The sequence below is a fragment of the Gallinula chloropus genome (genome assembly GCF_964237585.1).
Source record: "Gallinula chloropus genome assembly, chromosome: 14".
Classification (NCBI taxonomy): domain Eukaryota; kingdom Metazoa; phylum Chordata; class Aves; order Gruiformes; family Rallidae; genus Gallinula; species Gallinula chloropus.
This window is the reverse complement of record NC_140099.1, coordinates 12,655,650-12,799,828: the sequence shown is the minus strand read 5'-3', so window position 1 is coordinate 12,799,828 and position 144,179 is coordinate 12,655,650. Positions and strand designations below refer to the sequence as shown.

At 43.0% G+C, this 144,179-nt stretch overlaps 1 protein-coding gene across 1 annotated transcript; it reads right to left on the bottom strand.

Annotated features, from left to right (window-relative positions):
- Positions 1-29,716: 29,716 nt before the first annotated feature.
- On the bottom strand, positions 29,717-103,846 carry CLMN (calmin; the record flags this gene model as incomplete). Its single annotated transcript, XM_084270507.1, has 13 exons — positions 29,717-30,085; positions 33,118-33,179; positions 35,307-35,367; positions 36,689-36,867; positions 37,828-39,138; positions 40,992-41,074; positions 42,077-42,270; positions 44,014-44,204; positions 45,467-45,559; positions 48,701-48,784; positions 50,300-50,395; positions 52,927-52,988; positions 103,765-103,846. The coding sequence occupies 13 exons, from the start codon at positions 103,844-103,846 to the stop codon at positions 29,929-29,931; spliced, it is 2,655 nt and encodes an 884-aa protein (XP_084126633.1). The 3' UTR covers positions 29,717-29,928.
- Positions 103,847-144,179: the final 40,333 nt, after the last annotated feature.

Genomic DNA, 144,179 nt, shown 5'->3' with positions numbered 1-144,179 from the left:
ATCCAAGAAGCGACACACCAGTCACTTCTGCGGATCTCCAGCGCTCTAGCCATCTGCAAGTGACCACTAGTTACTTCTCAGGCAAGATCTTCAAGTCTCTCAGCTATCTGCTACTTAAACGTTTGCTAATATAAAAATCGAGATCCAGAACATCTCAACAGGTTTTATTTCCTGGTTTTGTAATTCAGTATTTTAAAATAAATATGTTAATGTGTTACTTAATTCTTGCTATTAAAAAAAAGACTGTCAAAATAATGAGAACTGAGATGTAAGTAAAAGACCGACCGACACACTACAGGCAATGTGATGAATCTGAAACACAGGAAACTATAAATGCTCTTGTTCTACGGTTTGAAATTAAATTATTCCCTCCATCCCAATAATGATGTTAGTATTTAATTAAACCATTATTCAAACTGTTAACAACTTGAAAATTAAGTTCTTATCTTGCAAAATGATCTATGCAATTGGACTCTTAGCTCACAATGGAGCTACGAAGAAGTGAATTATCTTCATGTAAATAGAAATTAATTCCATCTTGATTCAGAGTCCAGCAGCATGAGAGGGGGGTAAGGTAAAAACTACCATAATGACTGGAAGGAAAAGGTCCATCTGGGCTGGCATCCTCCCTCTCCATAATCACAGCTGGTCGCAGATGCTAGGGGGGTAGGGGGAAGGGATGACTGTGAAACAGGACTCATCCTTTTCTTCTACATGTTATCCGAACAACCTTATATTTCAAGTATTTTTCTTTGGTTGGTTATGGAACAAATGAAAACGTTAGTCAGAAAACAAAATATAAACTCCCTACCGCCTCAGATTTAACTCTGAAACAAAGACTCAGCATCCACAGCTTTCTGCGTGGAAGTCAGAAAAAACCTGCAATCAGGATACATCTAAGCCAAAAAATATCTGAGTAATATGAACACTGAAATATATTAATAGATTTACCAGCAATTCGAATTGAATTATTCATGTAATATTTTATTCTATTATTTCTCAAGCTGCTGCTTGAAAACCTACATAAAAATCACAGGTTTATAGATTCTAATTTATGTAGGTAACTGTATTGTTATAACAGTATCAAAGGAAGGCTTAACTGAGCATATACATAAATTTATTTATCATTTAGTCCTCTACTTGGTTACCGAAGTAGTTACTTGTGATTATTTAGGTAATTTAAAGGTTACCTTCAAGCCTTTCAGGCACCTATGTCTTTCGATAGGAAGGCAATTAAGCAGACATTAGGGCAGGCATTTCTCTCTTCCCCAATCTAGGGGGCAAGCTGTGAGGCAAGTACAGTTCCAAAGCACCAATTATTCTTGCTTGTGATAAGTAAAAGCAGCAGCTGCCCCCTGAATATAACCCCATGTGGGGATTTCAATCCCATTATCTGCATAAACATAAATCCTTTCTCTCCATGTGGCAAAAAGTCAAGCTCCCCAAAACATGAGTGTTAGACTGTTTTCTGTTATCTCTGTGCCAGATCACCCCAAATTACTAAATCTTACATTACAAAAGGCTTTCTCTGAAGTCATTAATTGTATGATGCAAGACCTGCAGATATTTGGGTTTTAAGTCACCCTCTAGAATTTCCACTAAGTCTAAAGTGGGAGTTCAAATCTCCTGTAGTTGGTTATGAGATCAATTTATGTATCAACCAAGATTCAATGCACAAACAATAGGCCTATTTGCAAAAAGAATGTGTGTACTATTAACATTGCTTCAACTAACTCACCCTAATGCAACCTTAATACACTGAAGTATTATGTTAGCCCATTATTTACTCCAGTTAAGTTTTGGTCTTTGTAGTTTTCAATCTGTCATCCTAAAAAATGGTTTCTCCCCAGTTACACTCTTATGTCTGCCATGTTCTTTGCCTTCAGAGAACTTGCAGACTGGAAACTGTTTTTATGTGAAGCTGGGATGAAGTCAACATAAGGTTCATAAAAATATGCAATATAAGGAGACTATTTTTTCTCCCAAATTCACAAGACATTCAAAGCTGCTCAGATGCCAGAGAATCCAATTTCCAGAGAGATAACATGGGGGGGTTGGGGAAACAAAAAAATACTCTTCACTGATTCTCTCATTTTACTGAAGAAAAAAGAATTATTGGCAAGACATTTCCACAGGCCCACCAATTTTTTCTTGGAATATGTAAGAACATCTGAAGTTTCAGATGAAAATATTCTGTGGAATACAGGGCTGCAAGACGTGAACAACAGAATCTCTCACATTATGGTTCCAAGAAAAGAATACACGTTTGATGTTAGAACTATCTAAATTAACTTCAGAATGGAAATGGTCATTAGAAAAGGCAGTTCTTAGTAACACAGCCTATATACCTGGCTAACCAACTTACTGAGCAAAGCAGCCAGAAAAGGATTTTATGTTATTTCTTGGTTTAAGCGCTGAGAATAAACCAGACAAGCACTAATTACCCATATGATGATCTCAAAACAAGCACAGTGCGTTCTGCAGCACTAATGGAGCAATGCTAAAACTTTTGTGCACCTTGAATCACTTCACACAGATTCCAAGTATTCTGAATTTTCTATTTCTGAAATTTAATTTTTAACTTAACAGTAGCAATTAACACCATGTTAAAAAGCTAGAGCATTTTATAGATACTCCTACCTCCCTCCATGTTAATATATGCATTTAGAATAGAACATAACTCCTTTATCTTCTTCACAGTCAAACTAATATAAGACTATAGCAGGTCATATCAATTGACAATTTTTATTTTAATACATCAATCTTCACTTTTCACTATTGTCCAATAAAGCACAGATTAGCATACTGACTGAATTTTGAAACTGATGAGAAGCCATAAGTATTACATTGTAACAGCATAAAGCTAGAAACTTCACGTGGTATTTTCATATCTCGAATTTTTTGTACTGTTGACCTTCAAGAACTGAGGTGATAGTGAAAATGGTTCAGACATAGTCAAGAATTTACTTGGGGAGAAGGCAGCGATGGGAGAGCTTAAGTTCTTATCTGAGGTAAAGTGCCAAAAAATAACAGCATGTGATGAGACATGCTTGCTTTGTGTATTCTCAGTCCTGAACTGTGAGTAAGAAAAAAACGGAACTGTTTGCAAACAAACTTCACCTTGTGCTACTTGACTTAAAAATAGAGGGTTTTTTCAATGAAAACTTTAACAGGTGCCTTGCATGGAAGTCTCGAGTAAATACTGAATCATAACTGGTTTTGAAAAATAAAAATATTCAAGATGTACAAAATACCTCTGGAACAGATTCCTCTTCAAAAGTGCAAGACCATACGTAATTAAACACTGACTGAGAAGCTTTAAATTTAAAAGCTGCTTTTTTTCTCCTTTGACAGTCTTCTGCATTCTGATCAACTATGAAAGACAGCACACAGTCAAACAGGTAACTCTAAGATGGGATGCTGTTTATGAAGTAACCCGACCGTAAGGCTCTCTTGCTTCCAATACTGATGCAACTAAGCACCAGCAATGCTCCCCGTGTACAGACATGAACTGGAAAACAGACACTCCCAACTCAACCATCTGTCAATCTCCCACAGCAGCAGAATGAGTACAAGATGAAAGAATAACTGGATATAAAACAGGTATGTTGTTAAGTATCTCTGCCTAATGCCAAATCTACACTACAGTTGAGACTGTCCAATGCAGCATTAGTCCATTTTTTTTACATTAACTCTGCACAAGACATATAAATAGATACTTAGACCATGTGGTTAAAAACACAGTATCAACCTTTCCCTCTCCTGTTGAACCACAAAGCTTCAAAAACCGTAGCAAAACTGTAGCAAAACAACTTAACAAAATGGGGGGAAGGGGAAGAGAAGGTAATTTTTTACCCTTCCTTTCTCAGAATAGAGTGAAAGCTATTTCTGCATACAAGTGAAAGCACTCCCAGCTATGCAAATGAAAGGATGGCTCTAGAGATCAAAGCAGTTGTGGTTTACTGGAGACTGCATCACACAATTATTGAGACAGCTGATAAGTTGGGTAGAGCAAAATCTACAGTGGTATTTTTAGAGATCAGGATACGTATGTGTTAAAGATGCTTGTTGAAATTGCAGTGTTTAAGGGAACTTTTACATCTGAGCATAATGTAAATAGTATAGAATAAGGGTTGGATAATGTCCTGGGTTCGGCTAGAATAGTTATTTTCTTTCTAGCAGCTGGTACAGTGCTGTGTGTGGGATTTAAGGTAAGAGCAGTGCTGGTAACACACGTTTTAGTTGTTGCCAAGCAGTCAAGGACTTCTCAGCTTCTCATGCTGCCCTGAGAGCACACAGCCGGGACAGGTAACCCTAACTGACCAAAGGGGGTATTCCATGCCATGACATCATGCTCAGCATAAACGGGGGCTGGTGGGGGACAGAGCACATGGCTCCAGAATGCACAGCTTGGGATGGTGCAGCTTCAGGACACCTCTGAACTGCACAGTTGCAGTGAGAAACTGCACTGTGGCTATGAAGTCCTGTAATTATTACTTCTCCCTTCCTTTGCTGTTGCAGTAAACTGTCGTTATCCCAACCCATGAGGTCTGCCTTTGTCTTTCTATTTATTTTCCTTCCCCTCCATCATTCCCTCTGTGGGGGGAGCAAGTGAGTGACTATGTGGTACTCAGCTGCTGGCTGGGGCTAAACCAGGACAACTTATTATCAAGTAACAGTAGTATCAAACAATACAAAATAAGAAGCAAAAGAAAGAATTCCCTCCTGATCTTACCACACCAGTTGTAGTATGCACAGAAGTTGTCAAACCACCTATCACTATCCCTAGTACCATCTAATTACCAGAAGTATAGCATCACACATTTTATAGATTGCTTGATTGCAACATTACGCAGCCAATTTCAAGCAACTATCAGCAAAAAAGTGTGAGGTGTTATTATTTCAACAGTTCTGAGTTTTCAGGGAAAAAAAACCACAGGTCTACCCAACAGGACTATCTGCAGAGCCTGGCCTGTCCTCTCTTTCTGCTTGTGTCTTAAGCTCCTACTCCAGATACATCAGGGCCTACAAAAGAAAAGTGACAGCCTGGTGGGCACATTCAATGCAGAAATCCTAGTGATTGACAAGAAAACACTGGGAGATGACAGGAGAATCAGATAAGCAGTAAAACACATCCCCACCATTTTGAGTTCAGGAAAAGAAAACACATTCACACATGATCTTTTGCAGTTATCACCACATCATTCCTCAGATCTTGGTTATCTTGAAAAAACCCAGTCTTTGACATCTTATGACTCTTTCTAGGGCAGGCACATTGTGGAAACACCAATTAAGAAGATTTTCTTGGGCAACTCTTCAAATATTTCACTACTCAGCAACGAGTATTGGATTAGGACTACTTTTTTGTACTCCTTTATCCTCACAGTACCCTGCAGATCACCAATTCCAGCAGGTCAGACTGACTGACTTATGTAGTTCACCAGAGGTCAATCAAATCCAGACTCTTTGATGACATCCACAGAGTAGAACTGAAGGAGAACAGAGCAGCTGTAACAAATATGTAATCTTTCAGGTAGGATCGGAAGAAACACTGCCAGCATTTGAATAAACTCCATTTAATTATGAGGGAATAAAACAAACAGCAGGTTTCTAGAAGCAAACAGAAAACCATGAATGCAGTATCTTGGAAAAGTGGATATACTTCTTAAGAAAAAAAACACAAATAACAAAACCTTATCAAAAGTCTTAACATGCCAAATAATTTGGTATAAAAACAGGGGAACAGTGAAGCATTTTAAGGTAAAGTACCCTATAATATTCAAATACACCAAGCCTGATTAAGTCGAATGCATTAACACCCCTTAATTTAATCTTGATTTATATTGGGAAACTTTAGAAAGGTTAGTTATCTAAGAAGCCTTATAAGTACAAGTTAGAAACTTATTTTGATTTTTGTAGTTTTCTTTAGAAACAAGCACTTCTACACTGCTATTATTTACCTTGATTTGCAACTATCAAAGGAGATATCTGCTTAATTAGCAGGGTAGTGTCAGCCATTATTAACATTAAATTTCACCATTTAGCTTATAACTGGTATATTCCATTCTTTAGGGAATTTTTCCCTTTCCCATTATGCATATTATGGTGTATTTGGAAAGAATTCGCGACTCAAAGGAAAATATCTTAAAGTTATAATAAATAAACTTTTTATTATGCAAAATAAACATTTAAATACAAATGGCTTTCAATTTCATTGAGTAATCATTTGCTTTTATCAGCTATACTTAATGATCTGATTTAGGCATAAACAGATGTATTAAGATGCCTAAAGAGGCAGATAATTGATCGCTATGACTTTCAGAATGATTTAAACAGATTATATCCCCAACTTTCAATGAGGATTTGAAAGATTTCCCACTTCTTCCTCAGTATTGCTTTCTCAACCCTGACCAAGAGAAAATCTCTAACTTCTCTTAACAGATTAATTACAACACATTTCTTGCACAACAAAAATCAAAAGCAGTATTGTTTGGGGAAAAAAAGGTCATATTTCAGCATTTTAAACACTGAACAGATATTTGTAGAATACAATTGTAGAATACAATTCCAAAGCTCAAAAATTTCCTGTTTTGCCATAACTACATAAAACTCATTTAAAAGTGATTTGCAATAATGATTCACAACTCAAGCTAGTTCAGCAACTTCCAAACGCATTGTAAAACAAACTGGAAAAAACCCCCAAAGAGTCCAAACCAAACAAAACCCCAATCTCTCGGGCTGTAGTGCCCAGGTCTTTAAGACTTGCAATATCAAAGTAGTTTTAAAATTAAATTTTAAAGGTATATTGCTTTTAAAATATTAACTTTGCTGCACAGACAAGAGCTTAGAGAAACTCAGACTAATAAACTAAGGCAAAGAAGTTCATTCAAAAGTAAAAGCGTGCTAAGCCCATATGGGCAAGCTGTCACTGAGAAGAGTGACCTTATTACTCCTCTTCCAGTAGGATTAAACACAGAGCATACGCAGAGATTTAACATACCATAATTTCACTGGATTGGTATTTCATTTTAGCTCTCAAATATGCTCATAAAAATCTATGTCTGGTTGTACAGTCAAGGTTTTCTAAAATAATCACAGAAGACAAAATACAGGAAAATCATTTTGTATTTTATCACTTTTCTTTCATTTTCACTCAGCAACGGGGCAAAATGCTGTATGACAGAGACTGACAGATCGTATCTTAACATGCTTCTAATATGGATATAAGAGCATCACTCTTACTGACTGTTCAACCTACATGCTCTCTCAGGCTGCAAAACTGTAGCCAGGTAACTTGTGACCACATCTAGAGACAGACCATAACAGAATAAAGAAATCACTTTGAGTAAAATTGTCTCCTACATGAATTAGCCTCCTTAATCCACTTTACCATGCATCTTCAAAAGTGCTTGCACCAGTAAATCTTCAGGACAGAGATCATGAGCTACGGACTCAGAGGTATTTTCTTTCCAGGCAGATGTGCCATTTAAAATGTGTGTGTTTGTGTGTGTGTGTGTGTGTGTGTGTGTGAAACTCCAGCCCAAGATACAACCTACACACCTCAGGTGCCTAAAAAGACAAAGGGCTTACTGCTTTGAGTAGTACCCATGATCATGTATCCCTAATTAGAATGCAATCTTTTAAAGAATATATGCACTCAACTAATATTCTTAGAAGTATGTCTGTAAATGTAAACTTCTAAATATTGTTTATCAAATAAATCCTGGGGAGAATACAAATGGTTAGTCCTCAATTCCCGACATTTAAAGGCACACTGTTTAAGTTTTGTATAGCCTTGCTCAAAGATTTAATGTACCTTAACTGTACTATCACCATTCCATTCCATAATTTAACAAAAACAGCAGTGAATTTTCTCCATAAACCCAATGTCAGCCTATTGGGGAAAATAAAAAAAAAAAGTCTAAAAAAATTTGTATGGTCTAAACCCACTCCTAGCTCCATTCTGAAAGGGAATTTATGGGGTGGGGAAAAGCATAACTGTACCCAAATTGGGCAAAGTACACAAATCAAAGTTTTCCTCACTTAAAAAGGTGAATTTTGTCTTTCAACTAGCTGTTTTTACTTTTAAACTTCCCACATAGTAATTTAAAGATTTCTGTTGTGGATAATGTGAGGTCCTAAGGCTTTGATTTCATATTAAGGATTACAATTCTCTACCATGTTGGTAGTTAAAGTGGGGTGTTGTTTGGTTTTATTTTGGGTTTTGTTGAGGGGGTGGGTAAATGTGGGTATTTGTCTTAAAGATAGTATAATTTCCCAAGCTAATTGCTAGAGCCTAAGCGTTCCACCTGGATTACTGCATGCTGTGATGGTTGTTACCTATGCTTAAGAGCTGTTAAAACCTCACAAAATTACTCAATAAAGAAATGTAATTAAATCTAATGGAATTTTTATTCCATTTTCATAACACACCATAAGATTTCTCACACACACATTTTGGTTCATATCCTGGATTTACCAGAGATTATTTTCATGTAAAAATCCACAAAATTACTGTAATAATACACCTGTTTATAACACCAGCTATTAACAATAAATGAGAAAGTGGAACATGGAGCAAAATATGTAACAACTATTGTAGTTAATAGGTGAAAAATCAATATTCATACAATGAAATGGAAAGTAGTATTTTGGAATTAGAATTCACAAGAGTATAGATCCAACTGCATGGCAACCTAGTTGGAGATGAAGTGACCCCACTCTCATTGCTCCTTCCCTTCTCTACACAGATTTGTTTTTTTTTTTTTTGGACTTAGGAGGCTTTCTGCTGGTTCAGCAAACTGAATTGAGCAGTTGATGGTAGTCAGATGAGTATCAGAACTAGCATGAAGACACAGTTGTCACCCATTTTGACAGCCACTCAACTGCCTACATTACACAAACAAGCAAGTTGGATTCAACAGGTTTTTGACTGTCACTCAAAGCCAGGCACCAGTTTCTCTTCTCTACCGCCAACTGTTGCTGAAAAGTCTTACACTAGCGAAAATAAACCCAAAAATTCCAGGAACAAAACTTCTTCGTGTCTAGTCCAAAACTAACTGAATGCAGGAAAAGGAAACAGTGAGTGGCAGCAGACAGCAACAACAGGATGAACCAATAAAAGATTTTAACAACTGTTAATAGTTGGCAGTCAATGTATAAATTAGTACTATTACAGGCATGCTACTAAAAATGCTTGCCAGAAATCAGCACCTGCCTCATCATTATGCCAGTCACTACAGTCCCTAAAATCATTGAGCAATTCCTTGTAGACCCTCACTCATCCACTGAGATAATAACCAGTCAGCAGACAATTTTAACTAATCAAGAGTTTTGTCACTGAAAACTAGCTATCTACTCAGTTCTAGGTAACACATAGCCTTGAGAAGACCATTTACCAAATAATTTAATATTAATCAAGGCAGGCTTCACTGCTCAACCTCTACACAGAAGAACATTAACTGTGCAAAGATTACCATAGAGAGTTACTCATCTCCTACAAGTGACCATATGTCTTTCAATGACACAGGAAACTTGTGAATGTTTTTGGTACTCTTCCAGTCCCTTTTTCAGTGAACTACTTAAAAGGTAAAAATGTGGGCCTACGCTGCCTATTACCTTCATAAAACCTGACCTCCCTCTTCCAGAGCTTTGTCACCTGTCACAGGTCCAAGTCCTTCCTCTCAAATGATATGACATAAATTCCTCAGTAGATGGTATAGTCATATTTCTTCAGAGGAAGATTTCACTGGATCAGTTTATCTGATTACAACACCAAACAAATCAACTGATCTATTCAGCATCTAGACCTTGCTTACAATAACTGTAGAAATAATACGGAGAGAGGGATAACCTCATGGCACTATGTAACATGCTTCTGTCTCTTTCCTCTTATCCTGCTACTCATGCTGACGCTGTTCCCTACAGTGGTAAAAACTATTACATTTCCTAAAAGCAATTTTCTTCTTACTTTGCCTCACAGAGTCAGGAAAGCCTAAGGAGCAAGAAGAACAACTGAAGAGTACACACACATAGATCTATCTTCCTGAGGGGTCTCAGAACATACAGTAGAATCTGTATTTCCACCCCACTCCCCTTCACCATTCATGCTCATTATCCACTTCCAATAGTAATCTGGTTCCTAAAATCTTGGAGGACATTGAGACAGCACTACGTTAGACAGCAAGAGTAACTAAAAATCAATATTCAGTAACTGAGGGGTGGAGGTGTGTGAATGGTGGTGTGGAGTGCCTTAAAAAAAATTATAGACTTTCAATCACTTCTTAATACTTAAACATAGTAAACTGACAATGTGGACAATTAACTTTATTGAAAAGGTGAGAAGAGTTTGTGGGTCATTGAAAAAAATCAGAGGCCAAAGGCTTTAGTTACATTGCAAGCACTTTGCCTTCATTTTATGTCCTCTTCAAAAAGGAGGTAGTCATTGACCATGAAAACAACAAGGTAGAAAAATTTTTCTGCTCAGAAATAATAAAGCTTCAATAAGGAACTAGAAGTCTTACTTGAGATTGGATCCCAGGCACGAATATTCTGATTAAAGATGATCAAAGATAATCAATTAACATTATGAGTTCATAAAGCCACAAGAAGTAGCTCAGATATATTCAGATATCTTAACGTATAGAGGAAGAATATTAACATCTAAAACTATCTTTAAGCACTTTAAACTCAAAGGAGGGTGTGAAATTCACATACCTTCACCCCTGAATGAATCTGCCAAAACTCAGTCACTTGAGAAGTTGGGTCTTTTTAATCCCAGACAATGTCCTAACAATTACATCACCTCTAGAAGTTTTTGCTACTGACTATGAGGCAACTTCACCTTTAGGTATGTAATCTTTGTTCATTTCTTCTTGAATAAGAAAATATACAGCAGAAGCCATCAAAGAACCAGTAACTACTGCAAGAAAGTCATAAGAAATTTGTCTAAATCAGAAACACACAGACTTTGCAAACAAAAGAGAAACATGAATTGCAAATTATGCTAGCCCAGATGTGCCTGCATAGCCAAATCATCTCAATAGAGTCAAACAAATTAACTTTTAAAATCAAGTGGTATTTGCCTCACTTCCTAATCAAAGGAAATTCATGCTATCAGTAAGTGGGCAGGTCTAAAAGCTCCAATAAAATTTTCAAAAATAAAAGTTTTTTTAAAAATCCCAAATTCTTAAGTTTTCTAGCAGATCAATTTTTTTTTACTACTATCCAGCTACTTATTAACATCTCTGTGAAAGAAAAGGCTTCACAGTTTATCAGGAATCAGATTCCAAATAAGAGGAGACAGGCACGTTCAGAAACCAGGTTTTAATAATTAACAGTAAAGGGTTAGGTGATTTGTGGGTTTTGGTAGGGTTTGGGGGTTTTTTCACACAAATGAAAAAACACAACAATACTGATACACAATTTACAAAAACAAACAAAAATCCTAATGCCACACATAGTAGTCCCTGACCACCTCTGCTTCTAGCAACCAGCCCTTCCAGTCAGCCCCTCTCCTACATCTCAGATATAAATGGACACTTCCTCAGTGAACCCAAAGGAACCAATCCTTTGTGAAGAATAATATAAAATACATACTTAAGCAGAAACCAATCATGTCAGCTTACATAGCCTAAGTACTAAGCCACAGGCATAAAGAGGAGAAAGGAAAAAAAAAAAAAGCACAGCAAAACAAGTTTTTCCACAATACTATAACGTATTAGCAAGGCTCAAGACAGAACAATTTTGGTTCTTTTTCCTTAGTAAGAAGGGAACCAAACTTACTACACCTGTGTCTACCAAAACAAGACTCAGATTCACAAATGTACTGCACTTAAATAAAGCCACAATAAGAGGTACTGAAGTCTCTTGGATTCAGTAGTATTTATGCAAGAGTTGGGAGAATATTGCTTTTCTTTCTTTTCCCACCAGAGAAAGACAGCTCAACACCTCCAGCTGTGCAACATGCAAGTATGCTCCTTGATACTAATTTCAGTTCTCTGCTTCATGACTCCAAAAGCTGCAGGAATCTGAAGGTGACAAATGTCAAAGAAAATTTACTTAACTCACACAGTCTGCAATATAGAGCGAAATACCATGGGAGTTTGAGATTTCTGCTTAATGTTCAAACCTGAAAAAATTACAACATCACAAGGCAAAGCATGCCAGAACTACCAAACCCAAGAGTTTAACTAATACAGTATCATGCCTCATATTAAAGTGGGCCTCGCCTTGTCCGTACATTAAGCCTTTCAGAATGGTTATTTTAATGATATTCCTACATCTGTCCATCCCCCAGCAATCACCACAGTTTGAACACCAACCTCAAATACCAACCAAAGACTGCAGTAACTTCAGCTAAAAACTGAACTTTTTGTTTTTACTATATATCAGGTTTCTTCTTTTCTGGTTTATCATGATACATATGGAAGTCATGAAAGACTAAAGCATAAAGAAAGACGTCTGGATGGTGTAAAGAAAACTCATTCATTCTCCTCCACTCCAATCATTCTTAGCCTTCAGGGTAGTGTTCTAAAAGCCTATTGCACGCAATTATATAGAGGCTCCTGTTCTATACAATACTATAATTATACTTTTACTTTCTTTAAAGGGAGCTACTTCCTAAAAAAAAAAAATTCAACTTCTGTGCTATCAGTCTGAAGAAATTACTGTTGAACATATGAAGGTGATGGGATACAGATGGTCAGTGGTTACACAGCAAGGCATGAGGACAGGAGGGAAGCGGAGCACAGGAACCATCTTGCTTGCTGTTCTGCCAACAATCTATCAAGCCCACTATACTCCCTTAGTTTGTGCCACCTACATGAGAGAGAGAAAAACAACACCTGGATTTTTTCTCAGAGAATTACAGAACGGAACAAGCCATCTCAAAAAAAATGTTTTGATGTTCTACCTCCTGCCTGATACACGATTACACCCTGAAATAAAACTCCTGTCTGTAGTGTTAGCAGTTACTTTAACACTCATCATCCCTAAAACATACAACCCTTTTCAAAATCTTGCCAAGCTCTTACTCTCACTTATATTCTACATCTTATCCAAAGATAAATCTGAGTATTTCAATTCAAAATTAATCATATCCATTTCACTAAATCACTGCCTGCTCTTCTGTGAACACAGTTTTTTGCATTTGGTTTTGCCTGTTATTTGCATTCAGTTACAGATCAATGCACAGTCAGTTCAACCTGAATGTGAACATGGGTGAAACAGGGATACTCATAACTCTAACTGTGCTAAAGTAACTTTGTGCAATCTTTTAACTTGCCTCAAAAATGGGAAAGTACAATTTTTAACTGGAAAATGAGAAATAACTATGGAGTACACAAACCCCATAACAATTCTTTTTTGAACTGCAAGTTCTGCTTTAGTCTTCTCATAAAGATGATCAAGGTGTTTCTCAAAAAAAAAGAGGTATACTTTCTATAAAAGCCTTAGTATAATATATCAGACAAAACAGCTTCCTAGTTTGTTCACTTCTCTTTAAGTAACCAATGGAGGACACGTACGAAAGAGTGTAACAGCAGGGCAGGCAGGAATACCACAATCTTAACCAAGTCTGAGAAAATACTCCCGTGTTTCATAGTCTCTGATTATTTTCCCCACAAATTATTTCAACTTTCTGTAAACTTTCAGCATCCCCAATATGCTGCCACACCAGGTATTTTAGTTACACATGGTATAAAGGAGTATCTCATCTGGTTTGGACCTGTAGAACACAGAAATCTTTCAAACACAGAGGGAACAAACAAAAAACCCAACAAACTCCCTATCTACTTTCCTTATGACTCTAAGCTTCACATTGTCACATGCCTCCATTGGTATCTCTTTCCTTGGGTGGAAAGCCCTAGTCAATTTCCAATCTACCTTTCTCTTAACCTAACATAACCTTTTTTGAGACGGAGGAGATACAAAGGGGGAAAAAAATATGAACTGCATTTAGTGTTAAATATATGGCCCCAGAAAGGATTCATACAATACCATATGAATGCCATTTTCTTCTCAATTAACTGTTACTTCTAGTCACCTTTTGACTGCTGAATACTGAGCAGCCACTTTGACAGAACTGGATTGCCATGACATTTTCATGAACAGCAGCAGTTAATCCAGAGGTTAGCACTTCTACAAGTGCTAGATACACATTGTTTAATTGCCAAAGGTTAATAAATAATGAAGTAACAATACAATGATTATACATGTAAAAACACCTTCCAGCTGAAAACTTGAAAGCTTTAGATGTGCTACTAGATTATAGTTTATTATCTTGAAGATATGGACAATGGGAAGTCTCTTAAGCGAGTAATTATGGTGCAATAGGTACCAAGTTCAGTTTATGTCTATACTGAACTGTTAAAACACCACTACTCACCAAACATATACATGCAGTTTACGCTTCAAGAGAACATCCAAAATGGCTTATAAAAACTAAAGGCATAAAACTAAATACTGAGTATCTGCAAAGTTCATTTTGCTTTGATTTTCCATTCTGTCTTGTTTTACTAACGGTGATATTCACCTCCCCGTGTACACACTTTCATCACTTCAGCCCAGCACATCACTTTAAGTTCAAAGTCTTAACGTCAAGAGTACTCAAAACTGATCATCTGAAACGCCAAACATCCTCCAGACTTCTAGCAGTTTAAGTCAACTAAACCCCTAGGAGATTAACTTCTTCGAAACAACAACTTCTGGTTATGGTTAATAATAACAACCAACAAAAAAGATACTTTTTATTTTTTCATGTCAGTATCACAATCCATTTTCTACTCATTCGGGGGTTTCTGATTACTTAATACAGAAAAAAACCCCACCAAAAAACCCAGTGCAAAAATATTTGTCTCTTTAACCTCCTGTTTTTCAATTATGATCACACAGCGCAAGGTCTGCCTTCACCACGCTGCCACTAAGCTTTTTCACAGCCTTCATTTAAATTGGAAGAGGACGTAAAGCAGGCAAAGCCAACAGCCAAGAGTTTCTTACGCTGCCTTTAACATGAGCACTTCGGAGCGGAACTCTTTTGCTACCCCACGCTGCCTTCCCCAAGCCCATCGCAACACGGCAGAAGAGCTCCAGAGCCCCCAGCCCTGCAAGGCAAAGCGCAGGCCCCCGAGCGCCCACCTCGGCAGGCCTCCAGCGCGGCTGCCCGGGGGGCGCGGAGCCAGAGGAGACAAAGCCGAGAGCAGCCCGAGCGCGGACCCCGCCGCGCGGACCCCGCCGCCGCCCCACACGCGGGGCCCGGCCCCTGCCGGCGTCGGGGCCCGCGGGAAGTTGCCGAGGCCGATGCCGGAGCCCGGAGCCCTGTGCTGGAGGCCCCGGGAGCAGAGGGGCCCCGCGGGGCAAGGAACGACCGCTGGGACGGAGGCGGGGCAGACCTAACCGGGCCCCAGCGGCGGGAGGGAGGGGAGGGAGCTACCGCCGCCATCCCACCCCGCTCGGCGGCGGCGCCGGGGCTGCGAGAGTTCGGGCCGGCAAGGGCAGCGGGTTCCGACACCCGTGCTCGGCCGCCATGCAGCTGCCGGGGCGAGGGGCAGGCGCGCCCGGGCCGCCATCTCCTACCTGCTCGAACGGGACCCAGCCTGGCGCTTCCCCCCACTACAGGCCGCGTCTCATTGTGCCGCTGCTGCTGCCACCGCCGCCGCCATTTCCCCGCCGCCGCCGCCGCCTCACTCCCCCCAACTGTCAGGTTCCTCCATTCACCTGGGCCCGGGACAGCCTCCTCCCCCTCCCTTCCCACTGCGCTGCCGGCCCTACGCAAACGGAGCACCTCCCCCACCTCTCCCACCCATACCAACGGGGGCCATCCAACGCCGGCAACGCAAGCCCGCTCCGAGAATTCCACCCTGCGCAGCCCACACGCTCCACATCCCCACGTTATGAAAGAAGCCATGCGATTGGCGGTGAAAGACGGGTAAAAGGTGAAAGGTTCAAAAGGCAGCCAATAAAATAGCGTGATACATCAGCGGCCAAAGAGCCGCCGGGTGGTTCAAGGGCTCACGTGTGTGCGCGTTCCCCTCCCCCCGACGGAGGCTTGCGGAGCTGTTGGTCCCCAGCGCTCTCCGCGGCGCACGCGCTTCGGAGGGTCTGGCGCGCGCGGGAGGTGGCGGGCGGCAGCACTGAGGCGAGAGCGGCACCCGCCATCTTGGGGGGGTAGGCAGGCAGAGCGGTGGGTTGTGGAGCTGGCGAGGCTGGCTCAGGGGCACCGCTTTTCCCTCAGAGGCAGGACGGAACACGGAGAGATACATCTGAGGGAATGGGATTGTCTCGTTGTATAGCTCTGGCAAGCCCTGGGAGAACGGCAAGCCCTTTGGCAGCAATAGGGAGTGCCGGGTGACTTTGGCTGGTGTCTGGGCAGGGCTGTGCTGAGCTCTGTTATTGATGTGTTGCAAAATCCCACCTTTCCGTACACACAAACCATTACTTCCATGAGGGGTGGCCTTCCTGGCAAAGGCAAACCTCTGCACTTCCACCAGGGAGCTGGTCCCCAGTGCCCTTGCTAATGCTAGGCCCAGTGAAGGTCATCGGGCCTGTACTACCTAAGTAGCATCTCCTTTTGCCATTGCTTAAGGCAGGTTTTGGGCTAAGTAGTCCAGTTTCATTCCAGCATCTCATCACAGCTGCTTGAGTAGCATTATGAGCTACTAATAAAGTTTTTTAAGTCCCTTGAAATTTCCTGGATTAAACAATTGATGTAACTTTTCCACCATCAAAACCCTTCAGCCACAGATGAATACATGAAGGAGAATGTGTGGTGCTGAAACACAACTTCTCTTGTGCTTCTCATGGTGCCGTTTTCCAGCTTTTATTTTCACAACAGTTGACATAAACTAGAAGCTGTGTAATGCTGGGGCAGGGGGCAACAGACAGGACACACATGTAAGATAATGCAAAAGCTTTGAACAAATTATCTCACTAAACTGGGCTGTAGCATGTCAAGACTGCCATACAATGCCTGATGCAAGAGAAGGTTCAGTTGTGTGAATAACTGGTCATTAAGGTAGGACATAGGACTGGAGTAGATCAGTTTATAAGAACTAGCACATTTGGAGCTATCTTACAGTTATTTGAATTCTAATCTCAGCTAATTTTAATTCCCTCGTTCCCACATCCCATGGCATCTCAGTCAACACTGTTCTCTCTGCCACTGGTAGGAAGACCAAACACACCTCACAGACATACAGCTAGTAACTAAACCTGCAGGCTTGATTACTGCATGACTTGTATCTGTAGCCACAGCCTGGACCAGATCGATGCTTAAGGCAAGTAATGAGATAGGTAACCTTTGCAAATTCCAGTTTGGAGTTTGAAAGTCCCTTGGCCTAGGGTAAGTCCTGTTGGGTTGTCAGCTGAAATGCAGTAATCACATTACAATCGTGTCTAGTCCCATCCCCAAATAAATGGCAGTTTTATGGAACCAGAGAGGAATTGTCCTGCTGAATATCTAGTCACCAATTGCAGTAGTGGTGGAGCACAAAATTGGTGCTTCACTCCTGAAGAGCTGTGTCTGGAAGTGACCATGAAAAAGCTGCATCTGGCTCATCACCCAGCCTTTTCTCCCATGCGTTGTGCTTACCTTCTGCAGTGTCAATGAATGTCAGTGTCAGTGTTCAGCTCTAAGGTTGTGCTGTTACTCTCTGTGGAGTTAACAGCTTTTCCTTGATGCCCTTTGAACTGCTGACCAACAAGAAAGTTTTTGGTTATGGGTTGGTTTTATTGTTTTTTTCTGAGCATGGGGAAAAAAAACACCTATGGCAAAAGATGGATGTACAGGGAGAAAGTCTTTGCTGTTGAGGACAATAGTTTGCTTTGATGTCATTTTAACTGCTAAATGCACAATTCAGTGTTGAAACCGAACATTTCCTCTCTGTGTCCTTCACTCACATGCACCAAAGCTCTATTACTTTTCAGTAGTTTACTTACTTTCTATGCAAGAAAAAAATTACTACATTATGCCCTAATTTACCACCTTGATGGCATACACACCTAAAGCTCAGAAGAACAGGCCTACCTGTAGTGCTAATGAGTGGTCAGTTACAGGCAATGCAGTCACTCTTGTGGAAGGAAATCCCTAAATAAATATATTGTTGGACCCATTCTGCCTCCTCCTGGCACCTTCTTTCCACAGTGCATGGTTCTGGTTGTGAGCTGTGTTTCGCTGATCCTGTTTGCACGGTGTGCAGGTACACCTGTTAGGCTTGTTTTAGGCCAGGGGACCAAGTCAGGAGCCTCCTAAAATCGCGCATGCTTGCACAAGGACTAGATATCGTTCTTGCTGCTTAATAAAGAACACGAGGACGACCATAAAGGTGATGCAAAACCACTTCTGGCCAGCTACTGCCCTTTTAGGTTGTGCTGAAGGCGGTGTGTATGCAGCAGATCTGTCGCTGGAGGTCCCTCATTCCATCTGCACTCTATCAAGGACTGACATTCTTCCCTACTGTAACTGTGCCTACAAAATCAGTATGAGAAAGTAAAGCTAACTGGGGTACTCTAAGGTTCATTTAAACCAACCTTAGTAAAAACATTTCAGATTAAAAGTGATTAGAGACTTCGGGTATTATCAAATTAAGCGTATTCTCAGCTCAAACCTCTGTTGCTATTTAGATAGAAGATGTTGCTGTTACATCTTCTGTAATGCCCTCAGTTGTTTAATATTAAACTATTAGGTATTTTTATAGCATTGAAGGGGCATCCTTCTGCCTTTTTATGGATGGAAGAATAATTATATCCCATGACAAAAGCTCAGGAAGAGGAGCAGCTGCTCAGTCTTATCCAGTGGGAGCTGTCAGAACATATGGGTCTATTTTTCCAATTTTAGCTGAAGTACTGAAGGAAATTGGAATTCTTGATTATTTCTAATGTAAAATAATGCAGAAAGAACCCCCCTTAATTCTCTGCAGGCCATGATTAAATAATGAATTTTATCCAATTCAAATAGGTTCAAAGAGGAGGCAAGCAAAATACTTAAAACACAGAAAACAAAACACATGAATGCCAGGACAATTCTGGAAGTTATTTTCATATAAAGAGAAAGGGTGTCTTTCTTCACAGCTACTTCCTCCTTGAGCCTTTCTGCTGACAGGCGGTTTTGATTTAAAAGCACAGTTTAGGATAAAGTTTCTGCTATTCTTTATTATTCTATCACCACTGTCCTCTCCCCTTTGTAAGAAATGGATATTTTATGTGATATGCTTGTACAATGACAGCTAACTTTCAGAGTTTAAGCCCAAATAAAAACCAATAGTAACTTTTTGTGTTGATTTCACAAAGTTCTTACAAAGATTTTAAAAGAAAAGTAAGATGAAGTCGTCACTGTGATAAACAACTAAAAAAGTCCACATATCTCAAACGGCTTGGCATTTGATTTTTAGTAAAAACCACACAACTGACCATACAACCAAAGCAAATAGGCCTTTGGATGAAAAGAATAGAATAGCCCAACTAATTAAAGTCCAGAACAGACCAACTAATAATGTACCAAATTACAGCTTTCCCTGTAACTAGTATTGGAAATTCTGATGTTTTACTTTATGGGATAAATGTTCTAAGACAAGAAGAAAACAGACATTTATCTTCCCTCCCCTTGTTAAAAAAAATTGTATCAGTCGGGGTGGGGGGGGCGTGTCTGTTCTTTTCATGTTGGATAAAAATAAGACAAAATTGTGTTTGGGTTAGAAAACAGGAAAATTCCAATTAAAAAAAATAATGACCATGTGTCAAGTTAATTGTCTTTGTTGATGCTGTAGAGCTGTGCAGATGCGCCTGCAGCAGCCAGGCTTTATGCTTTTTGGCTCTGTGCATCTCATCGGGATCTAACATGGGCTCTGAGGAGATTCCTTCCTGCGAGACAATGGTGACCTCTGTTGTTCCCTCCTGTTGATCCCAGCCACGATGCTATTTGGTGGTTGTGTCACACATTATTGCACTTTGAAACAAGCTGGCAGTTACCCAGAAAATATGGGCTGAAGTGTTGCAATCAAGTTTCAGCCCAAGAAAGGATTCTGCCCCCCACTTGAGAAAGTTGAGCTTGAGGCTTTCTTCTTTAAACGGCCCCTAGTCTGGCTACCAGGTTGTTCAGATCATAGCTGTGAATCACTGCAGAGAAGAGCAGTGGCAAACATTTTAAACCACAGTGCTAATAATAACATCTGCAACGTATTATGAGAAAAAGCTGCAGGTATGAATACGGAGAAGGAAGTTGAAAGACAGAACAGATGAGCCTATTTTGAACAATCCATTCCTAAAACTGGAGCTGAGTTTTAAAAAAGATGTTAGGTTGCACAAATGTTTTGCTCCCCGCCCCCCCCCCCCCCAAGATGCTCTTTAATTAAAAATATTCAGTGTGCTTTTGCACTTCAGTGACCCAGACTTCATAACTCTAAACGAGGATGTTTTCCTAGTGTGAGAGAAACCAGCAGTGTTAACTGCTTTACTGTCTTTTTTTGACATCTTTAAACTGCTGGTCTGCCTTATAAAATCAGTATAAAAACCGGGATATCAGCTCGTTCACTCTTCCTGTGGAAAGCCTCAGCATTGATAACTATTGCCTTAAGTAACATTGTTATTCCTGATCGTGGTAACTGGGAGTCTCTTCTCATCCATCACTGACATAAGCAAGTCATGTAATTTCTGCATTTTGCAAGCAGTACAAAAGATCTGTCATATTATAATTACCAAAAGTTCCTCATATCTTTGAAATACACTTTTTTTTTTGGTGCTCCTTTTTGCCCAAGAACCGAGAAATACCACTTTGCAATGTGTAAACGTAGTGACATAGCTGCTGCGTTTATGCCTGTTCTTGCCAACATGCAGAAAACAGGTATCGGCAAAATGATGAATCAGTTCCCCAGGGTACAGACCAGCCGTAAAAAAGTAATGCAAAAATAATCAATTCAAAGTATTTACAGCAGATGGAGCTATATATTTTGCTTTGATCATATGTTACATGATATTCCAAGGCAGAGTGTAGAGTTTGGCAAAGACAGAGGGCTGCCAGTGGTACTCACCAAGGAATGGAGCTAGTCCCTAGCAAGCATTCCATAAATGACTGCAATTAACTCTCCTGGGAGGCCTGGGCTCCCACATGGCCAGGGTGTGCGTTCTCAGTAGGCATACTTACATATGGGTCCTTGTCTGAAATGAACCCTCTGCTTGTCTTCATCACTGCAGTGATCCAGATGGGTATGTTTCCTATGCTGCACTTGCATCTTGTAAACAAATTGTGTTTACACAGCACTGATAAGGGAGATTATTTTTGCAGTTTCTGTCAGGATTACTTTTATCCCAGAGCAGTGGAAAAAAATGGAAGTCCAGCAATTCCTGTTCTTCCTGTGTTGGAGTTTGAACTTAAGTTTGAATCCCATACTCTTGTAAAATACTTGCTCTACTCCCACATTGTGAACTGACCCGTCTTGTGTGCTTGAACTTTGCACCCTGCCAGTCCTCTTGCAAATTTGTAATCTCAGTGTCACTTGCAAAAACTAATCAAATTTTTAAAAATTCACCACGTTTTTAATCTCCACTTAAGCATCACTCATGGCACTGATCTCAAATTGGTTCTGGATTTAAAGGTGGGGTAATGAAGTCAGCACTGACCTATCAAATATCCCAAATTCTTGACAGCGTTATGAATATTATCTTACTGCCTACAAGCATTAGGTGTGGGGGAGGATGGTTCGATGGACAGGTACCAGCTACTGCAGGGGTGGTGAGAAGCATGTTGGATTGTGTAGAGGGAACATAGGAACATTTACAATTCCTAAAGCGTGATACCTACCAAACAGCAGCACTCCTACTCCATTCCCCATATACTATTTTCTTTCTCTGTGTTTATCCAGTTTAGGTACCTATTTCAGGAGACAGATCATGGGGCTGATTCTGAACTGTATTGCATCTCTGTTGCACTTTATTTTCCTTCTCTCATATACTGCAAGGGGAATGGAGGTGTAGGGGGAGAAGCACAGTAAATACGAATCAGTACTGTACCTAGTAATTTACTAATCTACAAGTCAAAACATTTACATAGAAACAGGCCAAATAAACTGAATTGTAAGAACAGTATATAATTCAGCACTACAGTTGTTGTAAGCTTCCTCAGGGCTTGCCTTTACAATGCCAGTTTCTGTGCATTGATAAATTACTAAATCTTCACCTGTATAAAAAATTAGAATTCATTCTGTTTGCCGACTAGAATGAAAGTTTAGAGTCTTCCTCTAAAAGTAACTTATCAGGCAGCTGGAGAAACAATGCACTTTATGAATGTGCTCTGTTTACTGAGGTCTTCCCTACTAAAAAGTGAATATAGATAGTGGATGTGAAAAGGAATGAATAAAAATAATATATAATAATTTTTATAATACCTAAAGGAAAAATATAACATGAAAATTATATATTGTAACCATAATTATATATTGTAACCATAATTATAATAATAAAACAGTGATCTTTTCTGAACGTATATGTTTGAAGATATTTTCTCTGAAGGAAAAGGACAAACCCACAGATGAACAGATTTCATACAGGAAGCCTGCCCATTTATTTGAAAATTGGAGATTTTATAAAATAAAGTGGAACTATTTGCTAGTAAATACTACTCTTGTTACAGCATAACAGTTTCTAAAAACATTTTCTAGTGTATCAGCAATACACAAGAATGTATTTCTTTCTCAGCAAAAGTAGCTTTGAGCGACAAGTGCAAACACTGAATACAAAGTGCTGATCGAAAGTGTTCAGAAGAAACGTATTTGAAAGTATCAAAAATGTATCTCCTTCAGAATATCTTTTGATACCACTCAAATCTTCCCAGCATTTGCTCTCATTTAAATAAGCATCATTTCTCACCACTGGCTAAAGGCAAGCATATATTTTAAATACTACATTTCTTACTTAGAAGTTATTTCTTCATTTTGAAAGTCGCTTGATTATAGCAAACTAGTGCTTTACAAATTACATTTTAAACTGGAGAACTTGAACAAGAAGGGTAAAACATGCTTTAGTTTTTTACACAGGAGAACATAATAGCACAAAGTGATATGCCTACTAAAATAGGTTCTGTTTCTGACAAAAGCAGAAGTTGAATTATTTTATTACAATGAAAATACTAATTTGACCTGTGTAAGTTATCTATAAAATGACATTATTTTTCTCAAAAAAATAAAGTGTATCATTTTGAAAGTTATAGGATTTAAACCAGACCAACCATTTCTAACTAAAGAGCAGTAATTTTCTGTTGCAGTCTAATAATGGCTGTGGATCAGGACCCCCCAGCACAAATTGGTCCTTGGGCACAGAAGAAATCGGTGCTGTGAATCAGAGAGACTCCAGGAAGGTCCAGTGACAGTAATGACACTACTATTGGAATAAAGTATTATGTGACTTCATAGCAGCAAAGGCCAGGATCTAGCCTTTCTGGAATGGCAGTTTTTAGCATTTCTCACTGAGGTAAAATTAATTTGTTTTATTGCTCCTTCCAACCCTCTCATGAAGATAGAAGTATATTAATCACCCAGGGGCCAACTTTATGTTCAGAGACATAAACTTAGACATTCCCCTCATGGTGAGAAAATACCACAGGTCTCATTTGTATATATATTTACACAATTATCAGAATATAAAATGTGCTTAGACGCTGTCATAGCACAACAGTAGAGGAATTGAGGACAACCTGATAATAAACACAAATACCAGGTCCTATGTTTCTGTTTGTGCTTCATCTGAAGGAACTTATTCATATGCAGATACACAGAGCAATCCAAACACTGTCCTTTATTTTTCCACACCTCACAGAGATCAAACTTTGTTGCTAAAAAGCTGTGGAAGGAGTAAAAGGCAGTAGACCAGCACCCAGAAGAACATGATGTAGTAAAATAGCTCTGGCTGCTCAGCAATCGTAATCTCATGAGTTCGTGGTGCTGGAGTCTCACTTTCTCCCAAATCCTTTTTCTTCCTGAAAGTTGGAGAGAATTTGGTAAGAGGCAGAAAAAAGAAAAAGAAACCCTCTTACTGTTAATATTTCCTGTGAAGATCAGAGGGTGGACTAAAAGACAGCAGGTTAATGAACCATTCTGATCTCATCAGTTGGAGTCCCAGCTGGGCCATTTTCCAGTATCAGCAGCAGCAGCTGCCTGGAAAGGAGTCATCAGAAGTGCTGCCAAGCTGGAGGGAAGTTTTCCAGGTACATGTTTTGAAGAGGAAAGAAATACTTTGTTGCACCATGGTGTCAGTTAAGATAACCTTGAAAGGGCTTGAGAATATAAAGGTTAATTTTTCACCCTTGTGAGCTCTAGAGTTGTGTCAAGTGATGGACAGAGTAAGCAAGCTACCCCGTTCAGAGTATGACTTTTCTGTCTCATTTAATGTGCATATACCTCCCATCCTCCTGCATGGACAGGATCACGCCCATGGGGTGGCAGGGTTGGGAACAAGGCATACTGCAAGTCCTGTTAGACACAAACCTGGAGCGTGAAGAGTTTCACGTTACTTACCCGACAAAAACTGCTCAATGAGGAAATACACAAACTTGGGGCTTGGGGTTTTTTCTACCTCCATTCAGGTCCACTACCTGTCAGCTCAATGGAGAACAGCGAGCAACCTATTGTCAGCGTGAGGGCTCTGAGCTCTGGCAGTTTGGGAATGTTCAGGGCCACATTCCAGCCTGTAACCTCACTCTTCTCTCCCAGCCATTCGGTCCTGCTCTGCTGTTCTCTTAATCAAAACCGGGTGCGGACGTTAACTTCCCGGAAAGAACAGGGGGTTCCTGCAGAATTCAGGCAAACAAATGCTACGTTTGCAGTGGGGTTTGCTGAAGTCAGTGGGGTTGTCTGTGTACATTGGATTTGAGGGGACAGAGCACTAAGGGCAGAGCACAGGCTGCAGCTCCTTTCTGGCCTGTGTGGTTAACATCAAGTCCCCTCAGGGCCAGATCCTGTAGCGTGTGCTTAGCACACAGACGTCAGGGAACTGAACACACCACCAGATGTATTCGAGTTTGGGGTTGGCAAGAAGGGACTCCAAGTACTTAAAGCTTGAAGAAGTGATAATTCACTGCTCTATTACCTTGTTAGATGGCTGAATATGGTACCGCATACACTAGTCAAATTAATCTTCTAAAGCACTGATTCTGTAGGGATTGGTGCAGAAATCCCTAAACCACACCCCCATATGCCCCCCAGTACTGCATAAATACCCCCAAGAATTCAATGGAGCACAACTTGGATAAAGAAGGTACAGTCATGCTGAGCTGGAGTAAATTGAGAGTCTACAGAAGACATAGAGGATTTAAGTGTGTTTAGACAACATGTAGCAATTTCAGCCTCAGAAAGTTTTAATGGAAGAAAGTAGCTTAATCACTCAGTATATTTTGCAACTTCAGCTGAAAGTTTAACATCACAAAATGACATATTGCTATGCAGCTTTAAGAATCACACAACTGTATTCAATCATTTCCCATGTTTTTCAAGTCTACTGTTCATTAAAAACTTTCCCCGTTTGTGGTTTCCCATTTTCCAATGGATGACACAAGCAGTGCACAGCTTAATGTTCATTCTTATGAGTCATAATTAATAAATAATCGTATCACATACATAGAATTTTACAGGTACTCTTAAAATGGTTTTACAGTTCTATTAAATATATAGATAAAATAATCACTGCTATATAAAAAAATCATTTTAAAACAGCCGAACTCTCAAGCTTTGCATAAAATTCTGTAGACACATTCATTACAATCTAGAAACTCAATAAAAATACTTCTTAGAGCTCAATCCATCAAAAATATTCATGACATTGAAAAGTGATTGTCATTTTTTCTACTGTAATCTGTGCTTGCCCTGTCTTTGCACTGATCATTTCCTACAATTTGGCAATGGCTATATTCAGTTCAGGTCGTAGGTTATGTGACTGTTTAATTCATTTTTTCAACTCAGACATCCACCCCATAACTGTTTAGCAGGGTTCTGTCTGTAGAGCCTCTCTGCCCTTCTGCTTCCTGTGAAATGAGAGTGAAACACTCTGCAGTTAAGTGACATGACTACAGTAATGCTGAACCCCCATTGTAGTTGTCTCAGTCTTTGATGGTGTTTCTGTGAACACCAAACACCCCTCATCCAGTGATCCTCAAGCACTTCCTGACACTTACGCTTCACAAACTCTGCTACACACACATTTACTGAACAACGAGTTTTAGAAACAGCCTGAACAGATCGATACCAGTAACATTGTGTATCAGAATTCTGCTTCTAAATGAAAATCCCAAATGTGGTCAGTTCAAGCTTAGCATTTTCCAGAACCCCAGGCAAAAAAGCAGGAATATCTTCCTTATTGAGTGCATGTTATCTGTTGGGAAAATGGATAGATGGTATATTGCTCACCAGCCTTTCAAACCTCCACTGCCTCAAGCCAGTCCACTAGCCAGCAAGTTAGATCAGGTTCTTCCATAGGGAATGCTTCAGAGTCAGGCTGTTGGAGGCTAAGCTAAGAATAGGACACGGAGTCCAACAGCAAGCACTTCTTCAGAACAGGGCACTTGCACTGAGGGACCGGATGTTATGCTGTGGAAGAGATGCAGTTTACAAGGCAATTTATGTGGGGGAAGCTGCTGCTTATGCTGATGTCATTGTTCATAGTTCCAAATAATGGCAAAACGTGAAGTTCTCCTTTCATACACAGTTGGCCATACCAGTATAATCACTCTGGATCTTCTGACCCATGGAATGGCTGAGTAAGGTAGCCTGCTTCTGTTACAGCAAAAACACAGTGAAACAAACCCAAATACGGGCTGGGGTGGCCAGCAGGGACAGGGAGGTGATTGTCCCTCTCTATTCTGCCCTTGTGAGGTCCCATCTGGAGTACTGTGTCCAGACATGGGGCCCCCAATACAAGAAAGATGTGGAACTCTTGGAGAGGGGTCAGAGGAGCCACCAAGATGATTAGAGGGCTGGAGCAGCTCCCCTATGAAGAGAGGCTGGGGGAGCTGGGCTTGTTCAGCCTGGAGAAGAGAAGGCTGTGGAGGGACCTCATTGCAGCCTTCCAGTCCCTGAAGGGAGCAGAGAAACAGGAGGGGAACCAACTTTCTAAAAGGGTAGATAATGGCAGGACAAGGGGGAATGGATTACAACTAAAAGAAGCAAGGTTTAAATTAGATACTAGAGGGAAGTTCTTTACAGGGAGAGTGGTGAGGTTCTGGAACAGGCTGCCCAGAGAGGGGGTGGATGCCCTGTCCCTGGAGGTGTTCAAGGCCAGGTTGGATGGGGCCCTGGGCAACCTTGTGTAGCTCCAGGCCTGAGGGTGGTGTCCCTGCCTGTGGCAGGGGGTTGGATCTCTATGATCCTTGGGGTCCTTTCCAACCCATGCCATTCCATGATTCTATGGAAAGCAACATCAACAAGTATCAGACTACTTTAGGGTTTTTTTAATCTATTTTGCATGGAAGAAACAATCTCCATCTCTTAATGGCATAGGTTGGAAAGAATCTGACAGTTTAAACATTGGGTGAGATGATCAAGACAATTGCTGGATGCTGTTCAACATTTAAACTGCTCATCTCACTGTTTCAGTCCCTGCCCGTCACTGGGAGGCAAGAAAAGCCTGTGTTTTCCCCTTCTTGGAAGAAAACACTGTGTAATGGAGTTGCTAGCATTCCCTTTTCTGGTTTTTATGGGTATTAGTTATTTAGATGAGGCATCCAAAGACCTCCTCATTCTGATTAATTTTCTTAGGAGGAAGAAGACAGAAGGGAGATTGCTTTATTTGACTGAACTCCCATAGCTGTAAAATTCTATGAGGAGGCTGTAATCCAACTCCAAATCATCTCTGTATAAGACTAAGAAATGTGCAAGAGCCAGAGTGTAAGATACAAAGGCTCAGAAAAAGGTGTCATAAAGCAAAGGAGCTGATAAAGCGAGGCACATCATAAAGAGTGGACAACATTTTTGCTCCAAACTAATGTGTATTGCTACTTGCTGATCTTAAACAGCTGTCATACCCCCAGCTTGGTATTCACTGGTTTTCAGGCTAAGGATATTAAGGTTTTTGTATTGTGTTTTATTCTCTAAGAGAAAAAGCACTAACCCTTCAATGTTGTATTTTAGCCTACTTCAAGAAAGCATCTTCAAAAATTCTAACATAGGTTTTCTTTTGGAAGAAAGTTGCACTGCAGGTTCATGCATCACAAAATCAGAGGACTCAAGATGTTGAAAATCATCAGCAAGGTGCAAGACTTTTTTTTTTACTGATGTTGATTTACAGTCAAGTAAGTTGGGAAGTCTGGAAATGTTCTTCACCAAGCACAAAGGATCTTAGGTTCATGAGGTGAATCCATCTCTAGTCAATGGTGACAGGACAGAGTAGGAACTATTTCAGCTTTCTGTTGACTTAAAGAGGTTCGGAATTTTATCTTTAATTTTTAAGATCTCCTGCCATTTAATTCTACCTGCAGCTCAGAAGAGAAATCGCAGGAAAAAGAGAAGAGAGAGAAACGAAAGAGAAATCCCAGGGGAAAAAAAGCTTAGACAGAAGAACAAAGTGTGATGGACAGTTAGGATTACCCCAGGAGATAACATGACTACAAACAGGTTTTAAATAACCTGCAAATAAATTTCTATATACTCTGATGTGTCCTGATCCCAGGTACTATTAGTTCAGCTGAAAACTAAGCAAATGAAAACATGTAAAACTTACAGCCATGTGTTTTAACTGTCACTGTCACTCAATGTGAAATCATGAAGTCCCTCATTTTATGAAGCACGTCGCAGTCAACCTTCTGAATGTTCAGGTGGAAGCAGCGACATGACGTAGTCTCATAAAGCAGACTATGCAAATAAAAATGTGTCAATGAAAACTAGTGACTTCACTAGAGTCACACAGAGGAAAGTTACTTCCTTTTAACATGCACATGTGCCTTAACAGTAGCCTCAGCAAATGAGGTTGCCTATTATTTTTTATCTTCGAAAAAGAGAAATCTTCACATTGATAAGTAAAACCAGCAGAGGAAAGGAAGCAGCAGCAGCCTCAGAGACAGTGGAAACAGAAACTTTTGTGGAAAAAAACCCCAAACAACAAACCAAACCAAACCCACCCAAAGACATGTTATCTCTTCCTGATAAAATTACTAAGCATCTTCAACATCTTTTCAAAGATGGTCACTGTCAGTAACACACAAAAAGTGTCTTTCTTCAGGTATTCTCTATAGAATTTTCTGGACTAAGATTTCCCATACCATTTCTCCTAAGCAGCAGCTAGCATGTAGGTCTTTCACACTTCCCCACACCCAATTTATTCCTGCAAGTAAAACGTAACAAAAGGTGCAGGATAAAAATGAATGTAAATCCTAAAAAACCTCGAACTCCCCTACCCAAAAAACCCCCTTAGCCTGCTTTTCTTGCTCCACTGGATTGTAATCAATCCCTGGGGTCAGCATGTTCCGCTACCTGCAGCTCTGCTCTGCCTCCAGCTCTCAAACAATTCCACAGAAAACATGGGAAGCATTTCTAGCCTTGCCCTTGCAGGTGGGCCAGCTTCGTGGGCAGGTCAGGTCCACCCCTCCTCCACAGCTCTCAGGCCCTACATGAGTAAACGAAGCCAGAAGAATCATTTTTGAAGACTAGAGCTCTGAATTGTTCTTATTCCTACTGATAATTATCTGGGTTTATTCAGCATCTTATAAAGCAAGGCACAAATGTACAAAATCGCATCTACTAAATTGGGTCATTTGTATATATATTTACACAATTATCAGAATATAAAATGTGCTTAGACGCTGTCATAGCACAACAGTAGAGGAATTGAGGACAACCTGATAATAAACACAAATACCAGGTCCTACTTTTCTGTTTGTGCTTCACCTGAAGGAACTTATTCATATGCAGATACACAGAGCAATCCAAACACTGTCCTTTATTTTTCCACACCTCACAGAGATCAAACTTTGTTGCTAAAAAGCTGTGGAAGGAGTAAAAGGCAGTAGACCAGCACCCAGAAGAACATGATGTAGTAAAATAGCTCTGGCTGCTCAGCAATCGTAATCTCATGAGTTGGTGGTGCTGGGGTCTCACTTTCTTCCAGATCCTTTTTCTTCCTGAAAATTGGAGAGAATTTGGTAAGAGGCAGAAAAAAGAAAAAGAAACCCTCTTACTGTTAATATTTCCTGTGAAGATCAGAGGGTGGACTAAAAGACAGCAGGTTAATGAACCATTCTGATCTCATCAGTTGGAGTCCCAGCTGGGCCAGGAGGTGCACAATGGGCTTTAGCAGGGTGTTTCCTTAGAGCCAAGATGCAGCAATTAGTTCTCTGAACAGTGTGGACAAAGTCTCAGTAAGTTTAAACACACAGCACAGCCCTTTGGTGTAAGGTGATCTCCATCAGTGAAAAAGATGATTTTTTATATTCAGGACAGTAAACAGCTCTGCACAGCACACACCACATTGTCACAGTTTACCTTACACACTCTATCTGACTTGACGTGCTTTCCCCAAATCATCTGCTTTCAAAGCTTTACACGCCAGACACCAGAACATGAAACAGAAGCAGCCCAAGACCTTCAGGAACCAGCTAGCAGTTGGGGTTTTGGAGGACAACTCCAAAATTCCAACTTTCCAAAGTTCCAGCTGCGATTCCTAAGGGCAAAGCCCAGTGGGTTCTGCCAGCACCGAGCTCTCACAAGGACGAGAAAACGTCTGACTTGAGAAGGCCCAAGATGGTTACTCTCTTTTAGTAATTTTATGGTACAATATGAATTACTCTCTGGGAGAATTCCTTTTTACTCCTGGATAAATTTTTTGGCCTGTTTCAATGACTCCCTTTTCTGGCTTGGGGCATGGCTTGAGGCATACATCTTGCTGAGGAGAAGGGCTCTTGAGTGGGAGACTCTGTCGAGGGACCCTTCCTGAAAGCAGCAGCCCCCGGGCACTGATCCGCGAGGGCAAATAAAATAACAGAATAAAAAGGAGAGACCACGCGACGCAGCCGGGGGCAGCCATTGCTTCTCCCTGAGACTGCACGCAGGCGTGACTCCTCGGGGGCGGAGTAAGGGCGGCAGCGATAATGCCTTTCCATACAAGAGGGAGCGCTGCGAACAGGACGGGCACGGCAGTTTGCACGGCAGTTCGCATAGGCAGAGCTCGCCCACCCTTCTGGCTCACAGGGTAAACTGAGCGGACCAGCTGGTGCTCGCAGAGTACACAGGTCGAGCTAAGGGATTCCTCCTGTCCGCTCTACGCTCAGACAGTTGAACCATGGTCTCCACCAGGCAGAGAGGTTCCCCCTACACAACTGGGGCAACCCCGTTGGAGGGCCTGCCTAGGGATGCCGCGGTTCAGGTCTCTGGCTGCAGGGAATGCCTGAGTCTGCTGCTGCCAGGGAAAAGAGGCAAACACCTCACCTGTGTGAGGTGTGAGCAGGTGGACGATCTGCTATGCATGGTAGTGGAACTAAAAGAAGAGCTCGACAGAGTGAGAGCTATCAGGGAATGTGAGCAGGAGATTGACTGGTGGAGTAGCTCCCTGGCATCCCAGAGGGAAGAGTGCCAGGAAGACACCTCAAAACTGAAGACGGTCCCTCTGTCCCATCCTAGTCAGATAAATGGGAGTGACCCGAACCCTGAGGAGGGCTGGGAGACAGTCCCATCTCGTCGATGTGGATGACTGGCATGCTGTCATGGATGGCTATGTGCTTTTCAGGAAAGATAGGGGCGCAAGGTGGAGGAGTTGCTCTTTACGTTAGAAAGCAGCTGGAATGTATTGAGCTCCACCTGGGGAAAGATGAACCATCAGTCGAGTGCTTGTGGGTAAGAATCAAGGGTCACGCTAGTATGAGTGACACCGTTGTGGGTGTGTACTATAGGCCCCCTGATCAAGAGGAGCGGGCTGATAGTGCTTTCTATAAGCAACTAGTAGTAGCCTCGAGATCCCAGGCGCTTGTCCTTATGGGGGACTTCAATTACCCTGATATTTGCTGGGCAAGCAACACGGCCAGTCATACGCAATCCAGACAATTTCTGCAGTATGTTGAAGACAATTTCCTGCTACAGATGGTGCAGGAGCCTACAAGGGGAGGGCGGGTGCTGGACCTTGTTCTTACTAACAAGGACGGGCTCGTTAGGGAGGTGAAAGTCGGGGGCAGCTTAGGACAAAGCGACCACGAAATGGTTGAGTTCAAGATCCTGTGTGGAAGAAGCAAGCCAAAAAGCAGGATAGCTACCCTGAATTTTGGAAGAGCTAACTTTGACCTCCTCCGCAACCTATTAGGAGCTATCCTGTGGGCTATGCTGTTAGAAGGAAAGGGAGCCTGTGAGAGCTGGGTAGCATTTAAACAGCACTTCTTCCAAGCACAGGATAGGTGCATCCCTTTGAGTAAGAAATTGGGAAAGAGAGGCAGAAGACCTGCGTGGATGAGCAGGGAGGTAATGAGTAAACTCAAAGGGAAGCAAAAGGTTTATGAACTGTGGAAACAGGGTCTGAGCACCTGGGAAGAATATAGGGATGTTGTCAGCACCTGTAGGGACGCGACTAGGAAGGCGACTTGTTAAATGCAACCATCATTTTAACTAGAATTTTTTTGGAGTTACTAGGTAAAACTTAATCCTCATTTCTTACAGACATGAAGGCACTAATGCCAAAAGGCTACACACTCTGCATTCAGGCTCCATCACCTTAAGTCTAAACTAAATGCACATACATACGATAAACACTCATGGGTTCTAGCAGAAGCCAGAACTCCACTGAAAAATCATCTTTTTCTTTTGCACTGACCACACTAAACATTGTCTTGACAGTCTTCCAAACCTGGAAAGAGTCATCACTGCCAGAGGGCCTCATACTTGAAGTTCTCCCACTCTTTTTTATTGGTCTGAAATAACCACCATCTGGGGAAAGTGCTCCCCATCTTGCTTTGAGAGCTGAAGTCTTTCCTCTCAAGTGAAGTAAAAGCATTTCAGTCGAGGGGGGGAGATCAAGCAATAGAGAAGTTTTGTATCTTACAGCTGAGGAAAACACTGACTCCAAACTATTACACAAGACATGCAGCCAGTCTCTACCATTCTACTACTGTTAAAAGTACCTAGGAGTTACATATTCCCTGCAAAAGGTCTTGTCTGAATGAGAACGACTCACCTGGAGATTAATGGATTTTCACCCATATCTGTCGTCTTCTGCTCGTTGACACCACAGGTTTCCTTAAACAAAACAGGAAGAGATTATATAAAAAAAATTCAGCATCTCACCAAGATGGTCATTGTGTGTGTATTTTATGCATAGTCTGTCTAACATTCGCTCCAATAAAATGAAAGTTTGCTGATAAATTTACTCCCTGCCAGCAGATCCACCACTGCAATCTGGTACACACATAGAAAAGGAAAAAGTTGTGAAATGAGATTTTGTTTTGCTTTCAATGACTTTCATTCAACTGAATAAAGCTGTGTTGCAGTTTTGTGAGGCTGTGCTGCTGAGACAGTTTCTTTAAGCAGCAGTTACAGTTTTTCTGCCAGCCTAAACTATAAACAATGAGCAATTCAAGGCCAAAGTCGCGGCTAGAGATAGTCACAGCACCTCTGAGAATTACATACAGGAGAACACAACCAAGAAGCAGCTGCATTTTGCCACCAGAGAAGGGAGAGAGAAGATGTCACGAGCTGTGCAGACACCAAGGCCGGAACAGGGCTGGGGTAGGAGGCGGCCCAGGTGCCGTAGAGAAAGATGCCCCTGCAGCCCCTGGAGAAACCCATGGAAAAGGCTGAGACCCCACCTGCAGCCCGTGGAGGGGCTCCACGCTGGATTGAGCAGGTGGAGGCATAGAGTTGATGCGGGGACCCTACATTGGAACAGCCCCTGCCAGCACTTGCAGCCATGAGGAGAATCAGAGACACAGAGATGAGTGAGAGAGAGATTTGCATCAGAACAGGTTTGCTGGGGGAGGCTGGTGACCCCACAGAGGACTGGGACTGAGAGACATTGTGATTTATGACTGCACCCATAGCAGTGACCCACACCAGGGCAGCTTGTGAATAGATAAAGCCCTGGGGAAAAGATTCAAGTTGGAGAAGTTTTCTGAGGACTATCTCCTGTGGGTGAGACCCTATGGTGCAGCAGGGGGAGGGTGTGGAATGAATGCCCCCCCCCCCCCCCCCCCCCGCCCAGCCAAGAAGGAAATCACCTTGCAAGGGACTGACCAAAACCCCATCTCCCAGTCCCTGCCCCCCGTGCTGCAATCGGGGGGAAGAAGGGAGTGAAATCATGGCTAAAGGGAAGTCTGCTAAGAAGGGAGCTGGGAGGGATGTTAGAGGTGTCTTAAGATCTGGGTACGTTTGTTTTAAGATCTGGTTGTGCTCTCAACTCTGTTTTCTTCACTGTTCTCTGTAGTTGTAGTGTAGTGTAATAAAGTAGAGTAGTTTTTCTCCTCTACACTTTCTGTGGAGTTTCTTTTGCCCATGTTGACAGAGTGATCTCTCCCTGTCCCTATTTTAACTCCTGAGCCTCTTATATATTTTCTCCCCTGTCTAACTAAGAAGGGGAGTAATAGACTGACTTCGGTGGGCATCTGGCCTCCAGCCAGGGCTAAACCACGACAAGCTGCCTCATTCATATATGTTTCTAGTAACTCTGACAGTGAGGCAAAAGTAAAGCATGTTTGTGAAACCTCTATTTCATTGAACTGTGGTGGCAGCATTTGTTTCAAACTCCAAGACAGTCAGAATTTCATTCTGTGGTGAAAAGACCCATAGTCCAATCCTTGCTCAGTGTGTCCAGCTTGCTGATGCTTTCCCTTCCTTCTGACTTAGAAAATAAAAATCCAGAGCTCACTTGTATAGCGTGCTCTCAAGAAACCAGTCTGAATCATGTCTGCCATTAAGGATGCAGTTTCACATTACAACTAAAATTCTTTGAAGGCTAGGAGAGGGAAAGAACCCAATCTCTCATAAAAAGTGCACTTTGAGAGACACCCAGCATTTCTGCAGGGTTGTGACCAGGGCACCAACAAACACACAGGCGGTGCACAAACGATAAGAAACTGGAGCACCAAATACAGGCACCTTCAAAGCAGCAAACTGTTGCAGCTGTAGTTGTAATGAAGTGAGCCTCAAAGTTACAAGAGATTTAATATAAGCCTTGGGTAGTCCTTTGTGGGTTTGTTTGAGGTTCAGTAAGGTTCAGTTCCATATGTTTAGGTGAGTTCAGTAAAGCTTTTCTTTCAGCTATGCCTGAAATGACTAGAAGTCACAGGGCTTCTGTATTATCACAGAGCTTTATATACTTTTACAGTACGTGAACGAGAAACAGTGATAGGTAAATTTCCACATACTTACCTCCTCAGAAGTATTAGGAGATCTTTTTCGGAGATAGATGCTGGAATCACTGTCACTGGTTCTGAAATGTACGTAAAAGCCAAATTTTTAAATTGATAAAGCTTAAGATTTAGTTTGACTTCAAAGAGAGACACTACAATTGTAAATACTAGTTTTCAGCTGTGCAAAGCCACAAATATGCATTGTTGCATGTATGAGAACATGGACTTGAATGCATCAGTAACATAACAGATTGCTTTGGAAAAATCTGTCCAACACTAAGAAGTCAGTATGCTCAAATCAGAATCTTCTCAGAAAAATGGTGTCTGATGGGGTTTTTGCACATTTGACATCATTTACATTTAAGTGAGAGTATACCACAAGGTTTATGTCTGTCTGTATAAATAAAAATTTGTCAGACTTCATAGGCAGCAGGAAGCCTGAAGGAGACAAAGGTTTCTAAGCAAACCTTTCACATTCAGTACAGTGCTATAGTGATAAGCATCAACAAATTGCAGTCTGTGTGTCTGTGCCCCACTCAAATTCATTACCCAAGAACTAAATTAGTATGTAAGAGGACGCAGAAGCAAGTGGAGTAAGATTGGCGGAGTGTCTCTGAACTGGATCTGGCTGGGGTGCAGTTCACTTCCCTACCGCACCCCTGCAGCACTGGGCCCTCCCATCTGTAGCTACAGTGGTGCTGGTAACACTCCCATGGTTAGGGTATTGCTGAGCAGTTCTTGCTTCAACCCCCCAAAGGTCAGCAGACTGGTGCTGATCAGGAGGGGTTGGGAGGGGACACAGCCAGGGCAGCTGACCCAAACTGACCAAAGGCATATTCCATATCATATGATATTGTGCTCGGCAGTAAAAACTTTGGTGTTTTTTTGCTTTGCTCCCACACATGGTCTGTGTTTTCTTTCATGAAACTGCCTTTACCTTGACCCATGGGGTTGTATCCTGTTTTCTCCTCCCCATTCCACTGAGGTTGAGAAGTGAGAGTGGCTTGATGGGCACCTGGTGGCCAGCCATGACCAACCTACCATGATCTTCTTCACTTGCTCACAGACAGAAAACAAATATCTACCAGAATGAATCAGTGTCATGCTTCCACAGTGCCACAATGCACATGGATTATTTAATCTATGTTACAAAATACCCCTCCTGTTGGAAAAACACTGCCATGTTCAAAATGCACTGGGGTTCCACTTGGGCTTTCTGTAGCAAAGCTTGTGAAGCGAATCACTTGGCATGTTTAAGGGAAACACAGGAAGAAGCCAATGAATCTCACTACATTGCTCCTAAAAGACCCTGCAGAGAACACCCAGTGCACAGGGCACACTTCAGAAGACCAGGCATTGATACCAGTTAAGTGTATTTAAGACAAAGTTAATGTGAAATACCTGGTAAATTCCTGACAATCAGCAATTTCTTCCAGTTTCTCTTGCGACAGAGTAGTTGTGGCAGCTTCTGAGATCTGCAAGTCTTCTTTGATCATACTTTCCCCGTCTTCCTCCTCATTATTACTTTTTTCTGATTCCTCCATGGCTACTGATAAATCCTCTACATGTTCTACTATGGCCTGTTGAAATTAAGAAATACTTTGCATTAGGCAAGACTGATTCCCCACCCTTTCAAGTATCTTAGTCTTGCAGCCTACTCAGATGCTCAATTGAATGTAGTACAAGATTGAAAGTCTCACTAAAGGGAATATAAATTAATTCATTTCTTTAAAATCATTTTAAGCTATAAAGTATCATCAGTTCAACGTACATACAATTAGTTGCCAGTTCTTTTTACATATGACGTCATGACATGACATGGTTCTTGCAAGTAATCCATTAAGGCTTTCCTTAATCTATCCCCAAATAGTCTTTGAAGCTAAGAGCAAATTCACATCATTACTCTAGTGTCAGGACCTAAACATGTCCAAGCAACTTGTCTAAGAAACATGTAGAGTAACATTAAATGCATAATTATTCCTGAAAACACTGTCTAAAGTTACTGCACTGGAAAATGTGTAAAACAATCCAACATCAAATTCTTGTCTGCAAGAAAAGACCTAGTAGCAATTTGCCTAAATCCAATGCTCAGTATAATTATCAAAAATTCCCTACCTTTCTCCTCCTCCAGTGTAGACAAGCCTTCATTTTAGCCATGTAATTTATCTTACTTAAATTGGTTTAAGTTTTTGTAGGCAAACTTATTTGGTTTCAGACAAAAAATACATCCTTTCTACATCAGCAATACTACTACTTGTGTTCATCTCTTTACAAATACCTGCGCCTTAAGCTACTTGAAAGCAGAATTAAAATTCACATTTTTGCAGTACTATTAGTAGTATGGCTTATTCTGTGTTTTAATGTCCTGTCTGCTCAGGGACCTGCAATTCCCATCACTCCAGCAGAGGGCTGTGGCAAACAGCGTTACGGGACCGGAAGCCAAGCACACTGTACATATTTCTCAAATGAAACCCACTGAGGTCAGATGCTAATCCCCCATCTATACACAGAGAAATGTTTGTAATAAAAAAACAAAGTACCTCAGGATGATGTGGAATAGTGAAATCTTGATCGTTGGTGGCCTTTTGGCTATCTTTTTCAATTTCTAACTCTTCTTCTACTAGTAATGGCACTTCTTTTTCATCAGAAGAATTCATGTGACTGTTAATATCTGTTGTTTCCTCCTCACCATTCTCAGTGTCTATTTCTAGTGGAGGGACACTTAGCTTAGAGTCTGGCTCTGGAGAATCTTCCCTGTAATTCTGTTCTGGTAAGGCCTTCTCATGTAAAACATCCATTTCTGGTTCAGAGGAATCTTTGTCATTTCCAGTATCATAATCTTCAATACAAGGCTCAAGGTAAGCATTCAGAACTGCTGATATGGGAACATTGTAATGTGGATAATAAAAGAGATCATGTGGTATTACAGATACCTTTGAAGAACTGGGTAGCACTTCAGCTGAAGGCTCAACTTCATCACAGCTGTCCAGGTCCTCTGGATTTTTAGGTACATCTGAGAGAGAGTCATCAGATATTTCATGCTGTGTAGATAGTTCTTGGCTTTTGAGATTAGAACCATTCAGTGAACAATTGTTCACTTCTGTTGTCTCAAAGCCAGGTGATTGCTTTGTATATTCATTTTGTGGAAGTTTCAGTATTTCCTCATTTAGAAGATGAAGAATGTACTTATGTGTATCTTCCTGTTTTGAGGTATCTTCTGGTAAAAGAATTGAAGTCTGGGGTTTGCTTTCTTCTACTTTACTTATAGATTCATCTGTAAGTATACCTGAAGTCCAGGATAGCGGACTCAAAGAAGAAGTATTGGCTGAAAGGCTCTTAGTTTCATTGTCATACTCAGTAGAGGTTTCTTTAGTTAATTCTTCAGAGTAGTCTTCAAAAGAGTCAACAGAATTTTTCTGATCTGTCAGAACAGCTGGAGAAAAGTCATCATTCTGTTTCAGGGGATCATCAGATATGCCTCCATCACCTTGCATGAATTTATCACTTAGAACCTCCCAAGAGGAATTGGATTCAAAACTGACAGATCCTGTGATTTTCAGGGAGGTAGGCCTCTGAGGCTCCTCTGCACACGTTTCCTGTGAATCACCCAGCGCTTGACTCGATTTCCCGTTACATTGTTCAGGTATGGTTTCCAACGGGATTCTCTCAGGGGTGTCATGAATATGAACCTTTGGAGGAGCAGGATGACTCCTTTCGTGATTAACAGTATACATGTTTTCTTCACTTTCACTTAAAATCAGTATTTTGCCTTCCTTTTCTGAAGGTGTGTCTTTGATGTGGACATACGTGGACTCAATTGGAAGCTCCTTGTCAGGATACGTAAAGTCTTCCTGTAAATGATGAGACACCATTAAAAGAGAAATCATTAGATATCACCTCAGATACCATTTTACATTTCCCAAGCACTACAGAGAGAATAACTACTTAGTCCATCCCTCCATTACCTTGTGAAGGGCCAATTAATGACTCACTTATTTTGAAAGTAAGGAAACCAATTTGGCAACTGACTTGAACAAAGCTCAATGTCAAGAAGCCACTTGTACAGGAAGATCAGAATTCAGACAAGCCTACTCCCCAGTCGTTAATGTATTCATGTCTTCCTGCTGCACCTGTGGAGGCAACTCACTTGGCTGTTTGCCACCATCCCAAACTCAGGCAATAAATCACAGAATCACAGAATCAGTAGGTTGGAACAGACCTTTGAGATCATCAAGTCCAACTGTACCCATCCTCTACTAAACCATATCCCTAAGCATTTCATCTACCTGTCTTTTAAATACATCCAGTGTCAGTGACTCAACCACCTCCCTGGGCAGCCTGTTCCAATGTCCAACAACCCTTTTGGTGAAGAATTTTTTTTTATTGTCTAATCTAAACCTTCCCTGGCACAGCTTGAGTCCATTCCCCCTCATCCTATCACCTGTTGCTTGGGTGAAGAGATCAACACCCACCTCTACAGCCTCCTTCAGGTAGTTATAGTTGGCAGCAAGGTCCTCTCCTCATAAGACTTGTTCTCCAGCCCCTTCACCAGTCTGGTTGCCCTTCTCTGGACACACTCCAGGACCTCAATGTCTTTCTTACAGAGACAGGCCCAAAACTGAACACAGCACTCAAGGTGTGGCCTCACCAGTGCTGACTATGGGGGCACAATCACTTCCCTAAAGCTAACACATCTACTAAATTCACTGTGAAATACATTAATATACAGGATTAGTTTGTTCCAACAGACTATATCTTTAAAAAAGTAGGCTTTTTCTTTGCCCATTAAAATGCCCACAAGTTTAAATACCAATAAATATTATTGCTCATCTAAACTATGAAAAAGATTATTATAATAATTCTACTTCCAGTGACTTTAGCAATGCCCACCCATTTTATGAGATACAAAATACATACATGTGTAGGAACCATCATTTATATGCACATAGTCTAGCACATGAACTTGCCCAGATACTCAAGGGACACCAAGTCCCCTGGGGACCCTTTCAAACCAAAACAACTATGTTGAACTAGGTTTATATGCAAGTATGAGAGGTCTCCAGAACACTTTTTCAACTTAGGCAGATTTCCTCCTAGGACTTCCCACATTTTTCCTTGAGTTTTCTGTCTCCTCTGTTTCTCCAAAACACCTTTGTTGATCCCTGACACCATCAGTCCCTGATTACTTTTGATAAAAGTCCTCATTAAGATCCTGGTCCTTCAAGCTTCAGCTTATTTCATGCTTACAACGAGTCCTTTTGACCTCTGCATTGACAAGATGCAGCCTCCGGTATCTTGTGTCTGATACCTGATAAATTAAGATTGACTGTGGCCCTCAAACTTGAGAAGACAGAAGTCAAAACAAAATTCCAAGTCCAATGAATCATCATAGAGAAAGGGATAAATTTCAGCTGTATTAAAGACTCACATAGCGAAGCTGTAGAGCCCTGTGTAACCCGTTCTAATGCCTGAAAGTTACAACTGCATGTAAACATTTAAAAGCACCATTCTACCTAAAGCATTTTACCAATCACCAACAACAGCCCATTTCTCCAGATTTAACAAAGTCTGGGGTTTATTGTAAATACCTTGTGGGTGTTGGTCTCTTCTGTGAAAGAAACCTAGAACACAGATACACCAATATGTGACTTTTAAAGTACAAAGCAAGTTTTAGAAGTGGTGTGACACAGGACTGAATACGTACCCCTTCCAGCTCTGGGAAGTGTTCCAGAAATTGTGCCACATATGTCACAATGGACTGTTCATCAGGTGATTCCACCATGATATCTATGGAGACAGATACAAGGGGCTTGAGTCCACACACAATTTTAAAACACTTTTGCAAAGGATGAGACTGCCAGAAATGTATCCTGCCTTTATGGTGAGAGAAATAACAGACACGAATGCTTTTCCTTCTCTGACAGGGGAGAGTAGAATCCTTTTTACTGTTGATGGTACTCCAAGAGAGTTCTCAGCTTCTTACTCACATTAAGTTTTTCCTATTTCCAAACACATACTGAACGCTGACCAGGGTCCCTTTCCATCCACCTGCATACTGTCATTTATGTTGTCACCAGCCAGTGGTCTTGTTGAGTGATAGCACAGAGGTTTATTTTTAGCAGGGTGGCCCAGCCTTCTAACAGGTGACCCACAAAAGCACAAATAACCATTCTGTGCTTTCAGTCACAAAATCAAGGTCTAATACCCATCTAATGAGTTCAGTAAAAATGACTGCAAGCAGAAGCTCTGGTTCTATACATATACTTATATACATACATATATGCCTACGTTTAGATATACAAATATGTGTATGTGTACATATGCATTGTAAAGGGAAAACCAGGAGATGCAAACAGGTTTGGATAGATACCTATCCCTTTTCCTGGTACTGCAGACTCACACCTCATCCTGGAGAGACATTCTGTCTGTGCAGACTGTAGGCATTACGAAATGGTGCTAGTGCACTGAGACCCCCCTCAGCACAACAGGGTGGCAAGTAATGCCCACTAGTAATGCAGATGTCACATAGCATCTAAATGTTAACCAGGACCAGTGTACACAACTACAGCTACGGTAAGATCTCTGCCCCAAGGAGCAGATGGGAAGTTACAATGAGAAGCACACAACCACGAGCCAGCGAATGATTCATTGTTATTATCAATCATCCCGACTCACTGATCACATCAACAGCCTGATCACTGGGAGGTTTTTGGTAGGTATCACAATGCAATAGTCATGAATTCATTATAGTTTGAGTGTTACCCAACAGAGCTGATGTAGGCGTTTTACCTTCTGGTTCTAGGAGCCGAGGAACACCCAGCTTGTTTTGTGCTATGCTGAAAGCATCCTCCAGGTTTTCTCGAGCTGATTTCTCCAGTGCTCGCTTCACATCTACCAAAGAAGAGTCTATTGCTTTTATGATAGCTAAGAAAGCAAGGCCGCTCCTCCAACTGCTGGCAAAGTCCTGAACTGCAACACCGTACCTGAACAGAATTACACAGAGTTTACACGTGTGGTTGCTTTACAAAATTCAAAGGAAAGGCATCGTCATTTTCAAAGACTCCTGAAAGTTAAAAGTCAAATTGCCGAGTTGCACCGTTACATTTGAGATCTTTTTGGATTTTGAAACACACAAAACACGTTCATAAAACACAAGGATTCACAAACTGGATCAGTGTGGCTAACAGCTGACATCTATCTGCTTGTAGGAAGCCGTTAGTAAAAACAAAGCCCTCAAGAACTCAGCAACCACATTTAACGTTCATAAAACCAAATGTCTCTGAGATTCCTGTTTCTGTTGCTCTCCAGCATTTTAATGCCATAGTTTAGGAAGACTGCCAACACTTAAGTATTTAAAAACATAAGCATAAATGATTCACATTCCTGTGTACTTGGCCTTCTATAGGAGAAAGCTGTGCTTTGCCAAATGCAAACGGTGTCAGTACATGTATAAACCACAAGTGTGTTAGATGCCCAAAGTTGTGGAGGAAAAAGCAACCATCAAACTTGCAATGAAACACAGCCCCCAGAATAGAATATTTTGCATTAAGTCTTCGGATAACAGGATTATAATGATGCTATTATATTTTTAGTGCAGTTTCAAGAACAATTTTCTTCTGCTAGGAGTTTTCAATTTGTACTCTTTGACTGGGCTGAAAAGCCTATGGCTTTAACTTCTCCAGCCCTCACTTTCCCTGTACCACCTCCCTGCAAATGACATTATTGGTGTTATTTTGAGACTAAATTTCTGATTCCTCTATGGTCTGCACTGGATCCCAATGGGCCAAGTTTATCTGCACGACAAGCACTCTTAGCTTCACTGGAGATAACCAAGCAATGATGTGACCTACAGGACCAAGTATTTAAGATGTTAACTTGTATCATCAACACCAGACACAGCACTTTTGTTTTCACGGGCAAACCTGGACATATAAATCCATCAACAGACAAAAGTCCTAAATACTCAGCTATCCAACTTGTACAAGTAAGTTTGACTCGTGCCCTCTTTAAAACTCTCTGGCAGTCATTGCTTCAGGTAACAATAGATGTCAAAGATGCTCCAAGCACTTACGCAGTACAGTTGTTTAACCAGAGAGTAACCCTCCCAGGTTAAAGCTTTATGAGACAAAATGCTTTTGGTGAAAGAAATGGTTTTTTATCAGAGAGAGAGACAGATGTGTTGAGCAATGGAACTGGATCCAAATGTTACATGATGATGAGAACTGACCAAAGATTCTACCTCTTCCCCTCTTTAATTCTCGGAAAAGAGGGACTCTAGCAGGGGCTCTGTCCTTCATGACACTCTGCAGCACACAGAGAAGCTCCCTCAGGGCTGCTTAATATAAAAGGCTGTTGCTAAAGTATTTCAATTTTTTTTTTCCAGTTCAGCCCTTGTTTATGCCTACCTTTTTAATTAGCAAAAGATATAAAACAGACGGCATGAAAGCCAGGGGGTAGGGCGAGGAGGGAACGATCCTGTTTTAAACAGCACCAAGCAGATTAGTGCAAGTTAACATTTAACACTCAAATCACGAAGCCAGCAGTGCACATGGCTGCAAGGTCACACAGCCACTGTACTGTAGTGATATACCCCCCTTCAGAGACCTTGGGCTGCAAACTTTAAAACCAGAAAAAGCCACAGCACAAGGTGACGAGACAGAAAAGCGATTCAGCTTCAAAAGGGCAGGTGGCAAACCACATTTTTCCATGAGGGTTTCTTAGCTTACTTTCTGGTTTTCCTTTGAACCCAGAACAACAGGGCTCTGATGGCTTTCCGCTGATCCTTCACAGTAACAGAGATGTTTCTCTCCACACTGGGAGTGCTGGGGTGGGACATGTCTGACTCGGGACCGCTGGGCCCAGAGGACAGGCTGGAGGAAGAGGAGTTCCTGTTGAGGTTACCTGTCAGCTCCTTAATCTGTAATAAAAGGGGAAACATGCAGTGCTCTGGTTTAACACTGGCTGCATGAAGAACCCAGTGCTTGTTTGCATGCAAACTTAAAAGATAACAGTGCCATAAGTGAATTTTAAGAGGTAATTATAGACCTGTCCATTTTAACCCTCGATGTGTATTGCATGGGCGTGACAGCCAGCTGGCAGCCCCATGAAACAGGGAGGGCAAGGAGTCAGTTATGGCTGAACTGAGCAAATTCCTATTAAATATAAAGCAAAGAAGCATGTCCTTGAAAGAAAAGTTAAACTAAAATCTTTCTTTAGCTTCTCATGGCTCACCTGAATGAAACATTTTTAGCTAAGAAATGATGATGAGCAGCAGTGCTCCTGTCCTGGTAGCACTGATATTTGAGTCCAAATCATCCCCTCTGCTGCTTTTGGGTCTCCTGTGCCCTCTGCTGCTGCGGTGGCAGATTCTGGACATACAACCTCTGATTCGAGTCCCTCTGGCTGAAGTGGTGCTGTTCACCACTGCTCAGCTTGGGGAGATCAGCCACGGAGAGAAAACCCAGTGAAACTTTGAGAGTTTGTTTTTTAAACCTCTGGCCATTTTATAAATGACCCCAAGAGAATGAGAGAGCTTCACAGTCTTAGGAGAGTCACAGTCACCCTCCCTCCATCTGTCTTTGTGCATTAGAATTTGTATTGTCTAGAAGGACATTTTCAAAATACAAGTATATTAAGGGGCAGTTTGAAACTAAGCCTGAGGCTAAATAAATTTGCAGGCTCAAATCAGTTTTATCAGTTCCAGGCCCTTCACAATCTTTCATTTGGTCCCCTCCCTCACTTGCGAATTTTTGCCACATTGAGTAAGTCTCCAGAGATCATTGATTCTACGTGGAATTTCCCACCACGCTGGACCAAATCCAGAAAAGATGATTGAAAATAAACTGTGACCTGGAACCAAACTTGAGACGTTGGTTCAGATCCAGGGAATCTGGAGCACAACCCTGAGAAGGCACAGGAGAGAAGGGAAAGAAGTAATCTGAATCTCTAATTCTGGTCCAAGTCAAACGAAGGCTTAAATTGTCTCATATTTACACCAAAATAGGTCCAATGAAGTAAAATGAAAGCAGCTGCAGATATAAAATTAGAGTGTATTAAGAGGGAAAAGCTCAGGTTTAACATTCTTAATTATGTTCTTTAGGACTAAAAATCAATTTAAAAAGCTGGAATAGATTGATACCATGAAAATTGTTCACTTAATGATTATTCAAGTTTTATTACCTGAAAAAACAAGATTATATTCCATATTAGTCCAAGTACCAGAGAGGAATTTCCATCTGCTATTTCTGCTGCGTCGATGCTAACAAGCTTCACCTGTAGGAGAGATCACAGATTCAGAGCCAGATTCAAAGCTGTAAGGTAAATGCAGAAAATGCACTGGCTTGAGCTGAGACTCCTGGGTATGTCCAGAACACTTCTGTCACAGGCTGGCCAGTCAAAGAGCAAGGCTGAAATCTTGTGTTAATGGTAATGTGCCCTGATCACAACCACTCATGGACATCTTCTCTCAAGACCCAGCATCATCTTGGAACCGAAGTGAGCTCAGTTCTGCATCCTCAGGACCACAGATGTGTTTCCTCCATACAAAAATGGAACAAGACGGTGCCCCCTCCAGTAGATCCTACTCTTAAAAAGTAGAGAATCAATTCTCATAGAAAAATGAAAATCCTGATAAGATCTGCTGGCTTCTGTTTTGCTGTGCATCTCCCTTCTCCTTGCTTATCTCACTTTACACAGCTTGTGTTCTGATTAAGTCAGGTAGCAAAGGATAGAGTTGCCTAATCCAAGCAAACTCTAGACTTTCCCACACTGTGGTTTCTTCCACGGTGATAACACCAGGATGTTATTCTCTCAGACAACACAGAGTTGATTTTGGCAAAGGTCACAGAGGAAGGAGGAAGCAAGGAAGCTGTCAGTACTGCACATGGCACCCAGACCAAGTTAAAGCCCAGCAAACAGCCCATTTATCACTGAGAAATCCTGTGCATGATGAATCACTCAGCAGTGCTTTACTCTGCTGCCCCAGTTCCACAGAAGCATATGCTGACGGGTTCCACCCATTTTGGTTTAATGTCTAACCCTGAAGCTCTTGGCAGCCAAGGCATTTTGCCAACACTTTCATCACCACCCTTTGCTAAATGGTTTGGTTAAATTGAAAAAAGGAAAGCAAAATAACTTTTTATCTAGTGGTTTGCACATCAGTTTTCAATCTTAGCAAGAAGACACCTCCAGCTGTCATATTTTAAGACTCAGATTTTCTAGCTCCAAGGTATTTGGCATGGGAAAACCTTTAAGATCTAGAACATTTGAATAGCAATTCCTCCAAAATGGGGAGCAAGTGGCATTTATTACCAGACTACTTTCTGTGTCAGCTCTGTCTTCTAACTGCTGCTTATGTCTGTCACCCAGCCCAGCAGAGATACCCAGCTAGAAGACACTGGCTGCTTATTCTTAAGGAAACAAGAAACCCAGTGTTTAGCACCGTTAATCGAAAGGCTGCCCGTGTCCAAGGCTCCTCCTGCCTGGCCTTGCTCACTGAGGTTCTAAGGCTTTCCCCTAGTGAGGTCCTGGCAACCAGACATGCTTTGGGCTCCCTGGTATAAAAAAGACAGGGATCTCCTGGAAAGAGACCAGAGGAGGCTACAAAGATGATTAAGGGCCTGGAGCATCTCCCCTATGAGGAAAGGCTGAGTGAGCTGCGACTGTTCAGCCTGGAGAAAAGGGGGGACCTTATTAATGTTTATAAATATCTGAAGTATGGGATGCAGGGGGCAATGGCCAGCCCCTTTTCAGTGGTCTGTGGGGACAGGACAAGGGGCGATGGCTGCAAGTTGGAGCACAGGAAGTTCCGCACCAACATGGGGAAGAACTTTTACCCAGTGAGGGTGAGGGAGCCCTGGGACAGGCTGCCCAGGGGGTGTGGAGTCTCCTTCTCTGGAGATATTCAAGACCTGTCTGGACGCCAACCTGCGGAGCTGCTTTGGCAGGGGGTTGGACCCGATGATCTCTCAAGGTCCCCTATGATTCTATGGTTCTGTGATTCAGCTGCAGCTCTGCAACGTGTTGGTATCAACAGAGAGAAAAAAAATTGTATCTGCCAGTAGCTGGCTGTGGGTAGAAAGCATCAACTAGGAAACTGTTAAGAAGTGTGAACATGTGAAATATTTCTTAGCAGTTCTATAGCAGGACACATTAGGGCCAGATGAGAATGCATGGGTGGAGCTTCCAAAAGGAAACTGCAACACCTGGACAACTTCTTGACCTTTTCACATCCTCTCCCGGGGAAAAAGGCAAAGGAGGTTTAATCTCCCACATCTACGAGGTTGTAAAAGATCCAGGAAGTCCTCACATCACACTCATTCCTGCACTGGGGTTTGCACGACTAGTGGTGCTGCAGGATCTCTGGAGCAAGAGCTAAGCTCGCTGAAGGGAAGCTGCAAAGTGACATCAGATGCTGTTGTAGCATTCCATGCAAGGCAGGGTTTTGTCTCTATGCACACACTGGATCCCTCCTCATGCATAAAGTTTAAACCCTACTGAGTACTTGCACCTTGGAGTCAAGGGGATCATTGGTTACATTTTCTCCCCAGTTGGTGTAGTGGAGAAGTTGCAAAACTTCATTTCAGATACTAGATAAGAAGATCTTCCAGTACAGCAAGAATGCTGCAGTCCTTTGTAGGACACAGTCCAATATTTGTTTACTCTTTCTGAAAGGTCTAGGTAAACTGTGTGTATGAGTTGTTAAATGATTGGGACTTCACTTGACCCCATAACTTCTCAACACTTTTCAAGAGCAGAGAGTTTCCAAGACACAGGACACATCCAAAGGACTTTGGAATAAAGCCCTAATATGAGAAATAAAAAAGAGGAGTGAATCATTTCAAGCTACAGGGTCTGATACTGCTTGGTCGCTTACAACTGCAGGAAGTGCTACACTGACTATGAGGGAAGTTACATCCTTATAAGGTTTTGATTCCTGGAATTATGCATTTATGTCATGTTCCCAGATTTAATTTTCTCTTGTCTTTGACTCATGATCAGCTGCTGCAGCAGTTATCCAGATAAATACATGATTTGTAATACTGAAAGTATTTCTGATGAAAGGAAGTCATCTACCTTCAGTGTAACTAAAATAAAATACCACTAAGACCCAGTTCATAAAGATTACTCCAATTTCTCTTTATTTTCTTTTAATATTGGGCTCCTGATCCTTTAATCCTGTTGAACTTCTATGTTATAAAATGAATAATCCTTGGTTTAGACTCTGTAGGTGTTCCTGCTGTGCATTTTTATGTGGCTTTTCAGCCTTGCTGCTAAGGTAAGTCACAGAGTGCCTCTAAGCAGTGCATTCCTCTGAGGCACATGCAGTACATCAGACTACTTACGATTACAGGAATTACAATTTGCAACATACATCAAGAGCAGATAGTAAAGCCAGCCTTTGGAAATACTCACGTTACTGTCCTCCAAGAACTTGAGTGCTTTGGCTATGTTGTTCAAACGAAAAATGCGATGGGTTGACGATTTGTATTCGTGCATCTAGGAAAAATAAGAGCCAAGCTGGTTTTAAAAATGGTGGAATTATTCACCACCACATACAAAGCTTAAAAACCCTACAGATACAGAGGCAAAAAATGCTAATAAATATGTAAAATTACTGCCATCTTTTCTGGCCAGCCAACTGCTTCAACTACATCATCTGATCTCCAGAGGTCTCTTCCAAATATTCTGTGATTCTGTGGTCTGCCCCCAGCTGTAGCAAAACAGGGTAGGCAAGCAGCTTTTGTGCTCTCCAAATGTTATCACGCTCTTGGACCTGCCATGTTGATTATTTATGCAATCACTCCTGAACCACATTCAGTTGGAGGATCAGATTTACCTGAACACTCATATTAATGTATTTTTTTCCCATTGAAATAAATTAAATTATACTAATTGGGAAGCATGAGCAGTTTTCAGAGCAGGCACAGCTACCTGCCAGCTCAAGAAGTTTGCCACACTGTCATTACCTCACCCTTCTCCCTGACCTCCCAGGGGGTCACAGCCTAGGGACGTGATTCTTCCTTCAGCTCCTTCCCAGCCTGGCTCTCAAAGCAGTCTGTGTGAACACACATAGAAATGCTGCTGCTTCTGCTACAGCTCCCCAGACTGGCAGGAATATTGAAAAAACAGGTGGTTCTGGAGGTATGACCACAGTGGACGTTTATGCCACAGTATGGAGATGGTTCAGTCACTACAGAGCATCAGCAGGTGATTGCAAGTGCATCTGCAGTGCTGAGATGGCTGCAGAACAGGTCTCTCCTCTTACCCAGGTGTGGTACCCACACATGAGAGAGTACTTGCTGACAAGATTGACATGGAAAGAAAATATTAAACTCAATTGTAAGTGGCCATTTATATGTGAAAGAAAGTATTAACTGCAACTGGCCATTTATATTTGCATAGGGTGTTTCCATCTCTGGTGTGTGGAACTTTATACAGCTCTTGCAAAGAAAGGGAGAGAGGAAAAGATTCTGCAACGTGAAGCTTTGCCCATCTGATTTAGACAATATCAGTAAGAGTAACCAAACCTGAGACAGGATGCCATAATTAAACTCACCATTACACCAAGCATCAGCAGAACTATTAAGTGTCATAATGAACTTAGTGAAAATAGAAACAGAAGTTATGGATTAAAAAAGTAATAGAGGAAATATATCCTTTCTTGGTATTATGACTTGGGTGATCTCCAAATGGAATATGTGAGCATTTATGTTTTAAAGCCTTAAAAAACCTGAGGGGTAGGAACTTTTACACTGATGACACACCATTCACACCTCACTGTTATGTATTTCCTTGAAATCTAAGTCACAACTCTGAAAACACAATGAAGTTCCTGAAATGCTTATTACTATACCTATGGCATGGGACCACATTCTCCCTTACTCACTGGATGTCACAGAATCATAGGATATGCTGAGTTGGAAGGGATCCATGAGGATCATCTAGTCCAACTCCTTGCTTGTAACACAGACAGCTCCATCCCTACAGAGGTTTCTCCCCTTGTATACATACCAGTTTTTGTCCTGACAGGACTTCCAGTAGCGCCATCAAGATTTTGCCATCTTGTATATCAATAAACAAGTCTTTCACTTTCAGAGGAGGCTTGCACTGTGAAGAAAACAAACAAGGTAGCTTTTAAAGCAGTCCTGCTTGGAAAGCCACCATAGTTTTAGGGAGTAAGGAGAATTTTACAAGATGGAGATGCTATAAATGAATCTTAGGCTGCAGGAAGAAAGGGCTGACTTCTCTTCACATCAGTAGCAATTCTTTCCTAGGAATGTCTGAGCTGAAACAGAGAGTACAGTACTCCTGTAATTGAGATCAGGACTTATTCCACATTTCCCATAACAGAATCTTACCCTAAGTACACAGTCCAGGAAGCAATTTTATCCCAATTTATGCCCAAAATAAACCTGAGATCCATCCAGCCCAATGTCCACTCCTCTGTAAGGTTTCTGGTAGTGCCATTGTCTTTCCCAATATTTTCAAAGTACTTTAAACATCAACTACTTGCATTGTGTCTCTCTGTTCTCAGCAGCTCCTCCAAAGGGAGCCATCTCCTCACTTCACCTGGGTGTCTGATGACGTGTGCACTGTGAGGCACTCAGCCAAGTCAGCTCAGCCCTTGGGGACAGTGTCAGCAATTACTATCTGTTTGGGTGTCACTCACTCACGTGTCCCTAAAGAGCCCAATCTTCTTATCTTTGGCTGGGCAATGTGCTCCTGTTCAATTAAGCACAGCTTCTGGCAAATCGGGACCACACATTTTCGTTACTCATCTATAATCTAGCCAAGAGCACTAAACAAGGCTCTATACTGAAACCAAAACATCGCTCATTTAAAAATTAAATAACCTATCTGAAAGCCTCAAACACAAATCTTTTTTATTCTTTCAGTACTTAAGACAAGAACAACCAGAACTCAGAAGATGCAGACTATTCCAAATTATCCCACGACCAGCAAAGCCAGTTCCTCTCTAAAGATGACCCAAGTGGGGATGATCTGCTCCAAAAGAGAACACACCACACCATGAACTTCCCAAAGAAGTACAAGATTTCACTGCTACCTTTAAAAGAAAGAAGCTACTCTACAAGTAGTACTGCTTTTAGGATAAAGGCAAGAAGCCACCTTCCTCAGTGGGTGTCCTCAGGGAATCACCTGTAATTAGAGAGAGCTTTAGCGAAGCTCTCATTATTTATACAAGTATGTTTATTATGCCACTTCCAGGAAAAACATTAATATAGCAGCAGACTTTTGCCTTTTTTCAGAAAAGCCTATTTCTTTGTTGAATCAGAGAGGAAAAAAATTTGTATGTACTCCAGAGAAAACAGTTCACCTGCCCACAAAGTTTCTAAGACTTCATATGCTTGGCACAGCAGAACTAACAGCACCCTACAACCTTTTTCATGATCTAATTCCTTCTGTAAATCAACGACCTTCTCCACAGTCACATATTTGACAACCCTTTTTGACAACTTCCAAAATTGCAGTTAGCTAAAGCCCTAGAGCCCGAGTCACAAAGGCATCACATAACACTGTCTTTGTTCTGAGGGACCTTTGGGAGCAATTCCTAGTCAAAACATTTCCAACTAACCTTATTCTGATTTTCCAGAGAGATTTAAGAGGATCCCTTTATTCCTTCAGCAACACTCACTGCAGAATAGTGGACTTAAGCAACAATATATGTGATTCCTTTCTTCTATAACCCCTTTGCTTTACTATATCTGAAACGCAATCACTTCCAAGAACTACAGAAGATAAACTGAAGGGTCAGCTTGTAGCCAAAACTTAGTCCCAGTCAGTACTTCATGAAATTTAGTGACAGATACTAAAAGCATTGTGAAACTTAATCTCGAGTCCAAGTTAGGACTTCATCTAGATCAGGAAGCTGGTCTCCTTCCTTGATCCCACATTAAGCATCACTACTGTCTCAGTAATATTAAGATATTTATTAAGATTTTTTTTTTCTCTTTTCATTCTCAACAGCAGAAAAATCATTCTCAGGATGGCAGGCTGCTTGGGAGAGTTTGTTAGTACTTACCTACTATAAATAAACCAGTAAATTAAGTTTAATTTAGTCATATTATGATGTTATTAAGAAATAATTACATCTTAAAAATATGCAGTGATGTCAAACAATTAGCTCTCTAAGGCTAGTGGATCTGTAAAGATCCAGTCATACAGTCCCCCCCAAACATGACTGAGTAGGAAGTTAGTATTTCTCATCTGCAGCTCTGTGATGAAGTCAGGTTCTGAAAAACATCTGAACTTGGCCATGACACCTCAGATGTCTGAATTTCCAGTCCAAGGAAGAACATAATCTTCATCACCTCAGAGAAGCCTCAACCACATTTGATTTTATGTGGGCACGTTCTACTGGAAAATTCTAGCCTCATGGTAAGTCTGCAGCATTTAAGATGTGAATGCACCTGAGAAGAACTAAAAGCAGCCAAGCATTTTTTGTGCCTAAAAAGCAACTTTCATTTGCCCAGAAACACACTTTCAGCTTCCCCTCATTCTCCCCCAAACATCCCCATATGCACAGCAGTCAATTTTGTTTCCAAATTTTAACTACTTTAAAACAAATTAAATGTAATCTGTCTATGGCTGTGTCCTTGTATCTCAAAATCAAGTCTTACCTTTCCCAAATGTAGGTTTATCCATCTGGTAAAGGTCCTCTTCTGTACATTTTCCCGTTCCACTAGAAATACCAGAAACAAAAAACAGCACTTCAGTTTCCAGAAGGGGGAAGGCTGGCAGGAAATTCGAAAAACGGATGCACAAAAAGTCAGAATTCATGTGAATAAAACAAATATAATCCAAATCAGGAGATGTAAGGTTGAGCTACGGCATTTTATTCAATTTCTTTGCTCAGACATGAGCTATACACTTGTAGATGCATTCTAAAGGACATTGGAAGAAACCTCTCTTAGTTTTGCAATTTTCAATGCAGCTTTTAAGAGGTGAGCATTTCTGTGTTGTGCACAGCTCTCTGGTGATGTTAGCCTCTGAGCAGGTAGCTTGACCCTTCTGTGTCAATTTATAGGATTATTGCAACACCCTCATGTAAATTGGGCTGGGTGGATTCCAATGTACTTACTTGCCTGCACCAGGAAACATGACCACATTAGCCAACGCAACAATTTTCTCTTCATTCTTATAAATGGAAAAGCCTCATCAAATCTCAACTTCCCAATCTTCTAACTAGTGCATTTAAAATCAAACCTCCAAGTCCCTGGGTTGAAGCACCATTTTGTTTATATTGCAATAAGACGAGGAGCGCTTGTTCCTTGCCAGAAGTGCTGTACAGTAGGTGCTGTACAAATAGCTCTTGGGCCAGCTGAAGAGTTTTTAATCACATCTCCCATTTCCTGAATCCATTTCCATAGCAGAGCTACAGCAAAAGTGTAGGGGGAATCATATTACTGACCAACTTTCATTTACCTTCTAATATAAAAAAGTAAAACATATATTTAATATAAACGAAGTCGACCGACAAAGCAGTATTTCATTTCAGAGACAATTATTCTCAAGTGGTTCTCAAATTTCACTTGAATTAAGGAAATCTGGCAATTTATGAACAAAAAACATTAAAACTAGTTATATGCTGTATTTCAATGTACTCACGGAGCATATCAAATGTATTTTAAAACCGCTTTGTGTTTCTTCAGCCCTACAAAAATAGCTAACCTATCTACTGGGAAATCACATTCTGTAAAAGTCTGGTTTGTTTTTATTGGTCAGACTAATTATAGGCTAAGTAGTAGCTTCTGTAAATCAAATTTTAATATTGTTCTTTTTGATCATTTTAACTGAAGGGTCAGCAGCCTCTAATCATATGTATAATTGTTTTCCTTATTTTGAGGTATTGGACTAGAGCTTTCAGCATGAATTACATCTGTCACTGATGGCCAGCAGGCCTTTTAAGTCCTCTTATTCCTGTAAAACCTGATTTTATGTAAGATTGGTTAAAAAAAGTCATTAACCCTTAAGTGCTTTAGAAAACATGGAAAATGCCAAACTAATTATTGCTGTTGGCCTTGCTTTTAAAGTATCTTAGAAGAATGTGCACAGATTTGAAACAGCTCTCTACAAGTGAATCTGTAAATTACATTAGGGCTCCAGAATATCTGTAAAAAACCCACAGCATTTACCACCTCCAAATCTCAAAACACAATAAAGTGAGACATGTCACATCTTCCTTGGGCTTCCCTTCCTTCAGCACCTTGACCCCAGAACTGGCTTTCCATGCACTCACACATCCACTTCTGAGCAGCGCAAGTGCTGTGTGTCACTCAGGGTGTAACTTTCACAATTACATTAAAATTAACTTTGGAGGGTGGGTGGAGGTTAATGTTATGCCAGATCTGTTCCCAGATATACTTCTTTTTGTTCAAATACATGTCTTGGTGCAAAGGGGAAGGCAGAGTGAGTGCAGGAGCTAACAGCAGGCAACGGGGCCACCTCTTTGCACAGGAATGCTTGGACAGGGAGTGCCAGATTTCAGGGAGGCCAGGACGACCTTACCAATCAGTCTGGTTATGCAGACTTCCAATGTCAACCAAAATCAAAGAGGAAACAGAGACAGGCACACAGGAGCAAAATGAATGCTTTGTGATTTCATCAGAGCCTTGGTTCCTTGGGTTTGGGTCCTACTTTTCACCAGTCATGTTGGCAATTTTCATTTTCAGGGCAAATAAGGATTCAAAGGAGAGCTGTGTTTATTTACAGATCATCCATAAATCTGAGCACACACTGGCTCCTGATTTGTTCTGCCACTAATGCAAATTAGAGTTGTACATATGCCTGAAAGGATGGGCAGGCCAAGCTGGTATTACTGCTTCAGGAAGCTCACACACCAAAGAAAAAGAACCTAGGCACATTCAAGAAAAACCCTGCATACACACAGAGGCTTCTGACACCCATCAGTGAATGTTTCTATAGCAAACAGCCTCTTTCCAGTAAGACCAATGACCCCAGAATGGACACTACTGGATTCTGTAACAGTCTAAAGCAGTAGTAACCATTCAGGGAAGGGGAGAGGAGAGGAAACGTGTTTATAAAATCCCAAAGGCAGACAGACCCCTAATGCAGACCATATGCTCGACGGTGGAGTTAATGGGAAAAGTTCAGCAGAGGTATTTACTGATGTGGGCCTTGAGCTGTTAGTCGCTCGCTTTGTGGACCTCCCAGTTTCGGTACAGCCCCTCTTCCCTACAGCCTTTCCATCTGATACAATTGTAGAGACTCTATAAACTTTATATGGTTTCTATAAATTGAATGGAATCTTTTTTTCTCCTTCACACCTACTATGGTACAAAAGTGAAGAAAATCATTCAAGACTGAAGTTCCTATGCTTATGTACGTAGTTTACTGAAACTGCACCGGGTTTACTGGGCAGCTGGAGAGCAATAACACCATGATAAAATAATAATTACACACACCATATGGCTGGCCTGCACACAAATCCTATGCTGGAAAAGAAGGATGCCTGCTGTGCGGGTTGGATTCAAAGATGCAGCGCTGAGAGGTAGTAAAAAGCCAGGGAATGGCCATTTTGGTTCACCTCAGTCAGACCTCGGCGTAAGAGAAAAATGATAAAGACAAATTTTGACCACAACACAGAAGCTTCTCCCAGACTCTTCCAATAAGCTCAACAGCAAGATGCTTTCACAGCTGGGTCTACGATGTTGCCCGGGCATGGTATTTATACCAGGGTGCACACATATCAGCTGCAGCAATTTAGAGGGGAAGAAATCCCTAGAGAAGGAAAAGGTGTACTGGGACAATGACAAGCCTGTTGTGTAACCCACAGATTTCTGCCCCACAAGTAGAGGACAGCACGGTTTGGCAGAAGCTGGCTCAGCCACAGTATCTGCACCCCAGTCAGCGTTCAAATAAATATTTACAAAGATATATATTCTCACTTGTCAAATCTTACAGCAAAGGCAACTAATCTGCCACAGAGTAAAACTAAGCTGGTTCAAAAACTACTTGGGCAAATTCAAGGTTATGCTGTTAGGGTCAAAAGAGTTTGGCTTCTTCCTTTCGTGCCACTATTCCTTTCCCTACCAGCCTAGAAATTCCTCAGGCATTTAGTGCTAATGCTATTTCTTCCTCCTTGAAATCTCCTCAAAGGTCACTACTGTTGCAATACCCACAAGGAGCCAGTCCCCTAACAGCCTCTACATTCAACAGCGAATCGGAGATAGCAAATATTGATTTGCTTTTAAATACTATTTATTCTGTTGTTGTAGAACCAGTTATAAATAATCCTGTGAGGCACACCATCACAGGGCTGGGTGCATGAAGCAACTACGAAACGTGGAAACTGATTTGAGTGGAACACTAGTCAGCATGTAATTATGTAGATCACAAAACTGCTTGTTTTGCATGTATGGATATTACTCCCCAAGCAAAGCAGAAGGTCACTTCAATTTGTTTCCAGAGCTATTAGCATTTCATCCAGGATATCATCAGCAGATGACGTTAAAACCTTCACAACAGGCCAAGCTGGCTCTTAGATCCACTTGCAACTTACCTTCAAGACATCTTGTTAACTACTAGTCTTAAAATGCACACAGAAGCCACCTTACTTGCTTCTACCACAGGTTACAGCCTTGACAGATATAAGTAAGATACAGCTACTATTAACAAGTTTTCAAGACAGAAATGGTGTTTGGCCACCTTACTGTGAAAAAGGGTGCCTTGGCTTCAGAAGCAATAGCTTGCCAGGAGAATGATCCCATATACACTTTGGATTCTCCTGGTAAGCTGTTGTCTCTGAAGCCAAGGGCAGTCAAAGCATCTTCTTTTTCAGGTTCTCCTGTGGCCAGCACAGAACCAGTTCATGACCTGTATGGCTCTGGAGGTATTCAAGCATTTGCCAAAATCTTAGATCTGGGAAAAATGGCACCAAGCAATCTAATGTGTCTCTAATGAACACGCACAGAACAACCTTCTTTTGACCCGAACTCCAGACCACTAAATAAAAAGAGAACTGGGTTTTGAAGTGGACTTCACTGTGTTCCTACACTGTGGCTCACCCTAAGTATTCCTGATTACTAGTCAACATGCTCTCAAGTTTGAATACTGTTTTCTTCCAACTTAATGCTGGTGAAGGAAGCCAGAATGACACTTTAGCAAATGGATTTTTCCTAAAATTGCTCACTTGCTGTCTACAATGTTCCAAGCTTTTGCTACCTTGTCTCAAACACTGACCAGTGTGTTCCCAGGCATGAAAGCCCATGTTGTTTTTTACAGATCATTACAAGGCTGCCAGCAACACCATTAGCTAAAGAGAACTTCTTAGGTTTTTGTTTTTATTAGGTGTTTTTACCTTTGCATTGACCCAGACTGATGGCCCTGAATAGCCAGATTGAATTTTGGTGTCAAACTAGGAAAAAAAAAGGGTGATGTCTGACTTAGATCTGCTTCAACAAGTCTCTGTATGCAATGCAGCTGGGATAGATGAATCCTAGCCTGCTGGTCTACTTTTTTTCTTTTTTTTCCTATATAGAAGCAAGTAATTGCATATGCCACATGAGCAAATAAAGGCCATGCCATTAGTTACAATAAGCCGTCAGATGTTAGATACAGGATGTTGATGTTAGATACAGGATACCAACGGCTGGAAGGAATCACAGATCCTTGCCCAGGAGACTTTTTACTGTTCAAACACAACATGTGGGACAAAGTTCGCACGCAAAGACAAAAGACAGGGTACATGCAAGAAACACACTGGACATGAGAAGGGTGATTAGGAATGAGTTGTTAACAAAAAAAACCCCAAACAGAACAAAAAACCAACTAAACAAAATGAAACAAAAAAGAAACAAAAAAGAAAGAGGGATGAGAAAGGGTGAGTGGGTGGGGAACAGCAACCAACAGCAAAATAAATGGCAAGTTTAAGATGAAATGTGTAAAGTAGGGCAGGGAAAAGTGCAATTAAATTTTCTACTTTTGCTTCATCTCAACACAGAGTCAGATTAAACACACTGAACTATGAACCCTCAGAGACTGAATCTGTTACATATTTTTACAAGAGGCTGAAAAAATAGCTGACATCATAAGACAACACGTAGGAAAGGACATTCCTCCCATGTCTGCATGGTGCAGGCCAGCTACACTGTGCAGTGAGTCCTCAGCAACTACAAGAAAATCTCCAAATTTGTGGAAGTGTGAATTTTAATGCCAATAATCAAAGCACAAGGAATAATTTTATCCAAAATATCCATAAAAGTAATTTTATAAGCTTCTGAATTCATGGGAATTGCATATTTTCCTTGTGTTTAAGAAACTCCCAAACAGCTTAGAAGATTAACATAAATTTTCCTTTTGATCTATACAGGGTTGAAGGCTTTGTTGTGTACCAAATGCCAATTTGATGTAATTTGGAGCACATGAAATATTAAATCTTAAAAAACTCTGGTTTTCTAAGGGAAACATTAACTACACTATATAACATGAGACTGCTCTCAAGTTACCTCCTATGAAACAGGCCCTGTAAGACTTCCAGATGAAGTTGTTAAGTTAATTGTTTGTTGAAACTGACCCATTTATTAGGGTCCTTATTAAATTTCTATGGCAGGTGTTGAAAGCTGGAGGCTTTTTCATTCCATCAAAATTGCAGAGTCTGACTCTTACTGGTTCAAAATTCTTCAAAACTCAGGTTGGTGCTGCAGAACACAAACATTGCAGGATGAGGGACATTACATTTTCATTAGCTGCAGCTAAACAGGTTTCTGTTGGAGTTCAGTCTCTGGTTATAGCAAAATATTTACCACAGCAATTGGTATATTAGGATTACATACACCAGACAAATATTGCAGGATGAATATGAGATTTCTACAAAAAAAAAGCTCTTAGTGCTTCAAATCCTGACAATGTCAGAGACAGATGTTCCTCTTACCAAAGCATTAGAAAAATGAATTTACTTGTAAATTCAACTGGGCTCTGGAAGTTAAACCCTGCATAAAATATTACTATTAGAGCTGATCAAAATAGCTTCCAATGAGAGGGATTTATTTTTCCCCTCTTGAAAAGTAATTTGGTACTGGCAGATGGCAAAGATTCTCCTCCCTGTACCCTTCAATCACAAAATAAATATCTTTGTTCTCATGACTTTTGATACACATGGAAAATGTTATTGAACAGATTAACAGAATTTGTCATTTACATACCAGGAATTTTCTTATGCAACAAAACTCAACAGTTTTCTAAACGAGAAATACAGTTCTGTTCTGAGCACTGAATGAAGCAGACATCAGTGTTTGGGGATGTTACTGGACCTGACAAAGCAGTAATTAGTAGTAATTAAATTACTTTGGAATTGATCTAATGAGTGATTTAAGTGTTGATGCAGCAAGGGGTTTTCAGACTGTGCACACCACCTCCTGTGGTATATGACATGCTGTACCAGCAATGGCTATTAGAAGCAATGCACATTTACAACATCTCAAGAGTTGCTCCTGGCCCAGGGTTCAGTGTGTTCTGGTGCTGCTTGCTGCACTAGTACTCGTTTCTACAAACGGTTCACCTCCTGGGACTGCCAGTGTTTCTTGGGGGTATTGAGATCCCCAGCTCTGCAGCAGGCAAACATCCGTCCCTTGCTGAACAGCTCTTCAAAGGGCAACGCTTCAACCTCTTGTCGCATCTTTTGTACCTGCTTGAGTGTATCAGGGATGATTCTGTTCACTTGCTCAAGAACAAAATCAGTAATGCTTTTCTGCAAATATCATAATTGTAGTCAGTGCATCAAGCCAGGTAACAGTTAGCCCTGTCTGCTCAATAGTTAGAGGAACAGCTCTTGAATCAACTTCACACCAACATAGTTTCACCACCACTAACACTCCTAACACCACCACTAACTTCCCTCCTGCTGATGTGGAGAATGCCCCGTACCTATACTGATATCTGCACCAATATCTAAGTATCAGTCCTACCTGAAGATCTCTGTGCTCATCTCGTAGCATCTAAGAAAAGAACAGCTTCTAGAAGCTATCCTACCTCAACCAAGTAAGGGCTAGTCACAAAGTCCAGCCCATTTCATCTCCACTGCTCTGCATTTACCCTTACTTGTTGTGGCAGACCTAGAAAGCCTGGACTGTGAAACATTCCTTACTGTTTATATTTTTTTTCCTTCCAGAGAGAAAAAACCAACCTTGACTAATTTTGTTGAGACATCAAAAGCTGAAGTGCAACAAGATACTCTGTTTTACATTGGTTCTGACAAAAGTGCTGAAGCCTGAATAATTTGAGATGAGCAAAGAAGCCCAACAAAACCCACACTGTGTCAGGGTTATTTCTGGGCATTCAGAATCAAATGAGAACTACTGTGTGCCCAGATTCCTACTGCTTCCTATATTTGTCAGTTAATGTTCATGGGTTGGTGGTTGACTGTACTTTGATGCATTTGAAAGTGTCATAACTGAATGTGTGAGTAGAAGGCAGAAAGCACAGGTGCAGGAGACCAGCAACACACCCACTTCCAACAGAAGTCCCGGGCCGCTGCCTGAGCAGCTTTGCAGGAGTCAGTCTTCAACACAGCATTTTGAACTCTCACCATCAGTAAGCAGGAGACCCTCAAAGAACTACAGGGTGCTGCAGAAGGGCTGAGCACACAACTGCCAGAGATCTATCATCTTACGCAGAGTTTACCTTTACCTGTGGGAAACTTGTACTTAGAAGGCAGTAGTTTCATTTTGTAAAATCAGGTAAGGAAAGGCAACAACAAGCATGGTGTGACACAGAACTACTTTGTAGAAGCCATGAAATCACAAAGAATTGCCTTTTGGGCTGCCTGTGGCTTCTGGATTTCTCTTTTCTACATCTCCTACTGTCCCAAACAACTCTGGGTCATTACCAAGCCAGTATATAATACAAACCAAGAAATGCTTACAAAGCTTTCTGAGATTCACAGAGATTCAGAAGTAAAACTTACACACATGCAGTACTACAAAAACAGTATTAAAAGCCAGAAGGACCAACCTCCTGCATGGACCACCAAAACCTTTAATATGCTCAAGAGAGGAAGACACCTCAGATGGGTCTCCCCAGTGAAAAATACACAGAAGCAAACTGTGTTCTGCCTCTCTCCCATTTATCCATCCCTTTGATGTCTCTTATCAAAGCCACTAAGCAGCACAGAGGCAATAGCATGAGGACCATGGTAGTCAGAAGAATACTAGAAGCACGCAGAAGTACATGCACCTCTAAGAGCAAAAGATGGAAGAGATTAATTTATGGAGATTAATATTAATTAGAATAAACTTCTGTGGCTTTGGAGGAACAAGCAGGTGCTTTGTCCACTGTGGGCCAGACAGGTGATCTGAAATAGAAAGTATGATACCATTCTTGGAGGTATGGAGAATAAAACAAAATCAAGACACAATGAAAAAGTGGGAGCTATGCCACAACATGCTGTGTCACAGAGCAAGGCAACTGCCATTTTGAAATGCATTAAGGCAAAGCATAAGCTGCCAAAGTTACAGGAAAATGGCTAAAAAGCTGAACTACAGCAGAAGTCCTTTTTCAGATGCATTGTAAAATGCAAGAGCCTAGCAGGGACCGGTGGGTACCGCTGAGGAGTTGCCACGTGTTCTAAATGACACTCTAGTAGGAGGTATGCTTCAAGAGCGTCACGTCTGCTCTTCTAGAAACACCACAAAAGAAGTCACAGGCAGATGAAAGATGGCACGCTGCTGAGTGCTCAGCTAAGTCAAACCAAGTAGCCTCCCCCATGAGACTCTGACCCTAAATCATCCCCCTCCAACCATAACACAGGCTTCGTGGGCAGCACAGCAGAACGCCTGGTCCCCTCTGCATGCTGGGGAGCACTGCTTTAGGTAGCACAGGGAACCACTAGTTGGAAGTCCAGGGCACTATTCTGGGTGATGCTATCCAGCTGCCAAATGTGAGCAGAGAAGTTATTTTTCTCAAGTCAAGAGCAGTCTTTCTTTTGCTCCAACAGGCTTTGAAATCAGGCTATACCATGTAAAGAGTGTTCAAAAATAGCACTGGCACAGCCTACCAGTTAATCAAAAGTAGAAGGTGTCAGACAAAAACTTGGACTTGATTTGGGCTTGGATTGAGGTCTGCTATAACACTCAGGATCCCAGTTCTTCCTAAAGTTAGTGTGGCAATGTGGCCCTCAAGTGACTGACTGAAGCTTTTGATGGAGCTATACAGTTCTAGCTTTATGCCTGAAAGCAGGTTCCAGCAAAAGAAATGTGCATACACGTTGTCTTATTCTTGGAATCTAATGTTAACACAGTAACATTTTATGGCATTAAATCAATGCCATCAAAAGGCCAGAACACAACAAGCTGTAGACACTGCCAAGACATCTTCAACACTGGCACTGTCATGTGTCCTGACTTTGTCATTAAATACTTAATCTGTAACTTCCAGCACAACAACAACCTTTCTATTTGTCTATGTTTTGCAATTATTTTCCAAAATTCAAACCAGAACATGGCAGGAGCCATGAATCTCTCCTTCTTTCTCCTTCATGGCCACAGGAAATATCCACCCGGAAGACAAAGCAAGCATAAAAGAATTTGGACTTAAGTGCCAGGCAAATATTTGTGTTATTTGTGGACATTTCCAGAAACAAAACTTAGCAGAGTGACATTCCTGATGTACAGCATTACTCATAGCAAGCCAATCCTCTGTCAAGCAAAAACCTGTTACTACAAATCTGTACCCTGCCTTTGCACAGTATCTTCAACCCGATGAGCTCTATGAACCTCCTTATCAGACTTTCACATCCTTGGGGACAAGACATATCATTGTCTCACACTACAAAGGATAAAATAGTAGCACCAAGAATTTCAGGGACCAATTATCATGCAAGCAACAAGCCCTTCCTTTAATATATTTAATGGAGCTCATATTGCATCACATCTTTCCAAAAGGCAAGTTTAAAAAACAAAAAAAAAAAAGCTCATGGAAAGAACACGTATTCTGTTGCTCTGAACTGTGCTTAACGTGCATAACGATCCCTCCTGAGATGGATTTAAGAGATATACTTCTTAAATGGGACGTAAAGCATTTTATTTGCTATCTTTGCTTGCACTCAGAAGAATGGTAATCAGACATTCCAGAGAAAGGCAGACCTTCAAACATATGTCATAGTCTACAGCACAAGAGGAATCAAGGCACTTTGGAAAGAGAGGGAGCTTCTGTCAGAGGGTCTGGCTTCTACAGCCCTTTGACTCAGTTCTCTACTTTTATTTTTCTTTTAATGCCAATTAAAATGATTATCCCCAGCTTCCTGATGCTCTTGGCCACTCCCCAAGACTATTAGCAAGACGAAGAGAAGGAACCATTCAGTTCCTGCAGCCTGCTTGGTGGAACTTCAGAGCTGTACCATGCAGAAGCATAGTTTAACATACCCTTTAACCCAGTAGATATGTGCACTGACACTAAAAGTCTTAGCAAACACATTGGCCAGGACAAGGAAGGCCATCAAAAAGCCTTTGGGCAGCAGAGCTGGCCTACTGTGTACAACCACCCGTAGCCCAAGTGCACTCGTATGTCTAAGCACTATTAGATTAGCTTGGTCTCCCTGCCCCATGTGGCTTCCACATCGCCTTGCACCTCTCACCTCAAGGCCAATTGGCAGGATTCTGATTAATGTGTGTTCCTCACATTTTTTATTCATTTGCCACATCAAACCATGAATGTTGTACAATGGGAATAATGCAGAGCATGAGGACTGACAGCATTCCTACTTCTGTAGGAGTCGGAAGAACTCTAATCAGTCAGCTCCTGTTCTGCCTCTTTTTCTCACCGACATGGGCACACCTGCCAATCTCACCACTGAGGACCACTGGCATGTGCTGGATATGGTTAAGAGATGACACATCCACCTTTCTCAGGCCTGCAAGTACTTAAAGAGCCAGAATGTGCATGTCCTCTAACAGAAAAATCACTATTTGGCCTCCATTTTTCTTCATCTGCATGATATGAGGTGGGTGGATGAGCAATGGAAGAGGACAGCAAGGACACTGCTGCTTCCAGGACTACAGACTCCAGTTCCTTATGGCAACTCAGCTGGACAATCCAGTAATATAGGAAAAGATGCCAGAAGTGCCAGGAAGGTCACCCTGCTCACCACCTCTGATGTCAGCAATACCTCATCAACAACTTTGAGATCAGCTGAGCTAGTACAACCATGGATGTTGAATTTTGGGTGACAGAGGAAGGAGGGACATTCTTCTCACTAAGGCCATGCCAGTGCTAAGACCTAGAGACTTTAAGCTGAGGAGCTTTCACAGATGTTAAGGTCCTGCCCAGTAATCAGTACCTTGACTTGCTCATACCACTCACCAACCGCTTCGTTTTGACAGCCAGGCTAAGGTGAGAAGCCTCTTGCAAAGAGTTTCTACTCTTCAGAGCTGTATGAAATGACCTAAGGCAAACCAAACATTTCTGGGATATGACACCTGACTCAGTGGTTTCACGAGCCATATATCCCCAGTGCCTGTCATTTTGGGGTCAGGGAAAGACATGATTAAGTATTTCAAGGACTCTGGCACTCCATGCACGCTTGAAGTGCGCATGGCAACGAGCTTCACCAAAACACTCGGGGCACACAGGGTACGAGAAAAGTCAGGCCAGAGAATTGAGTAATCATGACTGAAACATGATCATACACCCTGATCCCCTCAGGATCAGAAACAGAATAAAATCTTCATAGAGAAAAAGAATAATAATCGGGAACACAGCTACCTGATTGCAGCCTTCTGCATGGCAGCAGGGGCACAGCAGGGCTTTAAGCAAAAGATGCTACTTTGAAACTGATGTATCATTAACAAAAATAAAAGGACTCTCAATGCTAGACAGCATTTAGACTCTACTACAACATATTGCTAGGAAGGTGATGGATACCAGTGTATGACCTCCATTTAAAATAGTATGTAGAAGATGGAGAGGAGAAGGGTCAAAGTTTTAATTGACTGAAGGAATACCTTTCAGGCCTTGGGCAAATTTCCATGATCTCCATGCTTCTCATTTTTAACAGTAGAGTCATTCATGCTTTGAAAAGATCTTGAAATTAAATCCATGCACACTGACCTCAAATTAAACTCGTGAACACTGACCTCAAAGGCAGTCAGGTACTTCGGTGACAACTGCACAGTCAGGCCCTAATATTTAGAAAATAAGCAATTCCTAAGATGAATTCTGTGATGCATCTAATAACATCACAACTGCTGAACGATAACATCATTTACCCAAGAAAAGAATGCCTACAGGCATACAACTGTGTCCTACTCTTGTCCTAAATCTTGTTTGCACCTGTGTAAAATTCAATCCCAGTAAAGGGAAGTTGTAAAGGCAGCCACACCTTTTACCCACTAACCCTATGATACTGGAAGGAACTGAGGGGGAAAAAAATAACAACTGAACTTCATCAGCAGACCATTCTTCCCTTGCTTACCAACACTACACTCATAGGCAAGTCACAGGAAAAGGCAGGATGGGAATTTTGTTTGGGGTAACTTCCCTTGGAAGAGGAGACTGGAACTTTTCATTATTATCTTTTAGTTTATTTCTCCATTAATAATAATGACTACAATTTAGCTGTTAGAATGGCTTTGAAAAGACACCTTCTCTATTTCAATTTATTTCTTCAGCTGCAGAATTACATTGTTTAACTTTTCCTTCTTAAGTGGATTTCCTTTGGCTTTAGCTCCCATTTAATAAAGTGACGAGTTTACTGAAAACAGCCTTTGCAGTTTCAGTGGATTAGAACAGCAAAGCCCAACTTGATTGAAAAATAACTTCACTCCATGTAGCTTTACTGCCAGTCAGCTCACACCAGTGACTACAGCTGTGTCTGGCTGCCAGACCAGTTATTTCACTTTTTGTTTGTTTTCGAATGGTCAGCAACAGCAATACCAGTAACATGCACCCTCTTCGTGTTCATGTCCTGTGGTGTGTGCAGAGTAGGTGGGAACCATCTGACTGGAGACAGGCCGTCAGGAAAGGGTTTTTCCCGCTATGCTGGAGATCAGCGGGTGATAAAAGCAAAGAAAGCAAGTATGGAACAAGGACTGCAGTGTAATTACTTACAGTTCCATGCCTGATGAAACATGTGGGTGGCAATTTAGTAGGAAAACTGTGTCTGAAACCCCTAAGCACATAATTTAATCAGGATTTGATGCTATGACACCACAACATGCTGCACATGTCTAAGGTCTGGAAAGCCTTCATCCCCAACTCATCTCACACCCTGCAGTGCTCCAGGCACTGCCAGTCCTGCAGAGACTCTTCCTAGACAGTGCCCACAGCTAAAGATAAGCATCAGGATTTAGCTTTTATTTATCTGCTAAAACAAACAGATTTAATCCATAGTCCCTTTTATTACGACATAAATAATAGTTACTCTGTTCTTTCAGCACTGAAAAGGTTGAATTTTATGGCTGTTTTACAGATGGTGGCATTAAACCTCACATGTGTGAGCAAACAAAGACTCTTTGATATTAACATACAAGAAGTGAGGACCATGGACCTTTCAAACTCCTGAGACAAACTTTATCTGCCCTCTCTTACCTTGGCCAGGAACCCAAAAACGGAAATAAATGCTGACTTTTTACAAATGCTAGTATTGGCTCACATGTCTGCCTGACTGATTTACTTCTGTGCCCACTGAACACAGGGTTAAAAAACTTAATTATATAATTCCTTCCACTTCTATACTTTCACTCCATGCTATCCATCAAAAAAAAAAATTTAAAGAATAGAAGAATGCCTATACAATGAAGGACATGTTTTTGTTACAGACAATGCCAAGGCAAGAAACAATTCTGAGTTTCTGAGTAAGCAATTCAAAATTTACAAAATAATGACAAGAAGTACTGTCTCAGGTTCGTAGTATTTGTGCTTTCAACAGAAACCCCCCTGGTAAAGAACATAAACTGCTCACTAAGCCAGAGCCAACGGTGTTCTAGAGAACTGGCCTGGCAAAGGAGCTGAAACTGTCTGGTTTCAGGAGTAAGAGCCAGTCAAAGGAAAAACTTTCAGCCAATATATAAAATGTCCCTTTTCCTCTGGATTTCTAGAAGAATTTTATTTTAAAGGTAAGAAATTATTATTACACTGGTTTTACAAACAAGTTAATTGGCTGGTCTCATGTCACACAAGAAGCCAAGTCACAACTTGAGCCTTGCTCCTGAAATCCCACTCTCCACGGTTGGTAAGGATATGCTTGGAAAGTGCTGATTTGATTTCAATTGCTATGCAAGCGACAGATCTTTAAACTGCAGCTTGTGTGGGCCCTTTTCTTAATGAAATCCACTGAGATACTGGACTCCACAGTTAAAATAGGTTTTATACAGGTCTGAAGTGAATAAATCTGGAGCAGAATGTACTTGCTATAAAAAGTAAGGGGGGGCGGGGGAGGAGGAAAAGTCCTCAAACTTACATTTGTCCCAAGAGTCACATAAAATTTCATGTCTCAGGGTTGTCTTCCACAGAAACTAGTGTTTCCCTGGAAACATGTTTCTAAATGCAGTTGCTCCACTCATATCTTGTACTAACAGTTTGTTCTTAAGTGCAGATACGGGCTAATCAGTGCTGAGCTGGTATCCCTGAGACTTGCCTGCTCTGGTCAAATCTCATAATTTCTCAGGATCCGTCTATTTTTAATAACTGAGAGCACAACAAGAGCTAACCTGCAGTCCAGATTACTTCCAAAAGTCAGTGGATGCACATCCCCACACACTAGGAGGAGCACTAATGCATTTTTTACCTGTGGCATAAAACCAGAGATGCACTACTGCTAAACACTCTTCCACTCTGAGACAGACTGCAGGCACTCCAGGAAAGGGACTGTACCCTGACTTCGTACCATGCCTGGCACACTGCAGCACCAATCACTAACAAAAAAGGGATCCAGAGCTGCCCCAGCTAAGCTCTAATGAAATACACGTCTCTGAGGAGCTCCTAGAAAGCAGTGGAGGAAATCTGTGAAGTCACTACGGTGCTTGGTTTTAGGAAATGGGTTGTCTCCTTGCAAAGGAACTAATGTAAGCATTAGTCTTAGTTTTTTCAAGGACAAAGCATAAATGCTGGTGAATACTTCACTGTGAGAGTGCAAGAAGAAGAAGGTGTTGCACATTTCCAGAATCCCTTCTGGTTACTCTGCATTGAACTTCTTGCCAATATCCACCTACAACTAGGAGGCAGCGCTGGTCCTGGCATGTTTCCTAACAAGTCTCCACCTTGCAATGGGTTTGGCCGAGTGCTTGCTGGTTTGTGTCTCTGCTTAGGAAGAGCTGGCTGGGAAAAAAAGCAGTGGGTGATGCCAGCCGTTGCCCTGTCTTTATGCTTTACCAGAACAGAAGTGCTGGAAGACATTATGCTAATCTCTTGTGACTGCCTACCTGGCAGATGGATTTTTTACTGTAACAAATACATCCTTTATCTTTTGATACAAGAGAGGTGGCAAGAGAAAGATTATTTGATCTGAAGAAAAGAAGACTTACAATTTGACAGGTTTGGGTTTTTTTTTCTCTTTGAGTGAGGTCTGTAATATCATGAGTGGCACCAAAAGAGACTAATTTGTTGTTGTCACTCCCTGGAAAAGAACTAGGGAACATCAAATGAAAACATGAGGATGCGGGTTTAGAAACAACATTAAGGGAACTGTCTCTTCACAGACAACACCGTTGTGTTGTGGAAGGCCTCACAGCCAGACACAGGATTCGATGCATTTAGGAAGGTCCTAAGAGGAGGGACATTAACAGAAGGGAAATCTGCCCATGTTTATTAACTACAGTGAACTCCCTTCTGGCTCTGGATGTTCCTGGCTTGCAAATGGCTGCACAGTAGATGAATTGTGAAAACTGCTTGCCCTGATCTTATAGTAGGTACCCTCTTCTGGCTACTGTCAGGTACACATACTTGGCTAGACAGACCTTGGTGAGACTGCATGGCCTCCAACATGTTCTTCTATCAGTGGACAAGTCTCAGCTGTGGGGCAAGCCAGACAGAACCTGTGCTGAAGGCACTCTGCCATATCCTGAGGCTGACGATCCCTTTGGATAAAAGGCCCAGGGAGGTAGTGAGGAAGTGAGAAACCTTTGCAGTTTCATGCTCACGGAGCAATCCATGTGCTCATGGGAAGGCAGGAGGTCTGGGCTCAGTTTTCTTTTTCTATTGCCCACTCTGTCCAAACTACAGTAGGACTTCCACTGCTGCACACAGCAGATGACTGTTATTTGACATCAATTTACAGTCTCCTTTGAGTGATGTTGGATAGTTCGACCCTTAGACAGGCAAAAAAATAAAAGTGGGGAGGAGAAGGAGCTGGGTAAGACAATCCTTTTGGCTACCTGCTCCAAGAGCTTTGCACTCACTTTTACTGGTAAAAAGTTAACACCCCTTGTTAAAGTCAAGTACTTTAGCAAATTACTTTATTAATTTAAAATTTATTACCCTATTTATAAAGCAGCTGGCCTTGTTAAAACAGCCTGATGTAATAAAACCATCATGAAGAATTTCCACAGTGTGTGTCATTCCGGGTGTAGCTATCACTGAGCCCACGGGTGGGAGGGAAGTGCTGGCATCCAAAGTTGGACACACACAGCAAAACCCCTATGGTAAGCATGAGAAGGAAAGTGCATAAATAGGTCTGTCACACCCTGAGGGTTGCCACCACCAGGTGCTTGCCAAGGAAAGCGCATTCCAGATATGGGGCCCTTCCTTGCCGAGACAAGACTGCCACAATAACTCCCAGAAACAGGTCTAATCCATTAGACTCAGATCTCCATGGGAAATCAAAAGCCAGCACTGAAGTCAGGAAAACGATACAAAATTGTTCTCAGACAGGTCACTGCAGAGAATATTTTTAGACTAGAAACAGTCTACTTGATGTGGACTAGAATGCAAAGAGCAGTTACCTTTTCTTACCCGCACAGTGTGCACTGTCTCACTGATGCCAACATCCTCTGGAGATTTATTTCTCCATCCCTTTGCAGATCTGTTTAGTTGAGCCTGTCTCCTGATTGCATCTCGGAGACCAAAAAATGCCATTTTTGTCTGTTTTGCCCTGGGCTGGCAAGGCAATATGAACATCTTTCTTTTTCCCCTTCCTTCATCATGAGACCTTGTACTGATGTGCAGATTTGCTGAACAGGTAGGGATATGAAAAATGCTGCTGTTAAAGCTTTTCTCAACAATGTAATTTCTTGACAGACAAGGTCACCATTGTATTTACTGGCTTTGAAAAGAAAATATTACAATATCAACTGACTGCTTTTAAAGAAACCTGCAGTTTCCAGGAGGGCCAGAACCTACTGTCTGATGTACCTGCCTTTGGCCTGTAAAAGCAACCTGGGACTTTGGAACAAGCCCTGGGCAGAGAAGTTACCAGCCAAATACCAAGCTAAGAATTTGACTTTGATATATTCTGCTGGTGTGGTGCTATATGAGAATGCTCTTTAAATTCAAAGCATCTCATTGCCACCTCTGTTCTTTTCTGAGGGGAAAAAAAAAAAGGTATTTCTTAACTGGTCTTTCTTTTTTAGGAACTGCACCTGGAGCAAAAGAGAAGAACCCCACAGTCACCAAAAAGGACTCTGTGTTCTCACAGAGGAAGCAATTCAGTCCCCAACTGCTCCAACTACTCGTCTCATGACCTACACATAAGGTGCCTATCCAAGCACATTTTCCATAAAGCCACCCGTGCTGCACTCCCAAGGTCTCCTTCAGTGCACCTGCCACTGCTCGCAGCTTCTGGACAGGAACTTCTCACACTGTAGGCCTTTAAACTTCAAATCATCCACCTTGGTCAGCAGCTTCTTACAGCCTTGGGACCCTGTACCCACCACAGACGTGGAAGTGAGAGGTGGAACTGTTCCATGCTGAGGAGCACTGTCAGCAATCCACCTATTTCTGAGAAGACATGTGTTTAAAAACTTACAGTTTCTAAGTTTGTAATGTGGATTAATGAGGTTAATGGCCAGCATGGCACACCTGAACTTTCACCTTCAGTTTGAAAACACCAACTCAGGCTTTCCCTATAGATGCCCTTAGAGTTCTTGCTTCAAACTGTACCAAAACATCCATGAAAGCAAGTTAATGTCTGCAGTTGTCTTCACTCAAGAGGTTCAGAAGTGGTATCAGGTATTTCATCTAGCTCTGCAAACCATATACTCATTCCTGGTTTAAAACAGGGAAACCTCAGTGGTGTAAGTAGTATCAGGAAAATCAGTCCCTGGAAATGGATAATTTCCATCCTCTACTTGGTCATTTTAGACAGAAGAATAAGTTTCTTCCTTGTTATGAAGTTACAGACCCAATGAGGCCTAATTCAACTATCCACATGTCCTCTGAGTGCCCATTCACCGACGCATGGCCTCGTGCTCCACATCACTCCTGCCAGCGTCCCAGATCATCGTCCCAGATTTGTACCCTCTTGCCAATTCTTCTCAAAACTGCAGAGAAACTTAACTGCTAACCCAGTTCTGTCAAAACTGTCCCCGTTTGCTGAAACAGCTGTGCAACCACAGTGGCCAAGCCATGACAGGATGTCCCAGCACACATCAGGGTGGCAGGGTGGACCCCCAGGAGCAGCAATGCCATAGTCAGAGCACCACAGCTGCCCAGAACCGGGTTCCTCAGACCCTGCAGACAACCAGTGCTGCTGTGCAGGGATTTCTGCCAGCCTGGGACACATGTGGTGCTGACCTCCCTCTCTCCCCCTCACTCTCCCCAACCTGCAATGAGGAGGTTTTACTTCATACTTTGCGTGCTGCTGTCTAGAATATGAACAGTAGATAAGATGCTACTTTTTTTCTGCCTTCGTTAATCTTTTCAAGCTCTTTTAATTGCAGCTTGGAAAGTTTTTCCACACTACTGGCTGGTATTATTTTATCCTTTCCCTAAGGAGTTCAGCTGCCTTTGCTATTTAAAGGCATTTCTCTAGGGTTGAATCTCTTTCTCTAAATATTTCCTGGGATATATAGTCACATGTTCCACAGATTAGCCCACCATCCATCCCTCTTCTGCTTCTAGAATCAAGTCAGAAAAAAACAAGCAACCTGCATGCTTCTCTCTTCAAAAAGTACATTCTACCCCATTAAAAATTGATGTAACATATACTTGAACAACAGAAAGAAATCCTGCAGATTCACCAGCTTGTCATCTGCTCCACCATTCTACCACTAGACAATAAAATTCAGCAAGGTTTTTTCATTTCTTTCCCACCCTATGGCTCTCTCTGCAGTGAGTCTCTCTCTGTGCTTTCATGTGTATGCAAGCATTTCTGGCAAGAAGCCCCTTTTTCCAGGCAGTTTCTGATAGATGTATAGTCTTTCTAGATTTTGTTATGTTGCTTTCCCTTCCTATTCTTTATTTGTTAAATTGATGTCTTCAAGCTTTTAAACATACCAAGTACCAGAAAATACAATGTTTCAGAATAGATCACAACAGGCTGGTTTTAGAAAGACCTGGGCTAATCCCAAAACCAGCTGGTGGAAGCATTGCAAGGATAGCTTATGACTCACTAGGTACACAGAGACTCTTGTAGGTGCTCTCCAAATTCCTCCCCTCTTTAACCTGCGTTTCTTTCTCAAAGTTGAATGCCAATTACTCCATCTTGCTTTTCATGGTTCCTCATAGCCATACTACTTCTCTGGGTCTTTCTCCAGGTTTGGCAATTTGACCTCCAGTAGGAAAGTCCCTTTACACCACTGTGACAAAGTCACCGCCTGTAACTCAAGGGCATGTTAAAAATCCTGATGCAAATCACAAGCTGTTTCTCTTCCATTTTTTTTCTGCATACATATGAAAAGAAGATAGAAAAGCAAGCACAGCAGACCAGCATTGTTAATAATTCAGGGACATGAAAGGTTCCTCTACAGAAGCATCCACTGAAGCAGCATTATGTTTTAAACTGCTCTCAGTTTAAATGTTTTCAATTAGGAAACAGCTATGTCTGCCATTTCCTTTAAAAGGCACCATTCTCATCAGTAAGTATATATTCCTCATCTCACTAAACACTATTTAAGATTTCCAGAAGGACCACTGACTGGTTGTATAATTTGGGTATGACTCCTTAATAAGATTAACCAGCAGCTTAGAGCTTGTAGAAAGTTTGCAACTGTGATGCATCAAAACAAGCACACAATTGCAAAGTGATGGAAGTAACACTTTCCATGCCAAAAGGTTTCTTGGTGAAAGCAAGAAAGAAAGAAAAGGAAGGATTTATGCACACTATCAAGCATATACCAGTCTCTAAGATTTTATCGTTGTATCACTGTCAGCATCTCAGATATTTTTGTAGCTCCAAAGAAGGTCTATCCAATCCAACTGCAATTTACAGAAACAGTAAGTTTTACTTAAAGTTACACTGTGTTGCTGATATTTTTTTAATGCAAAGGAAGCTGAGTTTTTTTAAGGAATTAAAGATCCATTGAATTTTTAACCACTTTATTCTCTCTTCCTATCAGAAGGAACTTTTTTATTACAAAAGCCAAAATCTAATCCTCCTAGTTGCAAAATATATTTAAACTGTGAATAGAATACAAGCCCTGCAGCCACATTTGCAGAGGGACACCTTAGACTCCTCTCCTGGCACAGAAGCAGGGAAAGAACAAGGTAAGAAGGAGTCACAGGGAGACTGGTTGTGTTTGTGGGAAAGGAGAGATATGCTGGTGCACCTCTGGAGCCCAAAGTACTATTTCAGGTCACCTGCGTGTTGGGACCCCAAACAATAAATATACCTGTTGTTTAACAAACTGCTAAAATGACTCACTGCGTATTTCTTTATCAAGCTGCTAGTGTTTTCTGGACATGTTTTTTTAATAGGATTACTTCCATCATCTTTTATTCCTTTGCCAGCTTAGTTTTTTATGCTGCATTCTGAAACATGCTGAAGTATTTACTTAATGCTTTCAGAAAAATTCACCCCTACCTTTATAAAAATGTCACTTTTAAAAACATTTATTATTGCTCCAAGCCATATCACAAGAAAAGCAATTAGAGACAGTGGGATTTTTCCCCAAATACATTCGATTTATGTATTTCCCAAATTTGCGTCCCAAAGTTAGGCTTTTCATTTATCCAGAAAATCATTCAAATAGATACTCTTAAGATATTCTTAAGGCTGGGTTGAGGCTGGTTTCCCTAGCCAAGAGTTTGCCTCCTAAAAGCTTTGCAAAACAAGGTCAATTTTGAGTTCATTTTCATTATCTTCAGTGATAAACATAGTAACTTAATAACATAAGCGGCAAAGAACAACACTGTAGTTCCACAGTACAGTAAATCCATCCGAGAGCTTGTAGAACCAGATTTCTTTTAAAACCCACATCATACAAAATGCTGAACTAATATAAACCTACCCTAGCAGCTTTATTATTTAAAACAGGTTGCAAGTTAACTTTGTACCACCAAGTTTTAGACCACATCGGTTATTATCTGATCTCCTGCAGCCAGCACGTAAGCATGGAGCTGCCAACCTTTTCACACATACTGGTGGCTTCAGCAGAGAAGTAACTTATAAGCCCATGTGTGATTTTTATAATTTCTGTATTGCTTTATGGTGCAATAACAACATATATTCAATATCAACATCTACGGGCTAGGAAATAATTTTTGGTTTTAATGAGCTGGGGCATTAGGAAACACTTATTTCATGAGTTAGGTTGTCACCCACTAGCCTCTCCACCGTGTCCTGGCATCAAACAGGAGCAGGGAAAAATCTCATGTCAAGTCTGCTCTTGGTGCATCTTGTATTTTAGCATCACCCTTATGCCTGTAAATATACTGGCTGGGGAGAGCCTGGATCAGAGCTTATTCACGAGGCAAGGGATATTCTCAGGGAAGGTCACCAGAGACAGCCCCCAAAAGCAAAGTTTTATCCACTACTTTTAATATGAATATAATATTTGAATGGGTTTATAATTCAATCACATGCCATTCATTACTACCTGGTCTTGGAAACAGCAGTTGTAGCTAAAACATTAAACTATTTAACTTAGAAATGTGGATGGATTCAAATCTTCATTCCGGGAAGCAATCAAAAGCAGAGATGCAGAAACGGAGAGATAACTGCCCACATCAGGCTTCATCAGCCACATAATATGTACCCCATTTCACAACTGCAGGTCTGCAATACCAATCGTGTATCTCATCAGGAAGAAAAAACCCAACCAAATGACAATTTGCCTTCTTGTTCATCCTTTACTACTACATGGCTAAACTTGACACAGAGTGCCACATCTGTTTTTCCCTACCTTTGTCCCAGATTCACAGCTTACATACACAACAATGGCTTGCAGGTAGCAGAAAATGTGCTTAACATTCTCCAGCAGTCCACAAAGTCAAATGGCCTGCACAAAGTGGAAGATAGGGAAGAGCAGTCTAAATCCTTCTGCGATTCTACAGCAAAACAGATGTAGGATTTGATGCCAGCTAAAATTATCCTGGTGGACAAAAGGGTTTATTTTAACTTGGTCACTTGATCCGATTCATTGCACAGCCACACAAATACTTGTGCCTGTATAAGCCAAGGGGGAAAAGGGTGTGTTATAGTTCTGCCTGTCTTGGCAGCAGCACTGGCTTATTTCTATTTAAACTGTATGTAAAAGTATGTCTTAATAGCCCTTGAGCCATTTTATTTAGTCTCCTGAGTCACACATACATCACACAGATTTTTGCTGCTGTCCAGACTGGAGACACTTCGTAAACAAAGCATGAGCCCTCACACAGTATAGAAAATTATGATATGTCTAATCAAACATTTGGTGACTCAATGGCTGTATATAATGGTGGTATTTTCAGCAAGATTTGTAGTCTGGTAGTTAGAGCAGAGGACTGCTGAGATATGCCACCACCATGAGAGAAGCAAAGAAAACAATTCATGTCGGTGCCCCCATGTCACAACCTTTCATAAGCACTTTGTAAGGTCTCAAGATAAGAAATAATCTTTTGATTATGTGTCTATGAAAAAATAACTGGAAAAGACTTGAGATTCTTGAGCTTCATAAAAGCATTTAAAGATGTAACACAGAACCCCAATATGAACCAAATAAGCATAATGTATGTTAACAGAGCGGCTTTCCATTCTCTCCTGTGTCTTTGCAGGGCTCAAAGACAGTGAGTCCTTATCTTAAAGAGTTCATTTGTTTTCCCCCTCCCTGCTGCCCCTAATCCTTACCTTTACCTATGCTGTGATAAGCCACAGAATAAAGTATACATATTATTGAATCAGAATGGTTACATGACACATTTTGTTAGCTGCTCATGCCAATCCTACTCCCACTGATGTAAATGGAGGAACATGTTTTGCACAAGTGGCTGAAGACGTAAGGATCAAGAACCTTCCTCCTTGCCTTCTTTGCATTTATCATTCCTACAGCCCTGTTTTGCTAGTGCCGACTTCCCCATTCAGCCTGTGATCTTGCCTGTAATCTTGGTACACAGTTATCTGCTCCTCTTCCCCTCTCTGATAGTTCCCTCCATCTCACAGCACATGAAGTGGCACAGATCTACAGAGGTAGCTGCCTGCCTTTAGCAGGCAAGTTAGAAAACCAGAGCGATGCATAAGCCACTTCTGAGGCTGCTCTGAGATAGCTGTGGTTAGAGCAGCGTTACACATACCTACCCACTCCAGTTATAACATTTCAGGTCGGGACAAAATGAACAAGCTGCCCCTCGGGCATGTGTGCATTACACTGCCCACGGGCAGCAGCTGATGCGCCATCCCAGGAGGCCCAAATGCAGGATTCAGTCCCTGCTCATGCATTAAATATCAGAATCACAAGGGGCTGCTACCTCTTAAATCCAGCTAACCATAAAAGGATCCTCTATATTGGTTATTTCGTATCTGAAGGAATGAATAATTAAAAGGCAGTGGGTACTCTGTACAAGAATTAAATCTTTAGTCTGGAGCAGAACAACATCTAGCAGATGAAGACTTTCATACATACAATAAAAGCTCGGAGGAGTCACAGATCGATCACTCAGAGGCACGCAGAGCAGGCTGGCAGCGCAGGCCTGGCGTGCAAAGTGCACGCCTGAGTCACTCTGGCTCTCAGCTGGGGAAGGTGTTCATCGCACCGGCATGTCCCCGCCTTGCACATGACTCGCACAACTGTCCTGTTCTCCCCACTCCAGTGGCATGTCACAGGCAGATGAAGGGTCCCTGCTTTCCGTTGAATTTTGCAAGCTAGTGCAGGATTAAAGGTGCCAGAGGATTAAATCAGAGCTGTGCTGGGGGATTCGACTTCATGAGCTGCAAGATGCCACATTGGTGGAAATGAGACAATAAACTTATCTTGATCCAGTGACTTCATGCTGTACAAACAGAAGCTGGCTAAATATAGACCGTGCCTGTAAAATCCCTTTCCATAGGTGAAGTCTCCTCACATCCCTGCACTCAGGCAAGCTTCAAGGCTTGCGGCTAGCTGCAGACCCTGGCAGTCCTTCTGAGGGGGTCCACACCTACCCTGGCAGGCCAAGAGGTAAAACAAATGCTTCTCCACTCCAGAAATCTCTGTGTTACAGACCAATGATGGAGGCTGGCTCTGCTGCCCACAGCCACACATGAGGTCTGTAGTAGAGATGGCAGCTGCACATTCCCCCTCAACAGCCTGACAGCTCTGAAGTGCCAGTGGCACAATCAGAAGTCCTCTCATCCTTATTAGTGGGATGAAAAGTACTACAGATATACCTGAGGCAAAGAGGCATTTGAGAAGAGGATGTAAAACGAAGAAAAATCAGAGAACAGCTTTTGAAGACAAAGTCCCTTTGAATACTCAGCTTACCAAACTGAGCTAATACACCTGAAGACAGATGATGGAAGAGTCCTGTGCTGGCTCCACTTAAGAAGGCATCCTCACTGCCTCAGGATGAAGCATTTTGGTGCCAGTCACAACCAGTATTCTCTGAGGAGCGATGGCATCGCAGTTGGCATTGGTGGGCTGTGGGAAGGGCAGCGTGTGGAGCAGGTGCTGGGCTCAGGTGCACGTCTCGGCCTCAGAAAGAAATTCCTGAGCGTTTGCAACACTGCATTTCTTCTAAGAACAGAGGGCGGTTCTGTAACATCACTAAAATTACGTGGCATAAAAGTCACTTCTATTTCCTCCTTCAGTTGTTTTCAAAAGGTGGCTTATTTTAGACAAAGAAAAGCCATTGTTTTAATGATTGGTGATTACCCATTAACACTTCTCCTGCCTTAGCCTATTACTAACTGAGCAGCCGGACACAGTACTGCAAGTGTGGCCTTCCCAGTAACCAAGTAGAGGGTCATTATAATTTCCCACAATCTGCTAGCCACGACCTTCTCAACATACTCAGGTAGAGGGTTTGCCTTATTCACAGTCAGGGTGCACTGTTGGGTTGTTTACAACTTTCATATCTACCGGCATCTTTTGGCACCCACGATAACACCCACATCCTTATCAGCTGGGCTACAAGTCATCCAGTCACTTCCCAGCCTTTACCAGTGCAAGCAGTTGTTGCCAAGGTGCAGACCATTTCATTTGTTCTTACTGAACTCCACAAGCTCTGTGTTGGCCTCGTCCCCAGGTTTATTCCCCTGGGGACAAATGGATGGTTCTCCCATTTGCCATGTCAGTTGCTCTCCCACATTTAATGCCATCAATACATTTGGGGAAAGCACTGGTGATGAAAACATTGAGCAATGGGAACCCCAGCATCAAGTCCCAAATGCCCTGCTCATTACTTGGTGCCAGATGAATGTCAGCCCTTTGATCTGGAGTCCAGCCAAAGGTGGTCCCATCAATTGTCAACCCACCTAACAATCTGTTCCACCAGATTGTGTCTGCATCATCAGAAAGGCCATTTCCCACTGGCAGAATTTGGAAGCTTTGAATCTTTCCTACCCTGGCAAGGATGAAAATATGCAGATGGGAGAGAAAGCCATGGTATTTCTGGATTAAATTTTTAAAGTCCAAAACAATCTGAGACCTAGGATTGCAGAGGTCAGCATTGAATCATGACTTCATCAGCACAAGAATGACAGGCCCTTAGCTTGCTTAGAAAGGATGGTGGTGTTCACAGATGAAATCAACAACCCACAGAAATTCAGGTGCACTTAAGGCACAACTAAAAAGAACTGAGTAATTCCCAAAGCCAGTGACTGCCATTCAAGCTTTACTTCTAAAACCAAGGAACATCTTCTCTTTACTGTGGCCTCCTTTGCAGTTAACAAGGTCACGCCTTCAGGAAAATCACTGCACTTGTAGGAGGGGAACTTGTGACCTTCAGAGAAGCCACTAAAAAGAGTAACTAACATGCAATCCAAACTTGAAGTAAAAAATGGTAGCAAAAACACGTCAACTGACTCCAGTGAGAACTGGGTGTTCAGATGAAGAGATTACCATTTTGGGTGTACATACACAAATTAGCAATTAGGGGTAATTGCTTTCAGCTGCATTTTGCTGTTTAGAAAAAAATTAGTGACTTGTAATTAACACTAATTTAAGGACAGATGAAAGCCCACGTTGGTGCTGAAAGGAGACACGCCTGACAGAAAACAGCTACCTCAAATGCAACTCCAGTGGTGTCAGCTAGAACATTTCTGCTGTGTTCCTAAACCAAAATTACAACCGCTTTAATCTCTCTGCCTTCTCAGGCACTTCCTACTCATTAATCTTTCGCATTGCCCATGGTCAGATTCTCAAAAAAGGTACAAGAGAGGAAGAAACTCATCGTGCTTCCTATTACTCTGCATACACTGCCGGATACCAGCCAGACATTACTCCTCGGTATCTACACTAGGCCTCACGTAATGGCACAGGCCCTGCCACGCTGATAGCAGTTACACAACTGAACTCGGAGCGGAAGCCTGCGAACCACACTGCCTCACGATGCACACGCATTCTTCTATGACTGGAAGAAAACAGATAAACATACGCAGACCCACGATTAAAATGAGCTTGCTGGGAGATTGCCTGGCCCCTTCGCATAATCTGCCCTGACAACACTTCCTGCCTTGAAATAAGAACAGTCCGGCTCCGGGCAGCCCTGGTTGTGTTCCTCCGTGCACCCGTGCACAAGGAAAGCACACACTGCGTGGTGAGCAGGGCGGCCATTTGGTCAGATGTGTCTAAGCAAAACTCCAGTTGTGTTACAAGTAGGCAAAGCAGTGAAATGCCAGGGCAACATGGGGCAAGAAGCTCTTTGGCTGTTACAGAAGAGTGGCTCTGTGGCTCTTCTGGGGCCAATGAGGAGGTACATGGGATGAGATGCCGTGCCTGGTCAGTGCTTCAACCAAGGGCAAGTCCAGCTCACAAGTACCATTCCCACAAATTTCAACTCAGAAGTTGTATTTTCAAAGCTTTACCTGCTCAAATACTCGACCCTGTAAAAGCATATAACCTGTTACAGGCTCAAATGCATCAGTCTTGTAGACTTATGCTAAAGAAATGTGCTCACGGCATTTTGTTAACCAAGCTGTAACACCTTCATGTGCAGTGGTTTGCTGTGTACTTCTCTGGACCATGATAAGGCTGGATCAGACCTAAATGCCCATCTGACCCAGAATCTCATCTGCCAATAGCAAATATTTGGCAATACACAGGACAAAGGACAACAGGAACCACTTCTATGTTGAGTCTCAGATTATTAAACACGAAGCAAGTCAAAAAGTCCAACCCCAAATCCGTGATGCACCCACGCTGCATGCCCAAGGCATGCCCACTTTTGTTAGCTATATTCCCTTCTGTTGTTTTTCCCAGTCTAACCAGCATTTATATTTGGCCAAATGGTCAGCCTTTAGCAAGAGAGATACATGTCCCTGGACCCCTAAGAGCATCCCTTAAGTTCTCCAGCCCTGTGTCACTGAGCAGGTGCTGAGGTTTCCTGCTGGGTCTGGAGCTGGGACTCGGGTTAATTACCTCCTTTCCCACACCATTCCTGCACACCTCTGGGTTCACCACATGTCAATTTTACTATCGGGGCTGAGCAGATTTAGGTCTCTCCAGCATAGCTGCTTGTGTATGGTTCATGTAGCTTCCTTTAAAAAAGGTCTCATGATTATTATTCTGGAGCCCCACCAGTCATCCACATTTTCAGACAGGGGAAAAGTTCAGAGATCTCATTTGATCTCTACTTCCTCTAACACTTATGTTGACAGTCTGTCTCAAGTTCAGGAATCTTTTATTAATAAATGTTAGTCCCTTACAGTCACCCTGAGAGGCTCAGACTCAGAACAGAGTTCAGCCATTTTTATCACCGAAACTTCACAGCAAACAGAGGTTTCACTGCAAACGGGATTTGCAACACATCGTTCAGACATTCTGATGCTCTGGGGAGCAGAGGAAGCCCCTGCTTGTGACTGTGATTTTGCTTTGCTCTGGGTAAAACATTTAAACTTTCCATACTGCCTCTATTCTACTGGTTATGCAACAAACACCCCCTTACCTGTTACAAACCATTATCAAAGCTCCCTTTTTGTGTCTCCTTGCCCTTCCCCACAATATGTGGAAAAACACTGCGACCTGTAACAATCCTTGGACTCCACCACCCCAGGTCCCCAGGTCCCAGGAGCCAGAGAAAGCAGAGCGGAAGGTGTCCTCTGCCACAGCTGAGCAGAGCTGCAGTAAAACAGGAATTTCCCTTTAGGGACTGGCTGCAGAGAATTACCTGGTTGCTTAGAAACATGAGATTAACTGTAGCTCAGTTTTCACCTTCTATTGCACATGCACTTTAAGGAGAGGCTGTAAATCGGCAACTTGGGAGACTCATCTGTGGAGGGAGACATGGGGGTCACTGTGCTGGCTCATGCAGCAGGTAGGGGAGAAGACAAGTTTTCTGCTCCCCTTCCTCCTTCCTGTGCTGCGTGAGCTCCCTTTGGTTTGCAAGGAGGAGTTTCTCCTTGCTGAGTTTCAGCCACCAGAACAAGTCAATCACGCAGCTCTGCAGCTGAATCGCTGCCTGTACCAGGATTTCAGCTCTGATGACTATCGGTTGAGGGAAAGCAGTTAGGGCAAAGGAAATAACCATCCCACAAGAAAAAAACAGCTGGTATTTAAAGCAGATGATATTTTAAGAAAAAATTACATTAATTTCTGTGCCTCTTAGTAATGTTTTCTGTGTGAGCTGTCAAAGCATTGGTGATCAACAGCAACAAATGCGTTAGCTCCCTGGTTGCATCTCCCATGCCTCCAGGAGTTGGGAGAGAAAGCCTGATGAGAAACACAGAGCCCCGACTACTGCTTTGCTAGCTGACCCTCACATAACATGCAAGTAGGAAAAAACAATCTAGATAAACAGATGTGGACTTAATCTCACACAGTTTACAGTCAAACCAGTTTAACATGAAAAATCACCATCACTAATGCAAACATGAGAGCACAGCTCACAGTGTGTGCCCAAGAGCTTTAATGAAGTCCTTGCAAGAGGAATGCCTGAAGTAACAGGTCAAAGGACAGATGAACTGAGATCTGCCTATGAAGTAACAGAATTCAGGAAAAGATACTGGAAACTGTCCCTACTTTTCATGATTTCACATTCATTCATGGACATCAGCTCTCAGACATGGAGTGGAAGGCATATGCTGAGTAATACATACCTAATAACCTTGTGGACAAGAGCCAGCAGTGTGGTTATCATTAGGCTGGATAGTTATTACAAGCTGAGGGTTAATTATTAGCAGAGCTTAAAATCAAAGAGAGTTTGATCCAGACTGCATAGCTACTCACATACATGCACAAAGCTACTACCCTGAAGCACTTCCACTCTCTTTCCAGACAAGTTCAACATAGTTTAGATATGTACAAGGAGACACACCATGCTAAGGCACAAGTGACAGCAAGACCAGATGGCTCTTGAAGAGTTAGCACCTAAGCAACGGGTGTTGCAGGGGCTTTCCACTGGATCTTTTGCAATACCACATCAATGGTTGTTTAAAAACAGTCAACATCACTAGAACAAGGTTACATTTTGAGCATTATTTAAGTTCTGCACTCAAAAATTTGCCTTGGGAAAGATTTTTTTTTCCAGAGAGGAAGGAGTAGAGTTGCCTTCTGCTCCATCCCTGCATGCTTTGCAATGAAAAGCAATGAGCTCTGCAAGGACAGGTCTGCAACCAACACAGCTCCGATTCCATTAGAAGCTATTTAATGATACTTGATTATTTCAGGCTGATGGGATGGGGAAGAGGAGAACAACTGAACAAATTAAGAACACCAAAAAAAGACCAAAACCAGAAATCGCCTGACAACTTTTTTTTAGATTAACAAAAACTCAGATTTGGTAAAGTCACTTGCTCTTCCACAGCAAAATGTTCTTTGGGCATGAATGGATCTCTGCCAAGTAAGTCAGAACATGCTGCCTTGCTCCATAGATGATGAACATCCCAACCATATCCATGGTTTCTTTTCCACTTAATTGTCCTGTTAATTCAGTACTAACCCGACTGACTCAATTCTGGCAAACAGTTTTACCTGTTCATAAGCTCTTGACATTCAATCAGCAGTAGGAAAGAACACAAGGAAAGCAGGTAAGGCTGAATTCAGGATATGCAGCGGCAGGGGGGACTTGGCTCTCACCAGCAATGCTACTGTCTTCACCCAGGGCAATGCAGATGTGCAAACCTGGAAGTTTCCAAGGCAGACATGGCAAGCAAGTACCACATGCAATTAATAGAGGGACCATACTCTTCTATAAACACCACAGGAAAAAAAAAAAAGGAAAGGAGTTTGTGCTGGCAAAATGAAATAAAAATGACTAATCAAGCTGCCTAAACAAGACGGTGTTTATGTAGGACAAGGGGGGGCTCAGCTGAGAACACTTCGCTCTTTTATTTGCTCTTGTACCGTGTGTGGTGCATAAACAAGGGCTAACGTGACCAAGGGCTCCCTGTGCACAAGCTGGGCACCCTGCCTTTGACAGAGGAGGATTAGTGTTCGCCGACTCTGTCAAAAGGAAATCGGGGCAACCTCTGCCTCCCCCCTGCCGCTCCTGCCATCCCGGTAGCAGCAGGGCTTATGCTGTAGTTTGCATTGTTTATATTGCTGGCCCCAAACCTTTTTCTGTGTCTGCAGAGCTACAGAGGAGGCAGAAATCGAGCCTAATTCTCTCACAGCAAATCAGTCGTTTCTGCTTCCCAGCATTTAGGATTTTGTGTTCTCATGTACTGCAAACAATCATTGAAGATGGGGGGAAATCCTGGCTCCAGAGGAAGTCTGCACATTTAGCTGAAGGGATCCAACTACCAGACTGCTGGGACATAAGAGACAAATGCCACACACTAACCCAAGGCTGCAGAGAGCCCTGGCGGTCTTAGGAGACAGGACTGCTAGGTTCAGGAATCGCATCTGGCCACTACAAAGAGCCATGACTCAAGGTGTTTGGCATTAAGAGTCACAGCTATGAGAAATGCAGTTTTAATGAGGGCTAAGTCAACACAAGGGACCTTCCAGGCATGTAATACCAGCAGTTACAGTGGCTGCAGAAAGGAGTAGACTGTATTTTCATCAAGGAAACCTTTGCCAAAATAGTTTCCCAGCAAGCAGTCCAAGCAACCTCCCTGCTCTTTACACTGACACTCTCTCAAACATGGCTCTTTCATTAGTGAATCCAAAAAATCCCACTTTAGGAAATTAAAGCGCTTTCCCACTTTGCTCTGACAGCCATCACAAGCACAGAAAAGGTGAATTCAACACTGAGGGTGCTCCTGGGATCCTGGAATAATGTTGACAGCCTGGTGAGGGTTTGGGCAACACTCAAGACATCCCCGGGCTTTGCTCATACCCCCTCCCTGGAGTAGTCCTCAAGTGCTCTCCATGCATAAATACTAAGGTAGGGTGAACTTCAAATAGGCCTCGCCCTACACAATCAAATAAGCTAGGGAAAATGTATGTATGATTTGTAATATTTACATTTCAAGCAATGAAACTTCTTGTTTTGATACATTATACATGCTGGAATCACTAATAAGACTGCAGACTGAATGTGCACTGCTTTTCACCATGAAACACTGCTGGGTGACTCTTCACAGACCAGGCAGAGCCTGGAAAACTCAGGTTATGGCTGTCTAGCTGAACAGTGCTCTCCTGCCTACCCTTTCAGTTCAATCCATCCATTTGCTACCTATCAAGGCCAAATTTCACATCTTGCAACTGTAGTCAGGCTAGACCCTAGCTGTGTTTTTTGGTTACTTGCCATTCTCAGCCAGTCACTGCTGTAATCTCATTTATTTTTAGTCATGCTACTGAACCAGTGATATATTTTCAAGAGATTACTCTGTATAAATGAAAATGAACATTTCTTTTTTCTCAAAGGTCACAAATTAGAGACCAATAATGACATATGCAAGACAATAAATAATCTGAATTTATACACATTAACCTTGAATTTGTTTGTTTCATAGTTTGCAGCCTGGAAACATGACCACTGGCACTAGGCTAACTTCATTGATTTCTATTACTCAGATAAGCATACCAAAAAAAAAGTCTGAGGTGAGGTAGTAGCTTTTATTAGGCAAACAAACAGGAGTTGGAAAAACAACAAAGCAACTTATCAACAAACCTAATAAAAGACATTACCTCTCCCTACAACCCTTGCCTTGGTTGTATCATGGCAGGAACTTCACTACCCAAATATTTCTCATCCTAGTATTTAATTTTTACATTTGCTGTAAGTCAGAGTCTAATTGACTTTTGTAACTAAACAAGATTTTTCAGTGCAGCAGGGCAAAAAAAGCACAGGAACGCTGGTGCTGGAAACCAAGCTTGCATCATTTTGCCAGTGTGGACATTGGATCTGTTCCTCCACCCCCACAAGCAGCAGCCCCGGCATCTGTGGAGAATCCCCAGCAGAAACGATGGGCTTTGGGACCAAATTACCTCCCAGCTGACACTGTCCAGAATTACCATCACTGCTGTGGGTGGGTCTGTATCCCACATAACCGATGGGAGAGACGAGCTGGCTCCCTCGCAGGCGTGCAGGATTCCTCGGGGACTCCTGAGAGGCGGCAGCAAGCTCCCGGAGGGGCTGAAAGCCATTTTTCATTCCACATTCGCTCTCACAGCACTGAATTAGGAAAGCGTTTTCTGTGGGGTTGGAGGAGCAATTGTATCCCACGGATCAACAGATGAACAGGTGATGTATAGACATGAAGCAATGTAGGAATACCCAGGAGAATTTCAGGATGTTCCCTGGAGCATCCCAAAGATTGGAGAGGACTAATAAACTGCTTCCAGGAAAGAAGCAGATTAAGGAATGTAACTCTGTCTTGCCAGTTGCACAGTAAACATACGCACCATCCCCTCCACCCCCCAACATCTGTCCCTTTCTAAGCATCCTTCTAATTAAGAAGAGCACGGGCATCCCCAATGAGCTTCTTGTTGAGACAGAAACACAGGGCAATACTCATGAATTTCCTTCCTCGCCTATTTTTGTTTGAAGTAGCCACACAACTCCTCCTCGCTGCCTCAAGGTGACGACAAAAGCAAACCCCAGAATTACACACAAATTACCCTCAGCCCCACCACTCCGGCAGGACAGGGCTCCGAGTTCAGCCTTTCCAGCTAAACCACTCCTCTGCTTGCCTCTCCCAACACAGCCTCCAGCACCAGCGGCTGTCTCTGAGCACAGCTCCACGGTTATTGATCCCGGTACAAAGCACACACTTATCCCATCAGTCCGAACCTAGGGGTCAGGGTCCTCTCCTCTGATACCCCCACTGATGGCTCTGCACCGACCTTCACTGACGTGGCTTCGGTTGACTTTAAACAAGCCTCAGAGGATCTGAACCACCCACCAGCAGGGAGTTTGTCTCCCTAGCAGGGGTAATTCACCTCTGGAAAAGACCATCCTTAGTTCAGCTTAACCATAAACAGCTACAGTCAAGCCATTGTCATTCTGCAGAGCAACCATCATACTGGCATCCAGAGCGGTTTAGTTAATTGACTTTCAGGAAAGTTAATTCGGATTAACTTTAGAGTACACCCCTGTAGATACACTCATGTCATTCCTTAGCTGCATCACATCAAAGTGGCAGTTCCCAGGTTCACTGCTCCACAGTACTGTAAATAAATGCTAAATCTGTGTTTTAATAGTGTCAGGCAGGCGGCAGCTGTTACTGCCTGAGCGCCCAGCCAGATTGCTGTTGCTCTCAGGACTCTCATCAGGAAGGTACTGAATAGCCTTAAGATATTATTGTCTGGCAACAAGCACTGTCTTTCATAAACACCACCTGAAAAAAAAAAAGAAGTTATGTGTTGCGAAGAGATGGCAAAAAAGGCTTTCCTGTTCCCCTGCTCTGGCCACCAGGCTGTCAAATTTTTATGTGAGGGGAAATTATGACATTACCGATCTTCTGAAAGAGCGTGTTAGAGAAATGGAAGGCAGGATACAGAATTAAATGCATAATTCATGCCTCCTAAGAGCCCTGAGGCAAGACCTTTTGGACTTGCTAATTGCTTTGCTTAGAAGTAGGCCAGAAGCCATAATAATGCCTCCTACACCTAGGCAAATACACAGAGAAAGCTGTTGTAACATCCACCTAGGGGCTTCTACATCACCTCTGTTGCACAGATGTACCTCTGGCCCACCTGACAACATGCCAACCAAGGGAAAAGACATGGGATATCAGGCTGATCTGAGTGTCTGGATCTAATTCTGGTATGTGTTTCTGTGTATTCAGGTTTTTGGACTGCAGGCAGATATATTTATATAAACTTCCTGCAGCCGTACCGTAGCCCTTGGAGGACCCTCACCGTGCACTCAGGGCCTCAGCACGCAACTCTGCACACATGAGACAGGAGAGACGAGCAGCTCCTCCACTGCAGCAGCCTGATTTAGTCCCACTGAGCTCAATGGCAAAAAATTCAGTGGGTGCAAGATCAGATCCTGGTTGCAGGCAAAGATATTAATATAACAAGTAAGGAGGATGAAGGAACACGTAACAGCTTATAGTTACAGAGGTTTGCACACGTGCATCATTTCGCTGATCTAAGTCATGAACCAAAATATCTTTCAGCTTCCTATACCATAACCACCTCCTCCTCCACATCCCCAGTGAACACTCTTGGATTGTCTCATCCCAGCAGGCAAAAATCACAGGCTTTCATCTACCTACACGTTCAAGTCTCTCCTATTCGTATTCCCTCATTGCAGAAAACGCTATTCCAGCCAATCCTCTGATAAAACCCTGCCAACCGCCGCCAGCCACTGCTGCTTCTACTTTGCTAGACCCCACCAGAAGTTAGCCTCAAGAAGCTACAAAAGCCTTTGCTATGGCTGTTTCCAATTTGTTACAGAATCCAGTTACAGTCATTCATTCACTGTGTCTTAAGACAGACGGAGTGGCCACTAAGGCACGGGGATCAGTCGCCTTCCTGCTCCACTGGCTTCTCCCTCCCCAGCCCCTTTGGATCAGGCTTTCTCTGGCTGTCCTGTTGTAACCATCTTCCCTTGCAGCATCCTTAGAGAAATCTAACCCCACAACTGATATCCTGCATCCCTTTCACAACACATTAGAAAGAACCTCTTTCAAAGCCCTTTCCTTCCCCTTTGGTGTTATTTACTGCATCAGTATTACCTTAAAAACTCATCAATAAAACGCAGATCAAGATTTCCCATAAAGCAGCTTATGTCCATGAGGTTGCACAAGTAAAATTACTGAAAGTGTAAAAAAACCATAATCTGTCCCTTAAATGTACTGTGCTGTCATACTGTGTTGATGAATTTAGTAAAATTTTTACTGCTAATGTACTTACTTACTTAAAGATAGTCCATCTGCTTCTCAGGGTCAGGAATATGAAAAAGCAGAAAGACTTGAGGAAGATGAAGAAAAACTAAGATGGTTAATGATACCTGGGTTTGATGGGTTTCATCTGGAAATCATCAGTACTGGCTTGTGAAAGTCAGTACTATGAACGAAGCTACCAATTACAGGGTCGTGGAATAAAGTTTCAGAGCATGTAAAACAGCTTTCTTTGTGGTATTTCAAATCACATGGCAGTGAAGAGACAGACTGCTCTGCAACAACTTCTATATGAGAATCTTAACTATTAATCTGTAAATACGAAAGGCCTCACAGTGAAGGCAGAAGAATTTAAAGAGCAGTTCAAACGTCAGTGGAGAAGTGCAGTGAAGCTGAAGATCCCCAGACTTAGACCAGACTCAAAATGCCAATTCCTAGCTCCGAAGGTAAATAACCTTACTTTATAGAGTAGGGGCAACACAACTCAAACCAAGCTACAACCCATTCAATGGGCAACTCTCACCTATAGTATTTTAAACCAACCCATACCATTTTTACCTCTGGCCAAGTTACTGTCCTTTACACACACTCCAATTTGGGTTTTGGCATCTACAAGGGGCATACCAGGAATTCACACTTTCCCCACGACCAGAGGTTTACAGCCCAAATAAGCAAATTAAAGCCCCAGCATGGGGAAAGTGAGAAAAATGCCTCTTAATCTTGTGAGTTCCTCCTTTAAAAAAACCCACTTTGATAGCTACCACACTGGGCGTAAGGTTAATAACCATTAGCATTAAATACTGCTCGGTGTAGTTTTATTTTGTTCTGCAACCTACCCATTTGGTCCAAGAGAGAGAAGTCATTAAAAGCAGAGTGCGTCCACTGCAATCGCAACACAAAGGGCAGTCTCTTTCACTTCATACAAAGAATACTAGCACAGATGGTGAATCAACATTTTGCAGGAAAATCCATGTGCTTCCACATTAATGAGACATGGGTTAGAAGAACACAGCATTATACACTGTTGTCATTATGTCAGAAGTGATTTGTTGTCCAAGCTTAGGTATCCAGATGGTACCAAAACCACTCCAAACTTCCTATAAGCACAAAGCTTTCACTATAATTAGAAATTGGTTTCTCTGAGTGTTTCTACCTCAGTTTTTAACTGCTGAACAGGCGCTGTGTTTTTCTTGCAGTGCTTTAACAAGGGAGAAGTATATGCACTAGAAAACCTCATAAGGCAGAGCTGGGGAGTGATGGTGCAGGAGAGGGGAGCTCTGCAGAAACATCACCCTCCCGAAGCACAGGGGAGGAGCCAGAAAGCCAAGAACTACATGGGGCTTCCTTGATGGACAAAGCAGAAAGGTCTTCAGAAAAGACCTGGCCATGGCCATGAACCTGCATGCAGGATGGGACTGATATAAAACTAGGGAATTACGTGATCCATGTTCATGGGGATAAAAATAGCTGAAACTAGGAGCAGTGACTGCTTCTGATTCAATCAGGTTCAGCCCCCTCCCTCCCCCCCCCATGATGGAGTTTATTCATATCGATGCCAAAGTAACTGGACTGTATAACCAAGTCACATTATTAGCACACTTTCATTTCTGATAGAAGCAAAACCAAAATCTTCATAAAAAGCTCGAAGTGAAATAATTGCTTTCTTTTCACATCACCCTCGCAGCCTCCCACAGGTTTGACTGTATTTCTTCTCTTCAAATTAAATGGTAAAGCCTCTCTCAAAAGGCTCACCTTTTAAAAAGCAGCCTAGAAAATGCCAGGTTAAATTCGGTATGCTTTCCCCTATGTTTCAAAGCCAGAAAGGGGTTCTTCTGGAAGAGGATGACACCTTTTCTGCTCAAGTACACTGAAAATCTGCCACAGGGGAAATAAAAAAAAAAAAGGAGTGCGGGGGGAAATAAGAAAGATTAAAAGAAAAAGGAATAAACTACTGGGAGAGTATGTGGGTGGCAGGATTCAGTCCTTAATCTGACAGGCGTATGTCAGCACTTCTCCACAAACATACCTGTAAGGTATCTAATTGTTTTCCTCTTTGCATTGCTATAGGTTGGGACTGTTTTCTAATAATACTCCTTACTTACAGGATAGCTTTCTGCCAGTGTCTTTGCATGATACCCAAAAAGCTAACAGGTTAACAAAGCACGAAAAGCTGACGGCTTTCTTCATCAATGCATCTGCCTTTCTAAGTGCCCCAAACACAGTCATCTTGAAATTAAAAATTGTATTGTCAGCCATGCAACAGACAATGTGGTCCAAAGAGAGATTTACAGACTGGTAACTAGGGAGCAGGCAGAGGAGGCGGCTGCTCAGCTGATGGATATAAATAGTAAAATCCTAGTCAACAGGATATTATTGTTCTTTGGGGTTCCCAAAGAAGCCTTAAGCAATGGATCAGCTCCTACGCACATGCTGATCACAAGTCAGCACCCGTGTGCAGTGGGGAGGCCCTGCCCAGGGAAGACTCGAGGCTATTTCAGGAGTTACCAGGTCTCTTCCCATGCTCCAGTGGGAGGAAAGATTGAGAAAGTAGGGGGAAAGGGCTCAGCAAAGCACCTGTCATCTATTCATTCCTTTATGCATTAGCAATGCGTCTCCAAGAATCGTGAGACTGAATAGCAATGTTCTTCTCTGCTCATGCAACGAAGCCAAGCCCAGATGGATATCACCAGGCAAACACCAAGAGCCTGAGAAACTAGGAAAAGAAGACAAAGAAGGAAAGGAGTCTTCCAGGAGCAGGTTATTTATCAAGCTGCAACTCCACAAGACACCAGCTGCAACTGGCTTCAAGTCCACACAACATACACTCCATGGTACGGCAGAGCTTCCATTGTAAACCCCATGTCAAGGTGAGGCAATAGATTCCCTCATCCCTCTGTGGCCTTTGCAAAAAGGAAAACCAGAATCTGATTCCTCTCCTATTTCTGATTTTGTTTCTGTAAATTCTCTGACTTCTTTCTCTTGCAGAACATACCCAGGGCAGACAGACACCTTTAGGTAGATACCTCTCTAAATTCATGCAGGATTAATGTGTCTCATCTGTGCTGTAAGCAAGCTCTCCTTTCTACCCCACTGAACAATTCCAGTCCCATGTACATGGCAGACAGGGTTTCAGAACAGTGGGTGTAGGATGGCTTTCTGTTAAAATAACATTCGGGTGACTCTGAGAACTGAACTGAAGAGTATGATTTGACAGCAAGTTCAGCCTGGGATAAAATTTAATCTGATTCATTTATGCATGCAAATGGAAAGCTTTTATTAGCATATATTCCTCAAAGAAAACAAATCATAGTTCCTGGAGATGTTCACCATGAATTGCCCTCTTCCAGCTTACAGTGCCAAGTTTTCTTCCTTCCCTAGCTCCAGTTTATCTCTTTTCTAGCAACACATACTCAAACTAAAGCAAACAAAACTCCTGGAACAAACTCAGTGAAGTGAAAGCATAGCAAGAAGAGGCAGAGAGAGGACAGCTGATTTGGATCTTGACTGAGATAATTCCATAGCACTTGGAGGAAAAAAAAGGTTTTACCTGAAAATGACAACAGTAACTCATACAGATGATCAGCTTCAGAATGATGACTTCAAAAAATACATCTTCAAAAATAGGGAGAAGTAAAAGAAAGCAAGTTGACTACAGTTCCACAAACATTTTGTTCTTCCTGCATTTAAAAAAAAAAACCCTAAGCCAAGCCAAAATAAAATCTGATTGCTCTCAGTTACCCTTCACACCAACTGGTGGGGGCTGGAGAGAACACCAACAAGCACGAGGAAACCCAGAAGGAAACCACCTGCCACCACACACAGGAACACCACATTCTGGGACAAAAGATGGGTTAGTAGCTTCATGTGAATCAGCAAGTTGTAAAATCTTACAATAGACAAGGCAGCATGTATGTATTACAGTTCATGTGAATTGTCACATGGTGAAGGAGTGAAAAAAGAAGGCATAAAAATAGGAGTTTGGTTAAGTAGTTTTAATGGTCACCCTGGAAAGAGAGAACCGTGATTCAAGGCCACCAAAGTTTTCCATGTTCACACACAGAAAAGCATGTCATTAAGCTGTCTGAAATAAGCCCTCTGGCTTTCATGTGCTTTTCATCCTTGACCCTAATGTAGGGACGTCATCTAGAGGAATACAGCAAAACCATGACACACTCAAATACTAAAGATATAGAAGTAATTCCCTGCCAGAATGCAGTGAGAGCACATTCCAATTTTAGTCAAGACAAATGCAAAGCAGTGGGAAAGCAAGTCTATGGGCATCAGTATTATCTGAGTACCAGAACTCAAGCTGCAAGAACTCTCTGCAAGACCATGGTTATTAAATGACACTTCCACATCCAGCGCTGCCCCATCCCTCCGCAAGGACGCAGTGCACCAGAACACACACGTGTATCAGGGCCAGCAAGCCAGAGTGAAGTGGGGCAGCCCACACCAATCTTTCTGTCACATGGACATCAGGTTAGCCAATTAAGCTGTGTTTTCCATGCAGGTCCTGAGAGGCAGCCTGTGTTTAGGCTCCAAAACTAATCATTAGTGTGATGAATTAAATGAGCAGAAACTTTGGCTCATAGAGCCTGAACTGCATCAGCTCTGCAGTCAGTCACTCTTCCTAAGTTTTGGTTCATTAGTGGAAATGAGATTATAAGAGGTCAAGTGAACATTCGCTTCATAATTAAGTGCCTGGATGACAAAGCTGTCTACTGGCCTAAGTGATGCAACATAGAGGTCTCATCTGAGCTTGCTGTCGGTTCCCAGACCACTTCTGCAACTGGCTTTCGTCATCAACCTCAGCATAGAAATAAGGGACTCAACATGATTGGAAAATACGTGCTCTAGAGCCAGCTGTGGGACAGATAACAAACAAATGCCGAGACACCACCCCCCCAAATTACAGCAAGTCTGGGATTTGGAAGACACCTGAGCTGAAACTAAACCCGAGTACAATTTGCTGTGTTAATTCATAGCAGACCTGTCTCCAGAGACTGATGGTTATCAGCTTTCTAGACCTCTGCAGCTCCACCTGGACCACCCAGCACCTGAAGACGGACCCTCCTGGTGATGCCTGGCACTGGATGGGAAGCCTGTGCTGCCCTTATGCACACACTGGCTACCATCACCAGGGTCACAGCTGCTTCCTGACTGCAGAGGAGTCACACTGGTGAGACATCCAAGTTCTTACATTAAAACAAACTCCTGACGAGTTATCCTGTCAACTACAGCATTACAGACGAAGGATTTTATAGCATCCCTGAGCAATATTAGCAACCAAAACATGGTGCTTCCTCTTGATACACATAGGTTTTGAAGACAATTATATCTCCTATCTTCTTTGATCCTTTTGATAAACACACAATGTTTTAAAAGTTTCAAAACTGAATACATCAAAAAGACCATCTACCTTCAAAAGAAGAAATGCAGCTTAGCCAGCAAAATTTCATATTCTGTATTCTTTCAGCCAAGGTCAATAACCATATTAACTTCTGGAAGAAGGCTGAGCACAAGTTCTTTTTAACTAACATTATATCCCTTAAAAACATTTTCCTTTATAACAAGCAGAAATGGAAAAACTCACACCAGAGTCCCTGTAACTTCCAATCAGTCCTTGCCCTGAATCCAGGACAATTCCTACCTATGTATTTATTTATTTAAACTTAAATATTTATCGTAAAAAAAAAAAAGACAGAAAAGGCACAAACCTCCTCCTACCCCCCCAAGAGTAACAGGAACTAAATGCTGTTCAGTGGGATGAAGCACTGGGACCAGGAAGTCCTCCACCAGGGAACAAGCACAGGGATCAAACATTTCCCAGCTGCTCTAAACAGTAACTGCTGGAGTTGTTCAGGATTTGTGACAGAAAGAGGTCTAACAAGTACCTTGTCAAAAAGGAACAATCACAGAGTGGCTGAGGATAGTCATGATCCACTGATTTTAAGTGCCACACAAAGGTGCTGGCCACAGCCCACCTGTACTGTTAGGTTTGAAGACCACACAGATGTGACTGGGCAGTCTGCTCTTTCTTGGCTCTTCCCATTTGCCCACTTCTGTTTGCCCTGTTAGTCCCCCTGGGCAAACAGCCCTTATAGACTTACATATCTTTCCTTATAGATATCCCAGACAATAAGTCTGAAGCAGGCATTTTATACTGTGCTATTTATAAATAGTGTATCTTTATTAAGTTATAACTGCAGTTCATGTTTACCACGAACATCAGTAAGAGCCAGAAAGCCTTAATCACGTGTCCAGACACAGTCATATGAAGGATCAGATTTAACAAAGTTATCTTCGTTGGCACTGCTCTCATTTGGCACGGTGCCAGGTCTCTCCTGCCCTTCCCATTTTTCACTGTGCCAAGAGGAGCATGATCAGCCCTCGGTTGGGTTGTGAACGACACTGACTCCATGCACAAAGCACCTATCGATATACATGAGGGGCCTCTGTGCAAAGACTAAAATAAAACGGCAAAGTCCTTCTGTCTGACCATCAGCACTCAACGGAGAGGCAGCCCCAGCACACAGACAGGCCCAGTGCTTTGGCAGCAACTCAGGGCTTCAGCTGGAGGCCGGTGAAATGCACAGTTCAGGCTGCAACACGGCTCACAGTGTACGAGTAACACACGGCCACCTATCACTGAGGGGGTTACTGCATTGTTACTTGTGTTTCTTGAAGGAGAGCAGGAAAATCAGGCTGGAAGAATAAAAATGTAGCTTACCATAAGCACTTGAGAGTTACAAGGCAACATCAAGATTAGTGCACATCAGAGAGCTTTCACAGGTTTCAGAAGTGTGAACATGTGAATTACCCTAAGGGAGAGGTCCAGAACAGCAAGACTTGCCATGTTACCATTGACAGTGATGCTAAACTGGGTGGGGAGGGAAAAATGCACATAGGTGGTTTATTTGAAGTTCATTTTGTCCTCTATAAACACCTTCTTCCCGGTGCAACATACAGAACTCTTTTAAGGGGGCTTTTTGTTCACCTGCAGACCACAACTGCTGAGCCACTGTGAACAACAGCCACTTAGGAGAGCTTTAGTCCCTCTGAGGGACAATCTCAGGTGCAAGACCTAAACATGAGTTTACTTCCATCTAAGTCTGGCTGAAACGTGGAGCACCCACCCTGGGGGACCTGGTATAAGAACAAGAGCATCATGGTGTTCACCATGATGGTGGTTAATTAAACACCTGAGACTCATTTGACAACCAGTTAACTACAAGAGCCTCCAACCCAAATGTGAAACAGAAAATTGAGAAGTCCAGTGACCCCAAAGGCCACAAACCCACCAGTCCAGACAAGCAGAGTAGATTCACTGCTTCTGGACACGATTTGGCCTTCTACTTAAAAGTCCCTGTGCATGTGAGGGCATCAGTGCCACAATCTGATCTAGCTGGGCCATTCCATGGGTGGAGCATCCCTGAGTTTAGCAGGGCTCTGGCTGGACTCAGGCAACAGAGCATCCCCAGGGCCAGCAAGGCAGCACTGCAGTCTATACAACCTGCCAGTCAGGAATGGGATCTGGCTGGTGTGTAAATCAAACAGCCCTCCAAAGAGACATGCATCCTGGTAATGGACACTGCACAGGAGCAGAGGCTTCTTTGTCCAGCTTGGGATGCTACAAAACGCATTAAACCCCAGTCCTAATTAGGAGAGGGTGAAAATCCAAAGGGATGCATCATTAAAGACAAGAAGGACTGGAATATAAATGTTTCTACTTGAAATTAATCATGTGGCATATATTTAATGAGCTTTTATTTTGCAAACAACTAGAATTATACCACCAAAAGAGAAAAACATCAAAATCTCCATAATGAAGCAAATCAACAACAGTGGTTTAGAAAGATCTCGTTTCTGAGCACAAACAGTAGAAGATGCTAAAATAAGTAATATAAAAACCAGAGCAGCTCATTGTTCCCTGGTTCACCGGGTCTGAATGACACTGATAAGTATCAGAAGTAGCTTCCAAGGCACTACAGCATAAAATATGGGTCTGAATTAGTGGAAAATAACTAAGAGAATCCCCAAAGTATTACATTATTTCAACAAGTATGTCTTGAATCGTGCCATCGAATTAAGTAATGGGGATAGATATGAGTGTTATCTTTCAAGTGTTTTTGATAACATCTTTTCAGATTCCAGTGGGATTTCTGGTTTTAGAAAGAAATCCTCTCTGCTTTGAGGTTACATGTCCACAGGCTGTTGCTCTTACAAGCCCCCTTAGAAAATGCCAATTTAAATGTGTTTGTGGCTGTAAAGCCTCAAACTGCAGCTAAGCCACAGCTTGGCTGTTTGCACAGAAATATGCAGCAATTATAATGAAGTAAAACCCATCCTGCAATCCTCCACCTACAGTCCCTGTATTTAACTGATTGGGGAGAGATAAAAATGGAAGAGTAGGTAAAGGGATATGTAGAAAAAGACACTAAAAGGTGCTGTGGTGCCCTTCACCACCCCAGCGCTGACACAGATGTTGGTTTTTATCTGGCAATTTCTTCTAAATACATAATTTTGAGAATCCTTTTGCTTTCTACATGACAAGACAGATAACATTTGCCTCTTCCCCTTTAGATATATGCCCTTAACTATCATTTTGCAATAGCATTAAGGTTAAACAGCACGCAGGACATAAACAAATCATGTTTAAATGGACACTGACAAGCCAAAATGCCCAAGGTTGCTTCCTCTAGACCAACAGAAAGCTGTCTTTAAAATGGAGAAAGGAAACACAGCCATTCCTTTGTAGTATTTTCAAAGTAAATGCTACAAATACTTCAGGATGCAAGTGACATAACCTTGAATTTGTCTTTAGGAGAAAGAAAACTCTTTGAATTTCTTCTGTCCAAGCTGAGTGGACAAAACAAAAATCAAGCAGGAGAAACTATGAGTAGTACATTGCATTTCAAGTCGGCATTAGCTTTAGCACAGCATTTTGAAGACTCTCATTTTTAAACTAATGATATTTAACTTCAGGAAAGCAATATGGTCTGAGATGTCACCAGGTCTCCTAATGCCAATGCTGGTGCTTGAACAGCTCACCAAGCAAAGAAAGAGAAGGTGAAGTTGGTGAGTGGCAGCAGATCAGCCAGCCTCGAGTCAGGTCCATGTTTAGACACCAACACCAACAGTCTCTTACAATAAAGTATTAATACACAGGTATAAGAGTTCATTTGACTGTGGAGCTACTGGGCATGATTAGTGTTTGGTGCAATCATATCCATGCAATAGGACAGAGAGCCCAGACTTCTAATTTATTAGAGAAATTAGGCACTGACCTTGTTAAAACTGCATGCTGAAACATGCCATAGGTACTCTCTTACCTCTCACTGCTCCTTTATTTCACTATGATGTTTCTTACATCTGGAGCAGGTAAGACTTCCTTCCATCGCTGGCAACACTGTCAGGTAAGAGGCTGCCCTTTTGGAGACCATCTCCACCAGAAGACTTATGTTTCCAGCATTATCTTTAGTTTCTTATACTTGGAGCTGAATCTTTATTTCAAAGAATCACATTTATAACACTCAGGGCTATTTAACTTCACTTTTATACGGAATAGGATCCTTTTGTGGTTCTACAGGGCTTCGTTTTAAGGAGCTGCAGGCAATTTAATCTCTCCAAATGGCACCTAAACCTAGTGTGAGGTCCACTGCAATGAACATGTCTACAGGCAGAACAAAACCCTGCTGAATATGGGGGCAAGTGATGGAAGAGTTAAAAGAAATTAACAGTTACAGCACCTTATTTTTGTTAGAATGAATGGATACATTAAAAAAGCTTCCCTTCCACTTAGAACATTTCCATGTGTTTGAAAGGCATGTTGAACTATAGCAGACTGAATGCTGCTCTCTACCTTGCAATTAAAAAACCCCCAAAACTCTCTATAGTTCAGTGCAACAGTCATAAGGACTATGCTTTGCACATAAGTGAACAAACAAAAACAGAGAGAGGAAAATTTTCAAGAGTTCCTGTCCAAATAATAGGACCTGCCTTTGGACATCCATCAGAGACACATAAACGCTCAAAGTAAAGATTTATAAGTACTCTCACTGGCAGAGAGAGCTACCTGTTACTAGTTAAGGACCCGTATTACCTCTTAAGACATAGACTTTGTGACCTGTTATCTCAGAGGAAGCTGAGGTTCCTATCAGTAACAACTACAGTCAACGCTATTTAAAGCTTATGGAAGTCTGTATCTTAGGTGTCCAAACGGGAAGACAAGCAAAAGCAGAGAAGAATGCTACATGTTTATGACTCAGTGATTCACCTGAAAGTACAAACTGGGGCAAGGATGGGGAGCCAGTGGGGTTGGTATCACTGTTTATTGCTTTCCGCCTGCCACCACTGTTTTTCTCATTATTTCTGACAACACTACGTTAAGTTCCTGTGTACCCCTCCAAATATGTCTGAAGGCCATGCAACCCCCAGCAGAGCAAGCCTGAGACTCAGGAAGGTAGTCAAACCTACTGAGATCAAGAAATAAACGTCTACAGAGTTCTGGGGATCAAAGCCTGAGTGAGGAGAAAAATGACAAGTGGCAGGACCAGGTTCCCTGCCTGGTCATCTGATAGAAGAATAGTAGACTTCTACCATCCCAACCCTTTATTCTATTAGATATACATGTGTGTGTGTATATATATATGAAATATGAAATTAACATTCAAACCATAATTGTTTTAAAACGGTGGTAAGAGCACTTGTTTGCCAGAGAAGGACAAAACATCTGACTGCACAAGTAATCATCTCCACATATTTCATTCCAAGAAATGTAAGGGAAGATATGTACTACTAAATATATATGCAGAGTATCGCAAAGCACAGGACCAAAATATCATCTAAAAGAGAGTAATTCCTGCTGAGAGTGTTGCCTCTTTCTAGTGAGTGCAATTCACCACATAAGGGTGTATATTTTTGATGATCCAAAATCAAGCTTCCAGTAGGGAAGATTTTAAAATATTCTTGTGTTGTAACAAAATGTTCCCGCTGGTGGTGTAATGAAAGAAAGAAAGAGAAAAAAAAAACCCCATCTCCTGGCAGGAAATTAATTATTGAGCATTCCTCTGCTTGATGATGTGCTCCTACATTCTGCACAAGCTTTCCATTTTTCTCTTTCTCTATGCGGAGAAATCCACTATGGAGAATGTACCAACAGAAAAAAGGGCACAAGAACATCAGTTTATCGAACGTGGTTAGAAACTGAACAGTCCTGGAGTAAGGAACTTCGTTTGTGCATCACCATACCTGGTATTTACTTCCTCTTTACATTCCTCTCTTCTCCATCAGATTGTCACTTTTGCTTCTGTTCCTGAAATTACCTCTATCGAGAACAGAAGCGGTGTGCCTGGCTTTCAGCATCACTTACCTGCAACAGCACTGAAGTATCACTTCATTCATTGAAAAAATAAAATTAAAATCTCAGATCTTGACAGAAATGGAAAATAAAAGCCCACTGTTGTATGCCCAGGTCTAAATATCCAGCTGTAATTCCATTTTTAAAGCCAACTTTTTTTCCCCTCTGTGCCCAGTCAGCTTAACAAATCTCACCCCTGGCTGTCAGCTTTAGTCTCCCTGTGAAAAAGCTGAAAGCCCCATGCATGCCATAATTTCACCCATCAGTTATGTGACAGAATATACAGTCCCTAAGGCTATTTCTGCACCCAGCACAAGCACCTTGAACAACTCCTGAATTCGTTGGGATCACACCACTAAAAGGCATCCCTATCAGAGGAGGCACTTCCCAGCAACCAGCATCCTGGATCCTTCCTGGCTGTGGAGCTACCAAACCAGAGAGGGAAGATGCAACAGACTGAAACAGCATATGCCATCTTCAAATAGTATTTTACGTCAGCAGTGCTCTACAGCTTAGCTAAGACACAATGGAGAATTTTACATGAGAAATGAATAATTTTAGTTTTTAAAAAAAGAGGCAGAAAAGTGCTACAGAAAAGTGCCACAGCAGAGACCTGCAGAAACTTTCACACCAGCTGAGTGGCTCAGGTGCTGGTGGTGCCGGTTCTCATGGTCGTCATCACCACTTGGGGTCATCTGCTTGGGCTCTTCCATCAGCTGCTGGGCAGGACGGCTCAGACACAGCATGACAGTAATGCCTCTATCTGTCTGACAGGCCTGAAAGACCTCATATTTGGCTGGCGTTGTGCATCAACAGAAGGTGGCCAGTCTGCATCTCTGCACACAGACATGCCAGTGTGCTCCTGTGCTGTTCATATCTGCAAATACTTTGCTGCTGCCTCTCCCCCTCTCCTTACAACATACTCCCTGTGCATCACAGATACCACTTGGGTCTAAATACATATCACAGGGGTTCCCAGAGACCAGGAAGCACCCTCATGTATGTCAAACTTCCCACTGAAAGGAAGCATTCTGGAAGAAGGCAACCCATCAAGTCCCTAGTGCCCACCCCGAACACAGGAGATGCAGCAGCAGATGGGGACCCTGGCCACCCCAGGTCCTTCGTGTGGCCCTGAGCAGCGGGGCCCTGCAGAAGCTCCTCTGCTGCTGCATCATCCTCAGATATTTATTCCATCCTAGATTCATGACTTTCTAGCACATCAAAACTGTTATTGATGCCACTGATAGAGTGATAGTAGCAGTGATTCAGATCGCATTGTTTTGAGAGAACGAATTTCGAATTATAAAGCAGAAGCAAGTTTAATCACTACATATGAACACAGAGCATATGCTGCCATTTTACAAGAAATTCTCCCAATGAGCTGCTTTGCCACCGAGCTCCTCAGCGACAAAAATCACACTCTCCTGAGTATCAGACTCACCATCTGTAAAATGTTTTTCATCTCTGGAAGATAATGTGAGAACTATGTGTTACAAACCATATATACTGTAAGTGATAGATATTATCGCTTGCTTTGGAGCAGCACCTTAGAACAAATGTCTTTTCTCCCCCGTAACAGCCCACGTGGGGGCATAAAACTTCTTAAAAGCCTAATAGTGCAAGCAAGGTGACAACTAATATATCTCTCAAAATTCCTCTTTTATGGTAAGAAGGAGGTAGGGTTTTTTTTTCATGCACATTGTGTTATTCAAAGGAATTTGCCCTGTAGGATGACATTCTCCTACAGGACTGTAGGAATTTTAGAGAAGGCTGCGTGCATCTGTATAAATGCATTTTAAGTTCCAGATAGGGAAATAAATGGATTTAACTCCTTATACAAATGACTAAAAGGCAAAGCCAAAAGCATGTTATTTTTTTAAAGAAAAGATTTCTATTCCTTCTGAAAAAATGTCCATAAATTAAGGATTAAGCCTGGTTTAACTGCTGTGGTCATGAGCAACAAGAGATCGGAGGCAGGCCATCCTTTCTAACACACAGAATGGAAAGAAACAGAGGCAGGACTCAGAAATGTAGAACTGCACTGTAGGGACAGACTGTCAAAACCCAAAGGGAATTCAACCTGGAATCGACAGCCCTGACTGTGCTCAAAATCTGAACTTCAGAGGTTATGATGATGCAGGTCAAAATGTTGGGCATGGGCCCCCATCAGCAGTTAACTGCATTAATACGACATCAGCGTTGCAAGAATGGCTAATTTGGGTCTCTTTTCTGTTAAATTATACATCCTCTGTAATCAAGCCAAACCAAAACTAATTCCCAGTAACTGCACCGCCTCTGCCAGTAGACAGTGCTTTAATATCATTACGCATAAACAGGAAGAGATAATGACCTATAATTCAAGTCTATTATTTTTATGGAACACGAAGATACATGGCAGTATAATGCAAGCTGTTGATTAAGATTGGTAGCTACATCAAACGAACTGCTCTCCTATAAACCACTGCTGCTTTTTCCTCTCGCTGTCTTTGCCAGCCGTGAAGAGTTAGCTGGTGAGGGGCAAAGCTAACTTTGGGGGAGCTACCACACTGACGCCAAACGACATTCAAACCTAGATATTTGCATCCTTTCCACCGGCACAGCCCGTGGGGGAACGGGAGGGCATCTCTCAGATGATTTAGCCAAAAGCTCTTCCCATGTTTACTCAAGAGCAGCTTATGAGAAGGTACATGAAACTGAGTACCCGGAGAGCCGCCGGCTTCCCTTCCAGCTGCGCTGATACGGACCCGGAGCCGTATCCTTTCGGCGGCCGGGCACCTCCAGACCTCTGGCTCGGAGTGTCGGGGCGGGCTCTGCCCCCAGCTTGCGGGGCGCTTTGCTAGACTCCGCGGGGATCAACAGGCAAAGCTCCCGTTACCGGCTGGGAGAGCCCCGGCACCTCTCGCTCCGCACCGCCGAGCCACCGAGAGCCCCTGCGGGGGAGCGAGGTGAGCCGGGGCTTGCAGCCCCCTCACCGGCGGCCCCTGGGAGGAGGCTGTGGGCGGCAGTGCCCCCACCACCACCCGGGGCGGGTCCGGGGCTTGGCCGCCCCCGCCGCATCCCGAGCGCCTGCGGAGTCCCGCGCCCCGTCCCTCCCGCGGGGCCCGGTGCCGCTCGCCCCAACGCCGGGGCTCTCCGCGGGCAGGGCGGGCCCGGTGCGGCGCTGCGGGGTGGGGGGGGGGAAACTTTGGCCCCGCCGTCCTCCCCCTCGGCTGCTCCGGCCCCGAATCCGCACCGCCCCCGCTTCGGGGAGCCGGAGGAAGCCGCACCGGGCGGCCCGGCGGGGCAGGCTGGGGACCCCCCGGCAACCCCGCGCCAGGGCACGGAGAGAGGCGGAGGAGGGAAGGACCCGCTCAGGGAAAAGGAGAGGAAGGGGAGCGGGGCGGCGCGGGGGCGGAGGGAGGGGTTTCTCCGGGGGTGTTGGTTTACCTTGGAGGTTCTGCACTCGGATGTCGCTGATGTGCCCGATCAGCTCCTCGCGCTGGAACCAGTCCCACTCCTGCCCGGCCATGGGGACGCGGGGCCGCCCGCTCCGGGGTCGGAGCGGGGGCGGGGAGAGGGGGCACGGCGGGAGCCGGCGGCACCGCCACCGCTGCCTTCACCGGCACCGACGGCGGGCGCGGAGCGGGCGGGGGGGCGGCCCCTCTCCGCGCCGCGCTGCGCCCCGCCCCGTGGCCCTCCCCTCTCGACCGCCCGCCTCCCTCCCTCCCTCCGCCCGGCCGGGGGTGGCGGAGCGCTGGCGAGGAGCGGGGCGGAGTGTGGTGCGGGTCCGGCCGTGCCCTCCCGCCCCCTCCCTTCGCGTGCCGCGGAAGCTTCGCGCTTGCCGGCCCCTCGCTCCCCTCTCCAGCGGCGGCCCTTGCTCCCGCATCGCCTCCCGGGTTAGCAGCGCGTCCCCCGCATCGGTCGCCCCCTCGGGTCCGGCCGCGGCGTCGCGGAGCCTCCCGCGATCCCCGGCCCGGCGGCGCGTTGGGCCCGGCGGGAGCTCCTGCCCCGCCGCCCCTCTCCCCATCCCGCCCGGGAGCGGCCCGTTGGCACTCTAAATAAATCCATTTCTCTTGCTGAGGCAGCAGGGGGGCTGCAAACAATACCGAGCCCTTGTCCGATTTCCCTGTGCGGGGACTGGGGACGGGAGGAGCGTCCTTCCCCGGAATAAATGTCCGCGGCAGGAATGGGAGAAGAAAGTGGCAGAGGGCTCTTCCTCGTGGAGATGAAACAAGCACCACTACAAATTAGAAGCACTAATATGCCATTTGCATACTCATTTAGCCTGCTCTTGCTAGTCTATTTAGGCTGTCACATTTCCTTTGTGGTGGATTTTCACATGGAGTATCTTCACTTACACCATTTTTCATCCAAATTGGACAGTAATTATTATCGTGGCCCTTCAGTATCACTAAGATCTGTGCTCTACAGACTCGAACAGCAGGAGCATTTCCTTTACATACAAGGCATTTCATTACAGTCTACCACTATTTGTGCTTTTGTGCCTGTTTTCAAACCACGAGGACTGCATAATGTAAACAGAAAGTTTTGACACAATCCAGTCAGACTAGTACAGCATCATTGGTTAGACGAGGAAAACACACAAGCCAAGATCTACAAAGTTAAATATAAACAAACTGGGATCTAGAGATTGTGGTTCTTTCAAGTTGGAAGTGTTTATGTGATCCCAAGTAAACGCTTGCTCCATGCAACCAGTTGTTTCACCCAACTCAGGAATGCGTCGCTCTGCCCACAGCCCGCTCCCGTGGTTTCTCTATTACGACTCAAAATCAGATGGAGATGGTGAGAAGGCAAAGTCATCCATAAAGGATCTAACAGGTGAGGTATTCGTCACCGCTATAACATCCACAAGCCAACAATCCCACAACCCAGCCTCCAAGACTCCGGGGTGACCTTCTGCTTTATTACTGTTTACATGTCAGGGCTCAGAAGTTTTGCACGAATGCAAAGACAGATGAATGCCGTGCTGAGGAGTTTATAAGCTTGCGTTCAAGGAGCAGTAAAAAGGGCTTGTGAAAAGAGGAATGCATCTGGAATCAGCCAGGTTCACACAAATTGCAATGCCAGGCTTTCACTTCATTCTGCACTGGGAGGACCTGTTTTTACCAGGAGGTATCCGAGTGGGATGGATGCATGAGTGCCATGTTTAGAGGCGGAGCTGGAAACCGAGCCGGTGTGGCTGTGGGAAAAGCAGGTGAATGACTTCACAGCTTTGGTGAAATACTATCTGGAAAGGGTGGCTGGAGGTCCCCTGTCCATGCTACTGCTCAAAGCAGGACTACTGCCAATACCAGATGGGGACAGCTGAGGGTTTGTCTTATCACATGTGGACACATCCCGGGAGCTGGGGTTTCGTGAGCTTTCCAGAGAGCCTGTCCATTGTCTGCACTAGTCTGCTCATGAGACCTCTCAGTGACCGCTCGCTCTGGCCAGCATGCAAGCTGGAGAAAGGGGCTTGGTATGAGATGCGGGTCAAGTTGAACAGGCTGCAGCCTTCAGCAGCAGAAGGTGCACACGGAGGTGTAGCACAAGGAGCAAAGGTCAGAGGAAGCAATCCAGTAACTCCTCGCGGCCAGCCCCATCTGACATGTGATGTTACAGCTGTGATTCATTGCTGTCTGAACATTTTTCTGGGGCTAATCACTACCTGCACCCTGCTCCCTGGCCCTGTGCAAGAGCTGCCCATCTCCGCTCTCAGAGTGGCTGAGGGTGCAGCCCTGGTGCCTCTGGTATCTCCAGGCCTTCTGGGTAGCTGCATTTGACCTGCACAGTCTGGGTGTTGTAAATGATTAACATCATGGGCACAGGGGAATTGAAACTATCACTCAGGGGGAGGAGAAAGGCATTAAACCTTTCTTACATGGGAACACATCTACTCTGTGCAGTTCCATCCTCTGAAGCCAGAAGGGCTCTGGCTAGTGCAGTCTGGTGGGCAGTGCAGGCTGGGACTGCTCCTCCTGCAGCAACAGAAATCGAGAACATCAAGATGGCAACCTGTCCTCCTGCTGGTGAGTCATGTGGGACCTCAGCCATGGCCTGGGGTCCAGGCCCATCTGATACCTTTGGCCTCCTCAGTTTCTAGCCCAGCACATCAATACAAGCTGTATTGACCTCATCTTACATTAATGCTGGGCCCTGAGCTACTGAGAATGAGAGCTCCAGTCCAGTTTCACTTCGCATGTGTACAGCTCTGTCCGAGGAGGCAGCATCTGTACCACCTGTGTTGGTCCACCTGAGACTTTTGGATAGCTTTTTAGCACCTTCCCCAAGCCAACTCTGCAATTAGCAGAAGCCCTCATAGGTAGAACCTCCTCTGAGATGGCTGTAGAAAGAATTGCAATTTATGCAGAACCAAGTGCTCCAAAATGAAGAGCTAAGCTTCTAAAATTCTAATGACACTAAAAAGTCATGAGATCAAAAGGGATATCCTTTGTAAACATTTTACTTTAAGTTTTTATGTTCTTCCCTGCAACTCTGTGGTCCATGAATGGGCTCAAGAAGAAACTACAAAATCAGATTCTCACACAGAGGCAGAATTCCAAGTGTTTTGTTACTTGTCATAAAATCTGTAAATGCTTTTGGAAAATTATTGGTGAAAAAGCTATATGCCTTCTAAGAAGTAACTGGCCATATATAGCAAGGATTAAAGAACGTCTCTTAAACAAAAAGTGATTTCAGATTTTATTATTAAAGTTCACTTGCCTTTTGATGTTTAAAGACAATTCTATAACTGAAAAAGCAGGTTACATTTAATTAAGTCCCCTGGCTCAGAACTGTTACTCAGGGCAACACTGTAAACACTTGGCAGAGACTCTGAACTGTAATAACAGGTTTATTAAAAAAAGATTTTGGTCACATACAAGAAGGCAGGGAGCCTAACAGGAACTTCGTGGGCAACTTGCCAATGTTCCACATCACCTTCATCTTTTTTCTTTTTGGTGTGTGCATAACAAAGGTGTTAGAAAGCTTTTGGTTTACCAACCTTTGCATATCTTACCTGTGAGTGATTTAATGAGTTGAATTCTCAGTTCGAGAAGAAAAGTGTACTTGGAGATTGTCTGATAGTAGCGACAAAACCCTTCAAACCTGCAGCTGGTGCCTGTCCGGATGGAGGGTACCTCTGTGGCTCTGGCTAAAACAGCAAGGCACTGTGTGTGACACAAAAGAAGCTATTTATGGAATTAAGGCAGTTATTTATGCCATTGTAGGTAAACTACAGCCTTCATACACGGTATAAAACTTTATAAACTGTAGGCTTTATATGCAGTTTCCCGCATGAACAATCAATCCAGGAATGGATTATTTTCTGGATTTGTTTAAACCAGTTTTCAGACCAGAAAAGGATGTTGTCTATCTTGCAATTGGTACATCCACATGAGGATGTTGCATATCTTCACCCCAAACCTCACAGAAATGTAATTTCCTATGCAGGCATCCCTGGCTGCCCTGGTCAAAGAGCTTCAAACACAACTCCATCCTGACTCCTGCTAGACCTCCCTCAGCCCACATTCCCAAAACATCCTTGTTGCATGTCACAGGCCTGCAAGGTGCTCTGCAGACCACAGGTAGTGTTTCTGGAGAGGTGGTGGGCTCAATTGTTAATCAATTCAGTTTTTCTGAAGTCTTCCTGGAAGAGGATTGAAAATGGGATCTTTCTTCCTCTATAGCAGAATGAGGAACAGGGAAGAAGTTGGTCTGTAACATAGGAAAGCAATTCAAATTACTATTTAACTCATATTTTACAGATACAGCACTACCTGACCTGAATGATGCCTCCATTTCAAGGAAATAAGAATGCCACTGTAGGTCTCATCAACACTTCATCTTCCTTGTTTAGCCCATATCTGAAACACCAAGGAGTGCCAACCATGAGAAATTACTCATTAGCTGTGCTAGATGAATAACTAAGTGAAGATTTTGTTTCTATTACCCTGTCCGACAGCAGCCACCCCTTAGTCTGGCTCCTCTGCCCACACACATGTAAACAATGGGAGGGGTACCATGTAAAACAGACTTTCAAAGCAAAACACTGGGAAAGTCAGGAGAAAAAAGACAGTCTAATTCAACTGAGTAAACAGGAGACACTCGAGAAAAGGGGCACAATGAATGAGGAATATTATGTAAGAGGATTAAGCAACTGGAGGAAGTAAAGTCATGCACAAAAAAATAAAATAAGCTATAAAATGTAAGTGCTTTACGACTTTAAAGGGAAGAGAGTGCACTAAAATGTGTGTTCTGCTTCTCCAACCAACGTTCAATAACAAGCAGCAAATTAATTGATAAAAGCAATATAATCAATGAAGTGAATACCAGCTGTGAAGCAGAAGTGCTGGGCCTCAGGAAACCAGTCCTTATCTGGTGCCAATAGAGGAAGAGATCTGGAGACTGTTGGTCTGGCCTTGATATACACATGAATGTTGACCAGCTTCCCTTTTTCTGTTCTGTTGTTCCTCCTCCATCAGCCCCCAGCAGTCCACCATGTAGGCCACACGGATGATCCACGCTAGCTGTTGCTATGTAATGGCAATAAGTTGACTATGGGACTTGCTAAAATGTCTCTATGTGGTATAAGTAAGTTTCACCACACAGTCTCCAAAAAATTCCAGGGGTTACAGTGGCTTCTAACGTGAATGGGTTCAGCTGAATTTGTTTTACTGGCTTGCTGTCAAGGTGAAGTTTGTTTGTACTGACTTATTAGGAAAACGCACTTTCCTGTGAGCCACGGTGTTTTCAAGACTGGGTCTTTTTGGGTGATGGTGTCACATCAGGGGCAGCTTCCACATGTGAGAGCAGTGTAGGTGAGGTCCTTGTGATTCTTCACCCGAGCAGCTGGTGTGGTGGAAGCGGGGTTGTGTGGGTCTTGCCTGGTCCTTAGTTGTTGTTTTTTCATTTGCTTTGGTGAGTGTGATTTATCTTAAGGTGTGATTTATTAGGAACATGCATGCTTTATTTTTCACAGACAACGGGACAGGTCCTTCCCTGGCCTGCAGGCTGGTTTTCTTACATAGAGTTTGGTTTTCTGCCATTCTTTCATGCAGTCTGAGGGTTGGAAGAAAAGGAGGGTAGTTATGTAAAACTCATTTGAATATTACGCACTTGTGGAGCTGATTTGTTTCTGTTGCCATGGGCCATTTGTTCAAAATCTTCCCTTTTGCTAGGGCAAAACCTTTCCTTGATTTAGAGAGGACTTGACATGTAAAAATTCCATCCACTTTTTATGAACTTGGGTTTTTTTCCCCTTTTTTCCCCTTCCTGTTTTTCCCATTTCTGGTGGATGCAGAATGCAATTGGTCTCATCTGTATGATAGTATTGTTCATTTCTTTCCCTTTGAGCTTGAGTTGTGTGACCAACTGAATTCAGGAGCTTCAGGTTCCCTTCTGTATGGTTCAGCATGCTTTGAAGATTTGTTGCCTCAGTAGATACTGAAGGAAGGTTGCAGAGTATAAGGGGATCATTGTTCCAGCTGTAGATGGTGTGTAGCACCCTAAAGACCAGTAAAAAGACCCATGAAGTAAGGGTTTCATCTTGAGAGCATCTGGGTGTCTTCTGGGAGTTTCCAACTCTTCCACGTCCTTGTTTCATCCTCTGATCTCCATGCAAAGGTAAAGACACCAGCCTGGTACAAGCCACAGCTGGACATTGCTCTGGGCAGGCCACATCACTGTGATGCACAGTGCTTGGCTTGAGGTGACCCTGGCTAGCCGGGTCACTTTCGTCTGCATGAATAATCTTGGTAAGAGAAACTTGGGGTACCTTCACTCTGTACATGATAGATACAAGTCAAGGCCTGTGCAATAATATTCACTGGCAAAGACTATTTCTGGACCTAACTACAAATCTTTTAACACAGTGTAAATTATAAATCAGTTGTCTCCAACACCAACCAGAAAGTGAATGCTCCAAGTACAACATGAAGAGTGCATGGTCTATATTTTACCCGGTGAATACTAGGGTTGGAAGCAGGACAGCAGGTAGTTATTACAGTGTTTAAGCATTGCAGTTGCAGATGCTATAAAAATAACGATAACATTGCTGGATTTTATACACAGCTTTCCATCTGCAGCTCTCAAATCTCTTCTATATTGCAATTTTCTGTTATTTCCTGGCTTAACCTGCCTGGAACAAAGTCTACAAGCTCTGCAATAATATTTTATACTATAGAAAACAACCTGCATATTTTTGCAATAAAATGTTTGTGGAAGAATGAGTTATGTGTGATCTGTGCTGCATCCTTCATCATAATAACAAAATGAATTCTTTTCTTAGGAGTAAGCAAGCAAGAAGGCTCATTTTGAACTGCCTGACCTCTTTCACAGCACTGGAGATGTCAGATATTCTCCAAATGCAGCTTTCAGCTAAACTGTCTGTCGATGCAGTAATTCAACCTTTCTCCTATTTGTTTGTTACTATTTGAAGAAGTTGTTTGAATTTTACATCCAACGCCAAGTCAGCCTGACTAGGAAAGAGATTTGAGAAGAGATTCCTTCCCTGGCCTTCCCAAACAACATTAGCTTTGCAAGTAACAGAAGTATATGTATGTTTCAAATGGATGGGCAGTTCCCTGTAGATGATAAATAAACTGATCATTTTTGGGGGGTAAAAAGTGGATGACTCTGCTACATAACCTGCCAGGCAGAGGCTTTTTGCAGTGTGAGATGCACTAATGGTTCCAAGCTCTTCAGGAGCAGGCATTTTCAAACCTTTCTTGTATTTCACTGAATATTTAATGTCACACTTCTGCCAGAAGCCTCTGAAAATAGGGAGAATTATAAGTCAGCAGTGATTCTTTAGCGGAAGGAGACTGATGATTTCAAAAGTTTCTCTTTACCATATTTCAAAGCATGACCTTGAGGAGCACTGCCAGTATCAGGCATGTCCTTGTGGTTGTTGTAGGTAGCAGTTTAGAAGTCATGGTTGGTGGTACTTCACCTGACCACAGTTAACTGCAAGCATCTATCGGGGTTTATCAGCCTCTAACCAGTATGACATTAAAGACTAACCACTTCAAAAGTCACATTAGAGAACACACAGTGGACTCATTGCTTAAGCAAGTTTTGACATCCCTGCCTTGCTGAGGTCATCAGGGCCCTCAGTTTTAGGCTGGGAACCAGCACTCCAGGTAGGATGCATTTCTAGAGAGAGGGGGCTGCCCGCTTCCTATTCACTGTAAAGAGGAACAGCAATAGATGAGAATCAAGTTCTGGCTTTCACATTCATCCTTTAAACAAAAAAATCTGGAGAGAAAACAAACAGTTGCACCTGCGGGGTGTGTGGGACAACAAAAAGAACTTCCTGTGCTTGGTTTGTAGGTATCTGCATGCACAAGCAGAGAAATGCAGGCTGAAGTGATAACTTGCCAATGGTTCAGCACGGGGCTTTCATTACAGTTGCCTCTACCCTTGTCCTACCTCCCCCTGCACTGCTCAGCCATGCCTGGATTGAAGAGTGCTGAGGGGCTAAGAAATGGATGGATTTGTATGTATCTATGTATTGCTTTCCCTGCTTTAATAACTTCTTTGCAAAAAGGAAGAGCAGTTAGGGGAGAAGACAAGAGTATGAGGCATTACCACTTGACAAGTCAGCTACGGTGGAAATGTTTGTACTTAGGCTGAGGAATACATCAGTTCTTGTTATAGCTCCCTTGACTTGAATTGGCAGATGGTATCTTTGCACAAAATTCAACTGGTGCAATTGGAAAAGAAAGTTTGGGGCTGGAAAACACTGTAATTGTCCCCTTAGAAGAACTGGTTAAAAAAAAAAAAGAGAAAGAAAATATATTTAGTGCAATCTCCTGCCTGCCAAAACCAGCACAGTAGCGAGTGATGGGTTCGAATGGAAGTCCCAACAGCAGTAGCTGTTTCCAAGACTATAGAACTGCCAGTAAAAAAATCTGCCAAATCTCCTAGCTTTGGTTAAGATCTGGTAAGTCTTCCCGATGTCCTGGAGCTTGAACAATCACAGATTTTCTCCTTTAGATCTCGTGTGTTTTTATAGAAGTCAATGGTTTATCCTGTTTGATTCAAACAAAATTTTATGGGAGCTCCAGGATGAGGTGAAAGTGTGACTATATGCCATTGTGCTGAGAGTTCTGCCTTTTGTATTCAGCGATTCTTACTTGCTTTTACATATCTTGCTGCATTTTATGGCACAACTGATTAAAAAAGTATGTATCTGTCCAAGAGTTGGTGAAATTGGTGAAATACCATTGAAGTGTTTCATGAAGAGGCAAAATGTTCAGGGCTTTTCACACATATAGTTAATTTTCTTCCTAAGAAGAAAAAAAAAAAAAACCAGGCATCAAGGGGTTTTTAAATGAAGGGGGGACAAGAAAGACAAAACCCAATAGCCAGAAGCTGAAGCCAAGACGAATCCAAATGAGGAGATTTTAATAGTGAGTCAGTCATCCAGAGAAATGACGATTTGCCAACTCTTGCTCTCTTCAGAGAGAGCGCCTGCCTTTCTAGAAGATGTGCCACACTCAAACACAGTGCAGCTTATTGAAAAGTGGGTTAATTGTGCAAAGTGTAATGGTCTGTAATATAAAAGCCAGATCAGAGGATCTGTCTAATGGTCCTTTGCCTTTAGTTTTGTGAGGTTTATCTTAAAAGGGTATTGTTTTTCTTTCCATTTTTCCAGCTCCTTCACAGACAAGGTCAAAGAGTTTTAATTCCGTTCCTTACAAATTTCTACCTTGGAAAATGAAGCCATTGAGTAAAGCAAAAGTAGTAGCGGCAACTGCAAAGTGATAACAGTTTGCAGTTAGTGCTCAGCCAGAGGGAACTAATTCACTCATTCACAAAGCTACAAAGCTGCCGTCAGACGGCATTTTTTGTGTCACTATCAAACAGATTGTGATTAGATCCATTGACAAAGGCGAACGGTTTGATAGTCATAATTTAATCCTCTGCTATCAATTCAGCAAGACACTGACTAAACACACACTCTATTTTTTTGTGAGGTTATCCTGCATTTATAGAGAAAACCATTGCTACCATGTTTGAAAACACACGTTGCTAGGTATTTGTGACAGCAGAGTTTGTACTTGTGTATGTAGTAGCCTGCATGGCCTCTCTGCCATGGGTGTGTATAAAATTATCTGTGTATGTTCCCATACATACACTTACATACAGAATTATTGAGTATGGGAGTAAACAGAAGAGCGTTGGTGGTGGAACATGAACATGTGAACACGTCTGTGTTCATTCAGTGCCACTCAAGGAGCCACTGCCACATGGTCCTCTCGTGCAGCTTCAGACAGAGTCATAACATTCATGCTATCTGCAGAGAGAGGCCCAGTCAGTGGGTGCCCTGCTACTGGGTGACACTTTTTGAGACTTCCTTTTCCCATTTAGGTATGTTAAAACACCAAGAGCACCTCCAGGAAGCTGTCATCATCATTCACTGAATTCAGAGCACCTGAAGTGGGAAAATCTGAACAGCCTTGGCTTTGGCTTAGGGCATATGTGATCATATGAAAGTTAACTTCCCTGAGTTCATATTCTCTTATTTACAGGACTGGATGGCATTTGCTTACTATGCCCTTCTTCTCCCAGCTCTTGTGAGCTGCTACACTTGCCTGTCCTCATGTGGAGGAAGTTTCAGGAAAGCTGTGGGCTTTCATTATTACCTCTGTAAACAGAAAGCAACAGCTGTATTTTGACTAGTAAAAGTGAAGCAGCAGTGATTAGAGTTTTTATTCATGCACATTTTCAGATAAGGTATCGAATGCATCCGAGTTCAACTCTTTTTTTATATATGCTTTTTAGAGCAACCTAGCTGGCATTGCATGTGCTGAACCACTTTGCCCTCACAAGGAATGGTTCAAATGTCCTAACCTAAGCCATCTGTGCAGGTAAATGGTGTACACTCCCTAGATTATGGTTTCAAACCCAGTTCCAGAAATCCTCACTGTGCTTTTCTCACTGCTGTTGCAAATGGTATTTTCAGTCTATATCTACCAAGAAAACAACTGGGGGTGGTGGTGGTGAAGTACATTTTTGGCTTCAGCAGTGGAAGAAACATAAGAAAATGTGCTTCAGATGTATTCTAAAGGTGAAAGGGTCGAAGTAGAGGGGAGGAAAATTAAAAATAGAAGAAAAAAAAGCAAGTAGTGCTTTGTAAGTGCTGAGAAACCTCATGATTTCTGAGCTGATTCCATCAATCGTCACGGAGCAGCTGCAAGCACAGGTATGCTCTGCCTTTCCTGTGTGGCTGAACAGAGGATAGATGAGTTTTAAATCAGTTCTCAGCTGATAGGGAAAAGGGATACAATCTGTTTAATAGTGCCTTTACCACGGGCAAGCAAGGACCATTTCCTAAGGAGAAATACTGGGTCCGCAGCTCGTTTCCTGAGCCGGAAGGAGACAGACCTGCAGCCATCGGTTCCGTTCGGGAGCACCACACCCCACAGCAGTGACCTCAAGTGTGCAGCCACAGCCAGTGTCAAGTCTCACCTAATGCATTTTATGTACTGCAAAAGCCACAGCTTTATTCCCGCCCTGGTCCTTGACTTCTGACAGCTCTGGAGAGGCAGCACACAATGCACAATGTAACACTCGCTCCCTGTTCCTGCTCACAAACCGGCCATTGAGCGCTGGTCAGAAGCCATTAGCACCCAGCTCCATCCAACACAATGTAAATTCTATGAGAACTCATTGTTTTTATAAAGATCACATGCAATTTGTTGCCAAGCAGCCTACAAAAATATTTAAAGCCTGCCTCTTTCTCCACACAATGTTTTAAATAAATAAATAATAATAAAAAAAAAAATAACAAGAGCTGTTACTTTGTGCCCTAAAGACTGAGAGGGAATTAACCTCTTCCTGCACGGGTCCCAGGCACTAGGACGTTGGAATTATTGCCATGTGCATGCATTTCATGGGGATGTAGCTGGGGAGAACTTGACTTGTAGGCTGGCTATGTACATATTGGCTTAATTTTAGGTTGCCACACAATTTTCTAGTGCCATGTGGATCTTCTCAATTCCCACCCCTCTCGAGAGGTAACATTTTCTGGCTAACACCGATGTATTTACCTGATTTCTAATGACCACCTCTTTGTGCTGAGATACTTCCAGGGTCCAGATCCACCTAGGTAGAACTGGTACATTTGATTGTGGTTTTCTCCAACCCTCCCTCCCTCCATTCCTGCTGTCATTCATATCTAAGCAGCTGCTTAGCTGTTAGCTGAGTCGTCAGACAGGAACAATGTCCGGTCTATTAAAGTGTGACAAGAGCCAGCTCTAGATTTTTGTGTAGAAACTTGGAAGTAAACACATTTTAAAAAATACTTGTAATAATTTTTACTCCTACCAGACTTCAGTTTCTCCAGTATAAGTTATCAGACACCATTTTTTCTGTCTGTGGAAACAGTCTTCAAGCACGGAGCTGTCTAGTGACCCAAGAATTACCACAGGTATCACACAGGAAAATCTCTCATGAAAAGCCAGACCAAATACGAATACAAGCAGTGGCTTGAATCCCAGCTGCATTTTTCCATAGGAACAGGCCTTCATACAGTGTGTATATTTGTGTATGCAGCTTCAGTACTCAGGAGACATTTCCTAGCCAAATGAAGGCTTGATGCCCTGGATCAGTGACTCCAGGGTCTGATTGCAGGGAGACATCTGTGATCTGTGAGGAGGGTAATGAGGATGGCCCAAAGAACTGCATCGAAAGTTTGCATTCATTTCCCATACATACCTATAGTATAAGAAAAAGACTGTTTTCAGGGCATCTGACCATGTCTCTTGCACATTTGATGTCTTAGGTATAGGTATGATGTTCTACGTTTTGAACCAAAGCTTCATGCTCAGACCAGACTCACATAAAAATGATATGAATTCCTTGAGGTTGTAACCTGTTTATAATTAATTGATTAATTAATTAATATGTATGTACATATATACAATATTTATAAATCTATAAATATATGCAATTTGTTCACATTAGTTTTACATCTGTTCCTCCAAACTGACTCCAGAATTGCCTAGAACCATACCACAAATGCCATTTATGGTGGCCTGGCCTATTTTTTGCCAGACAAATTTTAAAACTGGTTGCAAAGTATCCCCATTTTAGCAGTGACCTTGTTATCTATAACCAGGTCTTGATCTTACAATATCTATGAATTATAACTTTCCTCAAAGTGTCATTTATCCACATGCTCCTAAGGATGCAATATTCTGAGCTTGCAGAACTGCAGCAGAACTGAAAGATCTTACTGTAGCTCCTGTTTCTATCAAAATGCGAATACCTACAGTAGATATGCCATGATGGGATTATCATGGTGGTAACATTAATTATAAGCATAACTGTTTACTAGATCAAGACAGTGTGTAAAAGGATAAGCAAGTTTGGAGATTTATCTTACTTTTAACTACATTTGCTGGCTGTGATTTTCTGTATTTGCTTCAGCAAGTGCAAGTATAGACTAATAGACAGGTTTTTCTTTTGTTTCCAGTATGCTTCACTTGTGCTTCTCCTGCATTGCCAATGAGATCTGCAGTACATCCAAATGAAAAGGATCATTTAAACTCACAAGAAGCAGCTGAAAGTAACCAATAAACACAATTTCAAGAAAACACACATGGCAGCTCTTTACTGTGGAAAATGGGAGCACAGGGTTGGTTGGATGGGATCAGCCAGGAGGAACAGCTTTGTCTGGTGTCCTCTCTTGGAACCATGACTAGCACTAGGAGAATCAAAAGACACAAGAACCTCTTGCTAAGCAGGCATGAGGCATGTGTCCCCTGTGTTGGGAGCCTTCCTAATGCCTTGAACAGAGATTGGCATAAAAGCTGACACTTTACGTTTCACATTGCTTCTGGGTTTTTTTGATCAGTGCTAGCTAATGCAATTCTGGGTATTAGTCTACCTTTGCACAGATCTGGTAACAGGTCAAGTTGGGCAATGGAGAGTTTCTGAATGTGACCTAGGAGCAGTTTTTGTGCTGCCTTATTGTGTGAAGGGGAATGACTGATTTGATTTTCCCACCTTCACTTTTCAGGCAGGGCCCTCTTTTCCCATGTTACAAGATGGAGAAAACCAGAGCTCCAGCAGAAGTCCTTATCAGTAGGTATCTTTCTTGAGTTCATCCTGGACCCTTTTGGCTGTCAGCCTGGTACCTTTTCTGGGAGGGTGGTCTTCAAGCTGGCTAAAGGCCACTTCCCATCTTTGGTGCTCCTTTCCCTCCTCTACGCACGCACATGCATCCCCAGGGTAGGAAGGGCCAGGTCAAGCGGGTGGGGACCCCTACTGGGACTAGAGGAGGGTCCAGCAGAAGAGGACCCCTCTTCCCCAGCACGCACCCACCATGCTCCTCGTTGCAAACGCACAGGAGAGGTCTCGCAGGGGTCTGTGCTGTTTTCAGCCCATTTCAGACAAGAGGTGGGACTGTTTCAGTAGGAAGGTCCCTTCTGGCATGAAAACCTACAGCGCCTCGAGAGATCGCCAGAACCACGGGCAAGGGGAACTTCTCCCTCTCTGACGGCTCCCGCGCCATCTGACGAGGAACCGCAGCCGGGAAAGAAATCAGTTGTCCCTATGGTTGATGCAGAAAATGCCCCTTAATACCTGCGTGTGTGCACCCCCCCGTTCCGCGGCCGGCGGGAGCTCCGCGGAGGGCAGCAGCCCGCAGGCCCCCGGGCAGCCGCCCAGCCCTGGGCACCGCTGCCCTCTCCTGGCGCCTCCGAGCATCTCGGGTTGCTTGGAGTGGCCTGCGCGCACCGAGGATGTGCCGTTCGGGTGTGGGAGCGCTAAAACGCACTGCGATGCGAGGAAAAGCCAACCCCCAAAGGCCCATAAAGCGCGGTTCTGCGGTTATACCCCAGCTTACTGATGTACGGAGCGCTGAGGAGGAGGGGGCTTAAGGAATAAGAGACAAAGACTGTGGTAATTCTCAGAAAGAAGCTTTCCAGCGCTTTCCCTGCATTAGGGGGACCAGGCCCACCCACGCTCCCCTCCCCATCTGCCTGCCGTCCCCACGGGGGCAGGACATGCTTTGGCGCCCAGAGCCCATCACCTTGTGCCGAGGCAGGCAGTTAATGGGAGAGCTTTCCCATTAGTCAGAGCCCCTAATTTGAGGGTTGTGTAAAGCATTTTCCCATTCTTGCAGTTAACCTGCAACCTCTAACAGATGAGCTGCTAGCCTCGGTGGAAAACAAATCGTATGTGGTGTGTGGCAATGCTCCACTGAGACCTCGGGCAGAATTTGTCAGCCCAGGCCCACGGAGATGTACAAGGCCACTTTCTTGTTTTGACCTTGAACAGTCATTTGTGACAGTGTGAGGAGAGCGTAACGTGCTGCTGCCTGCGTTTTCCAGGCACTTTACATGGACACTGTTGCCTGTACGAGGTGAGGGGAACTGGTGAACAGAGTGCTGCAGATCAGTGGTCCCCTCTGCTCATCCTCTGAGGAACACGACTTTGATGGTAACCACATCTCTCCCACTGCTCATCAATCTCCTTTTCTGGGGAGCTCCTGAGAATGCAAGAATGCTGCATACCTGCAAAACAGCCACTTCTTCTCTCCAACTAAGTCCATCTTCAAGGCTGCTGCCTTGTCTGGGATATCTTTCCTATACAATGTAAGGAATAAAAGTGGAGAGGAAAGTCTTTCCTTCCTGGCCCTGGCTAGGGGTGAGAGTACAAGAGCAGGAGCTGCCAGTGCAGTTGAGAAATCAGAGGAGAGAGGGAGAAAAGTCCTAAGCATGCTTACACTGCTCTTTGAGAGCATCTCATGGCCCTAACCTGTTGAGTGATGAAATGTTCTCTGTTCTTTGTATTTTTTATTTTCCTTCTCAAGGAACTTCACATAACTGGAGGAGGAAGAGGAAAATAGCCTTCTTAGATACTATTTCAGTACTTTAATTTCTATTTCAAAGAATCCAATTTATTAAGCAGCAGTACCCGAGATTACGCTCACCAAGCAAATTCTCAAAGGAAGCCTCACCATCTAGGTGTATTTTTCATTACACAATAAACTCTGAACTCCACCAAAGGTGTTTTCTCGTAATGTTAAACTCAGTGCCTGACAATTATTGTCCAGCTTCATTTGGTGCCAGAAGTGCATTTGGTGGAGAAGTAATAAATCCTTTCATGCTGTTTAATAAAACAAGAAAATGTGTTGCTCACACTTGGATGCTAGATTTTATTACACAAACACAGCTAAAAAAATAAATGGAGTATTTCCTGTTTAGAAGTGCCTACAAGTCACATGATGTTGATTTTCTCCAGGTGTTGCAATTCTAAATGAAATTTTCACTTAAGTTATTCTTAAAGAAGTGAGTTATTTCGAAACACAATAATAAACCTGTTGTTAAAGGTGCAAAAACCATTGTAAAAAAACCCCAAACCATTCAGTGTGCTGTAATGAAATTAGATGTAGAACGTGGTGGTTGCCAAATTACACAAGGTATTTGTGAGACACTTTGCCATCCACTCGAGTGCTTTTCTGAGTTTCCACCAAGGAATAAAAAACACAGCAGCAAAGAAAAATGAGGTCTGAGAAACCCTTTCAACTCGTCAGTTGATTTCATCTCTTTGTAGGGAGCTGGGGTTGTTCCCTACTCTGGTGGCCTGGTCTTGGTTAGAGGTGCCACTGCTATTGTAAAATAAATGCCTGATAAAAATAGGTGTCTTTGGTGCTCAGCCTGAGTGGAAACAGGTTCTTAAACAGGATTGTTTGTTGCTTTGTTTTCACAAGCTTAAATTAAGGAAAAAGTCCACCACATGTTGTCTTTTAATAGATAAATCCTACATTCTTACAATTCACACAGCCCCATCTGGTGATGCCCTGAGGGACGTGATGAATGTCTGTCATACTTCATTCCTCCTCTCATCTGCTCTCCATTGACAGGAACAGAGGTGACACTTTGTAGGGGTTGGTCTCTCCCCTCTGGGGGCTTGGTGGGGAGCATTTAGAGATACCAGATAACCTGTGTTTCTGTGGGAGACAAAAAGGTTAAAAAACACCCCTAACATTTGGAGCAAGAATCACTCTTGCTGGAGTTCTCCCACAGCTTCTGAACATGGAGACTTTTGGCCAGGTTAGCTCTACCCACATAGTAAAACTTCTGTACCCCTGGAAAGGATGGATTTCATCCCAAACTTGTGAGACTTGTGAGATGAATTCTAAACCCCAACCATCTACGTAATTTTTAGATATGCCATCATATGAATTTGGCACTGTCACTTTTGCATTTAAAAGCTGAAGTTGTATCACTCTTCTGTTAACCTTTTTCCTTCAGGTTTTTCGCAGTTCACAATAGGAGAGCACATTTATGCCACTGGGGCTGATGGCTCCTGTGGTTTTAGAAAAAAGATCTCTACCATTGTGTGGCTCACACCTTTTCTGCAGAGACTAGCCATAGCCATAGCAGGCACTGATGCTGCACCTCTGTGAATCTTGGAGAACATTTTCTCCTTAGATATCCTCCAAAAAACCTCTTCTACCTGGAAGAATGACTCAAGGAGCCTGTTGCCTGGGTACTTTCTTCCCAAATGCTCCAGTCCAACATTGCATTTAAATGACTGAATTTCAAGCTCATGAGTAATTCCCAAGGCATTTCATATTTAATTTCAATTTAATTATATTCTTAAGTTTAATGATAAGCATAGATTTACTTGCATGTGCAGAGTCAGGTATGCATTCATCTTCTTCACTGAACAGAGAGCGTTTCTCAGGAGGAATATCACAATGGCATGTATAGAAATGAATTGATTTTTCCTAGTGGGTGAGTTGGTAAGAATGCAGCTTTCCAGCTATGAATTTATTTCTCTCATTAGTAGAGAGCTGATTTGTTCACTCTTTACTGACAGTAGCACGTTTCCTTCCACCAAGATGTTAACTCCAGGACTGAGAACTTTCAGGTTAGCTCCACCTACAGGTTTTGTCAAACTCTCCCTTATCAGAGTTGGTCTCACAAAAGGGTTATTGTTGCTTAGACATTCCAAACTCCACGGCCACAAATGATCGTGATCCATGTGTTGCTTATGAGGGAGAGCGAAGGGGCAGGTGCTGATCTCCTCTCTTTGATAGAAGCCAGGGGAATGGCATGAAGCTGTGACAGGGGAGGTTTAGGTTGGATATTAAGAAGAGGTTCTTTACTGAGCACTGGAACAGGCTCCCCAGGGACGTGGTCACAGCACCGAGCTTGATTGAGTTCAAGAAGTGTCTGGATGATGCTCTCAGTCACATGTTCTGACTTGGCTGGTCCTGTGTGGAGCCAGGAGTTGGACTGGGTGATTCTTATGAGTCCCTTCCAACTCAGGATACTCTATGCTTCCGTGATTCTATGCAATCTATGTCTGAGGTCCTTGATACACTTGGGGGTTGGAACATCATTTCCAATGAGACAGAAAAAAGGAAAATCTCCAAGTGTATCCCTGTCTCTCCCTCTCCAAGAAAATCTCCCTGTGGCCACAGGGACCAGGAGGGCCATTCCTCAGCGTGCCGTCCTGCCACCGGGCAGCAGGGTCGCTGCACGATGCAGAGAACACCCCCACACCCTTGCAGGGTCAGACGAGCACGAGTGAGGTGGGGAGCAGTGATAATAATAGAGAAAAGAAGGTGGAAGTACTTGGGATTGAAGAGGGATTTCTAAGACACTCCAGGAATACTGAATGTTGGGTATTATGCAATTAAGTGAAACCTTCTGCTGGTATAAAACATATGAGAAAGCAATGGGTCTGTCTGAGTTGAAGTGTGATGCCATGCTGCTTACATTATATATGAGGAGTAATTGGAAACAGGACATCTGCAGAAATTAGCCATTAACTATTGAGCACTAAAATCTTTAATTGAGTTTGTAAGCCCTTAATGGTACAGTTAACCTTAAGCATGGCTCAGTGCACTCACTACCTGGTTAACACCGGTTAATAACTCTAACAGCTGATAATATTTCACACCCATGAGAGCACGACATTAGCAAGAGACTTGGTGGAATGAGCTCAGATCACCACTCTTTTGGACCACAGACGTAACAGCTTAACTTTTTTGCCTTCTTCCAGACATGTGTGGGATGAGAGCACCCCTGCATGTATGGCTTTTCAAACTGCAGACACCCTTGTGTCCTGAGAGCACTTTGTGGTGAAGGAAACTGCCTGGGTAAATCCACACAAGGTGACCAGGCAACTGGAAGGAGTCACTAGAACTTGAGGTCTCCTTGGCAGGCAGTGACACTGAGTAACCCGAGGAGAGCAAAATCCACCAGAAGGTATCAATGGGGACTGGAATATCTACGCTGTGAGGACCAGCCTGCAGCCTGCTCGGCTGAAGAGTCATTCAGAAATCTTAAAAATACCACACTCTGCCATTAAAACATGTGCCCAGCAGACCTGAGGACCTCTGTAGCCAGTTCAGGAAGGACGATTTCAGGAGTGCAGGCAGTTTAGAGGGATTGATGCAAGGAGCAGAGCTGACAAACAGGCGGGAGGACAGTTCTTGTGAAAGCACGTACTTCTTTGCCAGCAGCATAAAGTAAAGCTGGACAAGTGGATTCATGGGTCTGCCTTGACACTGGCAGCGATAGGTTCATGTAAACAAAACATTCTTTATCACTGCCAAGTTGTAGCACATTTTTAAGCAAATTAACTTTGTGGTTGCTCCAGGATAAGTGTATGTATTTAAAATAATGGAAAAAAAAAAAAAAAGCAAAACCTCTGGGCATGGGTTGAATGAGTTTTTGAAAAGACTCAAAGATCAGCTTCAGAGCTGTGCTTTTCATAGCACATAGAGTGTGTGCCATGGCTCCTCCAAGGCTGGCATTTATCTGGAGGTCTGCATCCTTGTTTGTCCTGAGGGCATCCTTGCCCAAACCCAGGCAGAACTGCCACGCGCTGCCCTCGCTCACTGATGGTCCTACCTATATGGAAACATCTCCCTGAAGCAAGGCAGACCGAATTGCCATCAGTCGGGAGGATGACGTGCTGCTGAAATGCCAGCCTAGACCTGCCCTGTCTGCACACACTTTCTGTCAGCAGGGCAGAGTCAGCCCAAGAATCTGGGACCCTGCCCTGTGCCAGGCCGCTGCTCTTCTGTGGCCATGACCTGCAGCACGCAACTGAGGCCAGAAGTGAAAACCACCTTCCTTCCCAAATTACTCATTTCCCTTAATAGAAAATCTTGCTTATTCTTACAAACCCTTGTTTTATGTCATATTCATTAGCAGTTCTTAACATGACAATGACTTAGCCGACAAATAACTGACCCTTTTTTGGGCTGCTTTTACAGCACGTGAAAACTCACAGTAAGTGGGTGGGAACTGAGACCTATGAGCCAACAGCTGTCTCTGAAACCATTTTTTTCCAGTGCACTGGTATTAGAAATTCTCTATCATCTTTCTCTGCATACAGAAAAGTTTTGCTGATGGAGACAGATAAAACAAAACCCACAGCTCCTTGTGGTGCAGGGGTTTGCATTCAGTGTAGATCTCTCTGGCACAGAGCTCTAGCCCCTCCGAGGCCGCCGTTTTGCCACGTTTTACAGGTTTGTCTCCTAGGCACCCTCAGAGTTTACTGCAGCTGACAGGCTTCCTGTGGACTTTCCTATGGGCTGCCTTTAGGTACCTGCAGGAGTCGATCACTTTGCAGCCATTATTCTTTCCCTGTTTTCCCAAGTGCTTTTTACGGCAACTCGCAGTGATTTTCTAGACTAGCTGGGGTACCTGGGGCTTCTTTGTGCCTTTGTGTTGGATGTTTTGTTTTTCTTTCTTTTTCCCCAATGGCAGTTATTTTATTACATCCCAGCCTGTGTCTCCAGGCCTCGTGCTCTGGGATTCTTGTTTGGTTTTCTCATGGAGCAGCCCTTTTCCCTTACCATTTCCCTGATGCCTTGTATTGCATTTTTATTACAGCAGAGGCTGTGTCTACAGGTCCTTCAGGCTATTTGTTCTGAGACTTTTATTGGATTCTCAATAAATATGTTTGCCATTGGGGGTCCTTAGCTGGTTTCCTTACCTATTTTATTGAAGCTGTGCTTCCAGACAAAACGTTAACCAGCTATTTCAACAGCAATCTGGTTTCTCTTCTGAGCCCTTGCACAGTTTCTTACATGTTTGCATTGGCAAATTTCTGCTTGGGTTTTTTTTTTTGTCTCCCTTGATGTTTCCCTCACATTTAGGGCCTTTTGTCGAGGCAGCCTGGATGCTTTTCTGTAGCTGTCTCCGTTTTGTATGGCAGCACAACTACACCTTTGTGGCAGGTGGAATGGAAATGGTTCTCCACAGAACCAAGACATCTTAGGCTTTCACTAGACAAAGCAGAGCAGGTCACATGCTGGCAAAAGGCTGTTCTGGAAAGGCCATGTGCCCTGATGTACCAGGGAGGTACATCACGGTACATGATCTTCATGAAGAGAATGGAGTCACTGTCTTAGAGGCTGGTGGGTTTATTGTCCCAGGGAAGGTCCTGTGGGGCAAGAGTGGTGTGACTTTGCAAGCACATCAACAAGGTACTGGAGGTTCCCAGCCCTTCTAGGGCCCCAGCATGAGGATTTTGATCTGAATTTCAGAAGAATTCCCATCTGACTCTGAGCTTCCTCCCATTTCCACAGTTATTCATGGTATCAGAACATGTAAGTTAGAGGGAATGGCATTCCCTGGAGAAGTTCATGTAGAAGATGATGTGGCAACCCAGCTGCATAGGGTAGGCCTAACAATTGCACCTATTTACTAGAAATTCATGTCATGAGGCTGTGGTACAACCATACCATGTTCATATCACAGAAACCACTGCTGGAGCCAGTGGGTTACCCCACACCCCATAGGCATGCTAATGGCAGACAGCAAAATACTGATGGTTAATACTGGAGAGGAAAAAAGTCTGTCTTCAGCCCAAGCTTCATCTTTTAAGGTCACTTTTGGATAATTTATCAGGTTTGTTATTTTTAGCTTAGATAAAATGCTTATGTGGTCACATTCTGTGTGTGTGTGTGTGTGTGTGCATGTGTGTTTGTGTTTCTCTATCTGCCTTTCCTGTGATAACTTTTGAACTCTTGGACCAGTCTCAACCAGATTTGATTGAGGAGTAGAAACCACAAAGATAGGATGCTCCTGCAATTTCTACGTTAAATAAGTAGCCAGGTAGAGGAGAGAAACATCAGAGAATCCACACAGGAAAGAGCCATGCTAAATTATTTAACTGCAGGAAAAGTTTAGATCACAGTTAATGCTTTATTAGCCATAAAAATCCACCCATCATTCAAGTTGTCTTTCCCAGATGAAGTACATATCCTGTGTGTAATAAAAGGTAATTCTGATTGAGCTTTTTCCGGTGCTAGGGGCATTCATAAAGTCCTCTCTCTTCTCACACACATGCTGCAGCTTTAGCCTAACCCAGTTAACAAAAAAAAAAAAAAAAAAATCAACTATAAGATGCAAATTAATTTGAAACCAGGATCTGCTGCTCCTAATGGTCATAGAAGGGGATATTTGCTTAGAGGTAGTTATAAAGCTTTTCTGTTGCATTTATTTTTATTAGTAGTCTCAAAAATATGAATAATTTTTTTCCATTTAATGTGCCACACTTATTAATAACCTTATTTATGAGGGGGAAAATTTGTATTTCAGGATAAGTAGATTTTCCCAGATCACATATGAAGTTGATGGTGGATCAGTGAAGGCACCCTGTATCAAATGAGTTCACTGCCTTACCTGGAAAACCATTTCTTCCTTCAGCATGAAGCCATTTAGCAGGAATACAGGAGGGTGGAACTGTCAGTGCTGGGCTGTAATCTACTGTGGCAAGGGAAAACAAGCACAGTGAGACTGATGCCCTTGTCTTGCCTGGAGTCTACAGGGGATCTGACCGAACCATTCCCAGGTCAGCAGTAGATTGGAAGGATCCCAGGAGTCCCATCCACCCAGATGGAGCTACTGGGACACTGTCAGTTGGGGAAAAAATAATTTAAAAATAATTTATTGCCTATTTTGCAAACAAGAAGGAAAATTTCAACGGATAATAGAAAGGAAAACAGGACCTATAAATACCTGGTTTTTTTTCCACTCCGTTCAGGTCAATGTGGAGAACTTTGTAATGAGCTGTTAGAGATTGCTTGGCTCAATAAATCAGCAAGCATTTCTGCAGAAACCCTGTTCCCACAGAAGTGATGGAGGTTGCCCCTTAGTTCCCTCAAACAAGCCAGAAACCAGGTTCAGTCCGTGCATGGCTGGGGTAGATGCAGACTGCAGCACAGCACAGGGGGCAGGAGCTTTTGGCACCCAGGCCCCACCCCAGGAATCTGTCTCCTTAGAGCATAAACTGCACTGCAGAGCTTCCCTGGGCAACATTGGCTCCAGAGGGATGTTTGGCTCAGGAAAAGCTCTTCCACCCCCAAAACTGAACTTCTTGTGAAGGACCCATCGCATCAGCCTTGTCATCCTGAGGCACTCACGCCATGGGGTAAGGCAATCCATGGCCCCTCTCTGTCCCTCTGTAGGTGGGGACAAGAGCATGAGCCTTGGAGGGGACCTTCTCTCAAATACTCATTATTATTTCCAGGAACATAATGAGCTAGATATGGGTCACTTCAGATCTTGACAAAAACCCTTTATGAACACATCTGCAACGAGTGTTAAGAGCAGCCTGAAATATCTAACGTGTGTATGTGCAGAACAGAGCAAGTCCACCTTGCTTTGTACTGGAATTTGGGGACCACAAAAGGATAATGTGAATTCCTCAGGGTGCCTGGAGTGTGTGGGACAGCTGTTAATGACCCTGCTCTGAATGTGGGACGTGGCTACCATAACTGACAGGTCCTGACCAGAAACATCTCTAAAAAAAAAATAAAATTCTGCATTTCTGACACTTTTTAAAAATTCCCTTCTCTTTCCTTTTGTTGCAACCCTGCAGTTAGGAGATGCATCACACATGGATGGTTGGTGTTTCACCCGCTGTGGGACTGAAATACCTGAATGCTTTACAATAGCAGTAAGAACCTGAGTGTGATTATGACTGAGTAAGATGTGGGACACAATGACAATAGCCATTTTAATTTTTCTGAAATGAAAGCAAATGCTTATATTCTTAAGGGCACAACTCCCATTTATGAGTTATTTTAAGCAAACAACAGGCTCATTCTCTAAACCAAAAGTACTGGATATTTTTGCACTCTTAACAAAACTATAACATTTTATTACTGTGGCACTTAATGTAGGATGAAGCAAAGCATTCAAACCCAGGTTTTGGCAGCAGAAGTTAACGTACTTACCCGACCTTGGGACTCTAAAATGCATTTACAGTTCTACTAAGTGACTGTTCCCACTGTGTGGTGAACCTGTTGGCATGGCTCATGGCCTGGCTGCAGCTGATGCCATCTAGCACAGTCCTGCGCTGCTGCTGTGAATAACTCAGGAGGGAGGGCTGGCCATGGCTGTCCCTGAAGGCACATGTGTGCAGCTGCCCCACTTCAGATTGCTTCTAGTATTTGGGGTTTTATTGCCAATCAAGAATTATTGTTGTAGACTTCAATCTAAAGTTCTTCCCTAGGTTTCATGATATACACATTGCACAGTGATACAGCCAGACAGGATGATTTGGACTACGATGCATTTTAAAATTAATTTTTTAACTTTTTGAAGTGCTTTTCCCAAACACTGATTCTCTTTGCTGATGATTTCTTGCAAGAAGACACTTCAGATGGTGTGAATTAGCATAGCTCCAGAGAGATGTGGGCCTGGGAGGTATTGTTTCATGCCTTCGTGGCCTCCATGAAATCTATAGCAAACCTCAGACGTACTTTAGTGAGAGAAGGAGCAAGCCCAACACCTCCCTCACCAGGGAACGGGAAGGAGACTCTCAAAGAACTCTTAAGTTGTGCTTACTGAAGTAAATTTGACATGAACTACTGAATAAGCAGAGTCCCATGACTAAAGGCATCCTGAAATGTGATAAGGGAGTCAGAAGAGAACTTGCTGCTTTTCAAAAGAGCACACTGGAACTACACAAGCAGAAAATGTATTACTTGATAATGGATACGCTTTTTGGCAGGAATATCTACAAGGTCATTTATGTTCTGCAATAGCTGCTTTATAATGAAGGCAGGGGGGGAAAGAGTAATTAGATCCCCATGCTTCAGGAAGGCAACAGATCCCTCTCTACCAGAAGATTTCAGATTCTTTTATCCTCCTGTGAGCCTCTGAAACCCTCACGTTTCTTTCATATTAAGATTCTTCTCGTCCCTTCCTCCTTTTTTTCTTACAGGAAAATGCAGACAGAACTTTTATCTGCTTTTGTCTGAGCTGAGCAACTTAATTTCATTTTTTGTACTACTGACAGCTGTGCGTGACTCTCGGTGGTTTTGGAGTGCATGGAAAATGAGGACTCCATCCCACAGATTATCTGTGACACTCTTAAGAATTAAAGTAAACACTGTTTTGGTTCGCTGTTTCAAACTGAAGAAGAAATAGCAGCTGGTTTGGGCCAGTGGAAGCAGAAGGGGTTTTGCACCATGTGATGGAATTTAAACACAAATGTTTCAGGCTGTGGTGTGCGAGGGGCAGAGGAAATGGAGCAGCCCCTTTCCCTTGGGAAACACGCAGAGACACATATCTGTGCAGACACACATGTGCCCCAAAAAGGGTCTCCTAGAGACACAGTGGAAATTGGAGATATGGACTTGATTGCATTGAGTTGGCACATGGGGTCTCCAAGGAGGGTCTTATCAGCCAAGTCCTCCAGAACATAAAAATCCCCCAAATCAGACAGTCTTTCATTCAGCAGGTCATACTCCAGCCTCTCGCATTTGGCACCTTTCTGCTGAGCGAGTGTCCAGCGCTACGGGAACACACCTCTCTGTGAGGGCCCCAGCATCCTCGTGGACTTTCTGCTTGTGAACATGCCCAGCTAGTCTCACTGCCACCTGGGCACCCAGGCTCCTCCTGACAGGTAAGATGCAAATGAATGGGTTTAAAAATAGAAGCGGTCCTCCTTCTGCCAGCTGGCAGCACTCCTGCCTGCACTTCTCTCAGCAGAGTGAGCAGCACAGCACGCACACCTGAGTGGTAGGTACTGTAATGTCCTGGATTTCTTCTCTCTCCAGTATCAACGGATTTGCACAAAGGCAAGAAAGACCTGCCTGTGTGTCAGTTTTTATTGAACCCTAGTTTTTCCCCAAGTTTTGGCAAAGACATCCAGAGCAATGTGACATCCAGCTCCAGGGGCTGAGAGCATGAAGCCTGTGCCTGCACTAGTGCCGTGCTACCTTGAGTTACCAACTTAATGTCTCTCCAAAATGTTGACTTCTGTTTTTAGAAGCAGGAAGAAAGTGGCACCAAAGGAAATGCTTACATTTCTCCTTCTCCTGCTTAACATGAGTCTTCTTCCCATGACCCTGCTTTCTGCAATAAGAAATTAACCACCTTTCTGTTGTCCTGGAGGAACTGCCCAGCAATGCACACATTGGCCATTCCCATCAGCATTAGTGCTGCCATCTCACCAGGTAAAGCACCGTGCGATGTCAGGCAGGTATGGGACAGAGCTGCCAAACACACCAGGAAATAATGCTAAAAATCTGCAAGTTCTTTCTACTTTCTGCAATAAGCTCTTCCCACAGAAAAAACGAGGTGGATGGCTGGTGGTTAAAGTGCCGTGCAAATAACTCTGGCTAGGCAAGGCTTCTATCAAGGTCAGATATGAACCACGCATCTCCATTAGAAAGGGCACCGTATACAGGAGCAGGAAGAGCTCTTCTCAAAATTTGGCCCCAGGAAGACAAGAGCAGTCAGCCTTGCTCATCCTGGGATGAAACCTCACGTCTCAGGACAGGTCTGAAGAGGAAGAAGATACCCAGACATGCCTTCCACACTTCCAGCATGGCAGACAGGCACTTGCAGAGGCTAACTGTGTTCCTATAGACATATAACCTTACTCTGCAGAGACCTCTCCCTCTAGCTTTTCTCAGGCTTTGCCAGGTGGTCTCTGGAGAGGGCTGTGCTGCAGCCGTGCTACCACTCGCTACCACCCTCGGCAGGGGCTGAAGGAAGGGCTGGGCTTATCCAAGGCTGCTGGAGACAGCCCAGGAGGCAAAGACATGGTACGTGGGTGCAGCCTGGCAGCAGGCACAGTCAGAAGACAATTTCTGTTGGCCTCAGCCTCACACTGTAATACTGCTGAGATGGTTTTGAAGGGAAAATGAAGCCATTGGAGAAGTGCTGGTTATAAGGATCCTGTGAGCATGAGTTAGTTCTGCCAAACATCTGACAGAGACCAGCCTTACTGCTTCCCTGCCAGCCTATCTGCCAGCAATAAGCAGGGCTGGGGCTGGCTCTGCTGCAGGGCATCAGGCATCCCCCTGAGCTAGGAGCCCTTTTCCTCTGGCTAGCTGCTGAAGGAGAGCGGGAGACCCGAACACAGCAAAGCAGTGACAATGTGGCAGAAGATCAGTTTGGAGTTTCTTACCACGAGCAATGCGACTCCTGATTAGAAATGCTATTAAAAGCTGTCTCTAGACATGATTTTTATCAGGAGGCATTTTTGCTGTTCTGCTCAGCTCCAAGGAAACAGTCCAAGCGTGGGCAGCAGATCCCTGGTGTGGCCATGCCCCTCCAGGCTACAGCTGTGCCCAGGCTGGAGCCTGGCTGCCTCCTCCCACCTTGGAAATCCAGCGCTGCTCCTGGGCATGTAGCTGGGGCAAGAATTTCTTCAGATCCACGTGAAGTGATGCAAAGGGCTATTTATTCCCTCTTTCCAGATTGGCTTCTAGAGGTCTCACCACACCTCAGCTGTCCAAAGCAGATGGGAGGTGGCACCGGCATCCCCTGGCAGCAGCAGGATGCGGCTCCTGTGGCCTGTGGAGCACGTGGCCGTGCCTGAGGCTCTGCCTTCCCTCCAGCCATGAGTCCTGCCTCTTTTGGGTCTCCTGCAAGTCAGGTACCCACAACTGGACATGGAAAATATCAAGCCCACCCAAATTCCTCCCCATTTTGTGGACCAGATTCCCGAAGTGCAAAATCACCAGTGCACTGTGGGATCAGTAAAAGCCAAGGGGAGGTTTGGCAGTGATTTCCCAGGAACAGGGGGATTTCACCCCGGTTCCTCCAGCGACTAGAGGACACCTGTGACCCTGCTGGAGGCAGACCAGAGATCTTGGCCCTGTCCTGTGCCTCTGCAAAAGGCCCATGGTGCATTAAGCTGTTATCTCTGTGCCATCATCCCAGTGGACCAGCCGGAGCTCTGCACCTTGCGTAGCCCCATCCTTCCTGTCTGATGCTGCTCTCCTTCCTGCTCCCTGCCAGGCCCCTCCTGTTCCACCCAATGCAGTGTTTCTATCTGCAGCTCACCCCACTTTCCTCTTCCCTTTGTTAGAAAGATGTCACTTCATTTGTCATTTACCCTTTTTATTGTCCATGCAGAAATGCTATTTTTATTATTATTACTATTACTATTATTACCATTATTATTATTATTACTATTATTATTATTATTCTAAATCGTGCTGCTGCATCATCCCATTTGCTCAGTTTTCCTTGAAGGGTTTGGAGTTTGGGTGATTTTTGTTTTTCTTTTAATTTGATTTCAGTTTTCTGGCACCGAATTGCCAGCCTGGTTGAATTAAGTGATTACACCAAAGCCATCACATTCCTGATCATCTTCCCTGTTTTTTGAAGAGTAAGGAGCAACGCTGAGCCAGAGAGGAGCCTAAACTGTTTTTATTTACACTTGCCCAGTGTCTGCAGTCACTAAGGCAAGCCCAATGCTACCAGTGTTGCTGATCACATATACCATGGAGTGTATAAATTCAGGCATGTAAACACAAGCCTGTTGCAGAGATGGAGTTGTACCAGTAAAAGCATATTTTTGCCCAGGTATCTTATGGGCAAATTTAAGGAAAAATAAATAATGTTGTTAAACAGATGCAGTTTTGCTGGCATAAAACATCTCCCATCGCTTCATGTTCTACCAGTACTGTATAAATCCCAATCGAAAAGCTACACTCAGCATTGCAGCCACTCTGCAAAGTATTTTATCTGCCTTAGATGTGAAGGCATGAGCAAAAAAGAAATGCAATCTGCAGCTACTTCATCCTTAATGGGCTGTGATGGTCATGTTGAAAGCAGTAAGGCAGCAGTATTAGCAGCATTAAGCTGCATTCAGCCCCCAAGCAAGCACACTTGTCTTGCTTTGCAGGACTGAAGAGCTGTGAATCCTTCTCCAGGGGCTGGAAGCTGGGCTGTTAATGCTCAGCTGTACCTGCTATTCCCCAGCCCCTTCTCAGTTTATGCCCCTCAGTGTGCGGGTGGGTTAGGTGAGATGAGTACATCTGCAATCCTTCAGAAAGAGAAGAAAGTGGTCGCGTGTGTCTTCACTGCACTGGCTCAGAAGAAAGATTTGCCAGGGCCTGATGTGTTGGGAGGAGAAAGCTGAAGCCCTGGACTGCGGGCAAATGGCTCAGTGCAGTGCCTTTCACTGACTTCAGACTCAGGGCAAGCTAAAATGCTCCTCATCTTCTTTCCAGCCTGCTCTGCTCAGACACAGCCCCCCAGCCGCTGGGTGGAAGCGAGCATTTTCCTCCTCCAGCCATAACTCTCGGTCAGAAGCCCACAGAAAACGATTTTGGAGAAGTTTGCACCATTTCCCCCTTCTGAGTGGTATTATTTTATGAGGGAACACAGGACCCCGTGCAGAAGGTAAAACCCTTTGGAGGGTCCCAACGTGACAGGCAGTGCAAGCACTGAGGCTGCCAGCCACCCTGGGCTGGATTCATTCCTGCTGCAGCTTCGCCGACCTCCTTGGAATTACTGAGGGAGGAAATCTGACGCTTACAGCCACATAACTAATTGGCTGTTCCTGAGGATGTGTTACTAATTACAATTACTGAATGTTAACGGCACTGCAGAAATACTGAGAGCACCTTCTATATAAAAATATTTTTGTAGCAGCTAAGGTCATAAATGAACGTCCTAATTTCAATTTAAAAGCAGAAGCCAAGGGTCTGTAGGTTTGCCGAGGGGCCTCGTGTGGTCTAACACAAGTCAGGAAGGGGCTGCTGGCACTTGGAAAATAACAGATGAAGAAGAAAGGCAATTGCTAGTCCTGACCTGTCAGAGCTGCTCCTTTGTGTACCAGGTCCAACTTCCCCTTACGCTTCCAAGTTATCTACAGAAAAATTTCTTCCAAGCTAAACAAAATCAGAGGCTTTTAGGAACTTAGAAATGTCTGCTTAATTTCAGCATCGATAAGCCCCCGCTCCAACTCATTCTTAATGTATCAAAATTAAACGTTTAAAACATATTTATCTAGTTGCTATGGCTTTGCCTGGTATGTCAGACACTTTATCCATCAAATATGACAATTGAATAATATTTTTATTTTTAGATATGGATCACAGATCCTTCTCATCATGCTATTCCCTTCCCCCTCCCTTCCTCAAGTTTTGAACTCGCTGGAAAATCTGTTCCATAATACGGTGGGTAAATGAATTACAGTCACAGATGGCCTCTGGAGATTTCATACATGCTGCGATTCATTTGTTCAGGAAAGGGGAAAAAAAAAAAGAAAAGAAAAGAAAAGAGAGAGACCCTTGTCTTGTGAGGGTATTATCTGAGGCAGCAGATCAGACACTGTAATGCTGCCTTGCTCTCTGCATTCGACCCATTTCCTAAGCTTTTATGACTCGGCATTTACTATTCCTGGATTTGAAATTTTTTAAGTGGAACGTCAAATGAAAATGACTGAATGCAAGGAGCTATGGCAGTTACAAGTTACAATTTATTTTTACAATCCTGAGCCAAACTATCGTGTGCTATTGTCCAGAGATGCTCAAGAACAGCAATCTCCCACTCCGGCAATAGTATAGCCGTAATTAGCAACAAGAACTTAATTTGCAGATGACTGTTGAGAATTAGTTAAGGCTTGCAGCGGGCATTGAGATCCTCAGGAGGAAAGTGCTAGAAAAAGAAGAAAGGTAATACAGCAAGCAGTGTATGGTTTGAGTGCTTGTGTGTCTTGTTTGGCATTAACTCACACAGCCTGTTTGCCAGCAGGCTTTAGGGTCAGTCCCTGGGACTCACTCTTGGCTCTGAATTCAGGCCAGCGGTTACGGGAGGAAAGGATGGGATGACTGATGCATCAGCCATCAGGGAAAAATTCACCCTGCAGTAACTGCAGAGAATTCAGCTCAAGAGCAAATCAGACAAACCCCTTTCTGTTTGTGCAATGGTATAAGAAATATTATTGCACGATCAAATGTAGCAAGGTGATTTAACTGTCCACACTGACACACCGCTGCCCTATTGCAGGGCCAAGTTGCAACAGGCTGAGAGAGTGAATATTTACCTTTCCTCAGTATTTAGCCTGTTTTGAGTGACGTTTCATACCTTCCTTCCCACCCTGCAATTAGGCCTCAGAGCTAACACTGCTAATGAAGGGTGCCCTAATGAAGACATTTGTCCAAACACTGCTGATGGAGCGGAGAAGTATCATCCAAGAGGCTCAGCTCTGTGTCAGGACTTATTTTGGATTGGAATGAGACTGCCCCAAAACGTTGGCTTTGCCACAGGTGGGTGCCCAAGAGGAGACCATGCATCTTTGGGGGGCTCCTGACCTCCCCCACCACCTCTGCCCCGTGGATGAAGGTCCCAGCGTGGAGGTGGATCACTCATGTCCCATCATGCCAGAGGCATCCCCAGCTGCCAGAGATGCCCTGTGCCTGTGGGAATGCCTTTGCTCATCCACCTTGGCAGGAGTTTAGGGAACCGGGAGGTTAAAATGCGGGTTGAATGCTCCCAGGGCTACCGTTCCCCTCCCTGTGGAGCGGGGGTGGTTGAACAGACTCCGCGGTTTAATGGATGGCTCTTGCTGCAGTGCTTGGGGACCCTCTGACAGGGCACTGTGAAAGGGCAAAGGGGTACTAATAGCTGCTGTGTTTTCCAGCAGCCCCAGCCAGAGATAGCTCTGCATAGAGCTGACAAGCAGTCAACGTCTGCTCCCTGTCTCTGTTTGCACTTCATCGAGTTATCTCCTCGCAAGCAAGGAAATCCCAGCTGATTGAACAGCACATTCATCATCTGGATTTCCCCCATATTTTTTCCTGTATCAGTGGTGCCATAAAAAGCCCACCAGAAAAGTCGAGGGCGATCTGCTCTATCTTCCATTAAAAGCTTTTCCAGAGCCACGTTACGAACTGGGGGGGGGGGAGGGCAGGGGGGAATATCAAAACAAACCCCAAACTATTTTTCCCCCACTCAAACGTCAATCAAGGAACATTAAACAAAAAGATTAGTTCTGCTCTTATTTGTTTGTAAAACAAAAAGCATGAAATATTTAGCAGCATTGTAATGCAAACCAGATGGGAATAATGCCGGCTTTCAAGGCCGCTGGTAACCACCTCCCTTTCATGCTGCCGCAGCAGCGGGACGGGGCAGGCAGCCCATTAGGACAATTTATGAACTGGACTTCCACAGAGGGAGTTCTAGCGAGAGGTCCACGGCTCGTACAGAGCAACCCCGATAACATCTGTTAGGGTTATTCATCGAAGAGGATTATATTTCAATCCCTCTTAATACCCCGAGTGCTACGGTAAAACCGGATGAGCCTTCAGTTTCATTTGCTCCAGCAATATGTGTTTATCAGAGCGTTTCTCTGCAGTTGGAAACCACGGCTGCATTCATGGTATGTCACAGAACGAAATTTAGAAAGCTTGAAATATTAACCTAGAAAAACCCTCAGTCCCTGCTTTTAATCTCTCATGGCCACAGCACTCAGCTTCCACGGGCAGCATCAACACACCATCAGCCCTTTTCCGTAGAAAGCCACTCCCCATTAACTCTCCGGAGCTGAGATTGGTTTTATTTAAACAGTCCTCACTCAGTAACCTTGCTCCATCCTTTTTTATTTAAGACTTTGCTAATGATGTATTTTTTCCCCCTTAATTTACGTAAGCATGTAATGACCGCTCACATCCGAAATGACCTCATTATACCAGCGAGGACTTCTGTGAAGATACAATTTAGTGCGCAGACATAAGGCAGAGGAGAACTCTTCCAATGGAGAGGTTTTAAGCACTCCTTAAAATCCCTGTTGACTACAAGCCAGATTCTTACTGCTGTAAATTGACTTAGTTCCAAAAGCTTCAATGAAGTTACACTGATTTACTCCACTTGAGGGTCTTACCCTATTATTTTTATTTATTGAACTTGCCACATTTTGCTGCTACAACCTGAACAGATACTTCCATCCTCTAGCAGCAGGGCTGCTATCTGAAACAGGTGTTTCTCTACTCATATATGACTTGAGAGATTTGCAACTGCCTGGAGTACTTAATTGTCCTCCAGAAGTGTTTATAATAATTCTTGTTCACTGCCTCTACTCCCACCGATCAGCTGTAGAGTTCTTTTCAGCCTGAACCATGTCAACAAAATATTCATTCACCCTACAAGAGTGAGATATTTTATCTATTCTAAGGTACTCTTCTCTCCTCCCTGCCGCACAACAGCCTTTCCAGGTCTTCATACAGTGTCTGGGGCAAAACAAAGTCCCCAGCTTCCTCACTGGACCCGGAAGAAAAGGTCTTTGTGGGGCTTAGCAGGGGATGGATTCCTATGTGCTCATAGGAAGGCACCAGAGCACGTGGTCCAAAAACCCCAGGAGAAGTCAAAGACCTGGATAAAGCTGAGTGTGTTCATAAAGGCAGCAGGAAACCTAGCCCACAGGGTCACCAAAAAATCTCAGCGGTTTTCTACTCCTCTAGAAGTAACTGCCTGTGGAGGCCTTTAGCGTCAGAGATCCTGGCAGGCTGTGTCTCATAAAGGTTCAGGAAAGAAACCAGCAATTACTTGGATGCTAATGAGAGCTGTGCATCCACACATACATGCTGCAGTGATTACTCTTCAGGGAAAGCAGCAGGGCTTCTACTGATACACTGCTCCCTCACTACATGGGATTGGTGTTAACTTAAAAGCTGAGGTTCCCCTTTGTCTTAGCAAGTTTGGGATTGAGAGCAACCCCCCAGAGAGAGACTGTCAGAGGCTGTAAGAAATCATACTGCATCGTAATTAAGATTTAGTCAATTCACATTGTCCTTGGGTCTGGTAGAATGCTATTCACCCAACTGCAGTCTCACAGAAAAGCTGAAGTTTTCTATGAAACCTCACAGGGCCAAAGTGAGGTAGGTACACCCAGCACAACCTTCTTCCAGTGGTACATCAGCAGAGAGGCAGGTAGCAGCAAATCATATCCTTGCTTTACTTGCTCTGGGTGTTTCTAGGTCAGTTTAAATACTCTGATGGTAAGAAATAAGTACAGCAAAAATGTGAACACCGCCCCTCCCCCCCTCCCATTTCCCGGAATAATCTTAAAGTCCTTAAAAAGAAATATATATGTGTTTATTTACTGCATTATGACTGCGACATCAAATACAATTATTTTTTCATTAGAAAAAAGGACACATGCAATAAAATACTCTGACTTTATAATCCAATTCAACCTAGGTCATTGGTAACAGCAGAACATCACAAAGCAGTCACAAGGCCAGGGCTTGGGGTGATGAATTTCCAGTCTCTTTATCCTGCTTGCAAACAGCAAAGCCACATCATATTTTATTTTTCATCGAGGGATAAACATTTAGAGTAATGTGGCTTGATCACAGAAGGTCCCAGCTGCCCTTAACTCACAGATGAGTCCTGCAGAATCAGATTTTTTTTTTTTTATAAATATTATGTTTCTGACAAGGGTGAGGAATAGACAGTATTTTCCAGGCAGAGAGTAGAAATCCTTCCATGTTACACCACGACCAAGGTACAAACCAAGGCCCTCTGCTCCACAGGTACAGAGAAGCCAAGGCGGTGGGTGACTGTAATTGTTGCTCTAAGAATGAAATCAGGCCACGTTCTGCAATATTTCACTGCAGCTTTCTAATGTTCATCTGCGTTCAGGGCTTCAGTCGATGTAATCTGGCATTTCAGCTTTGGAACAAGTCCAGAATACACAGGAGGAGTCCGCAGCGCAGGAAAGAACACAAGAAGTTGCCCTGAAATACTCCAAAGTTAGCCTCTTAACTCGTTAAAAGGCCCCGTTCTTCACCAGAAAAGGGCTTTGTTCTATCACTGCCATTCACACATCATAGGCTCTTATTTTTAATATTTCCCGTGAAATTTCATGGGAGCACTTGTGAAAAGAGGTCCTGACCAGCATGAATAAACTATAGAATCAGGCCCCAAAATGGCATCATTTCTAGGATAAATTCTCCTGACTTTCAGTCAAGACTCTTTGGGAAGTGTCACATAACGCTGTCCAGCTCTTACAAACAATGACCTGATTTCTTTCTGTACATCTTGCGTGGAGTAGCACTAAGGATGACTTAGCTCTAATAATTTAGATAAAAAATAAAGTCAGTCTTTTTATGCAGCTGCGTATTTATACAATGTCATAGAGTCAATATACAGAAGCTTACAGCTCGTTGAGATAATTCTAGCAAACAGGGGGATAGATATGAAAACAGAGTTTCAAAACTACATGGCAATCTGTAGAATAAAATATATATCTATATGTTATTTCCCAACACAAGCAACTGGCAGTTTAGAAAAATATGATTGTTACAGTCTTTCTGAATCAAGAGTTGTAAAAAGAAAGGATTTAAAAAATAAGTTCAGCTTTTCAAAAAGCCGCGTTTTTAATAAGAAAATAGACTGGTCCACATTTCCCTGAATAAGCCAGAAAGGTTAAGGAAAGGTCCAAGCAAGACAAGGAGTCTGACTTGGGGGGTTTGATATCAGCTGTGATAACATGCACATGTACAGAGACAGCTGCTTGGCTCCACTATTGTTTACCTTAGAAACGAGCCTAATTTATCACAAATGTATTTAAGTGTCATAAATAACATGACAAAAGTGGAACTGGTCCCTGCAAGGCAAATATTATATTCATACAAGCAAAATGTGACATCAATCCAGTTATTTTCTTCTGACAGTGAAAATGCATTTTGTACCCAACTGTTACATTGACCAGCACATGTGTAAACACAGGTTATTATTACAGACTCTGCTATCAGCTACTACACATAAACAGGGAGAGATGTTCATGCTGTAATTGCCTCTAACATTTTTGTTCTGCTCGAATATTAACATTTACAAGAGGCTGAGGTGGAGACCTGAATTCAAGCCAGGATTTCAACATGCAAAATGCAGAGGGTTCACGGGAAGGTTTCTGGTCCTCCCCGTTGCTGCCATTTGGAAGTGGATAGGAGCTCCAAAGAACTGTAAAACTGTTCACAGCATGAGTTCCTCTTGTGAACAGTCTGAGGTTTCCTCTCTGCCCAGAGGCGGGTGATCTAACATGGGACACGCTGGTGAAATTCAGATCCACCTCAACAAACCTCCCATTCGGGAGGACTCACATTTTAGTTCCAGGTCACTTCTAACAGAAGGTAGCAGAACGTGCTTCAATATTTGCTGATTTTTAAATTAAAAGCAGAGAATGGTTTGACTGTGGAAACTTCGCTCCAGGCTGTTCTTAATAACTTTATAATACATCAATTGGAATTTCTTATTAGTTCTGTTCAATGTGAGAGGAAACCCTTCGTTCTGTTGCAGTAATACCTGGGCTATTTACTCACCCTATATGGGGGTCTTAGCACACTTATTTAAACTTTCTTCTAGCTTGAAACTAAACAAAAGCATGAAAACTGATGGAAGTAAGACTGATGGAGTTTTGGTGAAAGGCTCTAAGATTGTTTATAATCCAGCCTTGTTAATTAAAATGTGCCCGAGGCAGCCAGCTGCTTTGAGAAGTGAGGATAGGTCCCCTGTAGAAGCACTGTCCATCAGTCATACTGCTAGTAAACAACAACATAGCTTCTGGGTCTCCTACCACTTTTCAAGGTCAACTTATGTCTTACAAAAAGCATTGACAGAAAAACACAACACCCGTGTTATTGCTTGTGCAGTTGCTTCACAGTGGTCCAGTACACACCAGTAAACAAAGGAAGGTATGTTGCTGGAAGGGCAGCTCCAGGCTGGGCAGGTGGAGTCTGCCCTCCTGGAATCACCTGATAAAACCAATTAGCACAGATTAAAAGGGAAAAAAAAAATTGTGTAGAGTGACATTGATGAAAAGGAGTAATACATCTGCCTGACAAAAAGGCCAGCCAGGGTCTTGGAGCAAGATGAAGATATGTCTTTTGCTTCCCAGTCAAGCACATGTACAAAATGGAGGTCGGTGTTTAAGAACCGACACACATTTAGTACATGCAGCATCCAAATACCGTCAGGAATAGTCAGTGCTGGAGCTGTGACTCTTGGTTTAAACTTTTACAAGGTCTGACCTGGGAAGGTAATGGGAAAATCATCTTGGGTGCTTTTCTCCTTAGAGGCTGAAGCGCTAACTCAAAGCTTATTAAAACTCACTAAAGCTCATTAAAACACAAAACCTCTTCCAGCTTCCTTTTAAGACACCATTTCTTTTAAAAGCTGCACTTGAAAGTTACACCGAAGAGGAATGTCACCTTTCTTTAAGTGGAACAATAATTACACTCCCCATGATGTATATATACACGGACATACATAAATATTTCATGGCAGTGGAAAGTACCGTACAGTGGCGTTCATTCACGGCTGTAGTGAAACCAAGTCTGTGGTGTTCAATGCTTATTGCACTTGACAAAAGAAACAATTTGGATTTGAAGGTGGGAGTCACAGCTCCTAACCCTGAGTCTCAGCTGGAGGCCTCCTGGCAAAGCAGCCTGCCTTGATTCCAGCCTCTCCAAACCCACCTCTCCCTTTTACACGCGGCTTTTGATGGAGCAAAAAGCAGCTAAAATGAATGGTTTGCTAGAGGGCTTGATGAATGAGTTGTGAAACCAGGTTGTTAAAAGTGACCATTTTCTTCAGCTTGCTTTTTTTTTTCCAGCTCAAAGAAATAAAAAAAAAGAGTCCTGGCTTATTAGGGTGTTTAACAGTGACATTCACAGACTCCCAGCACACACCCTGGAGCCCCCAGCCCCGGCAGCACATGGCACTGTCTACACAGGCAGTGACAACACGAGGATAATAGAGCTGAAACTGAAACACCAGCCCTCCTCGCTGATTAAGGGGCAATTTTCTACATGCAGTAATTGGATTATACTTCAAAACCTGCTTAGAGAGAAGGAGAGAAAAGGATCTGGGCAGGCTACAAACAATGCTCATGGCAAGGCTTTCATTATTAATAATTGTTTGTCAAGCGACACCCTCGCATTCTCATCTGCAGATATGAACATTATGGGCAAGTCCCCAAGCCAGCACGGAAGGCAGATGAGGGCAGGTCATGGACAGGAGACTTGGAAGAGGTGGCTGGCAATGACCAGAGTCCCCTCAGACAGTGATGAAGGCTGTTTTGACACAGGGAGATGCAGAAACTAGCAAAGCATCTGCAAGAGAAGCTGCAATGGGAGAAAAAAATTACTGAACTTCCATTTATTGAAACAGGACCGGATTTTTTTGCTCTGTGTATGTATGGAGGAAGAACTGGCACTGGAAGCAGTTAAGAGAAAGGTGACAGGAATGATCAAGGGCGTGGATGAACTGCAACAGAAAAAGAAGCAGAAAAGACTGGGATCATTTATTTAGGAAGGAGGCAAAGCCAAATCTCTGCTCTGATAAAAGAAGGAAAACCAAAGAATGGTCAGGAGAGGGAAGTGCTGGTGTTTCGGCTTCCTTAGATTCCATACAGGGGCCGAATAAAGGAAATCAAACAACCCCCACCCCCCACCAAAAGGTTTCTGATTCAAAACCAATTCAGGGGAATACCTTTCTCACCCAACTCCTAAGACAGGTGTGGAACACTGCTCTAAAGGGCTCTGAAGCCAGAAGCCTAGCCTTACTAGCACTCAGTAAGGCACTGAACAGGCTTGACGAATCCAGAAGAAAGGCAACACCTAGCATTTACTTGCAAAGGAACAGAAAATCTCCTACTTCAATTCCATAATAAATCTCTAGTTTATTGTCCTAAGGATTGGACAGAGACATTCATGACTGACTTTCTATCTACAATAGCATTTCCTGCATCTTTTCCTGGAGCATCAGCGCCTACCACCTACCACTGATCTGTCACTGAAGGGTTTGATTTTGCAGTTTCTTCTATATTTAATGAAAAGAAAAAAATAACACAAACCAAACAACCCACTCCCAAGGCTGAAATCTCAGCTGGAGTCGATCACCCTGAGGGAAGCCTCCTTCCACAGTCAGGGATGTGAAACTGGGCAGTGCTGACAGTCACTGTCAAAATTTTGTCTGGCAGAGCCAGACACGGTCTTCCTGTGTCATTAGTCCTGGGTTGCTCTCATTATGCCAAACCTACATGTTCATCTCCTGCACTGGGATACCGGGCTGCCTTTCCAAGACCTGATGTCTCCTGCTGCTTCCACTGGGACGTTATACCTTCACCTGGGCAGGTTCATCTCAACCATGGCTTACTAGGGGGAGGGTGGTTAGCCCACAGGTACAGTGAGCTCTGTCTGGCAATTGCTAAAGCAGGTAAGGCAATCGAGGCACCATTAGGTTCCTGCCTGAACTGGTGTATTCCTGATAGATACTCCTTTTCTTTGCAGATCGACTGATATGTCTGGTAGACACATATTTCTATTTTAAATTGGATAGACAAAAAAACCCCTAAATAATCAGCTGTATGACAGATTGTTCCATTCTGCCTTATGGGGTTATTTTTGAAAATGCTACATTCAAGAGTCTTTTTTGTTTTGTTTTGTTTTACCATTGAGCAAGTGTGAAATGAACCCACAATTGTTAAACATATGTGTGCAAGTCAAAAAGCCTTGTGCCTAAAATGTGACACACAGTTACCACAGTTACAACCAGGTAAATGTGTGTCACATTTTAAACATAGTCATAGATAACTATGTTTAAATATGGCAAAACCAGTAAAACTGTTTTCTGAATGAACACTATTATCTTTAGTATTCAAATAAACTTGTTTCTGAGAGTTGCCAACCACTGACAGATACGTTAATGCAATAAACTGCTCAGAGCAGGTCAGTGGTCAGGGAACTACTACGAGTATCTCTGACAGCCCCCAGCGACTCTGGGAGAAGCTGATCTACTTCACTGGGCAAACATTTGTTTTCAGCTGCAGGCAGCAACTGATACTGTCCAATGGATGGCCAAGTGTCCAAAAGAAGTTCTTCCAGCCAGCTGGGTACAGAACCCATGACCTGAAAGACACCTATGATGCCTGGCAAAGGTATGTGTATTGGGGTATTTATACTGGTATTTCTTGACAGGCAAAACTGTCTCTCCAGTTTACTAGGGATAATCTAATTTCAGTCTGTAATCTTCAATTATTCCAAAAGGTTTTGTTTGCTCTGGGAATCTCTGCCATACAGTGGTTTGTTTTTTTTCCTGCAGGGAAGATGACAGTATACTCTCTTGTTGACACAAGTTAAAAGAATTCCTGTATATGAACTCGCTCTTCAAATCTCTTTAGTGCTAATGAGATGTGCATGCACACACATCAAAGTAAAGCACTTCCTATTTAATACTGAAGAGGAGATCAGATGGAGCAAGCTGCTGAGGTCCTAGAGCTACTAAAGAGAACATACTATTTCTTCTGATGAGCAAGGATTACTCTCTGCCTATCTAGGGATGGCCATTTTTTGGAGATGTTTCTTCTCTCTGAGGTCTTCAACTATCCCAACAAAAAGAAGAAATAAGAGAAGCAGAAAGAAATTCTAACAGCTCTCAAATTATTCAGTAATCATTAGGTGGTTTTATTAGTTAGTCTAGAAGCTTCCTCTTCAGCCCCAAATGTTTGTTTAATAAGTAGAAACTCTAGCAGATAGCTCTGGAGATTCTGGGCTAACAGGGCAATACAACATCTTTAATGTGTGTGTGCATAGTACTGAACATTTTTTCCATACA